Source organism: Suricata suricatta, chromosome 10, assembly GCF_006229205.1.
Source record: "Suricata suricatta isolate VVHF042 chromosome 10, meerkat_22Aug2017_6uvM2_HiC, whole genome shotgun sequence".
Lineage (NCBI taxonomy): Eukaryota > Metazoa > Chordata > Mammalia > Carnivora > Herpestidae > Suricata > Suricata suricatta.
Window position 1 is genome coordinate 20,354,550 of NC_043709.1, and position 121,889 is coordinate 20,476,438.

A 121,889-nucleotide genomic window follows, 5' to 3' on the forward strand; every position below is an offset into this window, starting at 1 on the left:
TGAGGTGGTATCTAATTGTGGTTTTGATTTGTATTTCTTTGATTATGAGTGACCTTGAGCATCTTTTCATGTGTGTTAGCCATCTGGATGTCTTCTTTGAAAAAATGTCTATTCATGTCTTTTGCTCGTTTCACTGGATTATTTGTTCTTTGGCCATTGAATTTGATAAGTTCTTTATGATTTTGGATACTAACCCTTTATCTGATATGTCATTTGCAAATATTTTCTTCCATTTCATTGGCTGCCTTTTAGTTTTGCTGATTGTTTATGAGCTGCCATCTTTTCTATTCATCTCTCATCTTTTAAAATGTGTTCTTTCCTTCTGGTTATCAGACCTTTCTCATTTAAAGTTCTCTTTTTGATTTCAACATTTACATACTTCTCGATCAAGATCGCTTTTGTTCTTGGTTCCAGATATCATTAAATATGATAAATACTAAAGCAGAATTTCCACCCTCAACTGTAACCTGAATGTTTCTACACAGATATCCTAAAATAACTTTAAAGGCAACAAATCCAAAACTTAATCTTATCTCCAAAACTGCTTGTTCCACCTAAATACTTACCTATATTAGTATTGTGTCCCAAAACCCACCCGATACCCCAAGTTAGATACCTCAATTACCTTCAACTCTAATCCTTGACTTACTCTCTGGAATCTGTCCTTGATCTTTCCTCTCTACTGATACTGCCTTATCTTTCACCTGAAATAATGCCACCACCTTCCCAATGCCCTTTCTGCCTCCATTCTCTTTTCATTCTGATCTGTTTTCTGTACTGTTGGCATAATTATCACCAAATATTTTTCTAAATCAGAAATCTAACCATCCTCCCCAAATGTATTACTCACCACAGAAGTCTCCTCTTCCATGGCTTGACATTGCCTAAGAAATAATGTCCATACATTTGCAATCTCATCCCCTTCACCCCATCTTACAGTGTGTGCTGGTAAATGTTTAACAATCAGATATCCAGCAAAAAAAAAATCTGATTTGTAGTGCTTACCACAGTTATAAATATAGTCACAAAGGGCGATTTCATGCTATCCTGAAGTCACCAAATACTGAACACAGAATTGGGAAGCGTTGCACACAATTGGTTCTCATGAACTAGTAAAAACCAACTTCAGAATAAAACTGTTGAGTAAAAACTCTGATTTCGGGGTGCCTGGGTGGCTCAGTTGGTTAAGCCTCTGGCTTCAGCTCAGGTCATGATCTCACAGTTCGTGGGTTTGAGTCCGGCATCGGGCTCTGTGCAGACAGCTAGCTCAGAGCCTGGAGCCTGTTTCATATTCTGTATCTCCCTCTCTCTCTGACCCTCCCCTGCTTGTGCTGTCTCTCTCTGTCTCTCAAAAATAAATAAAAAACAGGAAAAAAAAAAAGCAACCTCTGATTCTATTTACCTTCACACCAAGCACTCTCCCCTTCCAGATTTTAGCACAAACAATCTCAAGCATGTATTACTTTTGTTAAATACAATGTTTATATATTATTGAGACAGAAACAGAGCATGAGTTGGGGAGGGGCAGAGAGAGAGGGAGACAAAGAATCTGAAGCAGGCTCCAGGCTCTGAGCTGTCAGCACAGACCCCCACGTGGAGCTCAAACCCACAAACTGTGAGATCACGACCTGAGCCAGTCGGATGCTTAACCAACTGAGCCACCCAGGTGCCCCTGTTAAATACAATGTAAGTGAGTAAATTTTAAGATCTAATTGGCTTTGCTGGAAAAAAAAAATCATTGGCTTTACTGTAAGATTCATGAACTAGGCAGTATCCAATCTAGCAACTAGAAGGGAACTCCAAGGAGAGGTGTTGTATAAAATGGAAGGTTTTTATAGGAAGGAGAGTAGGGCAAGGAGATATTGACAAAGGACAAGAAAGGTTTGTTTCAGGCAAGGTCATATTCCCTGAAGGGGAAGGGCATGGGATCTTATTAGATGGATTACTTCATCTTCCTTTGCAGTGGGGGTGGGAGTCCTTGTGACAGATTACCTCATTGGTGCTGATTAGAAAAGTCCTGACTGACCACTTAAGACTATATTTCCCAAGGGAGGTTTAAACTTTAATTAGGTTAGTTATTAAGCATTTGTTTTGTGACATGGCCTAGCATAAATGACTTCATTTTGGGTGTATGTTTTTTTCTTTTCTTTTTTTAAATGTTTATTTATTTATTTTGAGAGAGAGCGAGCGAGCAGACATACAGGGGAGGGGCAGAGAGAGAGAGGGAGAGAAAGAATCCCAAGTAGGTTCCACGCCCATCACAGAGCCCAAAATGGGGCTCAATCTCATGACGGTGAGATCATGACTGAGCTGAAATCAAGATCCAGACAGTTGCTCAACCAACTGAGCCACCCAGGTGCCCCTTTATGGTTTTCTTTTTAACATTTTTCATATGCCTGTATATTTTGGCAATATATAATTGTTACCTGAAACTGTGACCACCTCTTGGTGGGTGTTGAGCCAAAAGACACAACCAACCCACAAAACAGGAAAAGGAAAGGTTTTACTTTCAACAGGTGAAGGAGAACACTAAAGATCTTTCCAAAAGCTGTGTCTCCTGAACAACAAAATTGGGGGAAGTTGTAACCTAAAGGTGCACAGATATCTGTGAAGGGGTTTGTGCAATGGGGAATATAACACACCTCATTTTAAGGTGACCAGGTCAAAGTTAGAAGGGTGGCAAGGGTTAGCATCATCAATTCTCTGGCTTTAGTTGGTTTGATATCTGGGTGCTCAAAGGAGCTTAGATCTGTTAAAGATAACTCAAGTGTGTGAGTCAGGTCAATCTTCACTTTTGAATATGATTAGACTATCTCCTGGCCTTATGGTGGCTGTTTGTTCTTACATTTTTTCAGAAGGTGGTTGTGGAGCTAACATGACTTATGTGAAGGAAGCTATTCTGTCTTCTTCGAGTGACTCCTAACTCTTTCTGCTTACATAATTTTAAAAGAGTTAAAAATATGACTCTGCTATAAGTATATAATAAACAAGTGCAAAAGATTTATTTGTCATATTATTAAGTGAAGTAGCTTTATATCCTATTTTGTTGGCTTTTGTATTAATATGCGTCAATCTTGGGTGAACCTTCATTATATATTTGTCTGACAGTCATGTTTTTAACTTTTTAGAAATTATACTTTAATAATTAAATAGCAATTAAGAAAATATAAACTAACTTAAAATGCCGAATTTATAGTGGTTTCAATGTGTTCTCTCAATCAAGGGAGAGAATAATTGAAGATGTCTTTTCTCAGTAAAAAAGATATTGTTGAAAACCACAGGCTCAAGGTAGAGTCAGTTGCCCATAGCAAACCAAGACCTAAATGCAGTTTCAACCTCTGTAGGTGTGGAATTTTAAACCAATTAGGCTGGAATTTTCTGGTCTGCACCAATGAGATAATACGTCACTCAGGAGGTCCTTCTGCATGCCATTGCCATCCCCCAAGATAAAGTAATCCACCTAAGAGGACTCTGAAGGGAAGGTGACCTTGCCTGAAACAGTCTTTTCTTTCTTTCTTTTCTGGCTAATAACTTCCTGCCTCACCTATTTTCCCATTTCGTATAACTCCTCTCCTGGGATTTCCCCTCTACTTGCTACGTAAGATGATCCTCCATTCGTAAATTGCCTAATAAAGCCAATTAAATCCTCAGATTTGCTCAGTAGCACTTTTTAAAAATAATACTATAACTACAGTTATTAAGCTGTGAGGTTCTTTGATACTTATTACTCTGAGTTATTTGTTTATTAATTTACTTATTTATAAGTAGGCTTCATGCTCACACAGAGCCCATCATGGGGCCTGAACTCACAACCCTGAGATAAAGACCCTGAGATCAAGAACTGAGCTGAGATGAAGAGTTGGACGCTTAGCCAACTGAGCTACCCAGGCGCACCCCCAGGTATTACTTTGAAAAGGAATACACATTTTGTTCTAGCCACAGCAGTAGGCCACTTGGCATTGAACTTTGACACTTCCACCTGCTTGAAACATCCTCTTCTGTCTAGTATTGTTTCTGACACTCTTATAAGTACTCAACCTTCATTAGCTTGGTTAATTCTCACAGCAACCATCTTGGAGCCTGAGAGGTTCCATACCTCCATGATCACATACCTAAAAATCTGCAGGGCTAGGTTTTATATCCAAATCTTGGACTTCAAAGTCAGTCTGGCAACACATTAAACTGATTTAGTCTCATCTTTGAAATAACATCCCCACTGTAAATCCATCAAAGACTTAAGGTAGAAGGAATCAATTCTTCCTTTGTGTACTCACACACTTCACTTGTTTTCAACCATGCTAATGATAATAGTATTTATTAAGAGCTTGCTGTGTGCTGAGCACTTTGCTGATAACTTTATATGCATAATCTCATTTAGACCTCACAAAATTCTGAGTTAGAAAGTTTTAATATTATTTCCCATAGATGAGATAACTGAGGCTGACAAATTAAATAACTTCCTCAAGTTTACCTAGCTACAAAATGGCTAAGACAGCATTTGACCCAGAGACTAGTGATACACCTCAAGGTCTTAGCACTAAGACCTTGCTAGTCTGCTCTTTGATGACAGAACGGTTGTTGTTGTTTTTTTTTTTTAAGTAGGCTTCATGTCCAAGGTGGGGCTTGAACTCACAATTCTGAGATAAGAGTTGCGTGGTCTATGGAATGAGCCAGCTGTACCCTCCCCTACCCCCGAATACATTTTTTGGGTTCTGTTTGGGTAATCCTAGATACTTGGATAGTGCTTAGGTTATAGTGCATGAAGTTAAGTGAGTAGTCAACCCACTGTCTCCTTTCCTTTCTTTAAAAAAGGCCAGGTTGTCAGACTAGGTGAGAACTACCTCCACTCCTCCATACATAACCACATTCTTCCTGATAATTCCCGAGACGTAGTCTAATTTCTTTCCCTCCTTTAGCCATCACTGCGTGGTCATTTTCACCTCAGAAAATGTTGGTTTGAGGCTGGAGGAGGAGGGGTGGAGTTCAGAGCTGTAATAGTTCTCCCTATTTCAAGAATTTCCTTCCTTTTCATAGAAATTTCAAGCGAAATTTTACACTCTTATTTCCTTAGATACAACAACCTAAAGAAGATGAGAAAGGAATGCATTATTAACCTATTTCATAGATGACTAAACCCAAGCTAAAAGTAAGGAAATTCTTTTCACCAGGCTAACACCGCTAGAATATAACTAGGATTTGAGTTTAGGACTTCTTATTCCCAGGTCCTGGGAATCTTTTAAGATAAGTTGTCAACTTTTACTTCCCTTAGGATTGGAATCACCAGAGGATACATTAAATTATAGCATTGGTGGGGGTTGGGGGACAGTATATCTTAGCAAAGGGTAAGAAACTGAGGCAAGAATAGGAAGAAAGCTGAGTAGAGCAGGTAAAAAGCAAAGCAAGCAACGCAGTTGGTGGAGCAAATGCTGAAAAACGAAAAACAAGTAGGATGTGGAAGGAACACTTAGTGATGGAGGCCGGAACAAGACTAGAGAGTGGAGAGGGAGGACGATGAAGCACAAGAAGGTTCCGGGATTGGGAGTCAAAACACCCAGTAGCGTCAAGGCAGCGAGGCACGCGCGCCCAGTCCGGGACGAGGCTGGCGGGGCCGCACACCTCCTGCGCCTGCCAGAGCCCGCCTTGCTCCGCCCCGCGCGGAGGCCGCGCCGCCCCGCCCTCCCCCAGGTCGCTTAGGTGATGCTGCAGCCAAGATGGCGCCGGCGGCGGCCGCGGAGGCTTGAGCGCGATGCTCCCGGTCTTCGGCGGCAGAGGTGGCGGCTGTGGCCTCGGCCGGGGCGTCCGGTCTCTCCCGGGCGTGAGCGCTCAGGCGACTCTCCCCCGGCCGGGTTAGCCCGGATAACGAAGAGGCAGCCACGGCGAGAGGAGGCAGTGAGAACCGCAGAGGAGAGCGGCGCCTCCTGCCCCGGCACCATGGCTGGGCTCATCAAGAAACAGATTCTGAAGCACCTCTCCAGGTCAGCGAGAGCCTCGGGGGCGGGGGGCTGGGCGGGGAGGCAGTCCGCCTCCGCCTAGCCGGCAGCGGAGGCTCCTTGCAGCCTCGGTCGGGGGCGGAGGGACTGGCAGCCGTGGGGGAGGCGACTTTTGAGCTCCCCGATCCAGCCGAGGCTGGGGTCGCGGCCCCGATCTCCCGTCGCCTGCGGCGACCGGCGCCGGCCTCCTGAGTCGGCCCCCTGGACGGGTGCTCCCCAGCCGGGCTCGCGGAGGAGCGTGTTGGGCTGGCGCGGGAGGCGGCGGGCTGAGCTCGCTCCCCGACGCGGCGTCTGGGGGGCGCCCCGGGAACCCCGCTTGGGTGGTCCTGTGCGGAGGCTGGGGGTTTTTGTGTGAACCCGAGCTCGGTGCTCGTCTCCATTCGGAGACGGAGCAGAACGGTTCCGTTAACCGAGGGCGTCTGGAGCAGTGCAGGCTCTTTGCGCTGAAGCTGGTCTTCCCCATGAAATGTAAACCTTGTTATTTTCTGAATTCACCCCCACCTCGCCGGCCCGCCCTGATGCATTAGAGGGTGTGTGCCTGTTTGCACAGTTAGGATTTGTTTTAGGTAAATAGCCAGAGTTTCCAGCTTTGGCAAGTTCTTTCTGGAATCGTTTTAGTTCCACATCATTCTTGCAAAACAGTGTTTTCGCATTTAAAAATTTGAGGGCTGTAAATTCAGGGAGTCAACATCTGTGGTGATAAACACAATACTTGTCATTCTTTCCATTTCATAACGCGGTTTTAGTCAGAAACATGACTCAGTAAAGCTGGCAGTTTGTTACTTCTGGCTTCTCCATATTTGTCTCAAGACACAGGCTAAATGTGGGATCTTGTTTCCAACTTGTTAACAGCTATTTCAAAGCACTTGCTTGTGGTCCTTTTCTCTGTTATTTGTAGGTTAATGATATTAGGAGAAAACTTGGGTATACTGGTATGCTTATATGGTAAAGACAACTCTTGATTCTCCAGATCACTGAGTAGGTTGTATTTTGGGGAACAAAATCAATATTTCTGTGAATCAGCAAATGTTTTCTTTTACTTAAAACATTGAATAATATGTAACATCATTTAAAAAATGTAGCAAATTATAGCCGTGTTTATGAATATACATTTCTGAAAAATAGCAGTAATTGGAAAGCTTTTATATTGTATCTTATGGTCCAATACCGAATTATCTTATTTTGGAAAAAAATTTTCTCTTTACCTTTTAATTATTATTTAGGTAATGTTCTGATGCCCTCCAGCCTTTGTCATACTCTGTTCCATGAGAAAATTCAGACCTACAGAAAATGATTTGACTCTCTTTCTCCGTCTTCCAGGGATGATGGTACATAGCTAGTTCCATTTCAGATACATGGGAGAAAAGTTAATTCAGTCAGCTAGTGCCTTGGGGCCTTAGTTTAATTCTCTTGCAGAACTCTAGCTGAGAAAGACTCTTAAAAATAGGAAAGGTGATGGCTTACTTCACAGAAGAGACCACAAATACATATTCAGGATTATGTTCTTAGTTCTTTTTAATCTATATGATTTCTGATAACTGTGTGGTAAATAGTAATGAGGATGTTTTCAGAGGAGAGGGTTTTTGGTTTTGCGCCTTTGGCTTTTCTTTCTCTTTTTCTTTCTTTCTCTTTCTTTCGACTTAGAGATGACACACCATGTGAACATTAGTTTCAGGTGTACAGCGTAGTAATTTGACAACTCTGTTATGCTATGCTTACCACAGGTGTAACTACCGTCTGTCACCGTACAACACTGTTACAGTACCTTTCACTTCTGTGATTTCTGAAAGTTTGCCTTTCTTTTCTGTGATTTGTTCATTACATACTGGAAGCTTGTATCTCCCACGTCCTTTCACCTGTTTTGCCCATCCTTCACCCTTTACTTTGGCAAGCATAAGTTCTTTGTATTTATGGATCTGCTTCTGCCTTTTGTTTGCTTTCTTCTTTAGATTACACGTTCATATGTTATTTGTTTTCTCTATGTGACCTACTCCACTTATTGTAAAACCCTCTAGATCCATGTTGTTACAAATGGCGAGATCTCATTCTTTTTTATGGCTGAGGACAGAGATGAGTTTTTGAAACACTTGAGCTTTACTTATTTCATATTTCAAAACTTACTCAGATGCTTGAAGAGTGTCAAATTCTTGGTTAATATATTAGTCTTACTGCTATTACTGTTATCTTTTAACAAAAATATAGTTCTTTATAAATTTAAAGGACAATAGATGAAACAAGGTGGATGTTATAATAAATTATATTTATTCAAGTAGGGATGAACTTTTGAAATTACTTGGGTCAAGCTTAATTTTACAGATTATTCAGTAATAAAGCTGTCTCTATATTGATATAATTATCAGAGGACAATTTAATAATGTTTTTTTTAAATGTTTTATTTATTTTTGATACAGAGAGAGACAGAGCATGAGAGGGGGAGGGGCAGAGAGAGAAGGAGACACAGAACCGGAAGCAGGCTCCAGGCTCTGAGCTAGCTGTCAGCAGAGAGCCTGATGTGGGGCTTGAACCCACGAACGTGAGATCTGACCTGAGCCGAAGTCGGAGGCTCAAGCAACTGAGCCACCCAGGTGCCCCTAATAATGTTTAATAGGAAATAGAACATATTACCTTCCAATAATAGACCTTTCTTATGGCCAGTGGATGCCACTCATGACAGCTTCTTGAAGGAGGCCTTTCGTGATCACCCTTTTCATTCTTCTCTGCCCATATATACACTTGCTCTTTGTCTTCACTTGAATGTAAACTACATGATGGCAGAGATTTTGTTTTGAGTCTAGCATACTGTAGGCACTCAACACCTTTTTCAAAAAATAAATGGCAATAAAGCATTGATTTTCCCTCACATTTTCTTAACTAAGACTATATGCCACCAGTTTAATCATAGGTATTGGGTCTGACCAGTTTCCCTGTGATTTTAGGAAGCAGTGGGTAATTGAATCATTGAATAAATATGCCTTGTTGTCTTGGAAAGAACGGACTAGGAAAATGACCCTTTCTATATGGGGTCTTCTACTAAGGAAGAAGACTATATAGAAGCCAACAGGAAAAAGAAAATACTCTGAGCCTTGAGATTGAAGTATTGAGAAGAAGACTATATAGAAGCCAACAGGAAAAAGAAAATACTCTGAGCCTTGAGATTGAAGTATGGTGAAATTTTAACATTAAAACCAGTGTTGGGGTGCCTTGGTGGCTCAGTGGGTTAAGGTCTGCGCTCAGCTGAGGTCATGATCTCACAGTTGGTGAGTGCAAGCCTGTGAGTACATCAGGTTCTTTGCGGCCTTTGGGGAAGCATGCCCTGTATCCTCTGTCCTCTCTTTCTGCCCCTTCCCAGCTTGTGCGTGCACACATTCTCTCTCAAAAAATAAACTTTAAAAAAATGTGAAGTAGTGTTTAAAAAGTGTTACTCAGATATAGGGGCCTGAGAAACTGCTATATGAGAAAAGTATAGAAGAGAAGTTCTTAAATTTTTTTAATGTTTATTTATTTTTGAGAGAGAGAGAGAGACAAAGCGTGAATAGGGGAGGGGCAGAGAGAGAGAGAATCCGGAAGCAGGTTCCAGGCTCTGAACTGTCAGCACAGAACCCAACGCATGGCTCTAACTCACTACAAGATCATGACCTGAGCCAAAGTTGGATACTCTATCAACTGAGCCACCCAGGCACTGCTAGAGGAGAAATCCTTAAGTGATTAATAAATGCTTTAAGTAAATGCTAAACTACTTGAGAAGTGTAAGTCTATATACTTGTCCCTGCCTGATTGTTTAGTTTGTATACCAAGAATATGTTGCATTGTTAATAAAATTGTGTACTTGGAACTGATCTGAAAATGAGGGAGGGGAGAGAGAGCTGGAGCGTGCAAGGGCAGGGCTGAGAGCGCAAGAGGTCAGAGGGGTTGAACTAGTTACATTTTAAGAGAAGTGAAAACAGGAAAAGTCTTTGAAGAGAAATTACTCTGATCTTTCATACTATAACTATACTATAACCAGCACAGAATGTATTTTGGAGTGGATTTTTTCCCAAGGGAATGGAGAGTTCTAAAGAAAAGTTATAACAAATATAAGAAAGGAAATAAGAACAGGAGCTACCTTTCAATGCCTTATTATCTGTTACTCTGGCATGTGTACTTGTATGCCAGAGCGAAGGATAAGAGGAGGAACATAGAAGCTGGAAGCTGGAGTATATTTAAGCCAGGACCTGAAAAGGAGTAGGGAAGATTCAGATACAAATGCTCCTTCTCTTGGAGTGCCTGAGTGGCTTAGTCAGTTAAGCTTTTTTTTTTTTTTAGACTCTGGTCATGATCTTGCGGTTTGCAGGTTTGAGCCCAGCATTGGGCTCTGAACTGATAGAGCTTGGGATTCTCTCTCTTCCTCTTTCTCTGCCCCTCCCCTGCTTGTGCTCTCTCTTTCTCTCAAAATTAGTGAACTTAAAAAAAGAATGCTCCCTTTCCCCTTCCCCCTCATGCTTGCTCTTTGGCTTTTACAGACTGTGCTGGACACAAGATTTACTGGAAGTGAGAGTTGGGAAGACATTCACCACACATGGGTGTAGTCTTTGTATAAAGCTTAAAGCTGTGGTTTTCAATCAGGGGTGATTTTGCCCCTGAAGGGACATTTTGCAATGTATGGGGACATTTTCTGTTGTCACAACCTGGGGGAGGAGGGTGAGGGCAGGCTGGCTTAGAGGCCAGGGATTCTGCTAAACATCCTGTAGTGCATAGCACACAGTCCCTGACAACAAATAATTACTTGGCCCAAATGTCAATAGTTTTCGAGGTTGAGAAACTGGTTTGAAGTATACAGATGTGTCAGATGATTAAACTAGGGTACTGTGCTACTTAAGGTTATTTTGTCTGCAAAGAGCAAAAACCTCTAACTTAGGTAATAAGGCAAATGTAACAGAAAGCTGCTGGGTCACAAAAGTGTGGGGAAAGGCAGGACCTTAACCAGCTATTAAAACCTCATTGGACAAGATAATTCTGTGTTGTGAATTGCTGCCCTGTTTTTATGGGATATTTAGCAGCATCTCAGGTCTCTACCCCCTAGATGCCAGTAGCACTCACAGCCTTGACCATGAAAAATTCTTCAGGCATTCCTAAGTGTCTCCTGGGAGTGAAATCTCTCTCAGTTGAAAACCACTGCTTCCACCTCTCACAACTCCCAATTAGTGGTCTTTCCTGTCAAGTTTTAGATTCTTGGGAGAGAGGATTTGTTTGGCCCACTTCTACCTACCCGTGGATCAGTTAACAAAGGTAAAGAGTCAGAAAGCAAAGATACAGTCATAGGGAGAACTATTTTGAGTCAGGTCTGCTGTTCCATTTGGTGTTTTTAATAGGTACTGAACTTAATTAGATTTCAGAGGGTCTTATTTTGCTGTATATTAAAGAAATTAAACTTCATTCCAGGAGGTGACTGCTATTAAAGAATTCCAGACAGAAGAGGGACATGATGATTAAAAATGCAGTTTGATTTTTGCAATCAAGCGTTCAGGAGCAGTTGACTAGGGTAGAAATAGTCTACAGAGGGTCTCCATTTAACGTAGGTAGAAAGTAACAGAAAGATATCAGTATCCTACAGAACTTATGGGCCATATTTGGAAGAGATTAGATCCAGGCCAGTTTGAAGAAGAATCTAGGTAGGAGAACCCACTGGACAGTCTCAACATGATATGTTCCCTAAACTAAGAGGAAGGAGCAAATAGAGTGGCTTGAGGATTATTGAATATTTGGAATATTTGTTAGGAGGATTAGGAGGGGTTGAACACTTGCCAGATCTTGTGACCGAATGGCAAGGTGATAGAGTTTAGGGTGCCTCACAATGTACTCATGGAATAGTTTAGGCTGTGCAAGGGAGAAGAGGGGGGAGCAGCAGGTGATAGTGTGGGAAGAACCATGGAAGGATTGGAAATTTTATTTGGTGGGAGAGCAATTGAGGAAAGCAAATGAGAGAACTGGAAGGATTGGAGGTTTTATCTAAAAGTGTCATATTAAAGTTCAAAATTTAGAGGAAGATTAGGCCTAGTTTAGGGCAAGAGATCCATTTAGGCCATGGAACTGAATTGCTGAAGAGAGGATAAGGTGCATATAATTGGAGATGATTACTGCTAGGTCTGGAATCATTCCTCAATTAAACATTCTTAAGAGGAAACACAACATTATTTAGACTATTAGAAATTATTTTTCAAATGATAATTTTGTTTAATAAGATTACATCTTTCACTTTGATGGTAAAACTCAGTAAATAATTTTGAGAATTTATGTTTACCAAGTCCTTGAACACTAGGCATTGGAGATACAAAGATGGGTATGGCATGGTCTCAGCTCTTGGGAAACTTTAGCAATTCCTATTCAGGTATAGGCTCACTAAATGTAAATGATTTCTAGAACTATACTGCCATATGAAATTTGTGAGGTTTAATTTACTTGGATTGGGCACCTGGGGAAAAAATCAAGTTAATTATTACCCTTTAGGATTGGAAATAAATTTACTTTTGCAAGTTTAGTGATTTTTTTTAAAAAAGTAACTTTCAGTTACTTAAATTGACAGTATTTAGAAAAAAATAACCTCCAAAATACTCTTGATTTTGACACTAGATATATAACAGTTGTTTATTTACCAAATATTTAGTAAGTGCTACTTTGTCTCAGGTACTAGTCCATATAAGAATCTTTGCCCTCAGTGGAGTTTACATTTTTTTTTAATGCTTTATTTGTTTTTTTGAGAGAGAGAGAGAGAGAGACAGCATGAGCAGGGGAGGGTCAGAGAGAGAGGGAGACACAGAATCCGAAGACAGGCTCCAGGCTCTGAGCTAGCTGTCAGCCCAGAACCCGACGTGGGGCTTGAACCCATGAACTGTGAGATCCTGACCTGAGCCGAAGTCGGATGCTTAACCGACTGAGCCACCCAGGCGCCCCTGGAGTTTACATTTTAATCAGAGGAGGCTAATAATAAAAAAGTCAAGGACATTGTATCAGTTTGTGGCAAGTGCTATTAAAAAAATAACACAGCCAGGGACACCTGGGTGATTCAGTCTAAAAAAATAACACAAGGGGGTGTCTTGGTTTAGTTGGTTAAGCTCCCAACTTCAGATCAGGTCATAATCTTTTGATTCATGGATTCGAGCCCTGCATTGACTGCTCTGCTGATAGTGCGGAGCCCACCTCAGATCTTCTGTCCCCCGACCTCCCATCCCTCCCCAGCTCATATTCTCTCTCTGTCTAAATAAATAAGTAAATAAATAAATAAATAAATAAATAACTTTAAAAATTAAAAAAAAAACACAGGAAAAGGGGATAGGAAGTGCAGGGAGGTAGGAATGGAGTTTGCAATTTTAAATCTGGTCATCAAGAAGGCCTAATTGAAAAGGTGGTATTTGAGAAGAGAAATGAAAGAGGTGGTGGAAGCAAATGCAGAGATCCAAATGTTGCTTGCTTGCTTGTTACTTTTGAAATATATTAAGGCCACCAACATGAGTGAAGTGGAGTGAGGAGTGAAGGAAGTTGAGATCAAAGAGAAAATAGGGCCAGACCCGCGGGGCATTGTAATGACTTTGGCTTTTGCCCTGAGTGAGTGTGGAAGCCACTGGAAGGCTTTGAGCCAAGGATCACTCAGCAGCCATGTGGGAAATAAATAATAGGAGGACGGGGCAGAAGCAGGAGTCCAGTTAAAAGTGTTAACAAGGGGCGCCTGGTGGCTCAGTCGGTTAACCATGTGACTTCAGCTCAGGACATGATCTTGACGTTCATGGATTTGAGCCCCTCATTGGGCTTTGTGCTGACAGATCCGAGGCTAGAACCTGCTTCAGATTCTGCTTTCCCTTTCTCTCTGCTTCTTCCCCACTCATGCTCTGCTTTTCTCTCTCAGTTAAACATTAAAAAAAATTAAAAGTTAAATATGCAGGTGAGAAAGGTATTGGCTTGTACCTAGGTCAGTGCAGTGGACTTGTTGAGATATAGTGAGGTGCTAGATGTATTTCAAAGGTAGAACCACAGGATTTGCTGGCAGATAAGATTGATAGAGAAAGTCATGACATAAGCAACCAACAAGATGGAATTACTGTTAACTAACTAGAAGACTGCAGGAGGGGCAAGTTTATGGTAGAGAAATGAAGAGTTTGGTTTTGGACATACTAGTTTGAATGTCAGATATCTGAATGGAGATCCCTTTTATTTATTTTTTTATTAAAAAAATTTTTTTTAAATAGTTTATTGTCAAATTGGTTTCCATAAAACACCAGTGCTCTTCCCCATAAGTGCCCTCCACCATCACCACCACCTCTTTTCCCTCCTCCCCCTTCCCCTTCCACTCTCAGTTCATTTTCAGCATTCAATAGTCTCTCAAGCTTTGCATCCCTCTCTCTCCCCAACTCTCTTTCCCCCTTCCCCTCCCCCTCATCCTCCATTAGGTTTCTCCGTTCTCCTGTTAGACCTATGAGTGCAAACATATGGTTTCTGTCCAGAGATCCCTTTTATTTGTGAACTTACGACTACACATTTTATTTTAGTCTTCTCTTCTGTAAAATTGAAATTTATGCAAAATGACCTTCAAAGGCCCAAGGAACCCTAAGACCAGGAAAAACACAAGGAAGTTCAGCTTGATGAGAAATAGTTTTGTCGGGGGGGGACTTATGGACAGACACATGTCTTGGGTGGCTGCAAGACAGGTAGATCTCCACAACCCCACTTCTGTAAAACCTGCCTTTATGGCTCTAGAGGCTGGGACGTACATACCAGGAGACCACTAGGGAGGAAAATGTTTGAGAGAAGAGGTCCGTGATACAGTCACACCTCTAGAGCAGATAAAAAAATGTTTTGTCCCAAGGATGTCCTTAAGGGTGCTGTCAAACAAAAGGAGAGAATGGCGGTGGGGGCTATTATCAAGAAGGCTTCAGATCACAGAGCGACCATCGTGGTGTGAGTCTGGTTTACATGTCCAGCAGCACCAGTGCCAAGTGTTTTGTGTGTGGTTGTCCTTTGATTTATACAGTAAATAATTACAGTGAAGTGAATTGTGAGATGAATTTTAAGGGTGGGCTTTATTGTGTTGTATTTTTTGTTAAGTACACTATGTAGAGGTATTGAGCAGGTACCCATTTCTTTCACGCTAATTTCCAGCTAAAACCAGATACTGATTCTTCAAAAGTTAGTTTTAGGAGATTGATTTGCGAACATTGGTTGAAAGGGGGCTTGCATGCCTCGTCCATTGGATGTTGTAATACTACCATTCTGGAATCAGAATAGATTTGTTCTATTCTCTGAGATGGAAATTATTAAAGTGTTAAGATTTGTGATTTGCCCAAGGTTTGACAGGTAGTGTTGATTGGTTGAGTCATTGATCCAGTAGGCTTTTAATTTGACTATTCTATTCTGCCTGCTCAGGCTGTTGTTCACACCTAAATAGTTTGCTTTTCTTTTACTCAGTTTTCAGCATTTATTTATTTATTTTAAAATTATTTTTTTAGGTTCATTCCTTTTTGAGACAGAGACAGACAGATCGTGAGCAGGGGAGGAGGAGAGACACAAAATTCGAAGCATTCTTCCGGCTCAGAGCTGTCAGTACAGAGGCCAAAGTGGGGCTCAAACTCATGAACCCTGAGGCATGATCTGAGCTGAAGTCCAGCACTTAACTGACTGAGCCATCCAGCTGCTCTTCAGCATTTGTTTATTATAAAATTCCAGTCTCACTATTCTGTGGTATTTCACCATCCTGTTGCAGTATCCTTTAGGAGATTCTTTTATTATTTGGGAATCTTTTGACTTTGTAGTTCTTTGAAGCTTCAGAAACATAGTCGTTAGACTTAGCAATTCTGTGATGTTGGGAAAGCACAATTTCTCCAGTCTTTATACTTGCATAACTTTTTTGCAATATTTCTTTTTGCAATGGTACACTTTGCCCTAATACTGCAGTTTCCAATCTAAACATTTCCTTAGTAAGTTGCTCTCTTATCAGTTCTATATGTATTATATTCTGCATATTATATTGCATATGTTAGGATGAATAACTTAATATTTCTATTAAATGTTGATATTTAACTAGTTGGTATTAGTGACTGAGCTCAGATTGAATGTAAGTTACAAGTGGAAGACTATGAGTATTTCTATGAGTGAAATATGAACAGTTATCACATCAAGACCAAGTTATTAAAACAAAATTGAGAGCTGCAGCAAATATGGTTCAGGATATAGTAATTATTGTTTATATTTTTCAGACATTAGATTTACTGTTAGTCTGTTTGATTTTCATTGATTTATTTTGAGATTTCTCTAAGCCAAAATGAATGTTATATATAAATTTTGAATCTCTAGATTAGTCTATTCATTAAGACTTAATTTTAGCTGTATGTTTATGTACTCTTTTCTACCCAAAAATACCATTAAGAGAGAGCTCTGTGGCTTCTTTCTGCCAGTGCTAGTGTAGCATCAAGTGTTGTTTTTCTTCTACTGTTATGTCTTGTAAACTTTTTGTTTGTAATTTTATTGTTAGGAATTAATATTTAGAGATAAATTTAGAAATACCAGAAAATTCAGTCATTTTAAAATTTAAACTGTATTATTAGATGTTAAATTCAGTTTCTATTTCTAACTTTTCTTCTGCTATGATGCAACTTTATATATAAACTATACTATAAAAAGGGCATCATAAAATACAGGATTTATATTGTTTTTAAGAAGTATAATTATTCCCACTGATAAGTCATTCATTTGTTCTTTTTTTTTAAATTTTTTTTAATGTTTTATTTATTTTTGATACAGAGAGAGACAGAGCATGAGAGGGGGAGGGCCAGAGAGAGAAGGAGGCACAGAACTGGAAGCAGGCTCCAGGCTCTGAGCTGGCTGTCAGCACAGAGCCTGATGCGGGGCTCGAACCCACGAGCGTGAGATCTGACCTGAGCCACCCAGGCGCTCCCATTCATTTGTTCTTTATATCAGTACTTAAAGAGGATCTATTAGATAAATAAATAAAATTAAGAAGCTAGAAATGCCTTCTGAAAACAGTATGGTAGATGAGTAAATAGAAATCAGGATAAAATGTAAGCCTTAAGAGACACAAAGTACTATATGCAACTTAAATGGAAGTATGGACAGTGAGACGGAGGTGGTCTAAGTCCAGAGAAACTTGTACAGAAATAATGAAATAAAAGCACACAGACAACAGCATATCATATGTGATATAGAATGGATAATTATTAAATCTGTTTGCTTAGACAGTGGCATGCATACCCAGGGAATACTTAAAGCAGTCATTAGAGAAGTTAAGGATACTTTAGACCTTAGAAACTTGACTGCATTTTTTCCCCACTATTTTCCAATACTGTGCTTTTTCTTTTTTGTTTTTCACTCATCTTTTGTTGTTTTATTTACTGCAGCCAGATTGTGTACATTCCTTTCTGACAGGTCATCCTCTTGTGGTTCATTTTACATGTACTTCTTACGTAGGCAGCTTTAACTAGGCTGGTTATCTTCATTTCTTAACTCCTTTAGGTCTTGAAGTATATTGTTTTATTACAACAAAAGTTTTATGTTTTTAGTTCTGTAGATTGTCATCTCTATTTTTAATTTTTTGTTTTTGTTTTTTAAGTAGACTCCATGCATAACAAAGGGTTGACCTCAGGAGTTGCATGCAGGTGCCCCCTACATTGTCCTCTCTGTCAGTCTTATCAGAATCACCCTGATAGACTGAATTCTGAAAACAGTGATTGTACTTCTCTTATTTGCTGTTAAACCTTTAGCATCTGCCACAGAACAGTTGTACATAGTAGTTCTTCAGAAACATTTTCAGCCAACTGGAGAAGAGATTTATGTTACTTTGGTCTTCATAGAATATGTAGGATATGTTGGTTGTCCTGAATACATTTTTGGTAGATGATTCATTCCCAAAAAATTTAAATTAACTTTTTTTCTGATAAATACTATAGTTCTCTGATTTGCTTTGTAGTACATATAGATATAATTTATTGCTAGATCTCTTTTTGCTTTGTGGGTTACGTTTCATAGCTAACTTTACTCTCTCGTGTTCTCCATTAAATGAATTGAGAATTACAGTTTTAAATGGTTTTTTTGTCAGTTAAACTAATTTGATAATTTGTATTTGTAAATCACTTGTCTTATAGAGTGTTTGTCCCAATTGATTTCATTTGATGTTGAATTATACAGCTCAGTCTTTGTATAACTTTTGAACATCAGAGCTCTCTCATTTTTGTTAATTAATTTTGATATAAAAAATTTAAAAATATTTATTAGAGTAGTGATACCAATGGTAGAGTGAATGAAGGAAATCATAAATGGTTAATTTATCTTAGAATTTAAGCAGTGGTATTATTCCAGTGTATACAACTGTATTTTTAAAAAGTGCATCACAGCTAAATATTTTTATCATATCATTCCTTTCCTCTTCCTTCCCTTAAACTTGCTCCCTCCTATGTCCCCTGTGTACCCATTCCCTACAGCGATCCCTGCTGGCTGTGGTGGAGATTGGTGTGCTGTGAATTTCCTAATCAAGGAATCTAAGAAACCCTGGCAACTGACTACTTGCTTTCACCAGGAATAGGGACCTTTTGTCTGAATTTCCTGTCCTCAGGTAATACCTCTATTCCCCATCATTTTGGGTTTCTTTTTCTTTCTTTTTATAAATGCAAGCACTTATTATGCCCCACATAAAAATAACAGAATATTTTCTAATTCTTACTGTATTAGTCTTACTGATTTTTCTCCCCTCCCCCTCCACCTTTGTAGCAACAAGCTCATGCAGTTTCTCTCTTAGAATGTCTTTTCTAATTTATAAGGTTAGGCTATGCACTTAGAGTTATGACCAAATCTTTCTGTTGTTAAAAGAGAGTTTTATAACTATAGTCAGCTATTTGGAAATAGTAATTAGCATTTGATCTAGTCTTTCATGGGTAAGATTTCACAGGCTAATGTAATTAATGAAGTATGAAGGCTCTTCTGACAAAGAGAATGTTTTCATCACGTCTTATTGAAGAACTTAAAAGAGGTTATTTTGTGTACTTTATGTACTAAGTATTATAATCTTTATCAAGGTTGAAGTGAGTCTTAGGAACAGAGTGAAAATGGAATTCATTTCTGAAGAATGTAAGGGCTTGCCACCCCATTCATTCCTTCCCTTCTCCCCTATCCCTTTTAAAGATTCATTATCAGGGAAAGTATGTTTTAAAACCAGATACATGGCAATGGCACTGAATTTCTTTCAAGTTGGACTCAATGAAAAACCTAGAAACTTATATCATTGCATGCTTCTAGTGCCTGGGAAATTTATCCACAGAAATATTTTGAACCTATTCGAAAAGTCTAGTAAGAAATTGATAATTAAAGATTAACCATGACTGGGGCTCCTGGCTGGCTTAGTCAGTACAGCTTGTGATTCTTGATCTCAGGGTTGTGAGTTTGAGCCCCACGGTAGGTGTAGAGATTACTTAAAAATAAACAAAAAAATCCTTGGGTTGCCTGGTGGCTCAGTTGGTTAAGTGTCTAACTTCAACCCAGGTCATGATCTCCTGGTTATGAGTTTGAGCCCTACATCGGGCTCTATACAGACAGTTCAGAGCCTGGAGCCTGCTTCAGATTCTGTCTCCTTCTCTGCCCTTCCTCTGCTCACTCTCTCTTTCTTTCTCTCTCTTTAAAAGTAAATAAACATTAAAAAAAATCTTTTTAAAAAAAGGATTAACCATAAGCAGAATTGTGCAGCTCATTACATAGTTACCCTAGGAATAATGTGACATTTGATAAACTTATTGGCCATATATTGGCCATTGTATAGATATGATCAATTAAATATTGTTTTCTAATATTCTTGTCTTCCTCGATTCTATGCTGTCATATGGATATCTGGATCTAAACCAGAATTGCCAAGGGAAAGATGTGAGGCTTTAACCTTAGGTAGACGATTAGGGAAACCTTTGTGATTATCTCTAGGATAGTGATAGTTAAGGATGTTATTTATAAAGACATTCAAAGATGGTTCTGATTTTGTATATATTTTGAGTAAATCCCCTAGGATGTTTGTTCCTAAAGTATAGTCACAGCTGTAGTTTTTTGTTTTTCTTAATGTTTTTTTAAAAGTTTATTTATTTATTTTGAGAGAGAGAGCCCACAAGAGCAGGGGAAGGACAGAGAGATGGGGGAGAGAATCTCAAGGAGGCTTCGCGCTGTCAGTGCAGAGCCCAACATGGGACTTGAATTCATGAATCTTTTAATTTTTTAATGTTTGTTTATTTTTGAGAGAGATAGAGAGACAGAGCACAACCCAGGGAGCATAAGAGAGGGAAACACAGATTCTGAAGCCGTCTCCAGGCTCTGAGTTGTCAGTACAGAGCCCAGTGCAGGGCCCAAGCTCACGAACTATGAGATCATGACCGGAGCCAAAGTTGGATGCTTAACCTACTGAGCTACTGAGGCATCCTTCCAACTGGTGAATCTTGAGATCATGACACGAGCTGAAGTCAAGAGTCAGACAACTGAGCCACTCATGTGCCCCCTTTGCTTTTCTTAGATTATACTTCTTAAACATATCTCTTTTTTGGGCCTGATTTGTGCTTAGCTTATTGAAGATACAGTGTTATGCTTTACACCACATTGTTTATCCAAGTCACCTACCAAACTCAATTCCTTTTTTCTCTTTATCTTCTCATTTTAATCATATATGATGCCTTTTTATTTAAATAACTCATAAATTTATCTTCCTTATCCTGGACCTAGAACATAGTAGACTAATTGACACAAAGTACTTGGAGATCTCTGTTGTTATGACCAAGATTTAACTCATACTTTCTTGCATTACTCTTGTAAATAAGTATTCTCATTTCCTGTAGGTCTCATACTTCTTTATTCCATACTTGGCACTGTAATTAGAGCTATCTTTCCCAAACACTAATTTTATTAATTTCTTGTTAAAATTAAAAAAAAATATTTATTTGAATTCTAGTTAGTTAACATGTAGAGCAATATTGGTTTCAGGAGCAGAGTTCACTGATTCATCACTTATATATAACACACAGTACTCATCACAACATGTGCCCTCCTGGATACTCATCACCCATCTCGCCCATCCCTACCTGCTTCTCCCCATCAACAACCCTCAGTTTATTCTCAATCCTTAAGAGTCTCTTATAGTTTGTTACCCTCTCTTTTTGTCACCTTCCCATATGTTCATCTGCTTTGTTTCTTAAATTCCACATGAGTGAAATCATACAGTATTTGTCTTTCTCTAATAGACTTATTTTGCTTAGCATAATATACTCTAGCTCCATTCCTATCCTTGGAAATGGCAAGATTTTTTTTTTTTTTATGTTTGTTTATTTTGAGGGGGTAGGAGGGAGGGAGGGTGGGAGTGGGGGGAGAGAGAGAGAGAGAATGAGAGAGAATCCAAAGCAGGCTCTGTACTATCATTGCAGAGCCTGCTTGGGGTATGATCTCACAAACTGGGAAATCATGATATAAGCCAAAATCAAGAGTTGGACTCTCCACCTCCCTATTTGATTCTTTACGATAATTAATGTTCTATCACATATGCACACACATACACACATACACACACCATGTCTTGTTTATCCTTTCATCAGTTGATGGACATTTGGGCTCTTGCCATAGTCAGGCTATTGTTATTAATGCTGCTATAAACATTAGGGTCCATGTACCCCCTCAAATCTGTATTTTTGTATCTTTTGAGTAAATACCTAATAATGAAATTGCTGAGTCATAGGGTAGTTCTAGTTTAGCTTTTTGAGGAGCCTCCATACTATTTTTAAGAGTGGCTATACCAGTTTGCATTCCCACCAGCAGTGCAAGAGGGTTCCCCTTTCTCTGCATCCTTACCAACATCCTTTGTAATAAATTTTGAATTTATTTTATTTTGTTAAAATTTTTTTTAATGTTTATTTTTGAGAGAAAGAGAGAGCATTAGTAGGGAGGGGCGAGAGAGGGAGACACAGAATCTGAAGCAGGCTCCAGGCTTTGAGCTGTCTGTGAAGAGCCTGACATGGGACTCAAACTTGTGAACTGTGAGCTCATGACCTGAGCCAAAGTCGGATGCTTAACTGGCTGAGCCACCCAAGTACCCCTTGAATTTATTCTTACACCCTTGTATGGTGTAAGAAGGTGGTCCAGTTTATTCTTCTCCATGTTGCTGTCCAGTTTTCACAACATTTGTTGAAGAGACAGTCTTTTTTCCATTGAATATTCTTTCCTGCTTTGTTGAAGAATTGTTGGCCATATAATTGTGGGTCTATTTCTGGGTTTTCTGTTTCATTTATCTATGTGTCTGTTTCTGTGCCAGTACCATACTGTCTTGATAACTAAGGCTTTTTAATGTAGCTTGAAATCTGGAATCATGATGGCCTCCAGTTTTGTTTTTCTTTTTCAGGATTGTTTTGGCTAGTCAGGGTTTTTTTGGTTCTATGCAAATTTTAGGATTGTTTGTTCTGGCTCTGTGAAAAATGCCGGTGGATTTTGATAGGGATTGCATTAAATGTATAGATTGTTTTGAGAAGTATAGACATTTTATTAATGTTTGTTCTTCCAATCCATGAACATGGAATGTTTTTCCATTTCTTGGTGTTCTTTTTAATTTCTTTCCTGAGTCTTCAGGGTACAGATCTTTTACCTTTTTGGTTAGGTTTTTTGCAGGGTATCTTATTATTTTTGGTGTGATAGCAAATGTGATCGATTCCTTGATTTCTTTTTCTGTTGCTTTGCTATTGGTGTACAGAAATGCAACAGATTTCTGTACATTGATTTTATATCCTGTGACTTTGCTGAATTCATGTATTAGTTCTAGCAATTTTTTGGTGGAGTTTTTTGGGTTTTTCATATAGAGTATCATTTTCTCTGCAGATGGTGAAAGTTTGATTTCTTCCTTGCCAGTGTGGATGCCTTTTATTTCTTTTAGTTGTCTGATTGCTGAGGCTGAGACTTCCAGTAGTATGACAAATAGTAATGGTGAGAGTGGATATTTTTGCCTTTTTTGTGACTGTAGAGGAAATGCTCTCTGTTTTTCCTTTGGAGGATGCTATTAGCTGTGGGCCTTTCATATGTGGCCTATATAATGTTGAGGTATATTCTATCTATCCCTACTTTGTTGAGGATTTTTATCAAGAATAGATGCTGTATTTTGTCAAATGCTTTTTTTGCATCTATTGATAGGATCATATGGTTCTCATTCTTTATTTTGTTAATGTGTATCACATTGATTGCTTTGCAGATATTGAACCAACTCTGTAGCCCAGGAATAAATCTCACTTGATTTTAGTGAATAATTCTTCTAATGTACTTTTGTATTTGATTTGCTAGTATCTTGTTGAGAATTTTTGCATCCATGCTCATTAGAGATTTTGGCCTATAATTCTCCTTTTTAGTTGGTTCTTGGTTTTGTAATCAAGGTAATGCTGATCTCATAGAAAGAGTTTGGAAGTTTTCCTTCCATTTCTATTTTTTGGAATAGTTTTAGAAGAAAAGGTGTTGACACTTCTTTAAATGGCTGGTAAAATTCCCCTGGGAAGCCATCTCGCCGAGAACTTGTTTGTTGGGAGATTTTTGAATACTGATTCAATTTCTTTGCTGGTTATGGATCTGTTGAGATTTTTTATTTCTTCCTGTTTCAGTTTGGTAGTGTTTAAATGTTTAGAAATTTGTCTGTTTCTTCCAGATCGTCCAGTTTGTTGGCATGTAATTTTTCATAATGTTTCTTATAATAACTTTAAGATTCTGTGGTATTGGCTGTTCTCGCTTCTCTTTCATTCATGATTTTATTTATTTGGATCCTTTCTCTTTCCTTTTTTGATAAGTCTGGCTAGGGTTTACCATTTTTATTACTTTTGAAGAACCAGCTCTTAAATTTCATTGATCAATTACAGCGTTTTTGTTTGTATTTATATCATTTGTTTCTGCTCTAACCTTTATTATTTCCCTTCTTCTGCTGGCTTTATGCTTTATTTGCTGTTCCTTTTCTAGCTCCTTTAGTTGAGACTTTGCTTGCCTGTACTGCAATATACTTCCATCTTAGGACTGCCTTTGCTGCATCCCAAAGCTTTTGGACCATCTTGTTTTCATATTCTTTGGCTTCCATCTATTTTTTATTTCTTCATTAATTTCCTGGTTAATCCATTCCTTCTTTAGTAGTATGTTCTTTAACCCCCATGTATTTATGGTCTTTCCAAATTTTTTCTTGGGTTGAGTTCGAGTTTGATAGTGTTGTGGTCTGAAAATATGCATGGTATGAGCTCAGTCTTTTTGTACTTGTTGAGACCTGATTTGTGACACAGTATGTGATCTATTCTGGAGAATGTTCCACATGCATTTGAGAAGAATGTGTATTCTGCTGCTTTAGGATGAAATGTTCTGAATGTATCTATTAAGTCCATCTGGTCCACTGTGTTGTTCAAAGCCATTATTTCCTTGTTGATTTTCTGCTTAGATGATCTGTCTGTTGCTGTAAGTGGGGCATTAACGTCCCCTACTATCATTATATTGTTAATAATGAGTTTCTTTATGTTTATTATTAATTGACTTACATATTTGGGTACTTTTAAGTTGGGGGCATAAATATTTACAACCGTTAGATCTTCTTGATGGGTAGACCCCTTAATTATGATGTAATGTGCTTCTTCATCTCTTGTTATAGTCATTGGCTTAAAATCTCATTTTTCTGATATAAGTATGGCTATTCCAGCTTTCCTTTGATATCCATTATCATGATAGATGGTTCTTCGGCCCCTCACTTTCCATGTGTAGGTGTCTTTGGATCTGTGTTCTGTTTTGTGAGAGTACAATTCATCTTTTTCTTGAGATTCTTTATTGCTGATGCTAAATAAACAAGTACTCAATAAATGTTTCATTTCTATTAAAAAAAGTTATAAGTATTTGCCAAAAAAAAAAAAAAAAAAGAGGTTTGTAGGGGCGCCTGGGTAGCTCAGTCAGTTAAGTGTCTGAATTCGGCTCAGGTCATGATCTCTCGGTCCATGAGTTTGAGCCCTGTGTCAAGCTCTGTGCTGCTTGGGGCCTGGAGCCTGCTTCAGATTCTGTGTCTCATTCTCTCTTTGCCCCTCCCCCACTTGCACTCTTTCTCTCTCAAAAATAAATAAATGTTAAAAAATAAATAAAATGAGTTTTGTAGGCCGCTTATAGATGTATCTTTTGTTTATTCTTTCTAATACCTTATATCTTTGGATTGGAGCATTTAGTCTATTTACATTCAGAGTGATTATTTAAAGATATGAATTTAGTGCCATTGTGTTACCTGTAAAGTTGGTTCTGGTGATGGTCTCCGTTCCTTTCTAGTTTTTGTTCCTTTTAGTCTTTTTTTTCCTTCCAACTCAAAGTGTCTCCCTTAAAGTCCCCCTTAATATTTCTTGCAGGGCTGGTTTAGTGGTCATCAACTCTTTTAGTTTTTTTGTTTGTCTGGGAAACTCTTTATCTCTCTGTTCTGAATGACAGCCTGTTGGATAAGATATTCTTGGCTGCATATTATTCCCATTCAGCAGTTGACTATATCCTGCCTTTCCCTTCTGGCCCACCAAGTTTCTGTGGAGAGATCTGTTGCTAACCTGATCTGTCTTCCCTTGTAGATGAAGGACTTATTTTTCCCTTGCTGCTGCAGGGATTTCTTCCTTCTCTGTATTTTATGAATTTGACTGTGATATGCCTTAGCCTTTGCCGGCTTTTGTTGAATTTAATGGGACTTCTCTGTGTTTCTTGAATTTTGATGTCTCTGTCTTTCCCCAGATTATGGACGTTTTCAGCTATAATTTGTTCAGAAAAACCTTTTATCCGTTTTTCTCTCTCTTCATCTTCTGAGACTCTTATGATACAAATATTATGTTTTCATAAGTTGCTGAGTTCCCTAAGTCCATCTTTGTAATCTATTACCTTTGTTTCTCTTTTATTTCCAGCCTCATTATTTTCCATAATTTTATCTTTATCACTGATTCATTCCTCTGCTTCTTCTATCTTTGTTTTTGTGGCATTCGTTTGGGTTTGCATCTTGGTTATAGCATTTTTAATTGACTAGATTTTAGTTCTTTTATATCTTCAGTAAGGGATTCTCCATCTTCTTTGCTTTTTTCAAACCCAGCCAGAATCTTTATAATTGTTGTTTTATTCTAGTTCAAACATTTTACTTATATTTCTACTGATTAAATCCCTGGCTGTCATTTCTTCCTGTTCTTTCTTTGTGGTGAACTCCCCTGACTTGTCATTTTGGAGGTCAAAAAAAAGAAATAAAATAAAAAGTAAATAAATTTAGACATTAAAAAAGAGTAAAGAAAGCTAGATCCTGGATGTGTCTTTGTCTTCATGTTAAGAGAAGATTAATAGGAAAAAACCCTTAAAGATTAAAAAAAGTTAAAGTAATTAAAAAATAAACTTAAAATGACTCTTTCTGTATACAAAAGAAACCCAAAGAAAGCCAGATCCAGTTTCCCCAAGAGCTGATGCTTTGCAGCACTCTATGATCAGTAGACTTGGTGCTTCTGAGAAGCTTGTGCTGGTCGTCTGAGGGAGGGGCCTGCTGCTCTGATTCTCTGGTGCACTTGCCCTAAAGGAGATGGCATCTGCAGGGTGCAGGCGGGCAGGGTTTGGTGTAAGTGGCTCTGGTCTTCATTTGGTGGTGCTGTTTTTGTCTCACTGAGGTCCATCACTGCTAGTGGGCGAGGGGTAAATATTGCTTTGCCCCTCTCTTCCATCTTTAGATAAGGAAGCCCATGCCCGGCACCCCTTAGGAAGCCTTCACAGATGAACAAACAGTTGTCCCCCTTGTCCCCGGCCTCCATCAAATCTCTACCCTCTCCCTGTCTTTGTCTTTGAGCCGTCCACCTGCCAGCACCCCTGTGTTTTATCTACTGAGCAGCTGGCTTTCAAAACTACATGTCAGTTAATCCAGTGTAGCAGACCCACCATGGTCCTCTGGGGGATGATTTTGCTGTGCTGTAGCCTATGCTGGTTTGTCCCAGAAAACAATTGTGCCACTGCACAGTGCTTGGATTTTATGGTAAATTGTAAAACACGGCCAGCACCAGGGTTTGCTGCTTTCAACCAGTGTCTTTGTTCCTATTCCAGTGAATGGGGTAGCTCGATGACGCCAGCAGGGTCCTTTGCCTGCGGAGAGGCTGTATCACCTCTACCAGCTGTACTCTACGCAGGGGAACTGCTGCTCCCCCTGCACTCAAGAGATCCTGAGACTGCCTGGCCAGCTTCTAGGGCTCCACCCTCTTTTTCCCCAAGCAGCGCAAGGCATGATCTAGGCAATGGCACTAACTTCCCACACTTCAGACTCTGCACTTGGTTGTTTATAAAAAATTGATAGTACTTAAATCTTCCCCCTTTTCCCAGTCAGTGGTTTTGGGGAACAGTTTTCTTGTGCAGGTCCCTGTGCGTGTTTTCGCTTTGTTTTTCCCCCTGCCTTTTCTCTCTCATTCTCTCTCACTCCTTTCTCTGCGATCTGAGTGCTCTCTTCTCTGCTGCAACTGTGGCACTTTTCTCCCCCAAATCAACTTTCTGCTCTGCCTGCCTTCCATAGGTCAGTTTTTCTGCTTGCAGCTTTGTTCTCTAAGACCTCTGATTGATTTCTTGGGTGTTCAGAATGATTTGATATTTATCTAGCTGTGTTCAAGGTAGGAGGCAAACTTAGGGTCACCCTATTCCCCCACAATCTTAACTCTTTCCTCAAAATTTTCATTTTTTAAATTGAAATATAATTGATACACAATATCCCATTAGTTTCAGGTGTACATCACAGTGAAATTTTTATACTGTACATTATAAAACAGTCCCCACAATAAGTCAGCTTACCATCTGTCACAGCACAAAATTGTTATAATGTTGTTGGCTATAGTACTTACGGCATACATTACATCCCCTTGGCTTACTTATGTTGTAACTGGAAAAAATGTACCTCTTAAACCCTTCACCTATTTTGCCCATCCCTCAACCCCTCCTCATCTGGTAGTTTGCTTCCTACATCTGGGAGTCTCTTCTTTGTTTGTTCATTTGCTTTGCTTTTTAGATTACACATATAAGTGAGATCCTATGGTATTTGTCTTTGTCTGACTTACTTCTTGTAACATAAAACCCTCTAGATCCATCCATGTTTTAAATGTTAAGATCCCATTTTTTATGGCTGAGTAATATTCCACTGTGTACATATACCACATCTTATTTTTCCATACATCTATTGATGGACAGTTAGATTGCTTCCTTACCTTGGCTATTGTAAATAATGCTCTGCAGTGAACATAGATGTGCATATATCTCTTTGAATTGGTGGTTGTTGGTTTTTTGGATAAATACCTAGGAATGTAATTGATGGATTGTGTGGTAATTCCAATTTTAATTTTTTGAGGTGCCTCCATATTGTTGTACATTCTACTTTACATTCCTATCAACAGTTTGTGAAGGGTCCCTTTTCTTTACATCCTTGCCAGCAGCTGTTATTTTTTGTTCTTTTGATAATAACCAGTCTGACTGGTGTGAGGTGATTATCTCCTTATGCTTTTGATTTGCATTTCCCTGATGATTAGTGATGTTGAGCATCTTTTCATGTGTCTCTTGGCCACTTGTATGTCTTTCTTAGGAGTATATTTATTCAGATCCTCTCCTCATTTTTAAGTAGGGTTTTTTTTTTAAATATATGTATTAAGTAGTGTACATTCAGTATATATATTTTGGGTATTAATCCCTTATCAGATATATAATTTGTAAATGTCTTCTATTCAGTTAGGTTGTTTTTTATTTTGTTTATGGTTTCTTCTGCTGTACAAAAGCTAGTAGCTTGATATGATTTTAGTTTTTGTTGCCCTTTTTTGAGAAGACTGGTTCAAAACAATGTGGGTAAGACCAATGTTAAAGGGCTTATCATCTATTTTTTCCCCTCCTAGGGATTTCATGGCTTCTGGCCTCACATTTAAGACCTTAATTCATTTTGAGTTTATTTTTGTGGTCCAGTTTGATATTTTTGCATGTGGCCCAATTTTCCCAATACCATTTATTGAAGAGACTATTTTTTCCCCATTTTATATTCTTTCTTTGTCATAGATAAATTGAACATGTATGTGTGGGTTTATTCTGAGCTCTGTTTGCTGTTCCACTGATGTATGTGTCTGTGTTTTTTATGCCAGTTCCATACTGTTTTGATTACTACAGCTTTTAGTATTTGATATGAGAAAGTATGATAATCTGCAGCTTTGTTTTCTCTCAAGATTGTTTTAGCTGTTCAGGGTCTTTTCATGGATCCATGCAAGTTTTGGGATTCTTTGTTTTGGTTGTGTGAAAAATATGATTGGTGTTTTGATGGGGATTGCATTGAATCCGTAGACTCCTTTGGGTAATATGGACATTTTAACACTATTAATTCTTACATTCCCTGAGCACAAAATATCTTTCCATTTATTTTTGCTGTCTTCAATTTCTTTTATCAAGGTCTTAATAGAGTATACTATATGTCTTTCACTGCCTGATAAAGTTTATTCCTAGATATTCTTTTTGGTGCACTTGTAAGTGGGATTGTTTTCCTAATTTCTTTCTGATAGGTCAGTCCAACTTATTTCTATATGTTAATTTTCATTTATTAGTTTGTGTAGTTGTTTTTTTGTGGAATCTTGAGGGTTTTCTATGTATCGTATTATGTCATCTGCAAATTAACAATTTTATATCTTCCTTTCCAATTCTTCTTCTTGACTAACTGCTGTGCCTACGACTTCCAATACTATTTTGAATAAAAGTGGGCATCATTGTCTTGCCATTGATCTTAGAGAAAAATCCTTCAGCTTTTCACTGTAGAATATGATGTTAGCTGTAGATTTGTCACAGGGCCTATATTACGTTGAGGGGTAGATTTCTTTTATACCCACTTTGGTGAGGGTTTTTATCATAAGTAGATGTTGAATTTTGTCAACTGCTTTTTCTGTATCTATTGAGAGATCTCATATGATTTTTATCCTTTGTTTTGTTATGTAGTGTATCAGGTAAAGATTGGCAGAAAATTTTTAATGCTTATGTCCAAGATTTTTAAAAAATAAATTTGTTTATAACAGAAGTTTTTTGTTCAAAGAAATTTTTTAAATGAACTACATAAGATAGGCAAAAGTAGTTCTTTATTAACAGAACAAAGATCAGGCTGTGCTCATAAATTATCTTTTAGTAAGTTAGTTGAATCAGTAACTAGGGCAATCAGCTATTATATCTTTTCCCTTTTCCCTTTTTGTTTGTTCTCCCATCTATGTTGAATCATGAGCAGTCTCCTTAGCACTGTGGGCACAATACTGATGTATAGGATGAAACTCACATTCCTCGGCATTGGATGCAAGAGTCCTTCATGATCTGGCTTCAGTTCATCTTTCAAAGGCGTACTGTTTCTTCACAAACTGCCTGATGCCTTATACTTCAACCATGTCTACTCTCTATGTGATCCTATAGCCATGAACATGCAGTTGGCTGTGCCTAATTCTCCCCTATTCACCTGGAAAGAACTTTACTCTTACAAAACATAGCTCAAGTTCTTTCTTCTCTATGAAGCCTTCCCAAAACAGTATTTTAACAAATGATTAACACTTCTCTTGTACCTCCATCTTATTCTATTTTCATTTTTATTTAATATCTATCACATACAGTGTTTGGCGTGTAGTAAAACTATAATGGACTACCATGACTTGCTTAGTGCTAGTCTCTAATAATAAACTGTGAGGTTTTTGAAAGTTGTAATTATGTCTTATTTGTCTAAGGTACGTAAGAGCCTAATCAGTGCTCAGTTTTTTCCGTGAAGGATACATGTCTAGTTGTGTCAGATCTTCCAGTGTTTCAACAAAATTAGGAAACCAGATTTTAATATAAGATCTGCTAATTGTAAATGTTAGCCACACGTTTAGGTTTTTAGAAACACTATACAGACAGACAAAACATATTTGTGGGTAAAACAGCTCATAGAAGTTCCCAGCTTGCAGCTTCTTCCGTTCTTTAAAAGTGTTCAGTTCTTTAAATGTGAAAAAATCGGCTAGACAAGATTGGTTGATTTCCTTTCTGTGTGTATTATTAAAATAACCAAGCCAAACAAACTGTAAATGGAGAATATTTAAGAAATGAGAGAGAGAGAATTTATTACGAGCACAATTAGATCCTTCTTCTATTAACGCTATAGATTTCTTTAAAGAAAATGGCATTTATGACTGAAATATTTAATAGGCCTCAAATTGACATTGAAAGCTTGAGGGTAAGAATTGCCATATACTCCTACAATGCCTAAGAAATGTTCAATATTGTTGAATTGAAAATTGATCAGTATGATAATGAAATGATGATTGATCTTGAAATACCTTTTAAGTTAAAATTATACAAATTTGATTATAGTCTTGGCTCTGCCTGGAAATGACCTTAGTAGTTGACTTAAATGGTTCTGGGCTTCACATTTTATACTGTAAAATGAAGTTGGATTAGAGGAACTTTTCAGGTGCTAAACTTCTAAAATTATTTGATATTCTTTGATAGTATAAAGGCTACTTATGGATCTACTCTTTTTTTTAAGCTTGGCTTAAAACTGCTCATATCTTCAGATGACGAGTAGGATGGCTTTAAAAAACTGTGGCTCAAATATCTTAAAAATTCTTTTTTTAAAAAACTGTTTGTTTAGTTTGAGAGAGATAGAGCATGCATGTGTGTAAGCCAGGAAGGGGCAGAGAGAGAGAGAGAGCGAGCGAGCGAGACAGAGAGAGAATCCCAAGCAGGCTCCACTATCAGTGTGCAGCCTGACGTGGGGCTCGGTCTCACCACTGAGGTCATGGCCCAAGATGAAACCAAGTTGGATGCTTAGCCAGCTGAGCCGACCAGTTGCCCCTTAAAAATTCTTCTTTCCTTGTATTTCATTAAGTTAACTAGTCCATTTTCTTTTTTATTAGGAAGTACGTATACTCCTGTACACATGGGGTATGTGTGTGTGTATGTCAAGGTATACTCATTATAAATTACCTTCATTTAAAAAAAAAGATTTTAATGTTTTATTTATTTTTGAGAGCGACAGCATGAGCAGGGGAGGGGTCAGAGAGAAAGGGAGACACAGAATCTTCAAAGACAGGCTCCAGGCTCTGAGCTAGCTGTCAGCACAGAACCCGATGTGGGGCTCGGACCCACGTACCATGAGATCATGACCTGAGCCAAAGCTGGACGCTTAACCGACTGAGCCACCCAGGCGCCCCTAAATTACCTTCATTTTTGAGCATTCTCTATTTATAGTTTGTTTATCTTGATTATTTTTTATAATATGCAATAAAGAAATCCAATCTTGTAAAACCAATTATATATATGTATGACTTTGGGGTGGCTGGGTGGCTCAGTTCGTTGTGCATCTGACTCTTGATTTTGGCTACGGTCATGATCTCACGGTTTGTGGGAGGTTTGTGGGATGAAGCCCTGAATTGGGCTCTGCTCACAGTGGGGAGCCTGCTTGGGATTCTCTTTCCCTGCCCCTACCCCACTTGCACGCTAGAACACTCCCTTTCTCTCTCTTGGAATAAACAAACATTAAAAAAAATAGGGGAGCTTGGTGGCTCAACTGGTTGAGCATCCAACTCTTGGTTTCAGCTCAAGTCATGATCTCACAGTTTATGGGTTTGAGCCCTGTATGGGCTCTGTACTTGCAGGGTGGAACCTGCTTGGGAATCTTTGTCTTCCTATCTCTCTGCCTATCCCCTGCGTGTGTGCCATCTCTGTCTCTCTCAAAAATAAGTGAATAAACATCTTAAAAAGCTATATATGACATAAACAGATTTATTGAAATATAATTGATTTACATGCAGCAAACTGCACATATTTAAGGTATACAGCTTGATAAAATTTTGACTTATGCCCTTAAGTTTCCTCATACCCCTTGGTAATTCTCTCCTTCCTCTCCTTCTGCCTCATCATTTATTATTATATAATCTATTTCACTTAGATTAGTTTGCATTTTCTAGAATTGTGTATCATATAGCATACCTTTTTATGACCTCTTGCCCTCAGCATAATTATTTTGCAATTAATCTGTTTTTGTTTTATGCATTCTCTCTTATTGCTGAATATATTCCATTTTGAATATGTCGCAAGGTGTTTATCCATTCACCTATTGATGACCATTTAGTTTGTTTCCAGTTTTTGAGTATTACAAATAAAGCTACTGTAAACATTTGTGTGTAAGTCTTTGTGAAGATACATTCTTTTTTTCCCCCTTGGGTAAGTGCCTAGGAGTAGAATGTTGGGTTATAGATGGGTACATACGTTAAGTTTTTAAGGAGCTGGTTAACAGCTTTCCAAAGGGTGCATTTTATGTTCTTACCAGTGAGAATGTAAGATGAGAGTTTCAGTTGCTCCACATCTTCAACAATACTCACTATTCTCAGTCTTCTTAATTTTCTTTTTTTTTAATTTTCTCATTTTAAAAAATTTTCTCGTTTAATATGTAATGATGTATTACTGTGGTTTTTAATTTGCAATTCCCAGTTGACTGGCTATATTGTAGATCTTTTCGTCTGCTTATCTGCCATCTATATATCTTCTTCGGTTTGAAGGTCTATTTAAATCTTTTGTCTATTAATGAGCTGTCTTATTTTGAGTTGTAAGATTTCTTTGTAGTGTAGATACAAGTCCTTTTTCAAACACATTTCATAAATATTTTCTCCCTCTCTGTGGCTTCTTCTTTAGTAACAGTGTTTTTGATGGGTGGATGTTTTTAATTTTGATAAAACATAATGTATTGTTTTGCTTTTATGATTTGTGCATGTTTTTGTTATGTTAAAAAAATCTTTGGCAGGCTCAAGATCACCAAGTTTTTCTACTTTATTTTCTTACAGCAGTTTCATAGATTCAGTTCTTAGATTTTGGTCTGTGACGTGGTTATATTTAAATGTTTGTTTATGGTGTGAGGAAAGTATCAAGGTTCTTTTTCTTTTGGCAGTGGCTGTACAGTTGTTCCAACACAGTGTATTGAAAATACTTTTTCTCATTGATTTGCTTTTGCATGTGTGTTGAAAATCCCCTTACTATAAATTTGGTTCTGTTTCAGGACTCTCTTTTATTCTGTTGTTCATTTGTCTATCCTTACACCGATCTCAGACTACCTTGAATGCTGTAGTTTTTTGTTATTTTTTTAAAGTTAGCTCTTTGCCCAATGTAGGGTATTAACTCATGACCCCCGAGATCAAGAATTGCATGCTTTACTGACTGAGCCAGCCGTATGCTCCAGTATAGCTTTTAAAGAAGTCTTGAAATTGGTAGTATAAAGTCTCCAACTCTGTTCATCCTTTTTAAAGTTAGTTTGACATTCTACATCTTACATATTTATATAAATTTCAGAATCAGCCTGTTTCTACCAAAAAGCCTTCTGGGCATTTTGCTTGGGTCTGTAAATCTGAGGAAATTTGACATCTTGAAATATTGAGTCTTTTGATCTACCTATGTGCTTATTTCTCCATTTATTTATGTCTTTTAAAATTTCAGAACATTTTGTAGTTTTCAGTATATAGGTCTGATATACCTTTTGTCAGAATTATTGCTAAAAATTTCATACTTGCCATATTAATGTAAGTGGTACTTTAATATTTTCAGTTTCTGATTGCTGTTAGCATATGAAAATATGTCTTTTTAGTGGAACACACATATAACAAAAATAGATAAGCCTTCTATATGCACCTTAATGACCTTTTTAAATAAGATTTTTATTTTGGAATACTCTCAGGTTTATAGGAAAGTGGTAAAGCTCTAATGACTCATGAAAATCTTTAGAGAGCATAAACCCAAAGCATAACAGAAAAATTCTTATTAAAGCTATGAGAAGCCTAATAAAAATCTTTGCTGCAGGTCTCTCAACAACTATTACTTCTTTTTTTTTTTTAATATTTTTTATGTTTTATTTATTTTTGAGAGAGAGAGAGAGAGAGAGAGAGAGAGAGAGAGAGAGAGACAGCATGAGCAGGGGACGGACAGAAAGAGAGAGGGACACACAGGATCCAAAGACAGGCTCCAGGCTCTGAGCTAGCTGTTAGCATAGAACCCGACGTGGTGCTCAAACCCACAAACCATGATATCATGACCTGAGCCGAAGTCGGATGCACAATTGACTGAGTCACCCAGGCGCCCCATATTACTTCTTGATTCATAAAAATTTTCAGAATTTCTTATATGCAGATTTTTGGCATTAGGAACTTAGCAGAGAACATTGCAGGGGAATAAATGGCTGCCTCGGGACTGCTGCCCAGAATAAATATTTACAAACCTGCCAACCTGGCCTGACAGATTTTCTGTGGTTGTGTAAAACAAGTTTTTAAGACGTAGCTATTCATGGCCTATTTAAAAAAAAAATGAAAAGGACAGGATTCAGTAGCATTGGAGTCCATCTCTATTATTAATATGTTACATTAGTATGGTACATTTGTCTCAATTAATGAACCAATATTTATAAATTATTATTAAGTGTAGCTTATACTGTATTTGAATTTTCTTAATTTTTATCTAACATCCATTTTTTATTCCAAGATAGCATTGTGAACATCACATCATGTTTAGTGATTATGTTGTTTTAGACTCCTCCTGGGTGTGATGGTGTTTCACACTGTATGTTTCTCACACTTTCCTTCATTTTGGTGGTCTTGAGAGTTTTTAGTAATTAATGGTTAGTAATTTTGTTCAGTGTCAATATTTGTGTAATGTTTTTTCTCATTAATAGAATGGGTTATCGGTTTTTTGGCAAAAATATTGCAGGAAAAATGCCACCCTAAAAATTTTTTTTACTTTATTTTTTTATAATTTTTTTGTTTTATTTATTTTTGAGAATGAGAGAGACAGAGCACGAGTGGGGGAGGGGCAGAGAGATAGGGAGACAAAGCATCGGAGGCAGGCTCCAGACTCTGAGCTGTCAGCACAGAACCCGATGCAGGGCTCAAACCCATGAACCATGAGATCATGACCTGAGCTGAAGTCGGACACCTGTGCTACCCAGGCGCCCCTGGAAAAATGCCATTTTTATTATGTCATATTAAAAATACATACTATCAACATGTCATATTGTTGATGCTGGCCTTTGTCAGATTCTCCACTATAAAGTTACTCTTTTGCTCACTTTCATACTGTATACTTTGGAAAGAAAAACAGCCATATACTGTCGTGTCCCGCTCCGGCCTGCGGGGCTAGGTTCTTTTCTGAGGGAGGGAGAGAAAAAGGGGCGACGGCAGAGGGAGACGCAGAGAGTAAAGACACGACTCAGGGTTTTCGGGTCAGGCGAAAGAGAGAGTTTATTGAGAAAACTGTTCCTTATAAAGCCTTCAAGGCGGGGTGGGGGGGGGGGGACAAGGCAGCTGACCCAGGTCAGTTGCTAGGAAACAGGGTCAAGGGATTAAGACTGGAGTAAAAAAGGAACCGGACTAAAGTGTTTTAGCACAGCGCCTGAGGGGCTGATACCTCCCTGCCTGCAGGCGGTTGACCTTTGGTCTTTTGGCTTCTCTGACAGGGAGTGGCGCCCCCCTGCCTATGTTGCAACTCCCTTCAGGGAGTGACGAATCCTGCTAGCAAATGGCCAAGGGCTGAGATCTTTGCCGCTCCCCACAATACACAAAAGGAGTGAAGGTTTATGTTAGACTTCTCTGATACTGGAATAGAGAAAACATATTTGGAAGTTTTCCTTGTGGGAGATTTACTCTTTTCTCCCAGTTATTTATTCAGTCATGTATTTATGTCTATGTGGACTCATGTATATTTATTTTATATTTTGAGTTTTAATCTAATAATTTATTTTACTGACCAAATTGTCCAAGCTGTAGCCATTGGGAGTTCATTCTTTCACTTGGTTCCTATGATCCTTCAATTAATTTATCGTTTTCTTAGTTTTGAGTAGAGTCATCTTTATGTCTGCGTGATGAAGTCCATGGACCATGGAAGGATGTAATTAATTGCAGATTAATAACTTAATGTTCCTAGCTAAAGGACTTGATAGTCTGTCAGATTTTGGGATGTCTCTCCAGGCACATCCTCTCTTGTATGACCTTAACATGTAGTCTTAAGGTACTTTGTTTTCTAGAAATACTGTTTTGAATAAAATCAAGCAAAAGCTAGTAAATTTGCTTAAACATAGATACTGGTTTTTAATAGTTCTTCAATACAGCGATAATGTAATCCTTGTAGGGAAGCACAGTGTTGGATACCAGCTAGTGATTTCTCTTACTAGTTTATTTCATAGATCTTAGTAAGGTGCAGTTTAGGAGATTGGAACAATGATGGGAGAAGAATCTTTATGGTACCTTTAAAGACTTTTTTTTAAATATATTTTTTTAACTACTTATTTTTGAGAGGGAGAGAGGGTGTGCACGCGAGCGGGAAGGGCAGAGTGAGAGGGAGATAGGATCCAAAGTGGGCTGTGTGCTGACAGCAGAGAGCCCAGTGACGCAAGTTTGAAGTCACAAACCGTGAGATCACGACCTGAGCTAAAGTTGCACGCATGACAGACTGAGCCACCCAGGCGCCTTTATGGTGCCTTTAAGTTCTAAATTACGGAATCTATGTTTTTCTGTCAGTTGTATTCCTTTATTATAATCATCTTGATACTAAGATAGTGTTTTAGTTTCAAATTTCTGAAGGAAAGAATCTCAGTAAACAGCCTAGATGCCTTTTCAACTTCTAGATCAATTAGCTGTACCCACAGAAGTATGTTAAAAAATGTCTTAGGTGTGCACCTTTCTCCTGTGTTTATAACCTTTCTCTGGGAAGATAGAATCACTGGTAGCTGGGCAGCCACCCCAAGAGGTGTTTGTTTATTAAAAACAATTTAATTACGTTAAATGACAGTATTGAAAATCAAATTATAATATTGAAGTTTATTTTCTGGATGGTTTAAAAATTAATCCTTTTTCCTTATGTAAGGGCCCAATTTGAGTGTTAAACTCTGAGTGTTAGACTTAGAACCTTAACCGCTATTTCTTGCTTCTGTAAACAACCGCTTGCTGACTATAGATAAGAAAATAGGCCACCCATTGACCACTGACCCTAGTTCAATCAGGCCGAACCAGAAAAATTTCCCCTAAGCAGGGGCGGGCGGCATCCCCCTCTACCCCCTCCCTATCACCAACGCCGACGCCCCACCATCCATGATGCCCGCTGCCCCGCTGCCCCCTGATTAAGACTTTGGGGTGCCAGTCACACGCCCAAAAGCCTCTGGTTTGCCCTAGATTACTCCTGTACCCCTCCCCAAATTGGCCATAAAAACCTTGCTTGTTGTTTGCTGGGGGTTCTTCTCCTCTGCCCCTGCATGGGTTACGAGTTGAACCCCAGCGCGCTGGTTTGGCAATAAACCCTCGTGTGATTGCATCAAGAGCTGTTTCTCTCGATTGCTTGGGGTGATCGTCATCTTCCTCGGAAGGGTAAGAGAGGCCTTCTCCTCTTCGGGGCCTAGGTAGTTTGGACTTTCTTTCTCTTTCCCTTTCACTTAAGGCTGTAGTTCTCATTACCTTTTTTTGGATCTAAAAGCCTCCTTTGAACATATGATAAAATATCTTGGACCCCTTGAAGTCAATCCAAGAACTTCAGATTACAAGTTTCATAATCAGATAATTTAACATGCATTGTTAATTTCCCTGTAAAATCTATCTGTTCATGCTGTAGCATGAAATATCGCAGAACAGAAATAATTATTTCTGCTCTCTTTGCCGCATCTACTGCGAGAATGAAGACCATTCTCAGCAGTCAGACTTCCGACATTCCAGGAAATGTCAACATCACTCAGAAGGGATACACTGTTACTGTAAAGAGCCCCAGAGGAACTCTGTGAAGGGACTTTTTAGTAACATCAGTGTAGAACTCAGTCTTGGAAAGAAAAAGAAGAGGCTCCTAGTTGACAGATGGTGGGGAAATAGAAGGGAACTGACTATTGTTTGCACTATCTATAGTCATGTACATAACATGATCAAGGGCGTTACACCGGGTTTCCATTACATCTACAGATGAGGCCAGGTGTTGCTTGTGCTGTATCCCAAGCCCAGAAAGATGAGTTAATTCTTGCAGGAAATAACACTGAACTTGTATCAAACTCAGCAGCTGTGATTCAGCAAGCCACAACAGTTACACACTAAGGATATCAGAAAATTTTTGGATAGTATCTATGTTTCTGAAAAGGAACAGTTCAGCAGGCTGATGAATAAGGTTTAGTTTTCCAGCTACAGAAACAGCAAAATGCTGGGTGGTTTTTCAGACTTTTTGTGATATTTTATTTTAAATTTTTTTAACGTTTATTCATTTTTGAGAGATGGAGAGCATGTGGGGAAGGGGCAGCGAGAGAGGGAGACAGAATCCAAAGCAGACACCAGGCTCTGAGCTGTCAGTGCAGAGCCCAATGCAGGGCTCAAACTCCCGGGACTATGAGATCATGACCTGAGCAGAAGTCGGATGCTTAACTGACAGTCACCCAAGTGCCACTTATTTGTGATATTTTAAAGATGCAGTAAAAGCTGTATTGATTTGGGGCTTTTTCTTAAACCAATAATCATTTTCAACTATTTGGCAGGTAAACCATTCAGAAGTAAAAAAAGAAAGAAAGCAAAAAAGTGGGGAACATCTGCGTGGCTCAGTTGGTTATGTGTCTGACTTCAGCTCAGGTCACGATCTCATGGTTAATGGGTTTGTGACCCATGTTGGGCTCTGTGCTGACAACTTGGAGCCTGGAGCCTGCTTTAGAGTCTGTGTTTCCCTCTTTCTCTGCTCTTTTCCTGCTTGTTCTCTCTCTCTCTCTCTCTCTCTCTCTCTCTCTCTCTCTCTCTCAAAAATAAACATTAAATTTTTTTTTAAAAATGATTATTTCTTGTTACAACTGTTACTTGAGAATAACAGATATTGATGTGAATCTTAAATAACATGTACAATAACAGGAACCATAAACAATGTCAGGTCAAAGTGAATAGTAGATTTACTGATGAGGTTTGAAAGGAATGTCCCAGAGTTTTAGTATATGATTGCAAAGAGGTAGGTGTAGAAGAAGATCGATAACTGGGTCAGAAAATGGTTTATAAACTATGATGAGATTCTTTTGAGCTCTAAGATTTTATGATTCTTCATCCCAAATATTGTATTTAACCTGGAGGTGGTGCATTTCAGAAATCTGTTTCAGGTTGCATTAGCAAATGAAACAACTTCATGATGTAGCTGTAGAATGGATCTGATGAAACATCAAATAAACCAGGACTAAAATTTATATTAACATTTATGCTTTTATAGTAAATTTGTGCTTTTTGATTTATGATATATTGCATGCTAGTGTTTTATCAAGCCAAAAAAAGTTTTTGAAAAATTGTCACTATTCGTCATATAAAGGTTTCTATGTTCATAATCCTATTTAACCTGTGTCTTTGTATTAATAATAACTAACACTCCCTGAATTTTCCTATGTATTAGGGACATTTCCTATAGCATTTTACATATTTTAACTCAGTTAATCCACAAAACAGCCCCATGAAAGCAACTATTATTGTTATTTCCATTTCACAGATAAGGAAACTAAAACATAGAGAGGTTGTATAGTAAGTGGCATTTTTATTTTTACAGAGCTGGAATTATTGACTTTTTGTGCATTTATCTTAAGCAAATTATAAATCTTTGATTATGGACTTACTTTGTTTTGCCATAAATGTGCATTTAGCACAGTGCTTTGCATGTAATAAAATTCATAATCTAAATTAAACGCATTCTTTCCATTTGCCTGGGAATTTTATTTCTCTAGTTAGCTATTTTTATTGTTACTACTGAAAAAACTAGTAAATGTATTTTCATGCATTAAGTGTAATTAAAGGAAAATTTGGATAAAGTGGAAGCCTGTTTTCATATTTTAATTATGTTCTTAAATTGGTACATCATCAAAAATAAGCATTAAAATTAACCAATAAAATATACACATTTGCATTAAAATTTATTTCATGGTAGGCTTGAGGAAGGTCCGACTCTTGACTTTGGTTCAGGTCATGATCTCACAGTTCATGGGATCTAGCCTGGCATCAGGCTCTGCACTGATAGTCTGGACCCTGCTTGGAATTCTCTCTCTCTGCCCCTGCCCCGCTCACGCACACACTCTATCTCTCACATATTAAAAACACTTATTTCGGGGGATACGAATGTTACAGTGAAGGACACACGTTTATTTTAAAATCAACCTTTTTGCCTGCCATAATAATGTACATAGTGGTGAAACTGTGTTTCTGAATTTGAAAAATAAAAACAACCAGTAAGAGTTGTGCCCTTTTCATGACTTTCTTATGTGCTGTTATGGCTTTGATATATTCAGATCAATCAGCTTTCTCCTTTATTCTCGTTTTGAGACTTTGTTAACATCTATATTGGACTCTCTTCATCTTCAATCAATAAGTTAGTCAGTAGTTTAATTCATTGGCTTAAATTTCTGCCATATGTTTTAAAGTTCGGTTTTAAAATGTTTATATAACTGTTTAGAGCTTTAAATGGTTCTTTAGTGAGCAGTAGTGGTTTATTTCAGATAAGAGTTTATTCTCTTTAGGACCAGGCCCTTCTCAATCATGCTATTCGGTAGAGTAATACAATTATCTGGGGATTTCAGATGGCAATTTAGTTCGAAGGGTTATAGCAACATTTGGAAAAAGCATTGGTAGAAAAATACCTCTTCCATGCCTTAATACTCTGGTGAATTTTCATCTTTTTGTTCACCTAGTATATACACTTAATGAAAGTCTCCTTTTCCTTCATTAATTAAATTATGACAAATGTTGCTGAAGAATCATTCTTCTGTTTATGTTTTTGGAAGAAACATATTAATACATGGGAAACATTTGTGCAAAATTAAAATATATGTAAATTAAAGCCTAATATATGAGTAATGGAAGATAAATAATTTAATATATACACTGCTTACCCAATATAGGGAATTAGCTTTTTAATAGCTGTGAATGTAAGTTACCAATATATCTTCTGATTTCCATTTAAAACAGTTCAGTAGATGAGCAATATCAATATGTTTTCAAGATTAACTCTATTGCTGGGCTATTTTGAAGTATTATTTGGATAAACATGAACTTTTGATATTGGTTCAGTTAAAACTATAATCAGTGTGTTCATAATTTAAATAGAAAGAGGGAAGGAAAAAGAGAACTCTTATTATTTGGATATCTGTTTTGTACCAGATGCTTTCCATATTATCTTAAATCCTCACCAAAATTGTGTGAGGTTGGTGTTATTTTCCCCATTTTATAGATGAGCAAACTGAGGCAGAGAGGTATTACAGTAAGTAGCTAAACAAGAATTCAGACTTACTTGTCTGACTTTAAAGCCCATACTCTTTGCAGATGTTGTCCCTTTAGTATGTGTTAATGACATGTATTTTAATCTTGTCATCTTTCACTTTTACTCTTGTCAGGTCTGCCTTTTGCAATTCTGATGAACTTTTGTCTTTGTAAAAATGAGATATACTCCTTATTAGAACATTTAAGCATTTAGAAAAGTATAAAGATGAAGAAATCTCAAATCTTACCAACCAAAGGTACTTTTGATATTTGACATTTTATAATGTCATAATGTGTAATTGAAATCATAATGTGTAATTTTGAACCTTGAATTTTCCCCATAATGATACAGGCATTTTCTTTATATGGTTGCTAACACATATTACTTGATATTTATGTAGCATGATATATTATATGTAAAGGGATTATTCCCCATTGGGCATTTAAGTGCTTTCACATTTTTCCTTTTGTAAATACCACTGAGATCAAGAACATTCTTGTACATAATCAGTCAGGATGTTCATTGATTTCTCCACTAACCCTCCCACATGCACACACACACACACACACCCATGTATCCCATCATGCCCACCACTAAGGATGTAGAATCAAATCTGTGTTCATGAATTACTCACATAGTCTTTGTCCATCTGTCCCTCTGTCCTTCCTTTCTTCCTATCTCCCCCCTGAATATGCTTATAGTATTTTTGAAGTACAATTACATTCATTTGTTTTAGTTTCCTTTCAATTTTAGATGCTTTCCTTCTTCTCATTGTTTCTCATTTTGTTTTTTACATATGTAGAGTATTAACATGCTTTCCAAAGTCAAAACTTTGGAAAAAACCAACCCCTCATCTGCTTACATCTACTCAGGATTTTGCTCTAGCAATTGTCTGTCTTTACTTTACTATCTGTAGTTTTCTTTTTTCTGCATCATTATCACCAGCATAAAAACTTACTGAAACTTACTCTTACCTTAATAAAAAATAAAACCTGGTTATAACCTGGTTCCTTTCCTTCCTCACTGATTCTTCTTTTTTTAATCTCCTTTATTGGTTTCTTTCACATTTCCTTGGCCTCTTTAGTGGTCTCTGACCACAGTCTTTGAGCCATTTGATTTTCTGTGTTCATCTTGTGACCACAAATATCACCTATAACGTTGGTGATTACCAAATTTATGTCTGCAGCTACAGAAAGAGATTTGAATATCTAACTACATAATTGGTATCTCTTATTGGATATCTGTTATCTTTTAATTAATCTGTGCAAAGCCTAAATTCTGATCCTTAATCCCAAACTTATTTTTCCCTCTTTTTCTTTGCCCTGAAAAATGACAACTCTATTCTTCCATTTACTCAGACTAAAAATGTTGGAGTCATCCTTGACTTCATTCTGTATGATCAATAACTGTTGGATTTCCCTTTAGGATATATCTAGATTATTCCCTTTCTTCCACTTTCTACTCTTCTTTCTTGATTCAAGGCAATATCTTCTCTTACCTGGATTATCACAGTAACCTCCTATCTGGGCTGCCTGCTTCTGACCATGTCCACCCTTTCATATATTCTCAATGGAGTGAACCTTAAAAAGTAAAGTTTTCTTTTCTAGGGGCACCTGGGTGGCTCAGTTAATTGAGCATCTGACTTTGGCTCAGGTCATGATCTAATGGTTTGTGAACTCGAGTCCCGTGTCAGGCTTTGTGCTGACAGGTCAAAGCCTGGAGCCTGCTTTGGATTCTGTGTCTGCCTCTCTTTCTGTCCTTCCCCTGCTTGTACTCTGTCTCTCTGTCTCTCTCTCAAATAAATAAACATAAAAAAAAATTTTTTTTTAAGTTTCCTATTTTAGTGAAAACCATCTCCAATCACTTTCATTTTTATTCAGGGTAAAAACCAGAGTTCTTAGAGTGGCATTAAAGGGCCCCACGTGATTTGGCCCCTGTTATTTCTCTAACTTACTCCGTCTCCTTTTAGTCTTGCCTCTTTGTTCATTTCCTCCAGCCACATTGTCCTTCTTGCTATTCTGCAGACATGCAAAGCATGTTCCCACCTCGGGTTTTTACCTTTGCTTTTCCTTGGCCTAGAGCATCCTTTCCTTTAGATATTTGTATGGCTAGCTCCCTCCTTCACTTCCTTCAGATCTTTGCCCAAGTGTCATCTTTTCACTGAGGTTTTTCCTGTCCACCCCCTGAAAAATTAAAAGGTCCTGTGCTTGCCTCTGCTATCTTAATTTTGCTTTGTTTTTTCCCTCTATAGTCAGAATCTGGCTTACTATATATTTAACTTGTTTTTTAATTCTTTTCAGGGCCCAACCCCCTTAAGTTCCATGAAGGCAGACTTTTATCTGTTTCTGTTTTTTTTCCATTGTCATATCTCATTTCATTTATAGGTATCAATTAAAATATATTGAGTGAATGAATGAGTGAAATGGTTAAAGCCTTATAGAATCAAGTCCCTTCATTGTCCTTTCAGATTTATCTTTTGCTCTTCTGGCCCTCTTGTTACACTGCACATGCTGATCTTTTTTCAGTTCTATTTTATACCATGCTCCCTCCTTCCTGAGAACCTTTCTTTGTATGTTTTATTCTACTTGGAATACTCTTTCTTCTCTGACTCCCTTCTTTTCCTTGCCTAGTTAACTTCCACTCATTCTGAGATACCAGCTCAAAAGTCCCTGTTTTCAGAGAAGCTCTAGATTAAGACCCTGTACTGGATTCTCTCTTAGTGATGCTTTTTGGTCTTCTGTCTACCAGCTAAACTGAGAACTGCGCAAAGGCAAGGGCTTCTTGAGTGTACTCGCTGTCAGTAATGTGTCTGAATAGTAAATTCTCAGTAAGTAGTTATGGAATACTCCCGTCAAGCTCTAATAGTCTGCTTTGAGGTTGTGGTGGGCCGTTAGGGGTGGGAGCCTAACAGGAAATGTCGTAGCATTAAACCAAACATGACTGGTGGAAAGTGTAATATAACTTAGCATCACTGGTCAAATATGCGTTAAATATGAATTCTGCGTTTCTCAGTTGACCTTCTGTGAGAAAATATAAATCCAGATAAAATACAGCTCACGAAATTCTAGTTTAGAGCCAATGGGAAGCATGTGTATGTTGATAGATATTCTTGTTGATGTGTAGGGCATAACCAGTATCTTTCGTTCCTTTAATATTTAGTTTCAAAAAACAGTAGAAGACTGGCTAGTAACTCTTGTTACCTGGTAGCTAATAGTGTCAGAAGTTTCATTTTTGAAAAAAGTACTTCCTGGGAAGTTAGCAGTTTTTCATTTTTTTAGGATTGTTTGATTTATTTACTTTTTCATTTGAACAGTTTTTATTTAAAGTTGAATATAAGATTATTTTATTCCTGCATTTTCTCAATTGCTTCTTCCTTATATTTGCCCGTTTCCTCTCCTATTTGGTGAGATTTGGATTTATGTTCAAGGATCTTTTTGCGGTCTTTTTCTAGTTTCAGTCTAGTAATAACCATCTTGCCAGGATGAATGCCCACATGGACAGTTGTGCCATTCACCTTTTGTCACAGTACTTGTTTAGTGTAGTTGACCTGGACAACTTTGCCAATATGCTGACATTTGTAGTGTCCATGCACAACCTGTAATTCATCATCCTTTCAGATGGGCATTGTACTTCTGTCTCAGCTCTCTTATTTTTAGTGATCATCATTATTAGTTGAGATATTGGGCAGATAGGTTAGTTTCTCATTATGTTTACTCATCTCAACAGTGGAAATAAAAATAGTATTGACCCTAATGGGTTATCGTGGGAATTAGATGAAGTACTAATGCTTAGAAATGAAGAACCTGGTACACAGGAAACTCTTGGAAAATGTCCAATATTATTTAATCTTTTATTGTTACTGCCAATCCTTCTTCTTAAGTTTAAAAATTTTCATTGTTCATCATCGAGATTTTGTGTTCTTTAGTTAGAATTTAGGGTCTACTCTCCCATGGAACTTTTGGCACTTTATTAAGCACTTTATACTTCATTTATCTAAACTCCTACAGAAAGGATAAATGGTATTTGTATAGCCAATTTGGGATTATAAATAATTGGTATTTTTAAGTGTCACATAGAAAACCCTGAAATTGGCTGCCACGTTGCATGATCCTCTTCCTCATAGACCTTTTAGAAAAAGATTTGTGTACTCTGATATATTCTTGAATGATCTGGGTTAGTTCCTAAGGCTGAGAATCTCTGGATGATTCTAAAAGGAGTACTGATAACCTTTGGTGCTGGTCTTGAGAGGATGAATGGTGGTAGCTGCTATTGCTACTTCTAAAGGGTTTTTTTTTAACCTCTCTGTAGGCCGGTTAATAGAATAGGAATATCCCTTTCTGCAAGGTGGTCTATAGCAAAGTGAATATAATGTGATATGGGATGGCTTTGAGCTATCCCCACTGCCTCGCATTGTACCTGGAAATAGTGGATGCTACTTAAATATTCATAAATTTGAAAGGCAGGAAGAACCAGAATTTGATTGTGTATGGGAATATGACATTCAAAGGTATGCTGAGAACACTGTAGGCTTTGTGTAAGAGAGCTATGGATAAGAGATCAAAACAATAATAACAAACTGCATCAAAAAGCATGGATTAAAGTAGAGCTTCTCACTGCAGTTTTATGTTTCTTTGTGCTGCTATTACATTTTTAATGCTCTGTATATTTGCAAGAATGACTGGGGTACAATAACTGACACTAAAATAAATGCCAATATGTATTCTCTTTCAGATTTACTAAAAATTTATCTCCTGACAAGATAAATCTGAGTACCCTCAAAGGAGAAGGTGAACTGAAGAATTTGGAGCTGGATGAAGAGGTGCTCCAGAATATGTTGGATTTGCCAACATGGCTTGCTATCAACAAAGTTTTTTGTAATAAAGCATCTATTAGGGTGAGATTTTGATATCTGTGGAAAGCATTTTCTATTTGCATTTTTTATTTCATTCCCATCTCTTAAAATAAGTATCTTGTTGTAGATCTATAAAAAAGCATTTATATTACCATAATTTAAAAAGACAAATAACTGTGTCAAAATAATTGCATGAATGTGTGTCTGGTGAACTTAATTAAAGTTATATACTAATGTATTAGTAATTTATAGTTATTATTTAAAGTTTAATCTTAATATTTAAATAAAATTACTGATAGTTTATTAATAAAATAATTGACTAAATTTGGCACATATTCAAAGATATTTTTTCATAGTATTTGTTATTAATTGGGATAATTTAAGTTTGTCATAAGTAAACACAATTTCAATGAAGATGTGAAGATACAAATCCTTATCTTATTCTGTACATTATACTTTTATTTGAAATTTTCTTTTCCTCATTTGTTCCTGGAGGACTTTTAAGTTTATTATTTCTTCTTCTTCTTATTCCTCCTTATTAAAATTTATTCCTACTTACCTTTGACTTTAATCATATATTACTTTTTGCTTTTAAAGATCAGGTGTTTTGAGAGCCTACTCAGTAGAAATACTGCATGGGTATTCTGTTTCATAAAATTAAATTGGACTCCAAAGAAAAGATTCTGGAAAGAATCCTATATCCTTTGATGGTCACCTTTAATTTTTGTTATATTCTCCTTAAACCCAAATATCTATAAAGATGTGACTTTTTAGTGTGAGGCATGCTTGGACATTAGTTATTTGGTATTGCCTATATTTTACATAAATAGCCTTGTTTTTGTGTTTTTCCTGAGTTCTACAAAAATATTGGTCAGAATTTTATTTTCTTTTATTTATAATGTTTTAAAAAGATTTTATTTAAGTAATCTCCACACCCGGCATGGGTCCCAAACTCATGATTCTGAAATCAAAAGTCAAATGCTCTTCTGACTGAGCCATCCAGGTCAGAATTTTAGAATTGAAAAAAACTGTTAAATGAACAAAACACTGATCATGCTTTCCTGGGAAATCTTTATTTAAATTATGAAATTAAGGGGTGCCTGGCTGGCTCAGTCTTATTTTAAAAGATAATCAAGAAAATATGATTAGTAGTCTTTCCCTATACAAAACAGGCACATCTGATTTTAAGAGTCTGAATGAATTGCTCAGTTTATTACTTTGCAATTTGAGAAAAAAGTCATCTGATAAAATTTGGTATGTCTGCCACTATACTAAGAGAGCATCTGGGGAGCCTGCGTGGCATAGTTGGTTAAGCATCTTGACTCTTGATTTTGGCTCAAGTCATGATCTCACTGTCCTGATACTGAGTCCCACGTTGCGCTCGGGACTGATAGCACAGAGCCTGCTTGGGATCCTCTCTCTGCCCCTATCCTGCTCCAGCGTGGGCACCTGTGTGTGCTCTCCCTCTAAGTAAACAAACTTTTTTTTAAAGAGAGAACAGGGGCTCCTGGGTGGCTCAGTCGGTTAAGCGGCCGACTTCTGCTCAGGTCATGATCTCGCAGTTTGTGAGTTCGAGCCCCGCATCAGGCTCTCTGCTGACAGCTCAGAGCTTGGAGCCTGCTTCGGATTCTGTGTCTCCTTCTCTCTCTGCCCCTCCCCTGCTCACGCTCTGTTGCTGTCTCTCAAAAATAAATAAAAAAAAGAGAGAGAGAGAGAACATCTGTGTCTATTGCTGTTTTTTAATGGTTGATTTTAAAGAAAACAAATTTTTAAAATTTTCCTTTGGTAGATCCCATGGACCAAATTGAAAACACATCCCATCTGTTTGGTGAGTTCTGATTTGCCTCAGAAATAAACATTTATATATGCATATGATCTAAGTACTTTGCTAATATTAATCCTTATTTCATAGAAACATGATCTTTTGGCTTTTCCACTAATTAGCTTTCATTTTATTTGGATGGTACGTAGTTTCTCAGCCCTTAAATGAGAAGTTTGAACTTTAAAATGGGAGGGTCTTTAAAATTTTTCAGATGTATTATATTATGTTCTAAGTTGGTATATTTTTACTGTATCATTTAGCTCTTTATTAATATACTATGGCAGTCTTAATAACATTTAATTTAAGCTTTCAGTGTTTCTGATTTTAATCATCTAGTAAATTAAATAATATGCACATAATATACTTTCTTTTTTTAAAGAAAATTGAAGAAAGGTTGGTCATTTGGTTACTTACTGATTCATTTACTCCACAAATATTTATTGAGCACCTTCCCTATTCCCCGAGGGAGCTTAGTATTTTTGTAGAGGTGACTGACAATGAATAAGTAAGTAAATAAGGCACTTTCAAATACTAAATGTTGTATTAAAATAGAAAATGAAGAATGACTAAGTTTTGTTAGTGATGACTACCAAGGACATTTGATCTTTAAGAAAAACTATTACCTTGAAAGAACTTTTTTCATTATGCAAGTGTTTATTTTTTCAACATTTCTTCCATATTCCATATTTTTCATTGTTGTATGCCTTAAATCTCAGATTAGGATAAGCTTTTAGGGCTACTTAAGTCCCATTCATTAATATTTAATTTCATTTAGCAATTATTAATGTTCTGCATTCTGGGATTAGAGACTGTGCTTCTGTAAAGTCTGATTTCACCAGCATATGGCTACTTGTAGTTTTTTCTTTCATAATCTTATATGCCCACAGCATTTTTTTTTTTTTTAATCAGATAATAAGTGCCTTGACAAAGGGCTGAGCACATTGTTTTCTGTTTTGGTATTTATCTGAAAGACATTTAAAGTGACTCTGCTCACTTACTGTTAACTTTGTTCCTAAAGATATGAAAGAGAAAATAGCATTAACATAATCTTTTTATAATACACATAAAACACTGTTTCTAATATTTTACACTTTTATGTATTTTTATTAGTCCCTGGATAAAGTAATAATGGAAATGAGTACATGTGAAGAACCACGAAATCCTAATGGCCCATCACCAATTGCAACTGCTTCAGGACAAAGGTAAACTATTTCCATTAATCTGCTTGACTGGCAAAGGAAGTCCTTCTCTGTAGTCAGCTCTGTTTTCTGTAGTGATGGGACATAAAGTAAAATTTCCTAATATCAGACAGTCTCTCTTTCTGTCACTTTTCCCATCAAACAGTTTGCAATTTGATATTATACTGCCAAAACAGAATTGATTTTTAACCTCTTTTGTTCATTTTGCTTTCCTTGATATTAAATAGTAATGATCAACCAAAGCTTCTATAAATCAGATAGTCTCTTAGTCTCTGAGTGGTTTTTTGTCTGTCATTTATCTATTCTATGCATCAGTGGAACTTTTATGACTCTTAAGAGTTAAGTTGATGCCTTAAAAATGTTATAGGCCATTTGGGGTACTCTAAGATTCATTAAATATAGAATGCTCATACTTTATAAAAATTGGATTTTGATAAATAAAAGTCAGATTCTAATAAAACAGACACATGAGGGCCATTTCACAAAGTTTTCTTAAAAAGTTAGATCTTAAAATATAGATAAAGTTTCCTATTATTACATTCATTAAATTTGGATCTCATAATGTGTATCATTTCTTTAAGGCAGGATGTCTCCACTAATTTTTGGATTGTGCACCTATTCATATAAAATATTCATATAGATTTTAATTTGATTAGTATCTCTTCAAGTTGTACAACATGGCAGCCCTAAACATTTTATAGTGATCCATGTTCTGTGTAAAACCAGCGATAAAACTCTTCCTTGCAGTGACTGCATACGGGGTACCGGCTGGCTCAGTGAGTATAACATGTGACTCTTAATCTTGGGGTTATTAAGTTTGAGCCCCACACTGGGTAGAGCGATTACTTAAAATCTTTAAAATGAAATAAAAAATAGAATGAATGTACATATCAGATACACAGACACACATGCATATACATTTCTACCTTCCTGTTTCACCAGGGTCGAACCACTGATTAGTGCATTCTGTGAGAATGCGTGCAGCCTGATCAGTGGCTTCTCACACAGTCTAATGTGATCCGTCAGTCCGCTGCTGAGCCGACCGAAGGCCAGGGGTCTCCGATGCACAGTTATAGGTAGTAGTGACTGGGAGAAGAGCTTTCACATTAGCTTCCTTGTAGTTTATACATCATCCAGCAATTGGAGATTTTAAAGTTCAGATTATGATTTCATGTGTGATGGAGTAGATTGGAGTAATTGGTCTTTAAGTTGGCTAGAGTCAAGAAAACTGGAGAAAACAGTAGAGATTTTATAAGATGATTGAAAGTGGAAAAGAAGATCAGGAAAATTGCTAGTGTTGATAATGTTCTTCCTAACTCATGTTTTTATAGTACCATCAGTAATCTTTATAATTTTGGCTTTGTAATCATATGATAATAATCCTTGTATTTTGATGTATGCCAGTATGGTTAATAAACTTCAACATTTTCCAGACTTGCCTGATTGTAGCACTCTCTTTAGGTGCTTATTAGTCTATAGTCTTTTAGGGTCCTTTTTAAAAAAAAAAACGATGATTCATGAGGTCTAGAATGGTTACCAAGACTATAATTATGTATTTTTAACAATGCTTTATACTCATACAATTTGGGGAAATACTGCTATTTGATTTTGTCTCTAAGAGATTAAAATATAGGAAATTAATATTTCACAGAAGGGCCTTACCTTCTGTGCAGGACCTGTGAATTGATAATAGTCCTATACTATAGATTTGTGACCTAGCAAATTTGTAAGTTTAGAAACTTGATTTTATCATGTCACATAGAGGAGATGTACATCTGTGTGAAGAAAAATCAAACTTAGAAGAGACTTACTTGGAAACTGGAGTTTCACCTTTTAAATTTACAGTGGATGACATAACCAGAAACTTGTCTACCTTAGTCATTGATTTAGGATTCACGCCTCTGATGGTAAATACTCCAGTAAAGTTGTAACACTTTTTAATGTGCATAGGTTAGAACAGATGAGATTGGATATTCCAAAGGGTGTTCCCAAATAATTATTATAGATCTATTCATTCCAGCTTCAACAATATTTCTATCTAAATGACCAATATTTGTCCATGTGATACTTCTCCCTAGGGTACTGTTGAGTCCTTCTTTAGTTCTCAGTTTTCTAAGCCCAAGGTAAACAACCCAAACGACCTATTTGACAAGCTAAGGACTATATAAACTATTGTACAAACACCTTTTTACTTAAAGACCACAGCAACCTTTTGAGAATAGGTATAATTATTTTTTTTAATCTTTATTTATTTATATTTGAGAGAGAAAGAGACAGAGCATGAATGGGGGAGGGACAGAGAGATGGAGACAGATTCTGAAGTAGGCTCCAGGCTCTGAGTTGCGAGCGGTCAGCACAGAGCCCCATGTGGGGCTTGAACTCACAAGCAGTGAGATCATGATCTGACCCAAAGTCAGATGCTTAATCAGCTGAGCCACCCTGGTGCCCCAAAATATGTATTATTTTTATTTTATGAATGAAGAAACTGAGATTCAATTTTTCATAGTTTTTCACCCCAGACTTTTCATAGTATTAATAAAAATATAATACCATTAGTATTATAAATAATAGTTCTGTTTCATAAAGTATCATGAATCAAGACATGGGCTATTTGATTCATATGCATTATTTCATGCAGCCCACATGTAACCTCAGAGTGTTACCTAATTTAAAAGATAAGTCATTGGAAGATTAGGAAGTTTATTTACATATTCATTAAGGTAGAAAATCTGGAAGTTTAGCAGCAGGTAGAGGGGAGGGATGTGCATGATTAACAAAGATGATCAGTTCACTTTTACACATGTTGGCTTTAAACTGTGTGAGAGGCAGGTGCCTTGGTGGCTCAGTCGGTCCAGCTCAGAGACTGCAGCCTGTTTTGGATTCTGTGTTTCCCTCTGTCTCTGCCCCTCCCTTACTCATGCTCTGTTTCTCTCTCTCTCAATAATAAATGAACATAAAAAAATTTAAAAAAACAAACACCTGAGAGGCATCCAGGTGGAAATATCTGGTGGATGTTTGAATTTTAACAGTCCAAAGTTCTGGTCTGAGATCTGAATAGAGATGGATTTAGGAATAATGATCATAGTGATGATAATTGAAGTAATGTGCCATTTGGGCAAATTTTCATCACACCTCCTGCCAAAACATATTGATAATCTACATTCCAGGTATACTGTCCTACTCATTATTCCCTCCTTTTAAAAAAATATTTATTTATTTTGAGAGAGAGCATGAGCAGGGGAGGGGCAGAGAGAGAGGGAGAGATAATTCCAAGCAGGCCCTGCATTGTCAGCACAGAAGTGGACGTGGGGCTTGATCCAGTGAACTGTGAGATCACTACCTGAGCCGAGATCAAGAGTTAGAGGCTTACCCAGCAGAACCACCCAGGCACCCCATCTACTCATTATTCTCAATGTGACCTCTGCTCCCCTATTTTTTTTGCGCCTTTGCTCATTCTTTTCCCTAATGTAAGATTTCCTTTTTTCCAATCTCTCCCTGAGGGAAATACATTTTTCTTTCCTGGATAGATTTCTCCCTAGTTATGAGCTATTTCTTCTACCAAGTGTAGTGATGATTCTATTTTTAAAGCACTTAATTATATAGACTGTCTTAATGTTTCAGTTTTTAGGGTATATGTATTTTTCCTCTCCAAGGAACTTGCAAGCCCTAGAATACCACAACTAAATTTTGGTTTCCTTATTTCCCAACGTTGTGTGCATGGTAGATATTCAACAAGTATTTACTGAATTGAATTAGAAAATGTGAACTTTTTCTGACTTTATTCCTGAATTATGAGATTATATTGTAGTTACAGTCTGTAACCTTCTTTGTGTCAAGAATTTAGCTCTCTTATTTATAGATTCTATAGAGTCATAGATTTATAGTTATTTGGATATCTGGCAACTTGAGAGTAGGCAGCTTTGGATAATGATTACAATAACCTTATTTAAAGAGTAATCTTCACTCATACCTGTCAAAATGGCTAAAATCAGAAACACAAGAAACAAGTGTTGGCGAGGATGTGGAGAAAAAGGAACACTCATGCACTGTTGGTGGGAATGCAAACTGGTGCAGCCACTCTGGAAAATAGCATGGAGGTTCCTCAAAAAATTAGAACTAGAACCATTATGATCCAGTAATTCCACTATTGGGTATTTACCCAAAGAATACAAAAACACTAATTTGAAAAGACATATGCACCCCTGTTTTATTGCAACATTATTTACAATAGCCAAGATATGGGAGTAGCCCAAGGGTCCATCAGTGATGAATAAAGAAAAAGTGGTATATGTATATGTACAATGGAGTATTATTCAGTCATAAGAAAGGATCTTACCATTTGCAGGAATTTGGATGGATCTAGAGAGTATAATGCTAAGCAAGATAAGTCAGTCAGAGAAAGACAAATATCATATGTGGCATTTAAGAGACCGCAAATGTAGTATTCATTCCTATGTGGAATTTAAGAAACAAAACAAATGAGCAAAGGTTAAAAAAGACAAATCAAGAAATATTCTTTTTTAAAATACTTATTAAAAAAGTTTATTTTGAGAGAAAGAACATGGGGGAGGTGGGGAGAGAGAGAGAGAGAGAGAGGGAGGGAGAGAGAGAGAATCCTAATGAGGCTCCACAGTGTCAGTGTGGAGCCTGATGCAGGGCTCAAACCCATGTACCATGAGTTCATAACCTGTGCCGAAACCAAGAATCGGACACTTAACCAAATGAGCCATGCAGGTGCCCTCAGACTCTTAAGTGTAGAGAACAAACTGATAGTTACCAGATGGAAGGTGAGGGGATGGGCGAAATAGTTGATGGAGATTAAATAGTACATTTATTATGAGGTGTGAGTAGTGTATAGAATTGTTGAGTCACTCTATTATACACCTGAAATGAATATATTACTGTATATTAACTATACTAGGTTTAAATAAAAAACTTATACTCTTAACCTGAAATCTTAAAGTTTTTTTAATGGTTTTGATAACATCTTTTAACTTACATGCAGTCAGTCTAGATTATTGCTTTTACTAAAAATTTTTTTAAATGAAGAATATTATGGTCAGTTTGTACACTTGTGTGAGAATATTAACAGATAATTTATCAATGATTTATAATGGCTTTAGTGTATTATATTTTGCTTTGTTTTTCCAGTGAATATGGCTTTGCTGAAAAAGTAGTAGAGGGAATTACTGTTTCTGTAAACTCCATTGTTATCCGCATTGGAGCAAAAGCTTTCAATGCATCCTTTGAACTTTCCCAGCTACGGATCTATAGCGTAAATGCAAACTGGGAACATGGAGATTTAAGATTTACTCGCATTCAAGATCCACAGAGAGGAGAGGTAAACATTCTTTTTCATTCTTTGTTTAAAAAATCTTCTAGTCACTGATAAAAGAGGGCATTTTAGAATAATTACTTCTTGTAGTTACCTAGATTCACATACTGCATTTACTCTTGCCTTTTAACTATACTTTTCTCTGTATTTCTCTTAGTTATTTAAAATGTGCATATTTTAGTGTTTTTACTGTAATAAATCTTTCAACTTACGGAGTTAATGAAACTCAGTTTAACTTTTTGGCTACTCAGAATTGAATTTTAAATATACAAAACTAAAATGTTATTTAAGTTTTTCTTGGTCACATGATTCACCTGCTCTTTGTGCTGTATATCAAAATCAGAGTAAAGTATTAACAGCTTTACAAATAATGAATATATGTTACTGAATAATGAAGACATGTTACTAAATCTGTTGTAATATACAATTTTTTAAAAAACATAATGAATATAAGAAACAGTAAGGAGATAAATTTTATTTAGCTTTTTTGTTTTTAGAGATCTACATGTTTCTCATTATGTTTTGCCTGAGTAAGTGAAGCTAATCTCTGTGTTCTTCTTAGGTTTTGACATTTAAAGAAATGAATTGGCAGATGATTCGAATAGAGGCAGATGCTACTCAAAGTTCACATCTTGAAATTATGTGTGCTCCTGTTCGATTAATAACCAACCAGTCAAAAATCAGAGTCACACTTAAAAGAAGAGTAAGTCAACAGGGTTACCTTTTTAGTTCATGTGATAACTAGTGGAATTGAGAGGAAATTTTACATAATTTTTAGGTGAAATAGAGGGATATTAAAACAAAGCAAAATAAAAGGAAATAAAGTGCCTTAAGCAGTATTTGAAAAATATCTAGTTTAATGGTAACATTTTTCCATCTTCTCCCATCCAAGTACTAACCAGGCCCGACCCTGCTTAGCTTCCGAGATCAGACGAGAATGGGCGCGTTCAGGGTGGTATGGCCGAAGACCATTTTTCCATCTTCTAAATTAGATACTTAGATGTTTACTCTTGATAAATTAAATAGATTCTCAGTTGCTAAATATTGTTGAACATTAACTTATAATTTCATTTCTTCTGTTGAACCTTGCTGTGGATAAACCACAATGCCTCCAAAGTCACCAAAACTACTAGCTTTAGAAGGTTATTTACATATGAATGGTAATTTAGATAAGTAGGGAAGAAGGTTACTGAAAGATAACCGTAGTTGAGAGTTCTCTATAGATTGTGATGAAATTTAATGGAGTCATAATTTTTTTAAACATGGCTTGGTTAATGTTTCAACAAAATGTTTTGTGTCATTAGACACAAATAAATATACTAAATTAAAATGAAAAAAATTCCAAGGTAAAGGGGCACCTGGGTTGAGTGTGCTGACAGCTCACAGCCTGGAACCTGCTTCGGATTTTGTGTTTCCCTCTCTCTTTGCCCCTTTCCCACGTGCACTGTGTGTGTGTGTCTCTCTCTCAAAAATAAATAAACACTAAAAAAATTAAAAATAAAATTTTCAGAGTACAGTGTTTAATTTTAATGCTTTCTGTACTAGAATTAGCACAATTATTAGAGGTAATTATATTATTTATTAGCTCTATGCAAAATTAAATTATATAAGCACTTATCATTGCATAGTGTGCACCTGTTAAGGTATAAGAATTTGTCAGTCTTTTTTTTACTACTGTATCTCCAACACAAGGAGATATTTCTTCTGTATTATAGGAACCCAATAAATATTTGATCAATGAAGGAAGGATCCATATTTCACTCAGACATTTTCAACATTTTTAAAACATTGTACATTGTAAGTTTTATGTCTTGGCTTAATTTTATGAATCATTTTTTTCTTACAGTTAAAGGACTGCAATGTTATTGCAACAAAGTTAGTTCTAATCTTGGATGACTTATTGTGGGTTTTAACTGATTCCCAGTTGAAGGCTATGGTACAGTATGCAAAATCTCTAAGTGAAGCAATAGAAAAATCAACAGAACAAAGAAAGAGCATGGCTCCTGAACCTGCCCAGGTAAGCCCTTAAGAGGAAGAACACGTTACTTGTAAATGGTTTAAAAATCAAAATGGTTAGTTGTTTTCTTTACATGAAGTAGATTGTAAGACTTTGAGTCCAAGGATGATTTATTTATCTATTTATTTAGAAAGAGATGGAGGGAGAGCCAGCGAGAGAGTGAGATAATGTCAAGCAGGTTCCATACAGTGCAGAGCCTGACATGGGGCTTGAACTCACGAACCTTGAGATCACTGTCTCAGCTGAAATCAAGAGTTGGACACTTAACTGACTGAGTCACCCATGTGCCCCACAGTCCAAGAATCTTTTATCTAGAGATCTTACTGTAATAATTTTCTACACATGGTATTTATATGGAAGCATGTGTGTGTTTCTATGTATAGGACGCTTATTTTGTTTGGAGTTCTGTATTAGGCACTAGAGTTAATGATGACATAAAAGTATTTGATATTACAAACTCTTCTTTTCAGGAAGTTAAATACAACTTAATTACTAAAGTAAGGGCAAACAGAAAAACCTGGGTATAGTCAAGGGAGAAATGTGAGAATAGGGCAGAAAGTGTAAAACCCTGGGGAATTGCTGAAATGGAACACAAAACTGTAGTGTTGTAACTATTCTTAATAAAAACAAGGGATATTGTGAAATCCTATTTCTGTGAAGCTATTTCTTTAGAAACAGAGCTATATCTCAGGTATATAGCTTGTTTGGTGATCTGGTGTGGTGCATGGAAATAGCATACAGTTTAGGCTATCCTGTGACTATCAAATTGGCTTTATTTCCTGTCTACCTTCTGTGTCATAAGGAACCGGACCAGACACTGTGAATGTGAACATGAATATTGTCTGACCCTGTCCTCAAGGGACTCAGGGTATAGGGTATAACAGGAAGTCACATATCGAACAAGTCATTGCAGTGCAGCTTAAATGCTGGAGTGCAGAATTAAAAAGGGGAGTGAAGGTACCATAGAAGTATAGAGAGGTTTTAGTCAACTGTTCGTATAGCTTGGGAAAGCTTCACAAAGAGGATAATGAAATTAAGTCTTAAAAATTAGAAGTTTACAGCTGAGGGATAGGACATTTCAGATGAGGGAATAGAATCTGCAAAAGTGTATTGCATGGTGTTTTCTGATAAAAATAAGGAGTTTGGTGTTATAAGAGCAGTATTTTGAGAGTTATGTATACATACCTCTCTGATATACAACGCCTGTCCATGTTTTGAGAAAATTGCCTTCTACATATTCCACTTCGGTGTATTGTGTTCTCTTTCTTAAACTTTATCTGCTGGAGAATGTACGTATATTAAAATGCTGGATTCATTCTCCCTTTCCCACCCTTACCCTGCTTGACAAATGAAAGGCTGCCTTCTTATTTCTTACTCATTCTTACTATGATGCATTTGTCCAGTAAGAGGGGGGAGGAAAAACTTAAAACGTTTGGCATAACAAGACAGAGGTAATTTGAATTACTGTTACTCATGTTGGAAATGAATGACTAATAAATGACAAAGTAACAAGTCAGGTGATTTCTACTCCCAGTTCTTTGCTTTCGACACATTTGAAGGAGGATCTATAAATGTCAGCTATTAGGTTATTAAAAATAATTTTTAAAAGACCATTTCATGAATTCTGGCATGTAACGAGTTCAAAGAATCATGTCATATTGCTAAAATAAAACTCATTTTCATTCTAATCTACCTATTTATATGCATAGTTTTCTAGAAATTTTAGTCCTAAAAAGAGGTAAATAAAGAATTGATGCTGACCCTTTTATCATTCTACCAATAAGTAATATTTATCCAATGAAATATCTTCATAATTCTCTAGGAAAACCTGATTTTAAGTTTGATGAACAGAACACTGAACTGTATCACAATAATTTTCTCGGGCAGGTAGCCTGAGTTCAGCCAGATGTATTTGGTGACTAGATTTAAAGGGCATTCATTATATGTTGAAGAATTTGGACTTTTTCCTGTAGGCATATGGAAGCCACTGGAAGTTTTTAAGTATGAAAGGACAATCAAATAACGCTTGGTGGTATTATAGTGAATGGATTAAAGAAGAGAAAGATTACCAGTCTAAAGAAGGGGTGAACTTGAACCTCTGGTAATGGTTTGAAAGAAGAAATCTACAAACCAAGTTGGGGAGAGATATCTGAGTCTTTCATCAGATGAGGATGAAGAGCAAAACTGAGGACTTTCAAATGAGAATTTGTAGTTTCATTCAGTAAAGAAAATGCAGAAGAAGGAAGCAGGTTTGATTAAGGGAGATAAGGCAAAAAAAAAAAAGAATAATGAGTTCCATTTTGAAAAGTGGAAGAACATAAAGGAATACAGGAAGTAATATTTTAAGTGTTACCGTCATAAGCATGAACTCTAGTCTATCAAGGTTTGCAATGAAGATTTATGTAGTTTAGGATGTCAGTAACAGAGATGGTAATTGAAATTGAAGGCTAATAGACAAAGTTTTGATTTACTGTCAGTCTTATTTATACAATATGTAGATATATTTGTATAGATTATGACAGATTAGAAAACTAGAAAAAGGACAAAGTTCTGTAATCCAGTCACCATAATAAAACCAGTGTTAGCATTTTGAGGTCTTCCTTAAGGGTTTTTTTGCCTAAACACCTGGATTTTTCCTAGTTTTAGTGTGTATTAAGTGGATGTATATAATTTTCCCCCATGTTGTTAGTCTTTGTAATTATTATTTTTGGTTATTCCCTAATATTTCATGGTAAATTTACTTAACCATTTGCATTACCATTAAGTTTCTTTCTTGGGTGGTAGTTGTCACATTACTACTTTAGGTATCATACAGAATGTCCTGATAATTTGAGGACCAAGAGAGTGGATTAGAGAGTAAAGTCATTGACACTGTTCCTTTGCTCAGTCTGACAACTTGATAGCCATCTTCTATCATAAATGTTTGATTAGCTTCATTCTTTCCTTCTCTAAAAGGGAATACACAGAAAACCAAGAAATGTTAAGATTATTCATCAGGCTAAAGAGGTTATAATGGCCCACTCCTCCCCTCCCCATGTAAAAATTCAATCTGTCACAACAATAAGAGAAAGGTTTGTATGGAGAGTAATGTTTATATTTTGTTTCTATCAGTATTTATGTTGATGAAGAACATAATAAAATATGGTTAAAGAAGTACAGGGTAATGTTTTCCTTCAAAATAGTACCATCATAGACATAAATAATAGTCTGTTAGGCTTTGAAAGTAGAAGAACATAGTAAGAGATTTTTCTTATGGAAATTAGTTTGACAGTTAATTAGTAAAAGAATTTTTCTTGAGCCCCCTAGAATTTAAGCCTTCACAATTATATTTCATCTCTCCTTTTCTTTAATTACTGTGGGTCCCAATCATTTTCTTTGAGAGATCCTCATTTACTGAGTATACTTTGAAATTCATTTACAGATAGTTCTTAATAGATAATGTGTAAATATGTATATATACAAAGTATATATACTTTAATTTTTTATACATAACTAACTGTACTTTGATTAGTGAATTGTTCTTAATTAGAAACTAAATTTTTTAATGAAAAATTTGGTCTTCATTTTGTTAATTATTACCAAAGTTTCATGTACAGTTCTGTAGCTTATCAGATCAGGTGATCTTACAATATGATTACATATATAGAATCATTTTAGGCTATTAGGTTTTCATAAGTCTACTCTTTAGCAGTATTCTATACTTCTTCACTTTGAGTAGAAAAGAATTTGAACTCACAGTCTATTATAAATCTCTTCTGCTTTCTGGCTTCTTCCAAGTTCAAAGGACATGCCACGTCTCTTTGGAGAGGTATCAGAGCACTTATAGTACTACACGATATCACAAGCACTTTTACAAAGAAGTCACTTATTTCTACACAATATATAATAGTCTATACAACTGATGTATACAGTGCTCACATTTATTTCTTTTTTAATATATGGAGCTAATATTACTTGAATAAGCTGCCTATAGTTAATAAATATATTTTCTAAAATAAGGACTATTGCAGTGCCTGGGTGGCTCAGTTGGTAGAGCGTCCAACTTTGGCCCAGGTCATGATCTCACAGTTTGTGGGTTCGTGCCCCACGTTGGGCTCTGTGCTGACAACTTGCTCAGCCTGGAGCCTGCTTCGGATCTGTGTCTCCTTCTCTCTCTGCTCCTCCTCTGTTCATGCTCTGTCTCTCTTTGTCTCTGAGTAATAAATAAATGTAAAAAAAATAAATAAAATAAGGACTATAATATAGATAAAACTTCAAGTATTTTAAACATATATTGGTTTCATATTCAAATTGTGTATAGTTTTCCAATTTTTAGATTTAATTTTATTCCCACATAATTCAGAAAATATTTTTGGGGAATCGAGTCATTGATAGAATAGAAGATATGTTAGCTTATTTTTCATGATCTTATTACTGAAGATATTTAAGTTTTCTTGTTAGTAGAATTTCAAATATTTAACTCATAGTGATAAGCAGTTTTGAATCTTTTAGAGCTCTGCAGTAGCCCCATCTACTCAACAAGTGAAGACACCACAGACTTCAAATGCTCCTGACCTAAATGATGCAATTGTGAAACTATTCAATGACTTTGATGTTAAAGAAACCTCACATCATTTAGTGATTTCTCATCTAGATCTACACATATGTGATGATATTCATGCTAAAGAAAAAGGTAATAAAAGCTGCTTATTTCAAACTACTTTGACTCTTTTAAGGATTTCCTACAATATTGGATTGTTTATCATTTGTAATATATAGTATGTCTTACACAATAACTGGTCATCATTTTAGATGCAAGTTGTAATTTTAAGCAGTATATATTGGCATGAATTTTTTTTCTTTAGTAGTATTTCAGCTCAGTTATTAGCTATAGACCTAACAGTAAAATTAAGTTTAAAGAACTTAAAATGAATAGATGGAAGGACTGAATAGATGACATCCTTAAGGGATGATGAGATCTTAGACTTGCCTTTGAAATAACTTTTTAATAATTTTGAAATTATGTATAAATTAAATTTTATTCCATTCTCAGTTCATAATTATTTGCACATATATTTCCATGTGGTAGTCTATCTGTATTTTTCTTACCCCATTTGCATGTAAACAACTATGTGGCTGTTTAACATTTCTTGTGTTTCTTTTCCAGTAATGCTCCCAAAATTTGGTTAGGAAGCCAAGTTTCAGTTAGTTAAGTTTTTTTTCTTTACTTTTAGCTTTTGTTTCTCTTATTCTTTTTATTTAGTAGACACAGGTAATGGAGTAATGGGAAGCTCTTCTTGGTCACTTTGAAAATCTGTATTTCCATAATCTAGGTACTTGCATTTCTTTTTCCTTGTTGGAGCGCGTCCCTGGCCCATAGCTGTTGGAAGAGTTTATGAGTGGGTACTTGTAGGACAGTGTTTCTCAAACTTTGGTGAGCTTGAGGATCAAGCTGAGAATCTCTTTAAAACAGAGATATCTGTTTCTAACCACTATACCTCCAACCTGAATCACAATCTACATCTGTGAAAATTGTTAGCTCTGTATTTCTAAAGCTGAGAGAGTACATATTGAGACTGACCTTGGATATATAGTAGAAGTCACTCTGCCTTCATCAGATAAGTCAGCCAGGTACCAGTGACCAGCTAAAAGGATGGAATGGAAAAGATGAGGGTTTGGAGTTTAGAGAGGTAAACTCTTTTTGTTGTCTTTTCTTTTGTCCTCCTTTGTGTCATTTGTCTTAAAGTTGGTATCTTCTGCTTTAGTTATTTGACAGGAAAATTAAAAAGTTAAACCAAAATAACAAAATGAGGGTTTAAGTTTAAGTAATAAGCAAAAGAATAGAGATGAGTGTCTTCCAAGCTTTTTGTATGTTTCTCACTCTTTATATTCCTTCATAGAATAAAATAAATTATGTTTTTTAAGGGGAAAACTCCTCCACCAATATTTTAGATTGTTCTAAAATCCAGAAAGGTCTGAAATGAATTATATTCATTCATACCTAGTATCTTAATTTGTATTTTCTGTACTTGAAGTCGATTTATCCATGCTGTGTTAAAATTTGATTTTTATGTTGGAGTCACACTGAGTTGTGATCTACTTCTAATCTTAATATAACTACGTGACTTCGGACAACTGCCCAATCCAGTAGGCTCAAGTTCCCCTTCAATAAGAGACAGGATGATATAGTATAGTGGTAACATTTCCCGGGTTCAAAATTAGCTCTATGCTTTATTGGCTGGTAAGACTGTGGTCTATTTAATTAGCCTGTTTGTGTCTCAGTTTACTTATCTGGAAAGTGGAAATAATAATAGTATTTATCTCAGGGTTGTGAGGAAGAGCAAATCAATAAGTATACCTAAAGTATTTAAAACAATATTTGGCATAAGGTTAGAGCTATAAATATAAAAATTCTGTTCTTTTCATACCCTCTTCTTTTAGCTTGGTACAATGCCAACAAAAGGGGCTTAATAATACTAATTAGATTGTGTTGCATTTCCTGAATTCCTTAATGTATTATTCATGAGGATAGAGAGACAGCTAATCACTGCTTGGACCGCAAGTATGATAAATGAAGTGTTTCTGATATTTGCTGATGTTTCTTTCTCTTTCTTTTGATGCCAAGTTTTTTGTTTTCGCAGAGACAAACAGACGTATTACTGGAGGGGCTATGCAGCTATCTTTTACACAGCTAACTATAGATTATTATCCTTATCACAAAGCAGGTATGTATAACAGTTTCTTTAACAGATGTAAATCTTGCCTTGAAGTTATATAGCCAATTTATTTTATCTTTTTGTATTATTTTAATTTAATTCATTTTATTTTGTATTTATTTTATTATTTTTTAATTTAACTTGTTTATTTTTTATTGATAGTAACATACAGTGTTCAGGTATACAATATAGGGATTCAACAGTTACATATACTACTTGGTACTTATCATGACAAGTGCACTCCTTAATCCCCATCACTTATTTCATGCATCTATCCTCTACCCCCTCTCCCATCAGTTTGTTCTCTACAATTAAGAGTCTATTTCTTAATTTATCTCTTTTTTTCCCTTTTGCTCCTTTGTTTTCTTTCTTAAATTTCATGAGGGAAATCATATGGTATTTGTCTTTGACTTATTTTGCTTATCATTATACCTTCTAGCTCCATCCATATCCTTGCAAATGACAATATTTCTTTCTTTGTTATGGCTGATAATATTCCATTATAGATCCACATCTACCTTTATTCATTCATCAGTCAGTGGATACTTGGGCTATCACCACATCTTGGCTTTATCCTTGTATTTTGCAAGCTTCACTGTGATATGTCATGATGTTGACCTGTTTTTGTTGATTTTGAAGGGAGTTCCGTGTGCCTCTTGGACTTGGATGCCTGTTTCTTTCCCCAGATTAGGGAAGTTCTCAGCTATAATTTGTTCATATAAACCATATGTCCCTTTTTCTTCTTCTGGCACTCCTATGATACAGATTTTGTTTTGTTTCATGGAGACACTTAGATTTTTAAATCTCCCCTTGTGATCTAATAATTTCCCTCTTTGTTTCAGCTTCATTGTTTTCCTAATTTTATCCTCTATTTCACCTATTCTTTCCTCTACTTTTTCAGTCATTGCTGTCACTGTATCTGGTTTATTTTTCATCTCAGTTACAGCATTTCTTAATTTATAATGACTAGTTCTTAGGTCTTTGATCTCTGGTGTCTTTTGTGCTATTTTTAAGCCTAGCTAGTTGTCTTGTGACTATTGTTCTAAATTCTTGTTCAGATATATTGTTTATATCTGTTTTAAGAAAATCCCTGGCTATGATTTCTTCTTGACCTTTCTTTTGGGGAGACTTGCTCCATCTTGTCACTTTGACTAAGTTTCTGTCTTTGCATGTTTTAAAAGCTTGTTATGATTCTTGCAACTCAGAGTACTACTGTATTAAAAAGGGGCCATACACTGTCCAGGACCTGGTATTCCAGATTGTGTTTTGAGTATATGCTGTGTGTAATTTGCTTTTGTGTTTTGGTAGCTCTTTCTCACTGATCATTTCTCTACAGAGCTCCTTGTTTGCAGTGATGGAGTGATTAGACCTTTAAGTAGATGTGTTTTGATTTGTTTGTTCAAGTAACCTGGGAAAAAATGAGGTTGGGTGAAGCCGATTCCATAAAATGAGAAAAAGAAAGGGAACGGAAAGAAACCAAACAGAATAAAAAAACTATAAAGCTGATTCCAATGAAAAGGGTAGAAAAAAAGAAAGTAGAAGAAAAAGAAAAGAAAGAAAAAGAAAAGAATTTAAAAAGGCTGTTTAAAAAAAATGATAAAATGACAAAAAAAACCAAACCAGAAACTATGATCCTGATTCCAAACGAAAAAAAGAGTTGTCTGTTGGTGCCTGGAGGATGGTGGCTGTCCTGGTCTGGAGGAGAGGCCAGCTCTGTACCTGCCTTGGCTCAGAGTCAGTCCTGCCCCAGGAGATAAACAGTTGCCAGGCACAGGGTGGGAGGGTGTTCCTGTAAGCGGGTCCCCACCTCCCCGGGGACAGCTGTGTTGCTCTCTGATTTCCCACCATGTTTGTGTTGGGGGGTCTGCCCAATCTCTTGTCCCTGGACTGGGTATCTCAACCCCTGCTATTCAGGCAGCCCTCACAAAGTAGAGACGGAAGTCACTTAGCTCTGTGTCAAAACTCTCTTGTGTCTTTTCTTTGGTGGGCAGCTGGGATTCAAAACTGGAGGTTTTCTATTCTGTTGCTTATATCTGTGTATCCATTTTTGTGCTGGCACCATACTGTTTTGATTACTGCAGCTCTGTAATGTAACTTGGAAGTCCAGAGTTGTGATCCCTCCAGCTTTGCTTTTCTTATGCAAGATTGCTTTGGCTATTTGAGGTCTTTTGTGGTCCCACACAAATTTTAGGATTGTTTGTTCTAGTGCTGGGAAAAATACTGTTGGTATTTTTGATAGGGATTTTATTAAATGTGTAGATTGCTTTGGATAGTATAGACATTTTAACAATATTTGTTCTTCTAATCCATGAGCATGAAATGTACTTCGATTTCTTTGTGTCATCTTCCATTTCTTTTATCATTGTTTTATAGTTTTCAGAGTACAGATCCTTCACTTCTTTGGTTAAGTTTATTCCTAGGTATCTTTTGGTTTTTAGTGCAATTGTAAATGGGATTGATCCTTTGACTTCTTTTCCTGCTATTCATAATTGGTGTATAGAAATACAAGAGATTTCTGTACATTGATTTTTTTTTTATCCTGCAGCTTTATTGAATTCGTTGATCAGTTATCAGATTTTGCTGAGTCTTTTGGGTTTTCTGTATATATTATCATGTCATCTGCAAATAGTGCACTTTTTATCTTTCTTATTGATTTAGATGCTCTTTATTTCTTTCTGTTGTCTGATGCGTGGCTAAGACTTTCAGTACTGTATTGAATAAACATGGTGAGAGTTGATATCCTTGTTTTTGTTCCTGACCTTAGGGGAAAATCTCCCAGTTTTTCCCCGTTAAAAATGTTGTTTGCTGAGGTATGTTCTCTCCAAACCTACTTTGATGAGGGCTTTTTTTATTATGAATGGATGTTGTACTGTGTCAAATGCTTTTTCTGCATCTGTTGAAGTAATCATACGGTTTTGATCTTTTCTCTTATTGACATGATGTTTCACATTGATTGATTTGCAAATACTGAACCACCCTTGCAACCCTGGAGTAAATCTCTTTTTTATTGTGGTGAATGATTTTTCTAATGTATTGTTGAATTCAGTTTGCTAGACCATAAGAGACTTAAATTCAGAGAGCAAACTGAGAGTTGATGGAGGTTGGGGGAGAGGGGAATGTGTGTCATGGGCATTGAGGAGGGCACTTTTTGGGATGAGCACTGGGTGTTTTATGGAAGCCAATATAACAATAAATTATATTAAATATACTAGTTTGCTAGTATATTGTTGAGAATTTTTACATCTGTGTTCAGCAGAGATATTGGCTTGTAGTTCTCTTTTTCAGTGGTATCTTTTTCTGGTTTTGGTATCAAGATAATGATGGCTTCATAGAATGAATTTGGAACTTCCTTTCTTTCCTAATTTTTGGAATAATTTGAGAAGAATAGGTATTAAGTCTTCTTTAAATGTTTGTTAGAATTTACCTGTGAAGCCATCTTGTCATGGACTTTGGTTTGTTAGGAGTTTTTTGATTATTGATTCAATTTCTTCGCTGCTTATTGGTCTTCCAAATTTTCTGTTTCTTCTTGTTTGAGTTTTAGTAGTTTATATGTTTCTAGGAATTTATCCATTTCTTTTAGGTTGTCCACAATTTGTTGGCATATAGTGTTTCATAATAATTCTCTAATAATTGTATTTCTGTGGTCGTGGTTATTTCTACTCATTTGTGATTTTATTTATTTGAGGTTTTTTTTTTTTTTTTCTTGGTAAGTCTGGCTAGAGATTTGTCAATCCTGTTGATTTTTTTTTCAAAGAAGTAGCTTCTGGTTTCATTGATCTGTTATTTTGTGGTTTTGTTTTGTTTGTTTTACTGTATCACTTATTTCTGCTCTAATCTTTATTATGTCCTTCCTTCTACTGGTTGGGGTTTTGTTTTTTCTTCTTTTTCCTAGCTCTTTAGGTGTAATGTTAGATTACCTATTTGAAATTTTTCTTGCTACTTGAGATAGATCTATTTTGTGATAAACTTTCCTTTGGAACCACTTTTGCTGCATCCCAAAGGTTTTGGGCTGTTGTATTTTCATTTTCATTTGCTTCCATGTACTTCTTTATTTCTTCTTTTATTTCTGGTTGACTCGTTCATTGTTCAGTAGGCTGTTACTTAACCTCCATGTATTTGTGCTCTTTTCAAATTTTTTCTTGTGGTTGACTGCTAGTTTCATAGCATTGTGGTCAGAAGAGATTCATGGTATGACTTCAGTCTTCTTGAATTCATTGAGATCACTTTTGGACATTATTCCATGTGCACTTGAAAAGAATGTGTATTTTGCTGTTTTAGGATGGAATTTTCTGAGTATATCCATTAAATTAATCTGTTCCAGTTTGTCATTCAAAGGTATTATTTTCTCGTTGATTTTCTATTTACTTGATCTGTCCATTGATGTTTAAGTGGGGTGTTAAAGTCCCCTAATATTATTGTATTATTACTGATTAGTTCATTTATTTTTGTTAACTGTTTTACGTATTTGGGTGCTTCTGTGTGGGAGCATAAGTATTTATAATTGTTATATCTTCTTGGTGGATTATTCCCCTTTTGATTATATAGTGTCCTTCTTTGTCTGTTGTTAAAGTCTTTGTTTTAAAGTCTGTTCTGTGTGATATAAGTATTGCTTCTCTGGCTTTTTTTGATATCCATTTGCATGATAGGTGTTTTTCCATCCCTTCACTTAGAATCTACTGGTGTCATTAGGTGTAAGATGAGTCTCTTGATGGCAGCATATAGATGTAGTTTGTTCTTTTTATGCACTCTGTCACCCTGTGTCTTTTGATGGAGGTGTTTAGTGTATTTACATTCAAAGTAATTATTTACAGGTATGTATTTATTGTCATTTTATTATTTGTTTTGTGGTCATTTGTGATGATTTTCTCCCATCTTTTTTATCTCTCTTTCATGATTTCCTGATTTTCTTTAGTGATATGTTTGGATTTCTTTCTTTTTTCTTTGCATATTCATTATTTGTTTCTGATATGGTTACCTTTAGCTTTGTATATAACCTTGTTTGCAGATAGCAGTCTATATTAACTTGGTCATTTAGACTTGATCTCATTCCTACTCCTTTACTCCCCACACTTTATATATATATGTTTTTGCATTTTCTAGTCTTTTATTTTGTGAGTTCCTTAACTGATTTTTTACAGAAACAGTCATTTTTGCTGCTTTTGTGTTTTCTGCCTTCATACTGTCACTATTGGTTTCTCCTTTCCATTTAATGTGTCTCCTTTAATATTTCTTGCAGGGCTGGTTTAGTGGTCATGAACTCCTTTAGTTTAGAGTATTCTCAGATGCAGATTTTTCCAATTCAGCACTTTGAATAATGTCACTAACATCTTGCTTGGAAAGTTTCTGCTGAAAAATCTCCTGGTAGCCTTATGGGTATTCCCTTGTAAGTTACTGTCTTCTTTTGTCTTGCTGCTTTAAAATTTTTTTATCTCTATATTTTTGTCAGTTTAATTAAAATATGTCTTGGTGTGGATCTGCTTTTGTTGATTTTGATGAGAGTTCTCTTTGCCTCCTGGATCAGGATATGTTTCCTTTCCCAGATTAGGGAAATGTTTAGCTTTTATTTCTTTAAATAAATTTTCTGCCCCATTTGATCTTTCCTATAATATTATGTTTGATTGTGTCACTGAGTTTCCTAAGTCTGTTCTCATTTGCATAATTTTTTCTCTCTTTTCTTATGTTTGATTACTTTCCATTAATCTGTCTTCTAGGTCACTGATTTTTCCCCGCCCGTCTCTTCCTTCCTGCTGCTTATTCTATCGAATGTATTTCTCATTTTGTTTATTGAGCCCTTTATCTCTGCTATGTCATTCCCTATCTCTTTGTTAAGGGTCTCACTAATGTCCCCTTCTTTTCTCAAGTCCAGTGAATATCCTTATAATTATTACTTTAAATTCTCAATCTAGCTTGTTACTTCTATCTGTTTTTCTTAGATCTCTGCCCATGTCCTGCCCTATTCTTTCATTTGGGATAGTTATCTCATATCTAAGTCTCTGTGCCTGTTTCTCTGTGTTAGGAAAGTCAGCTACATCTCCTGTTATTGAGGGTAATGGCCTTCTAAAGAAGAGGTCATGGAGTGCCCTGCTTTGTCGCGCCCCCTGCTCCCCAGGTCCTGATGCTTCCGGGAGTATCTCCAATATGTGCTGCATATGGCTTGCAGTTGTTTCCTAGCTACTTTAACCATCAGGCTGGTTGTCTGCGGAGGCTCTCTTTGCCTCTCGTTGGCAGTGTTTTGTCCCTGGACTGAATATGGCACTTTTTAACTAAGTGTGTTCTGGTCTGCTTGTGAAACGAGACCTGTTGCCATTGCAGCTGGCACCGGAGCTCTGCAAAACTCCCACGTAGGCCTAGAGACACAGTGTGAGCAGGCGTTTGGGTTGGTCCTTTGGGGGAGGGGATCTCCTGTGTTGGGGCTGAGACAAGTCCCACTGGGAGAAGCAGTTACACTGGAGTGCATGGGACGAGGTTTGGAGTAAGTGAGTTAGGTAGCCAATGTCTGCACTAAGCTGATTCCCACAGGTTATCCTGTGCTTATGCTGAGGGAAATAAATGGTGCTGGCCTATTTCTTTCTTCCCAGAAGCGTTTCTCTGTGAATGCTGTCTTGCTCAGATGTGATACAAGATGAGAGAATAACTTCCCCAGTGTGTGCTCCAGGCGCTCTTCAGATCACTGTTTGCACGCCAAATGTTTGCGGGTTGTTTGCCTGACTTTATAAGAGCTGCTCCAGTATCTTTTGAGCTCTTCAAGAGCCAAGCATGCTGACCTTTAAAATTCTAGGCTTTAAGCCCTGCTGGTTACCAGAGCATGGATTTGGCTTCTTTCACTTTCCAGGTCAATTGCTGTGTGGATTCACTTTCCCCATGCACTCCCTGTGTGTGAGCTTGTCTCTAGCCTTCTTAGCAACCGGGCTCCCTCCCCAACATAGCAGCCACGATCTGATCCATTTCTTTCCCAAATCCTGTCCCCATACTTCCTACCTTCCTTCATGTGGCCTCTTCTCTACCTTTAGTTGTGGCATTTATTCTGCCAGTCTTCAGGTCAATTTCTGGGATATTTAGGATGATCCGATAGTAATCTAGTTAGATTTATGGGATGAGGTAAGCTTAGAGTCATACTCCCCTGGCATTTTTCTTCTCTCTTTAACTTTTTAAGGGAAAAAGTTTAAGACATTTGTTATTTTTTCCCAGTAATATTTTATGAAGAAGATATAAGTGCCTTAGAAAATATTTATGTAGATTATCAGAAATTACAATTATTAACATAATTGGCAGTAGGCTAAATTAAATCTTAAAATCAGAAGTTAGAGGACATATTTTATGCTCTTTTACTTTGTTAATTGTCACAAAAGTAAGTTAGTATTATATTTTGAATTTTAAAAATTTAGTATATTATTAGTATATTTTAATATTAAAAACTCAAAAAAGAAGAGAAAGTAAAAGGATAAGGATTTCAGCCATGTTGTAGGATTCAAGGCACTTTTTGAAAAACTTTTCCGTGTTTTCTGAATTTCATTAGTAGACTTTTTATATGTGATCTTAGCCAAAAGGCTGAGAAGTGATATGTTAATAGACTTTTTAATAATTAAATATTGATAGGTTTTTTCCCCTCCCAAATAATAAGAAAACAAAAAGCATGTAAGTATATGGCCAAATTAGGTAATTTGACCTTATGCTCATCTCTGCATTTTGGTAATGTGTGGTTTTTTTTTTTTAATTCACAAAAATAAGAAAAACAAGGTTTAATGAATTTTCTAGGACTTTAAGGAAATGATAAAAATTTTCCCTTTACAAATTTACACCTCCTTCTGTTATTTTTGTATGTGTGCCTGACAGAATTTAAAGGTTATACTTTGTTTGATTTTTGTTTGAAGGCTTTGTTATATATTCTATTTTCCTGATTTGTAAGTTACTTACACACATATAAAGTATTTTTAACTACAAAAGTAATTCATATTTTGGGAGGTGAAACATAGTCCTAAAGTAGTTTTTTTTTTAAGTTTATGTGTTTTGAGAGTGTCTGAGCATGCGCACAAGCAGGGGAGCGACAGAGGGGCAGAGAAAGAGGGAGGAATGAAGAGAGAGACTCTCAAGATGCAGATCATGACCTGAGTCAAAATCAAGAGACACTTAACTGACTAAGCTACTCAGGTGCCACTCAAAGATAGCATCTCTGGGTGGGCACAATATTTTCTGAACCCTTTTACATACATATTACTTTTCTCAGTTTTTGCTACAAAGAAACCTAATTATCTTGTTTTTATTTTTTTTCCAAAAATTTTTATATAGGTATAGATATATCTGTATCTTTATGACTGATGACCATCTTGAGAAATTTTTTATTGGTTTCTTAATAATCCTCATCATTTTAAGGATAAGTTTTGTCACTTTACAACAAATCTTTGATGAAAGGGCTTTTTGTCCTGGTAGTGTTTTCTGTGTTCCTAATGAAAGTATATTAGGTACTTAAGCATTCAGTGAAGGTTGACCAGCAGTACTGTTTGTAATTGAAACTTTGAGTGATATTCTACCAATGGTCAATTTTTGATAGAAACCTCTTAGATAATTTCCTTTTGACATTCTTTGTGTGTATTTTAAATGTTTTGCTGATATTTTCTAGGAAGATTAAGATCTCTTTTAGGTGAAGCCTGCTCCCTCAAGACAAAAGTCCCTTGGAAAATAAATAAATCTCATTAGAAGCATTGCTATAATAAAATAAATGAAAACCGAGCATTTTTCAGTGAAATACCTGTCATTCATTCTACAGGAGATAGCTGTAATCATTGGATGTATTTTAGTGATGCAACCAAAACAAAAAATGGATGGGCCAACGAGTTGTTACATGAATTTGAGTGCAACGTTGAAATGCTTAAGCAGGCTGTAAAGGACCATAATGTAGGTTCACCTCCTAAATCCCCAACACATGCCTCTCCCCAGCACACACAAACAGGTATTTTACCTATAACAACATTATGGCATTCCCCTGATTGTGTGTGTGTGTGTGTGTGTGTGTGTGTGTGTGTGTGTGGTCGGTCATGATTGGATATTTTCGGTAAATAGATATTAACTTTAAATAATGTCTAAAAATTCTACATATTATCCAGACCACAGGCTTATGGACCAAAGCACTTTTAAAATTAATATGACCAATAAAGTAATACCCATGTAGTATGTTTGAGATTGTTAAATGACTGATAGGTCTCTCTTTTTAACAAGAATTTCTGGTAAAAGTTATTGTATAAGAATATCTTAAATATGATGTGAGTATGACTCATGTTTAAAGAATAATCTCATAAAAGAAGAAAAATCATAATAAATTCCTACATCAGTTTATATATAAAGTATTTTCACATATATTGTTTTGTTTGACAAATTAGAGTTCGTGTATATTTCTAGTAGCTGTTTTAATAACAAAAAAGTGATTGTTAAAAATTATTTGCCACAAATTGAAATTTTTTTTATTTTCCACAGAGAAAGAATCAGCTAAAGGGACTTCCAGAGCACCTTCGGTATTGTCTCAGCAGTCCAAAGCTAAGTTAATGTCTAGTTCTGTTGTGGTTAGACTTGCAGATTTCAATATATACCAGGTATGCTCCGTTTTTAATTAAATCATCCGATAAAACATTTTCTGCAAGCAACTTGTATTTTATTTTAAGTATTTATTCATTTATTTTGAGACAGAGAGAGAGGGGCAGGAGCAGAGAGAGAGAGAGAGAGAGGGAGAGAGAGAATCCAAGTAGGCTCTGTGCTAACAGCAGAGGTGTATGTGGCTTGATCCTACAACCATGAGATCATGATCTGAGCCAGACTTTCTTTTTTTTTTTTTTTTTTTTTCATGGTTTTAACTGAGCCAGACTCTTAAATGACTGAGCCACCCAGATGCTCCACAAGCAACTCTTGAAACCTAATGCCACTATTTTACTTAAAAACATCTTGGGCAGTTTTGTGAAATGACTAAATTAGACAGGATAGAAAATACCTGTTCATTAATTTTTGTTTACATGGTTATGCAGAATTAACCAAACTGTGAGGTTAAGAGCATAGTTCTCCAGATTGCCAAATCTGCTCAAGACTACTGACAGCAACTGCAAGTTTGAGAGTCTCCCCTAAGCCACCTGCAGATTCAAGAATTCATTGGAATAAATCCTAGAACTCACTGAAAGAAGTTATGCTAAGAAGCACACTTATACTAAGAATTACATTTTTTACAGGGGAAGAATATAATTGGATTCAGCCATAGGAAGAGAACTAGGTTGGGCTGGGAGGGTTCCAAATGTGGGACTCCCTGGTCCTCAGGACACAGGGAACAGTATACATGAAGTATTACCCTCATAGATGAACTCAGTCATTGATAGATACCAGGTGATCCAAAGCCTCCACTTTCTGAACACTACTTCATACGGCCAGCCCCGCTCTTAGTCATTCTCTTAGTGGAAGAAACTAAAAATTTTTTTGCCTTATTGAACTACTGAGTATTGGCTATCTTTTGAATATAATTTCATGGCTAGGAATTCTGTCCATTTATATTGTTCAGGCTGTAATCATACAATATGGTCTAATATTACAGTCCTTGAGACCAACATGATAGAATATAACATTCTTTAAAAGTAAACAATTTCAGATATATCTTATCATTTATGAATTGTTCTGGTTTATTTTGATAAGTCTGTGGCTTTGAGGCTTAGTTTTATATGAAAACTTTTTATTTTACTCCATTGTTTTCAACTAGGATTGATTTTATACCCTACGGGACATTTGGCAATGTCTGAAGGCATCTTTGGTTGTCACAGCTGGAGGAGGTTGTTGCTTACAAATAGTGGGTAGAGACCAGTGATGCTGCTGAACATCTAACAGTGCACTGGACATGGTTAGCAGTGCCACAACCAAGAATTATCTGGCCTCAGATGTCAGCAGTGCCAACTTTAAGAAACCTCAATTACACATTATTTTCTTATTGTACAATGGCTTCTTGTTTTACATTCCATATATAATGCATCTTATATGAAGCTAGAAGATATAAATAAATTCATATAGAAATAGGAGAGGGGAATCACCTATAATCCCAAGTAGTTGAGGATGAAATACAGTAAAGAAATCCCACATACACAAATACACCAGACCAAAGGAAAAATAACCGAAAGAAAATAGTATGTTTATGTCAATTTGGGTAACTTTTTAACTATTGAAGGAAAATAACCGAAAGAAAATAGTATGTTTATGTCAATTTGGGTAACTTTTTAACTATTGAAGGAAGTAAGCTACTGTCTATTAAAGTAAGTTGATACTTTGAATTGAAAAGGATTTGTTTCCGTATATGCAGAGAAAAGCTTCTTAATTGGATAATGCAAAGAACTGACTTAAATTTATAAAGACATACAAGGATTCAAAGGCTTTATTAGCAATTTATATGAGGAAACCTAAACTGAAAAAATAGTCTACTTCATATGAAAAATATACATGTTTGTTGAATGAATGAAAAAATTAACCTTGAGGTACATCCCTGGATATGTACTAAACAAGTACAAATAAGTGAAATTTATAAAACTAGTGGTTGAACTTCGGGGAGAAATTAGTGTATACATTTTTTGTGTAAATTCACCATTTGGGGGGAGAGTGAAAAACTCTAGCAAGAACCTTAAAACTCCTAGTCTTTTTAGAAAATAATAAAGTGATCAAACTACTTGACAGAAGAATTTGTAGTTAACATTATTTTTAAGTTAATTTTTAATGTAAAATATGCAATACATGAAATTTACCATTTCAACCATTTTTTTAAAATTGGGGTATAATTGACATGTAACATTACTGTTAGTTTCAAGTATATAGAATAATGACTTGATAACATTTTAGCTATTTTTAATTGTGCATTCATTCACATTATTTACTCACATAGTTGTACAACCATCACCATTGTCTATTTCTATAGTTTTTTTTATTAGCCCAGACCGAAACTCTGCATATAGCTAAATTATTTTCCATGGTAATAAATTGTGGTAACGAACTACTATAAAGCACCTACCAGGGAAGCAGTCTGTTCTCGACGTGGATTTGTGTCCTGACTCTCCCATATGTTTCTGTTACAGAAATACTCTGATATTTTAATGCTTAACATAAGTTTGCAAGAACCTTAATAAAGAGTTGATTTTGTAACTGAGGAGACTTCAAAGAGGTTATAGGTTTTCTGAATAGTTGATTGGTATTATTAAGAATAATTGTACCTCCCTCTGCATTCTTTCCTCCTCTTGCAATTTTTCTTCCCCCTGCTGTATATATAGGCAACCTCCATGATTAAACGTTAGAGCTTGATGAGAAAAAAAAAAAAAGAATAATTTAATGTGAAGTTAAATATATAATTAAGTTTCATTGAAAATTAACCATTAATAAATTATCTGAATTAGTTTTAGGAGTTTGAGGTGATGCCTATGTGTCATAAATTATTTGGAAAGAGCTTTATTCAGAGTTACTTTAATATACTTCTATTTTTTCAGGTCTCTACAGCAGAACAGTGTCGTTCTTCCCCCAAAAGTATGATTTCTTGCAATAAAAAATCGCTGTATCTTCCTCAAGAAATGTCAGCTGTCTATGTAGAATTTACAGAATATTACTATCCAGATGGGAAGGATTTTCCAAGTAAGAGAGTTTCCTGTTTTATTATTATTTGTCCATTACTTGGAAGTTTTTTTTTTCTTGCTAAGTTTTTGACTTTTATAAATGTGAAAAAAGAAACAAAAGCCCATTGTTCTTTACACTTGTTCTCATTGTATTTAGTATATAACTCTATATAGCATTTTTTACATATTCTTATTATTCATTTTTTTTTCTCTCACTTGCTTGTAGCATCCTTAATGTTGAGAATCATGTAGTAGTCATGCTTCATTTTATCCCTGAGGCTTAACTCGTTATTTTACTTAGTAGCTGTTTGTTAAATGAAAGAATTTGTGAAAGTTTGGTTATTTGTAGAATAAGATAATTTGTTTCCCATTAGTAAAACCCTATTAATATTTCAGCCATATAAAATTCTATATTTGAAAATTTAATAACAGAATTATTCTTCTAGCTATAGAGAATATTTTTTGGCTCTTTGTTATGCATAACTGTATTTTGGACAACTTTTGGCACTTGTCTTTAATTAGAAACATTGAATTACATGAATTTTGATTTGCTAGCTATTTCAGGGTCCTAAAATAAAAATGATTATATATCTGTGTTCTTTGAATGCTAAATTTCTATGCTATTGTCTGATTTATCTCACGCTTCTTCAAACTAAAATTTGCTTTTGTTTATGTGGTACCTTTTTCTTTAACTGTTTATTCATTTAATCCCTGTTTCTGCCAGTTTTGGGATCTAATTCTCACCATCTTCATGCTTTTCAGCAGTCTTTTGTGTATTTCACATTTGTTTCTCCTTTCTACTTTCCTGACTAAAACAGAAAATTAGAAAAGGTGAAGACATTTGCTTAGCGCCTTAGTAAGAGTGTCTTGCCCCGAGGCTGCAGCTCTATTAATCACACTGCCTTCCCACCATATTCACAATCATTTGTCTGTAGTTGGAGAATCCCATTGTTTCCAGCTCTCCTTGCCCCTTACAAAGAATTGTTTTCCTTAAGTAATGCATCACTGAACTAGTAATTCTTTTTCAGAGTGAAGACTAGTTTCCAAGATTTTGATTTCTAATCTAGGTTTATTTATTTCTATCAGTTTTATTAACATGTGCCAAAGGAATTATAATCTTATTCTATAATATGTATTTTTTCTGATAAAAATAGTAAATTGCTCCCAGCAATTTCAAGCCTAGCCCCCGAAATACTTAGGAATGGAATTGCTAGGTTATGTTTAACTGTGTTTAACTTCTCATTATGAAAATTTTCAAACATACACAAAGGTACAGGGGTCCATATTCAGTCCTTATATTTTATCTCTTTGCTAAGCAACCCAATTTATAAAAATAAACTTTAAAAATAATTTGTAAATGTAATATATGTTATGTTCTTTAAAAAAAGAATATGCCAAAAATAAAAAACAACCCACGAGTCTACAATTTAGAGACAACTGCTGCTAAAACATAAATGTATGAATTTGCTAGGGCTGCTATAACAAAGTACTACTGACTGGGTGATTTAAACAAAAGAAATTTATTTCCTCATAATTCTGGAGGCCAGAAGTTCTAGATCAAGTATCAGCAGAGTTGTTTCTTTGGAGAATTCTTACTGGCTTATAGATGGCTATCTTTTCACATGGTCTTTGCTCTGTGTGTGTTTCCTAATGATGCAGATTGTATTGGACTAGGGCCCACCCATATGAACTATTTTTTTTTTTTTTTTACCATAATTGCCTCTTTAAAAGCTCTGTCTTCAAATACAGTCATGTTCTGAGGTACCCTGGATTAGCATATCAATTTTGAGGGGACGAAGTTCAGACCATAGCAATAAGTATAGTTTGCTAGTTTTGTTTTTAATGTATGTGTTTCTTTTGCATATTTGATTTACATCCTGTACCCTTTTTTTAAGTTCTTTTTTTTTTTTTTTAAGTTTATTTTGAGAGAGAGCAAGTGTGAGTGAGTACGTAAGTGAGGGACAGGCAGAGAGAGAGAGGCAGAGAGAGACTCTAATGCAGCCTCCGTGCTGTCAGTGGGAGCTGAGCACAGGGCTCAATCCCATGAACTGGTAGATCATGACCTGAGCCGAGATCAAGAGTTTGGAAGCTTAGCCAACTGAGCTACCTAGGTGCATCCTTTCCCTTTGACGATACGTGCACGTTCCAGGTTTCTACAGGTTTATTTAAATATCTTTAATAACTATATAATAATCTATTTCATAAGTAGACCCCTGTGTGTAGATTTTTCTACTGCTTAGTGTACCAGTTTCTTCCTCTGTCCCAGATCTCCACAGCCCAGATTCTTCTTTCCTTCTGTGTTACAGCCTTGGGGACTACATTTATACTCTCTAGTCCTCTCTGTAGCTGTCATCGTCACTCAATCTGTACTTGAGAGGCCTTCTCTTTCCTTCCTTCCAGAGTATGTGATCGCTTCAGCACCCCACTTCCTTTCCATTTCCAAATCCAAGCACGCCACATCCCGGTTGGATTTCTCTGTTAGACTTGAATTATATTTTTCTACCTTTGTTTCTGTCTTGAGTAAAACTCTACAGACACTTCATTATTTTTGTGCCATACACAAAATATTGTTGGCATGCAGCGAATCTTTGCTGAAAGAAAATGAATGAATGAATGAATGAATGAGTGCAAAAAACATCCTATTCAGGACATTGTTATAATGCTTCTCTTTACTGATATCCTATACGTAGGATTTATTTTCCTTAAATTATTGTTCTAGATATACATACTATTAGCTTTACTAGAAGTAAATAGGTCTTGAATATTTGGAATAGAAGATTTTTATCAAGATGCTCTGAAAGCAGTAATGGCTTTTATAGTATAAATAAAAGGATTTCAGAAAGTGACGTATACTCTAATCATGAATATTCGTTTAATATAAATAAAATTTTTTTTTCATGTTTTTTATTTATTTTTGAGAGACAGAGATAGCGCCATCAGGGGAGGGTCAGAGAGATAGGGAGACACAGAATCTGAAGCAGGCTCCAGGCTCTGAGCTGTCAGCACAGAGCCCGACGTGGGGCTCGAACCCACGAACTGTGAGATCATGACTTGAGCCGAAGCCGGACGCTCAAACGACTGAGCCACCCAGGCGCCCTTTGTTTAATATAAATTAGCCCTAAAACACTTTTTCCAACCCCTAAGCATTCTAATATTTGTGGGGAGCTATGAAAAAGAGTATATTCCTTTTATTATTTAGTAGATACTTGAGTTTTTACTTTGCACCAAACACTATTCTAGGGTTAAGATTAGGCAGAGACTAAAACTGCATGGCCCCTCCTCTCGAGGAGGCCTGCCTTATTCACTACTTTCATAAGAAATTAGTCATTAGACTCGATTCTCTCATTTTAGAGGATTCAGGTTAACATTTAGGAAGTAAAAGACCCATAGATACTAGGAAATGAGGTCTAAACAGTATTTCCTATTTATAGTTTTAGAATAAACAATATATTGTTCAGTTAGTGAAGCACAGAAGAATATTTCTTTGTCTTTTTAAATGTATTTGTTACATCCACATGTGTCACTTTAATTTTGTAACTAAAATTTCAAAAACTTAATTATCTTAATTTAAAAAGAATAAAAGTTGTTAAAAATGCCCCTACCCCCCGCCCCCCGGGAAGGATTTAGCCTATGTGTTCATTAAAAATCTTTAACAATTTTTTTTTTCTCTGCAGTTCCATCTCCCAATCTTTATGGCCAACTGAATGCACTACAGTTTACTGTGGATGAAAGAAGTATTCTATGGTTAAATCAATTTCTCTTGGATCTAAAACAGAGTCTTAATCAATTTATGGCTGTATACAAATTGAATGACAATTCAAAATCTGATGAGCATGTTGATATTCGAGTTGATGGCTTAATGCTAAAGGTACCATATAAATAAGTGGCTGTGATAATAAAATCATTTTTAGAGAAGAAAAGTTAACAGTATTGTAATTTTCAGGATTTAAGATGGGTGCTCAAATATAAATCAACTTTATTGTAATCTTAATTTTGATTTTTAAATTTTAATTTTGATTTTCAGTTTAAGAAGCTTTAAGAGACTGTTTTTCCCACTTTTTCTTTCATTTAACTTGTTTTATTTGGTCACTGCTCATCCATTTGGAGGTAAGCAGATATAACATTTAAATAAGTCATTTTCCCCCCCTACTTCCTACCAGAGCTGATAAAATTTTTCTTTTAATGTGGAAACTAATACAGTGAAACTTACATATTAGATCTGGTTTTATTCGTCCACAGTTATTCTGTTCTTGATATCCAAAGATAATAGAAAGTTGCTTTGTATTACAACCAAGTAGTTGATAATCTGAAACCCACGGATATTTAAACATCAAAGGAGGGAAGTTTAAAAAAAGACAGCTATTGTAGTGTAATAAATAGAGTAAGACTTGGACATGGATGAAATATTTCAGTTTCTGAATCTGTTACTTGTACGCTAAATTTCTATACCCTTAATTTCTTCTCTATAAAATGAGGTTATTAGTAAAAATTAAAATTACATTGCAGAAATGTTTTAAAGGTTTTCTCAAAAATCTTATTGTGGGGGCGCCTGGGTGGCTCAGTCGGTTAAGCATCCGACTTAGGCTCAGGTCATGATCCCACAGTTTGTGGGTTCGAGCCCCGCATCGGGCTCTTTGCTGACAGCTAGTTCAGAGCCTGGAGCCTGCTTCAGATTCTGTATCTCTCGCTCTCTCTGACCCTTCCCCTGCTTGCACTGTCTCTGTCTCTCAAAAATAAATAAAAACCATAAAAAAAATAAATGAAAAAATCTTATTGTGTTCAATATAAAAAGACATTTTATAACATCTCAATTATACTTTAATATAATTATATAATTTCTACATTTTCTCAATATGCACAGTTTTAAAACCAGTCCCTTTGATCTCTTTGCTGTGAATATTTTAAGGACTGAGGTTAATTATTTCTGAAAAAAATAGTAAATTGTTTGAGCTATACACTTAAGTTTATTTTCTTAATAGTTTTATCTGAGAAAAGTGATTCTAATGGTGTCTATCCAGTAATTCCATCTGTCATCCTCCACATCTCTTGGATTTAAAATATCTTAATAAAAATTTCTTTTTTCCAAACTTGACTTTTAATTTCTCGGGCATAGTGAGCTTTTAGTAATACTGATTTAATTTTAATTTTTGTTTAAAGTTCTTTTCTTAGTGGTTAATCAGTTGAGTCCCTTTTACTTGGTTTAATAAAAAGATTTGGGCGGGGGAGAGTTAGTATATTATGTCTGGATGAGAAAGTAGTGTTTTGGTGGGATATACCAGAAAGAATTCCTGAGCTAAGTTATATTCTTGATTATTTTATCTTCAGGGTGTATGGATTTGTAAGTTAGACTAGGTTAATGTTTTTTCTCTTGTAGTTTGTCATTCCTTCGGAAATGAAATCTGAATGTCATCAAGATCAACCACATGCAGTTTCTATTCAGAGTTCTGAAATGATTGCCACAAATACAAGGCACTGTCCAAACTGTCGGCATTCTGATCTAGAAGCTTTGTTTCAAGACTTTAAAGATTGTGATTTTTTCAGTAAAGCGTATACTACCTTCCCCAAATCTGGTGACAATTTTAATCTATTGCATCCAATCTTCCAGAGACATGCTCATGAACAAGATACTAAAATGCATGAGGTTTATAAGGGAAATATTACTCCCAAGTTGAATAAAAACACTCTTAAAACTTCTGCTGCCACAGATGTTTGGGCTGTGTACTTTTCTCAATTTTGGATAGATTATGAAGGGACGAAAAGTGGAAAAGGGCGACCAATAAATTTTGTAGACTCTTTTCCTCTTTCCATCTGGATTTGCCAACCAACAAGATATGCACTGTCACAAAAAGAGCTGCAGACTTGTAATCAAGTATCTCTAAATACGTCACAAAGTGAATCTAGTGATCTGACTGGACGATTGAAGCGGAAGAAGCTCTTGAAAGAGTATTATAGTACGGACTCTGAGCCCTTGACAAATGGTAGTCCAAAATCTTCAGATACATTTTTGAAATTTTCTTCTTCATCATCAGATGCAGATGTGCATGTCCTGGTTCACATTCGTAAACATGTCAGTATGCAAATCAACCACTACCAGTATCTGCTCTTGCTTTTCCTCCATGAGTCACTCGTTCTACTTTTGGAGAACTTAAGGAAAGATGTCGAAGCTGTGACTGGCGCTCCTCCTAGTCAGACGTCCATTTGCATTGGAATTTTACTTAAAAGTGCAGAAGTGGCTCTTTTGCTACATCCAGTGGATCCAGGAAATACTCTTAAGTCTCCTGTTGCTGAAAGTATGAGCCCAACGGTTCCTGAATATTTGCCTACAGAAAATGGAGAATTTTTGTCTTCAAAAAGGAGACAAGTTAATAGTGGTATAAATCAAATCAGAAGTGTAACTGTTAATCCCATGTCAGACAACAGATCTATGAGTGTTGACCTTAGCCATGTCCCTTCAAAGGATCCTGTGCTTTTTAAATCAGCTAGTGATACAAATCTGCAAAAAGGTATTTCTTTTCTTGATTATTTATCAGATAAAAATTTAGGGAAAATAAGTGAAGATGAAAGTAGTGGAATTGTGTGCAAAAGTGGGTCAGGAGAAATTGGATCAGAAACAAGTGACAAAAAGGCTTCATTGTATACAGATTCAAATAGTGTCTTAAACTACAGAGAAGATTCAAGTTTGCTGTCCTTTGATAATGAAGGTAATCAAAACATACTTTCAAATAATTTAACTACTAGAGGACATGAAACCATAGAGTCAGCCTTTAAAGCTGAAGATTTGCTTCCAGAAACAGTTTCACTCTCTGAGAACCTAGAAATCAATCAAGAAGAAGCACCCACGGTTAGAACACTTAAGTCACAGTCCTCTTTAAGGTAACAACATACTATTGGAATTTGGGGGTTTTTGATTTTTTATGCATATGTATGTGGTGGGGGGCATATTTTGTTTTTCGACAGAAAACCTCCTGACAAAATATGGCATTAGAGTTAACACATGAAGAATAGGTTTTATGTGATGTTTTCCTAATAATTTGTCAACAGTGGAAAGCCTAAGGAACGAATCCTGCCCAACCTGGCTCCACTCTGTGTTTCTTATAAGAACATGAAAAGAAGCCCCTCACAGACCTCATTGGATACCATTTCACTTGACAGTATGATATTGGAAGAACAGTTGTTAGAAAGTGATGGAAGCGATACTCATATATTTTTGGAAAAAGGTAAAGCAATACTAGTTTAATAATTCATATTAAATATACAAATCTTAGAAACATTCAAGGGTTAACTGTGTGATAATTTAAAAACAAGCTGTGTTTTGTATGAATTGGGCTTTTCTAATCCACTTTTTCTAGCAGTTCATTTTTATGCTATTTTTTAAAAGATATTGATCTGTGATGGGCACACAATATTTTTAAGATTGTCTTTTTCCACCGAGTTTGAGATATAATGAAATATGGCACACTGAAAAATTAAGTCAGGTAGGTAGGAACCCAGGGTGATCACATTGATTGTAGTGACATTAACTTCAGAAGTCACCGCGTGGGACTGAAAGGGGAAATTAAATGGTTGGACTGGGGTGATTTAAAGAAGGACGGCACAGAGAGGTGAAGCCGGCCGACCAGGAGCCCGCTACGCCGGCACCACCCCAGCAGTGCAGGCGCTGTGCTCGGTGGTTTTGAGTTCTTTTCATACTACATGTAGGGCTGTAATATCTCCAATGTGTTATTGTGAACATTAGTTCTTCTTATTTGCTACCTAACCACAATTTAATTTTTCTTGGCTTTTAAACAGTACTTTGCTTGATAAAGAGTTGAAGCATAGCCCATTTTGGTTAGATAAATTTAACATTGTTAGATCATTTGGATAAACTGATTTTAATTTGTTAGTTTTTTTTTTTTTGTTATTTCAGGTATTAAAAAGAACTCAACTACAAATTACCAGAGCCTAACAGAGAGTGCAAATGCCAGTGCAAATCTCCAGAACTTTGGTGAATCCTCTCCAGATGCCATCAGTACAAATTCAGAGGGTGCTCAAGAAAATCAAGACCTGGTAATCATTTTATAGAGATTCTATGAAGAGAAGTGCCACTACTTTTATTTCAGATAAATATGTACAGATTTTAGGAAGTTAAGATGTAAAGTGAATTGCCATAGTAGTAAGTGATTCACTTTGCTCTTTCTACTCTTGAAACTTCTTCCTTCCTCTCTTACGGAATTGATTTTCTCTGAATTTCATTTTTCAAAATCTGGTTTTTTCCCACACTGAGGAAGGGAGGTTCTTTCTTTTTCCATCTTTTATCTTTTGGCCTTTATGTAGATCCATTTAAGTACATTTTGAAAACAAGTTTTATGGTTGATGGTAGTCAGTGCTTCTGAGGAACTTTTTACAAAAGAAATATGTTACTGGTTTAAGTCCTTCCCACCCAGTAAAATATTCTTAAAGATGACTTAGAAAATATGTTCAGCTTTCAGTGAAAATAATTTCACAAAGAATTTCACATCTAGTTGATCTTTGTGACCTAAAAAATTCATCTCTTGACTGAATAGGAAGAAAGGAAGCTGAAGTTTGTCACTGAACTGTAGTAACCATGTTTTGTTGGTCACAAGTGTAGTTTTGGTTATATTAGATCACTGTTGTATTTGTAGAGATTGTAGTAGTTCCCTGTATCAATTCTTCAATTTTGTTTTGAATTACTTGGTATGCTAATATTATTTATGCAATCATTATTAGATGTCAGTTGTGGTGTTTAAAATTACTGGTGTTAATGGGGAAATTGACATCCGAGGGGAAGATATGGAAATCTGTCTTCAAGTGGACCAAGTGACACCAGATCAGTTAGGCAACATCAGTCTTCGGCATTACCTTTGTAATCGTCCAACAGGTAAGACTTTAATAGGATTTAAATTTGTTTTGTTTTTTACATATAACTCCTCAGTGTTCTGTCTTTGGTATACATGAATTCAAGGGAAATTACATTTATTATTATTATTACATTATATGTAATGTAATTATTATTATTACATTATAATAATGTAAGACAGTTGTTCTTTTAGATTACCTTATTTTCATAAAGTATTTTGATTGTTATTAGAGATATAATGTATTGATGTATTCTCTAATTTCTTTTTGTTTCTTTTGTTAAAGTGCCATCTTTTTTAGTCTTCTATTCTTTGAGATAATAGGTTTAAGAAAACAGAGCTCTTTTCTGTATAAAAAGAATGATAAAGTAATCCTGGGATGTAAAACTTAGTTCTATGGTAGAATAAATGTCAGATTTTACATTTCATTATCTTGCTTGTAAGCAAACATTTCCTGAGTCTGGCATGATACTTGGTGTTTGGAAAAATCATGAGTCATGTTCTTACGGTCCTTCATTCTAACATCAGCACATTCATCTGGATGTAGAGGGATAGGAACAACAAAACATGTGGTGTATAAAGAGGAGACCACATAAAACCATCCCCTTTTCAAAGTCTATATGGAGTTAGCACTCATGGTTTTCAGTCATTTGAAGAAATTAACTTATTAGAATAGGTTTAGCAAGCATTTAAAATGACATTGTTCAGATTTTTAAATCTTTTGAAAAGTCACTGTGCTGTAATATTTTTCTTTGCTATATATACAGAATGCTATATCTGATACATAACATGTTGAAATACATAGTCCTGCATGGTATCAAATAAGTATGCTATCACCTCACATCCTGGGAATTGCAGGTAAATGTGCTATTTGTCTTTAAATCACCATCATAGAAAAAAATCGTCTCCTGGCTTTTTTCTATGTATAGGCCTTGCAGTTTACTGTTAAGTATCAAGAATTTTCTGTTAGCAGGTATCCCAAAAGCATGCAAAGTTGTGGAAGCTAAATATACATTTGGAAAGGTTTCATAGTGGGCAAAAAAACAAAATTTCAAAACCTAGACCTCGTTTATTCCCAATCCCAAACACTTTTCAAATTGTACACTCTTAAAATTATTTCCAGTTGCTCAGGTGTTTTTACTTATTTTTATGGTCACTTAGTACCATGTCCTATTATTTTGTTTCATGTTATTCCTTACTGAAGAAATCATTTTGAAATGCCTTGTATGTATGGGTTGTATAGTCACTGCTAATGCCTTAATTTTTTCAACTCCTTTGGTTGTTAAAAATAAAAAACAAAAAGGAAGAAAACAAAGGAAAAGAAAGGAGCAAGGGGAAATAGAATAAAAGGAAAAGGAGAAAAAACTAGCTTAGCTTGAACATTTAAAACATGAATAAACCATACAAACAAAGATTGATCTCCAGTTTGTATCTCCTGTCACTCTGACATGACCAATTAAAATTGTTAAGTTGTTTTTGGTTTGTTTGTTTTTGTTTTTCTGTAATGTGTAGATTTTGGAGTCCTTTAGTAGGAAGACCTCAATATAATTCATGGCATAAGAGGTAGAAGAGAGGAGTGAGTTTTGACTAGTGACGGTTTTGTTTTGTTTTATCTCTGCTTCAAATAAATATTCTTTTTGTTTGAAATTATTTCTGGCTCTTAGCTCCTTAGACTGAGTAGGTATCTCTCTTACATTCTTTGTGTGTGTGTGTGTGTGTGTGTGTGTGTGTGTGTGTGTGTGTGTAGATATATCGATATATAGATAAATAGATGAAAGGCAAAACAAAATCACATTTACAAAGTTGTTTCTAATTGTTCTTATTATTAAATAGACAAATTAATTAACTTATTTTTCTTGATATAGGAAAGAACACTAACCATTATCACTTTGTGGCTTTTACCATTTATTTAAAAAATATCTGACTTCTTAATTGTTTAAAGAATTCTTTAGAATTTTATTTGAACTCTTCCTGTATCTATATTATTTATTTATTTTGAATGTTAATTTGTATTACTAACATTGATTAAACATCATTCTATACCTAAAATAAAATTATAAATACAACTTTCCACTTTAAATGGTGTATGGAGATCTATCCTTGATGCATAAATATGGGTGTTTATTCTCTTACATCCTCTCCCCCTCACAAATATGTATATATTTGACTTCTGTAAGACTAAAGGATTTACATTCATGCTGAGGGACAATAAACATCATAAATTTAATTAGTAGGTCTTCTTACAAGGACCCGTCAGAGTGGTGACTTTGATATTTCAATAACTGAAATAGTCTCACTTTTTCAGAACAATTAGTTGTTTCTATAAAGTGTGAAACTGATCATATTTTTTTCTTTGCTGCTAGGAAGTTCATTTTTGGTTCACCTATGGCACAGAAAACTAAATAATGTATTTGGAGTCATTGATCTTAACTGCCTTTACCTTTTTTCTTCTGTCCTTTTCTGTTGCTTACTTATTTTTCATATGATTGTACCATGAACATGTTGCTTCTTATTCTTTTTGGAGCTAGGTAATGTAATGTAAACAAAATCGTTACTGTGAGGGGAGGTTCACTTAAGTGGTCATCCTGAAAACTTTTGTTTTTTAAAATCATATATTCTGTGAGTCTTTATTGAAATGATAAAATTTGTTTTTGAATTGAGTGTTCTGTAAGCCACCTCAAAGTCTTTTTTGGAACAAGGCCAAAGCATAAATACATATATTCTATATTTAAATATATGTATAAGCTGGTGTGTACATATATATATCTCCCTTGCTATAATTTCATTCTTAAAATTGTCTTCTAATAGAGACATTTTAATGAGGTCTTATCCATTTACTTTTCTAGTTTTGTAAGGACCCAGTTTTAATGAGTAAAGTACAGAACTTCAGGTTCTTGTTACTTCTTGAGAAATGGCTCAAGAATCACCTTAAATATATACACTCGGACATTTTAAGTATCTTGGGTATGTGTCATATCAGATTTATTTCATATCATATGTTTTCATGGTATCAAAATATTAGAAAATATAGATAAGTCAACAACTGCCATGGAAGGTCTATAAAAATTAGGGCTGTGTATGGTATATTGTATGTGTACTGTAAATACCATGTAAATGAAAGATAAATATTAAAACTTTAAGATATTAATTGCTTTAACATCATACAAAATGACAAAAATGTCTTAATGACAAATCGAGAGTTTTTGAATAGTGCTACAAGTTATAATTTTTATGTGTTCTTTTCCCATAGGTTCAGATCATAAATCTGTAATTCATTCCAAATCCTCTCCTGAGATTACTCTGAGATTTGAGAGGGGTCCTGGTGCTATAATACACTCTTTGCTTGCAGAAAGAAATGGGTTTTTACAATGCCATATAGAAAACTTTAGCACGGAGTTTTTTACATCTTCTCTTACTAATATTCAACATTTTTTGGAAGATGAAACTGTTGCAACCGTGATGCCAATGAAGATACAAGTCTCTAACACAAAAATAAATTTAAAAGTACGTTAATAGGTATTTTTATATTTTCGTGTTGTGATCAGTGTTCATCTTGCAACTGGGATTTTAATTCATGCTGAAGAATGTGTCTTCTCTGTAATATGAACCGATTAGCATTTATTGAAATGAATTTTTGGTCTTTGTGGGGGAATAATAAAGAGATCCTTCATAGAAATTAGAAGTCGAAATCATTAATTTTAACAATGTGCTGATATGGTTTCTCTTTTCTGCAGGACGACAGTCCCCGTAATAGTACAGTAGCCCCTGAACCAGCTCCGGTAACCGTTCATATTGACCATCTTGTGGTAGAGAGAAATGATGATGGCTCTTTTCATATCAGAGGTATGTATGAAAGACATTGTAATTGAACACCTGCTGAAATTTAAAACTATTGTATGCTGGTTTGCTTACTTGTACTTACTGCTTATAGATATATAATATGTGGTAGTAGATGATTGAGGGACACTTTCACTACCTAGAATAAAATATCATCTATGTGTGGACCTCTTACCTCAGAAATAACTCATCTACAGTTGATTTAGTACCTGTTCTACTGTACTGTATTTTGAATGGAAGTGACAGAGGCTTTTATGGTCTTATTTGGGTCTCTTACTTGATCTCTTCCTTAGCTTTATCTCCCACTATTCTTTTATAACTCAATCAACTTGGTATACTTTCTATGACAGAATTTTTGTGACGAAAACATCTCTGTTTGTCTTCTTATTTCTCATTAGAATTGTACATTTCCTTTCAGGGTTATCTCAAGCTCCTTTTCAATCAACTGTTCATTATAACCTGGTGTAACTTCTTATAATTCTTGGGTACTTACTTATTCTCTATACATTGATTACTTATAGTATATTGCTATCTTTAGTTCTGCTTAGTATCTTGATGTAGGAATTGGTGTCTCCATTGTAACAAGATTGTTAAGTTCTCTAGAGTAAGGGCTATATCTTACAAGGTGGTGTGGAGTAAATGAAAGAGCTTGGCTTGGGTGACTTAGGTATTCTGGTCTCGATTTCTTAGTGGTTTCTTGAGAGTGAAATATGAGGAACTGTTATATGCATCTATTTCATCTACCAGACCTCTAGAAATGACATAAGTTAAAAGAAGAATAAGGTCATAACAGTAAGAAAAGTTAAGTACCATCAGTGGGTCAGAAATTTTTATAAGAGCACAAAACTAGAGCAAACCAAAGAGGCAAAACCAGAAAAATCTGGAGCCATAATCCCATCTATTGCTAAGGTAGGATCAGTTCATGGGGACCTCTTAACTGATGAGATTATCCTTCTGGAATTTGGAATCAACTAGAGCAAAGAAGTCAGGTCAATAAAGATAAAAATGTCAGTTTCTTTTCTGATAATAGCTCACATGGAGCAGATAGTTTAGGTGTAAGGAGATAAGTTTGCTGTACATCTCTTTTCCCTAAATACTTTAAATCCCAAAACTATAGTTCTGTGTTGTAGAGAAAGCAGAATAGAATGCATCCTTTTCTCAGGCAATGCTTATACCAAAGAAAGGAGAGACTGAATCATACACACAGACTTCCTTTTTCTAAACTCATCACTCAAATGGTGCCAAGAGAGTACAGGAGGGTTTTTCTCCTCAAAAATCCTTCTAACAGAATACTGAAATTAGAATAGATCTCTGGGGGGTGCCTGGGTGGCTCAGTCGGTTAAGCCTCCGACTTCGGCTCAGGTCAGATCTCACGTTTGTGGGTTCGAGCCCCGCATCAGGCTCTGTGCTGACAGCTAGCTCAGAGGCTGGAGCCTGCTTCTGGTTCTGTGTCTCCTCCTCTCTCTGCCCCTCCCCCTCTCATGCTCTGTCTCTTTCTGTATCAAAAATAAATAAAACATTAAAAAAAAAAGAATAGATCTCTGATGCAATAGGGTGAACAGTCGTGGTACTCCTTTTTGAAACCGTTTCCTGTGCTCCTACTAAATAGCATACTTCAGTGGGGTTTGTATATAGACTAAAACATGGAGGTAAATTCTACAGCTTCCAGGCCCCAGGAAGAGAATAATTTTATACCCAGTTGATGAACTTGGTATCTCTCCCTTCCCCCAACCCCATCACTGGATGTCAGCTACGGCATATAGAAATAATATCCGTGGTCAAGAAAATGGAATAAGCAAATGTCCAAGAATTCTCAAACATATGACTGATTGTAAATAGGGAGTAGTCATGATTATTGTAAGCATGAAATATTCTCTAGTTAATTGAGAAGGAGTTTTACAAAGATTATCGGAATGGAATAGAATTAAGAGACCAGAACTAAACTCTTAACATTTACAATATACTAATTTTTGACAATGGTGCTAAGGCAATTCAATGTGGGAAAGACTAGCCTTTTTTTTTTTTTTTTACAAATGGTGTTGAAACATATCCACATGAAGGAGCCTAGCTAGACCTCTTCCCTGTATCATCCACAAAAATGTACTCTTCATGGATCAGAGATTTAAAGAAAGAAGTAAAACTATGTTAAGACTCTTTAAAAGGAAATACAGGATTGGGGAGCCTGAGTAGCTTAGTTGAGTGTCCGACTTCGGCTCAGGTCTTGATATCTGTAGGTTCAAGCCCTATGTCAGGCTCTGTGCTGACAGCTCGGAGCCTGGAGCCTGCTTCGAATTCTTTGTCTCCCTCTCTGTGCCCCTCCCCAGTTCTCTCTCTGTCTCTCTCTCTCAAAAATAAAATAAAGACATAAAAAATGCTTAAAAAAATATAGGATTAAATCTTAATGACCTGGGGTTAATGTCTCAGATACCACACCAAAAGCATAAATGACAAAAGAAAAATGTAGATGAATTGGACTTCATGAATTATGCCTCAAATGATACTGTCACAAAAGTGAAAAGACAACCCACAGGATGGAAGAAATAATTATAAGTCATTTATTTAGTAAGGGGCTGGTATCTAGGCTATTATTTAAGAACTCAAAACTGAAAAAGTTAACCCAATTTAAAAATAGGCAAAGATTTGAACAGATATTTCTCTGATGAAGATATAAAAATGGCCAATGAGCACATGAAAAGATGCTTGACATCATTAGCCGTTATGGAAATGTAAATCAAACCGCAATCAGCTAACACTCCAAACCTACCAAGGTGACTAATCAAAAAGCCAGATGATAACAAGTGGTGGGAGGATGTGCGGAAACTGGAACCCTCCCACGTTGCTGGGCTTGTGAAATGGTGTGGGTGCTTGAGAAACAGTTTGGCAGTGACTCTGAAAGTTAAACAGTATTACTTATACCCAGAAGTTCCACTCAAGAGAAGCAAAACAGAGGTCCACTCAAAAAGTTGTACACAAATGTTGATGTTGACAAGAACAATATTCATAATAGCTCAGAAGTGGAAACAACCCAAATATCATCGTGCTATGAGCGGACAAGGAAACTGTGATATATCCATACAATGGATTATTATTCAGCAATAAAAAGAATGAAGCACTAATACATGTTCTAGCACGGAAGCTTTGAAAACATTATGCTAAATGAAAGAGGACAGTTATCAAAGACCACATAGTATATGATTCCATTTACATGAAATTTGCAGGAAAGGCAAATCTGTAAAGACAAAGTAAATTAGTGGTTGCCTAGGGCTCTAGGCAGGATTGGAAGGGAATGGGGAGAGCCTGCTAATAGGTACAATGGAATTTGAAGGTGATGACAGTGTTCTAACAGTGATTGTGGTGATGGTTGTACCATTGGAGAGCATACTAAAAACCTATGGACTGCACCCATTTTTTTAAAATTCATTTTTATTTTTTAATGTTTATTTATCTTAAGAGAGAAAGTGTAGGAGGAGAGGGGCAGAGAGAGGGAGACACAGAATTTGAAGCAGGCTCTAAGCTCTGAGCTGTCGGCACAGAGCTGATGTGAGGCTCAAACCTATGAACCACGAGATCTTGACCTGAGCTGAAGTCGATGCTTAACTGACTGAGCCACCCAGGCGCCCCTGGATCACACACTTCAAATGAATGCATGGGACATGTGAATTATTTAACAAAGCTCTTAAATACGTGTGTTTAGAATCATGGGAGATCTGAGGAATCAGGCTCAAGGCTTACCTGTCAGATCCATGCCCCCAAACCATACTACAGTGTAATCTGGTGTGATGGGTCACACTGCCACCTGACACTGGACACTTGTTTTTCATTTCACAGAACTGTCATTATTGGTTCATGTATTCAGCCAGTACTATTGAACTTTTATCCTTAGGAACTTGACCTTTCCCCTACTGTCGCTGCTGCTGCCCCCAGAAAGATAAAGTTCTCTCCCTTCCCATTTTTAGTATCTGAGAGAAATCTAGGCTGAGTACAATTTGGGGCAACATGGAAAGGAATCTTATAATTTTAGTAGTATTTTCCAACACTTACTGAAGGAAGCAAATTTTACTCCCCCACTGAAACTCTTCACATAAAGAAAGGAATTCTGATGTTAGCTGGGTGAAATAAATGACAAAATGCCTACTTCAAAAACCAGTAAGAGGCAAGAAATAAATGAGTAATATAGTTGATGCTAAAGAAAAGTAGAGAATTTTATAGACACATGATAGGATTTTGAACTCCTAAAATAAGAACAAGCTCTTATGCAAAATAACCAGTTAATCTTTGAAAATTAAGTCTTATCTTTTTTTTTTTTTTTTTTTTTTTTGAGAGAGAGACTGCGAGCAGGGGAGGCTCAGAGAGAGAGGGAGATACAGAATCTGAAGCAGGCTCCGGGCTCTGGGCTAGCTGTCAGCACAGAGCCCCAAGTGGGGCTTGAACCCACAAACCGTAAGATCATGACCTGAGCTGAAGTCGGACACTCAATCGGCTGAGCCACTCAGGGGCCCCTAGTCTTATCTTTGAAATAAGAACAATAGTCCACCTAAAACCCACCAACTTTAGGAGATAACGAGAATTGCATCTTTTCTTACCATTTATGACACTAGCACTTTCAAATCTGCTTGAATTATTAGAGTTAATTCCTAAGTTGTGTGTCTTCTGCCTTTGTTTTCCTACACTATTATCAACCCAGCAACCAAATTTAATTTGTATCATATATCTTCTCAACTAAAGACCCTCCACTGGCTTCCTTTTGCAATCCAATTAAAGTTACCAAAGTCCTTCCAGTGGCTTTGGAAGCCCAACATGATCTTGTTCTTTGCTTTTCTCCATTGTTATCCCCTGCTGTTCTCCCCCTTTGCACCCTCACTCCTGTCAGTCTGACTCCTGTCTCAGGACATTTTTACTTGGTAGTACTTTTGCCTGGAATTCTCTTACCTCAGATAGCCCTATGCCTTAGTTCATTACTTTTTGCAAGTCTCTGGTCACATCCCTCCTTTTAGATATTTCTGTCCATCCGTTCTTCTCCCATTCCCATTACTCCTTTTCTACCTAACCCTATTTATTGTTCTCAGTGAACATTTAGAACCTCTTGATATACTCTATTCTTTCTTATTTCTTGAGTACAGTATAAGTTACATGCATGCAGGAGTTCAATTCCTGTCTCCTAAAATACTTTACCTAGTAGATATTCAAAAAACATACTTGTGTAATGACTGGGTGAATAAAGACAGCTTAAAAACACTGGGCACAGCTAACGGTTGAGTAGGTTGTCTACACAACAATGTCCTGTATAACTTTCAGCTTATGGAAATGTTCTGTAATCTTCAATGCAGTGGTTGTTGAGCACTTGAAATGTGGCTAGTGCAACTGAGGAACTGAATTTTAACTTTAAAATTTAATCAATTTAAATGTGAATAGCCATGTGTTGCTAAATGGTTGCTATTTTGGATAGCACAGATAGTAAGACTGAACAAAGGGTATTCTATAAGAGGGAGAGGGGAGGAAAAACAAGTTTAAAAAGTATGGTAAAATCATTAAGACAACCATTAAGAAAGACATAATAGGGAAAGAGTGAAAGAAAAATAGAGTGGCGAAGGAGCTGCAAGGTCCATGTCTCTAGTAAAGTACAGTTCATTGTGCAGGGGATAGCAGGGCCGTGGGAGTAGGGAGAAAAGTCCAGGGAAAAGGAATCTGTAAAGATTCTGAGGTGTATTCATAGGGTGGGAGGGCATCTGGTAGGAGAAACACATCTCTCTTGATCTATTTAGGTGACCACACATACACGAAGGATAGAGCCAGAAATTCCAGCATGTATCTAAGAGAGTTCCAGAAAGACATAACAGAAAAAAGGAATAATTAGGAAACATAATCAAAGAAAGAATGAAATGTCCCAAATTTGAAGGAAGAAAGAAGCCTTCAAGTTGATAGGAACCAACTAAATGCCTAGCAAAATGAAAGAAAGACAATTCTTACCTAGACGTATTGGTGATGTTTCATAATACTGAAGACAAAGAGAAAAATCTTAAACTCTTTTACAGAGAAAAGCAAAAGAATGAAAATCCAATTGATTTGTATCATACTCTCCATTGGCAACATTGGATATTAAAAGATAGTTAAGTAGTATCTTCAAAGTTCTGTGGGATGATAATTTGAACCTTAACTTTTAGTTTAATTTTTTTACAATTTTTTTTTTTTGAGAGAGAGAGAGAGAGAGAACGGGTGTGGGAGGGGCAGAGAGAGAGGGAGACCCAGAATCAGAAGCAGGCTCTAGGCCGTCAGGTGTTAGCACAGCTGACATGGGGCTTGAACTAAAAAACTGAGATCATGACCTGAGCTGAAGTTGGACACTCAACCAGCTGATCCACCTAGGCGCCCCAAACCTTAACTTTTGTTTTAAAGGCAAAAATAAGGGAGCATCTCCCTGGCTTATTTGGAGGAGGGTTGTAAGTTCAAACCCCATGTTGGGTATAGAGATTATTTAAGTAAATAAATATTTAAGTATAAAAATTTTTTAAAGTAAAGGCAAATATGACAGTTTTTTGAAATGGAAAAAATTAATTAAAATGAAAAATTAGTAAGGAACAGCTTAAATCTAAATATTCATTCATTTCTATAAGGAAATTTGTTTTTTAATTTTATATTGATGTTTGTGTGAGAGGTTGCGATGGGGGGAAAAGGAAGAAAAATAGGGAAATAAAATTGTCCTCAAGTTTTTGTTTTTTTTAAGGCAGAAATTATACTGGACTTTAATAGAACAATGTGTGTTTAAATAATATGGCTAATATTGTATATATAACCTTAGGTTACCAAAGATAATGTATAATCTTTAAACCATTAGGATTGAGGAAAAACTTGGAAGAAAGTATCCAATTAATCTAACAAAAGGCAGGAAATTTTAAATGGAATTAAAGGAAGCATGAACTTTCAACAATAACCAAATCATGTAAGAGTCTAAATGTCCATCAACTGATGAATGGATCAAGAAGATGTGGTTTATCTATACAATGGAATACTACATGGCAATGAGAAAGAATGAAATCTGGCCATTTGTAGCAACGTGGATGGACCCTGAGGGTGTTATGCTAAGTGAAATAAGTCTGGCAGAGGAGGGCAGATACTGTATGTTTTCACAGAAAAGTGAAAAAGTAGAAATCTAACAGAAGACCATGGGGGAGGGAGAGGGGAAAAATAGTTGGGGACAGGGAGGGAGGCAAACCATGAGAGACTCTGGAATACTGAGAACAACTGAGGGTTGATGGGGGTGGGAGGATGATGGGCATGGAGGAGGGGTACTTGTTGGGATGAGCACTGGGTGTTATATGGAAACCAACTTGACAATAAACTATAAAAGAAAAAATAAAAGGAAGCATGATAAATGGAAAAAACATGAAATTATAATACAACAATTAAGTCATTGTAGTAAATATGAATGGATTAAATTCCCTTATTAAAAGGCAGAGGCACTAAGATAGTGTTGGGGGAAAAAATCCAGGTATATGCAGAAGGAAAATATTCCTTAAAAAACGACACAGAGACACTGAAGATATGTGATGGAACAAATATATGCCAGACAAAGCTAACAAAAAGGAGATGGGTATTCGATAACACTTAATTTAAAACTAAGAATAGGAATAGGGCAGAGTTTGTTTTTTTTTTTTTTTAAGAGTTTTAGAGCATTTTTAGATTATAGCAAAATGGAGCAGAGGTAAAGAGATTTCCCATAGACCTGCTGCCGCCACAGATGCATGTCCTCATAGCCTCTCCTGTCCTAAACATCTTCCACCTGAGTGACACTTTTGTTACAATTGATGAACCTCCATTGAATCATTATCACTCAACGTCCACAGTTTACATTAGAGTTACTCTTGGTCTTAGACATTCTGTAAGTTTGGACAAACATATAATGACATATAGCCACCATTTTAGTAGTAACATGCAGAGCAGTTTCGCTGCCCTAAAAATTCTCTGCACTCTACCTGTTTAGCCTCCCTCCCCACCCCAACCTCACTCTTATTACTGTCTCCAGTTTTACCTTTTCCAAAATGTCACATAGTTGGAATCATACAGTATGTAGTCTTACTAGGTTGGCCTTTTTCATTTAGCAATATATATTAAAGGTTCCTCTATGTTTGTTTGTTTTTTCCCCCAAGGCTAATAGCTGATTTCTTTTAGAGCTGAATAATATACCATTGTATGTAACACAGTTGATGTATCCACCTACTGAGGGACATTGTGGATTCTTCCAGTTTTTGGTAGTTACACATAAAACTCTTAGAAACATCCATGTGCAGGCTTTTGTGTGGACCTAAGATTTTAGCTCCTTTGAGTAAATACCAAGGAGCCTGATTTCGGGGCCTTAAGGTAAGAGCATGTTTAGTTTTGTAAGAAAGTGGCTGTAACATTTCTCACCAGCAGTGATTGAGAGTTCCTGTTGCTCCACATCTTTGTGAGCATTTATTGTCTGTCCCGGATTTTGACCATTCTTAATTACTGTTTAGTCGTAAGTTGTTCTAATTTGCATTTCCTTGATGACATATGATGTGGAGCATCTTTTCATATGTCTATTTGCCATCTGTTTATCTTCTTTGGTGGAGTGCCTGTTAAAGTTGTTGGCCCCAAAGAAAGATTTCATTGATAAAAACCTCCCAAAACACAGGCCAGTCATAAACCTTTATCCGTCTAACAACATAGCTGCAAAATATAAAGTAAACCTGCTTATAATCATATCATGTTAACATACTGTAACCCTAGTGGGGCACCTCTGTGCCTCAGTCAGTTACGCATCCATCGGCTCTTGATTGGTTATGGTCATGATCTCACAGTTTGTGAGGCAGAGCCCTGCTTCGGGCTCCTTGCTGGTGGTGTGGAGCCTATTTGGGATTCCTCTTCTCTGTTTTTGCTGTCTCTCTCTCTCTTGTCTCTCAAAATAAGTAAACGTTTAAAAAAAAAAAAAAAGATAGTATAACCATACTGAGAAAATCTGTTACAGAGTACATTTTAAAATTAAAGAAAAAAAAAGTACTAATCAACTAATGGAGAATTTGAGTAACATGTTTAACAGCCTTAATTTTATATTTATGTGTATGTGTGGGTGTATGTAGTAAGTGTGTGTGTGTGTATATATATATATATATATATATATATATATATATATAGATTCATACGACAGGAAATTTTAAATACCCATGAAACTTCTGTTTATTGAATCTCAAAAAAGTAGCACCTGATTCTAATCCTTACAGTTCATGCAGAATGTTTCTCTCATTTTAGTGAAATAGTTTGTCATTAACACAAAAGTATAGCAGAAAATGAAATATTTATGTTTTATAAATTCTAAAACGTCCTTGAAGTAATTCTTGGGGGAATTATTGGTAGTGGAGCGAGATTAGATGATTTCTAATGCTTCCCCACTCTAAAATGCTATCATTAAAGATTGAGTCTTGGTATTTTTCACATTCCCTAAATCCAGAACCTAACTTAACCAAATAATTACTCTTTGCTAAAGAAAACAAAAATAATATTGGTTTTAACAAGAGGTTTGTAATATCTGAAAAATTCCATCTGTACATGCATATTGGAGAAATAGAATTAAACATCAATTTGATGAGTAAAAACTAATTTAAAAATCTAAGGGCTTGATGTGGCTCTTGATCTGGGGGTTGTTAATTCAAGCTCTGTTTTGGGTGTAAAATTCGCTTAAAAAAATAAAAAGAACTTAAACATAAAAAATTCAAGGTGCTTTAGAAATTTCTCCTTCTTGAGTATTCTCCCCAACATTTCTTATCTATATTTTACAGTTTGTTGAGTACATATTTTACCAAGTGTGAACTGTATTTTATTATTTTTTTAATGTTTATTTATTTTGAGAGAGAGGGAGAGCAAGCATTAGCAGGGGAGGGGCAGAGAGTGAGAGAATCCCAAGCATGGAGGCCTTCACATGATTTGAATTTGTGAGATCCTGACCTGAGCCAAAATCAAGAGTCAGATGCTATTAGGACTGAGTCACCCAGACACCCTGTGAGGTATATTTTAATGCAATAGCTAAAGGCCAAAGTAAATCACTTGTCAGTCAAGGATATGTGAATAAAGATGGGTTCAATATGGAAATTCTGTTTGCGTTTGTCTTTAAAGTTGTGTGAATTTCATGGGGCGTCTGGGTGGCTCTATCAGTTGGTCGCTTGTCTGGTCATCTGACTTCAGCTCAGGTCATGATCTCACAGCTCATGAGTTCGAGCCCTGCATGAGTCTGAGCCTGGAGCCTGCTTTGGATTCTGTGTGTGTGTCTCTCTCTCTGCCCCTCTCTGGCTCGCACTCTGTCTCTCTCTCCTTCAAAAATAAACATTAAAAAAATTTTTTTAATAACAAAAATAAAGTTATGTGAATTTCAAAAAAAAAGTGACCTCTAAGTTACTAATCTACCCTAATGAAGGCAAGATAATTTCTATTTTTTCATTAAGGCATGTCTCACATATTTGTGCTCTTCATTTCGTACATTTTGGAAAACTAGAAGCTGATCCTTATTAAATGTACTACATTTTAAGAATACATTCTTATTATGTCTTTGAAATGATATTTAATTGGGTCTTCAACAGAGCACTTGAGGTAATGATGGCATATTAGAGGAAAAGGCATGTGCTAGATTTTTAAGAAAAAATCTGAACTCAAAAGTACCAAAACTCAGGCATCAGAATATCAAAACTCAGTATTTGAATTTAAGCAGCCGCTCTCAGAGATGTAAATTGTAGATATACCTTTCAGGAGCATATCGGGATGATGGGAAGGTATGTTATGCTGTTTAGGGTATTAAGCATTGTACAAAATTCAAGGTAATTTATTTGAAAGTTGTTTTCCATTGGCACTGGAAAGAGACTATTTTAAGCCTAAACAAGTATGCTTTGTTTTATATAGTCTCATATTTTATTTTAATTTGTTCCTAAAAGCAGTGTCATGAAGCAGATTGTTAGTATTTGATGATTGATGTTATGTTATTTTTCTTGTGATGTGTCAATTAATTAGAGTCCTCAGTGTATGAAGTATATAATGCAACCCATAGCTTAGCGTACCACAAGTATAGCTAGTTTGATAATGTGTTATAAATATAACTCAAACTAGTAACATCAGACATGATACACCACTATTAACAATTTTATGTGCTGCTTAGAATTTACAAAGGCTTCAGGGAAATGATTTAAATGTCCTGCCTCTCTCAAATAGCTCTTTAAGAAATTTCAAAGCATGTTGGTCTTTTTTCCTCCCTTGAAGCAGATTATTTAACAAGGAGGGACATTCAAATTGGTCTTATTCATAGCTATTTCAAAATTAGTTGTAGGTGTTCGTTGCTGTGATAATGGCAGCTTACCTCCTATTTTTCTTTATTCTTTCTTGTTCTCTTAGCGTATTCTAGGTATACTTGCAGCTGCTTTGGATGTGATTTTAAAAAGTCCGTCGTAAAGAAATAAATATTTATATATATATTTTTGTTGCTTATCATTGTACTTCCACTTTCTTGGGGCAAAATTACCAGTTTTTAAGTAAAGACTTTAAATTAGAAAAACTTCAAATAATTTTTCAGCAAATTACCATGATAAAGTACAGTTTATTTCATGCTCCAGTGAAATATGGATAATTAGATAAATATAAGACTACTAATAAGAGAAAAAAGAAATGTCTGTTAAGTGTATATAGTATATGGCATATGTTTATATACCATGCCTTGGATTAATAGTATACTGGCTCAAAACATTTTTTCAAACCTAACACAGGTAGGACCTGACATTCTCCCGTCTGTAGCAATGACCATTATGGCATTGATTCTCAACCAAATGGACTGTGAGGGAGGGACTATCTCCCAAAAGATTATGTCAGAATGTGATAGGGGAGGGGCACTGTATTTTTAAAGGTCTGTGATAAGTGGCTCTTTGCCATACACACACCTAGAATCATTGCTGTAATGGTTTCTAACTGGGAATGTGGGAAGATTTTTTATTATGAAACCTAGTGATTGGTGTAGAACCTAAACTCTGAAGAGTGTATGACCAGAGAAGAAAAATGAGTAGAAATTTTTATTGGAATAAGCAAATAACTAGTAAAGTCTATATTTAAAGAAATTAATCAATACCTCCTGTGGTAGTGATAATAACAATGTTTGGATAATGATTGCCAATTTATAAAGTTCTTTTACATTAAATATCAACTCATTCTTACCAGAACGCTTTGAGATAACTAAGGCAAGTATTCTTAGCACTTCCATTTTGCAAATGAAGAAATTTAAGTTTAAGACATGTCGAGTGACTTTTTCAAGTTGAAAGAGCCTGTGCTAAGGGAAGAAGTATGTTACTGTAAGAAGCTGCACATTTCATCCATGAGAGGCCTCGATTTGTTCATTATAATTTGTCTGAAAAACTTGAAAGAAGCTCTTTAAAATAAAGAAAAGGAAATCGATCTTTCTACGCCTAACAGATTCCAATCATGTCTATCATTCACAGGTGCTCTCTCTTCCCATCTCTTACCAGTCTCTCTCATCGTTTTACCTTCTTCCTCTCTCCTCTCCCTCCCATTCTCTTCCTTTAAGTCAGGATTGTTTACTCAGTGGTTTTTCCCTATTCTTAGGATCCCATGAGTAGTGAGATACAAGCTAAATAGAGGAAGTCCTGAGTCCTCGATTATCCTAACTATAGTCCGTATAACTCATATTTTTAGTTCATATTAGCATTCTGTGATAGGTCTCATTTAAAAAGTTTTACACCTTTAAAAGTACGAAAATGAAAGTATAAGTTGCTAATCAAGTAGAGGCGTTATTAGAGAGTAGAGGACTTGGCTTTCCTGTGGCATAGTATTTTAGGTCCCTGTTACAGTCAGTACCAAGTTGAGTGGTATGCAAGTCTGAACCAACACGACAGTTTTTGTAGTTTTTTTTTCCCCTAGTTATATTACTAAAAACATAATTGTTGCAAGACAGTATTGTAAACAGTATTTTCTGATTTGAGACTGCTATAATAAAATGAAGCAAAGAACAGACCAAAACTCAACTTGATGACACTTAACCATGTAAATAGAACTATTCCATCTTTATATATAGAGTGGGGGTAAAATTGATAGGCTCATCATGGAGAGTAATTTGGCAATATGTATGAACAGAAGCTTTAAAATATGTGTCTGTTACTTCAGCTCAGGTCATGATCTACCAGTTTGTGGGTTTGAGCCCCACATCGGGCTCTATGCTGACTGCTAGCTTGGAACCTGGAGCCTGCTTCAGATTCTGTGTCTCCCCCTCTCTATGTTACTCCCCTGCTCGCTCACTCGCACTCTTTCCCCTCTCAAAAATAAATTTAAACATTAAAAATTTTTTTTAAATGTTTCTGTTCTTTGACTTCAGCTATCTTTTTCTTGGAATCCTTGTAAGGGGAAAACTTATATTGAGCAGATATTACTCTTTAGTCCACTCAGTATAATTTGATTTAGCAAACTGCCGTTACCTTTTTTTATGTTATTTTGGTGCACCTGACAATTATGTGGCCCTATCATGAAAGTGGGAATAGGACCCAGCTTGACCAATCAAAAGACTTCAGCCTTTGGTGGCGAGTCTGGGTGGCTCAATCGGTTAAGAATCTGACTCAGGTCCTGGTCCCATGATCTTGAAATCCAGCTCTGCATTAGGCATGGAGCCTGCTCATGCCTATTTATGCTCATACACATGTGGACAGTCTCTCTCTCTCTCTCTCTCTCTCTCAAACAAAACAAAACAAAACAAAACAAAAAAACCCTAACCTTTGGGAAATGGTGAGTGGTATATGAATGAGTAGACCATGACCCAAGTATTGAGGTCTTTGTGAAAAGGGCACTAAGAGAAAGGATCACAGGTTGTAAAACTTATTTGTTTGAAGTCATTAGAGGCCACCTTTGCCATCGTCTGACTGGTCCAACACAAAGGAAAAGAAAAATGGACTTGAGAAATATAGAATCAGGTTCCTAAAATGACACTCCTGAAGATATCATATGAACCAAATATTCAGCTATGACTGAAGCACCATCACTTGGACTCCCTGTTAGAGTCAAATACATTTCCTTTTTTATTACAAAATCTTTTTATTATTTTTTAATGAAGTATGGTTGACTCACAATGTTACATTAATTTTAGGTACATTTTCTTTTTTAAAAGCAAGTTTTGGTTTGGGCTTTTGTTCACGTGCAAACTAAAGTTCTCTCACTATATATGATCCAAAAGTAAGAAAAATGTTGATATTCCCTAATTTTTTAATAAAAATGTTTTAATAAAAACATTTTTGAGATATAATTTATGTACCATACCACTCACCCAATTAAAGTATACAATTCAGTCATATTTACTATGCTCACAAATGATGCAGTCTCTTTCCATCCCACCTCCGCCCCTAGGCAGCCACTGTTGTACTTTGGGTCTCTGTGGATTTACTGATTCTGGACATTTCATAGACGTGAAATCATACAGTGTTATGGCCTTTTATTACTAACTTCTGTCACTAGATATTTTCAAAGCTGATTAATGTTGTTCCATATATTAGTACTTCACTCCTTTGTATGGCCAAATATAGTATTATATGGACATACTAAATATTGTTTATCCATCCATTGCATGATGGACATTTGGGTTGTTTCTGCTTTTTGGCTATTATGCATTATACAGCTATAAATATGTATGTATAAGTTTTTTGTTTGAGTATTTAAGTATAGAATTATTGGGACATATGGCAACTTTTTAACCATTTGAGGGACTGCCAGACTGTTCTCCAAAGTGGTTGCACCACTCTACATACTTATCACTAGTGGTGTATAAGATTTCCAACTTCACTTGTTTGCTGACACCTATTAATACCTGATTTTTTTTATTATAGGCACTTGAATGAGTATGAAGTGGTTTATCATTGTAGTTTTGGGTTTGTTTTTTCATCATAAGTGTACTCTTTAATCTCCATCACCCATTTACTTATCACATCTCCTTCCCTCCCCTGCCATCCCAACCTATCCTCTGGTAACCATCGGTTTGTTCCCTATAGTTGAGTCTTTTCCTTGGTTTGTCTCTCTCTCTCTTTCTCTCTCTCTCTCTCTCTCTCTCTTTCTCTGCTCACATGTTTTCTTAAATTCCACATATGGGTGAGATCATATGGTATTTGTCTTTCTCTGACTTATTTTGCTTAGCAGTTACATTCTTTAGCTCTGTCCATGTTGTTGCAAATGGCAAGATTTCATTCTTTTTTATGGCTGATAATATTCCATTATATATATGCCACATCTTCCTTTATTTATTCATCTATCCATGGACATACGGGCCACCCCCATAATTTGGCTATTGTAAATGATGATGCAATAAACATGGGGTGCATGTATTCCTTTGGATTAGTGTTTTTGTATTTTGGCGGGTAAATACCCATAAGTGCAATTACTAGGTCATAAGGTAGTTCTATGTTTAACTTTTTGAGGAACTTCCATGCTGTTTTTTACAGTGACTGCACTGGTTTGCATCTCCACCAATAGTGCATAAGGATTACTTTTTCTCCACATCCTTGCCAACACTGGCTATTTCTTCTTCGTTTGATTTTAGCCATTCTGACAGATTGAGGTGATGTCTCCTTGTAGTTCTGATTTGCATTTCCCAGATATAGATGAATGAATGATGTTGGGCATCTTTTCATATGTCTTTTGAATAGGCCATCTGGTTGTTCACTTTGGAGAAATGTCTGTTTATGTCTTATGCCCATTTTTAATTGGATTATTTGGGCTTTTTGGGAGTAATGAGTTGTGTCAGTACTTTATATATTTTGGATACTAACCCTTTATCAAATGTGTCATTTGTAAATATCCTCTCCCATTCCAAAGGTTGCCTTTTAGTTTTATTGATTATTTCCTTTGCTGGGCAGAAACTTCTATTTTGATATAGTCTCAATAGTTTATTTTTGCTTTTATTTACCATGCCTGAAGAGACCTATCTAGGAAATTGTTGCTACGACTGATGTCAAAGAAATTACTGAAAACTTGTAAATTTCTGAGCATAAGTTTTGCACATTTTTTGATAAACTTATTTCTAAGTATTTTGTTATTTTTGATGACATTTTAAATAGAGTTGTTTTCTTAATTTTAGTTTTGATTATTCATTACAAGTGTTTGGAATAACAACTGATTTCTGTACTCTGACCTTATATTCTGCAACCTTGCTGAGATCATTCATTAGTTCTAAGAGGGTTTTAATGGATTCTTTAGGGGTTTTTTCTATATAGAAGATCATGTTATCTGTGAATAGAGATAGTTTCTTCCTTTTTTTTTTTTTTTAAGAGAGAGTGCACATGTGCACATGAGCAGGGGAGGGGAAAGGGAAATTGGGAATCTGAGACTGGCTCCATGCCCAGCTCAGTCTCACAACTGTGAGATCATGACTTGAGCTGAAATCAAGAGTCAGACACTTACCTGACTGAGCCACACAGGTACCCTATTTTTTCCTTTCTAATCTGGATTCCTTTTACTTTTTTTGTTTGTTTGTTTGCCTAATAACATTGGCTAGAACCTGTAGGATAATGTTGAGTGAAAGTGGTGAGAACAAATATGCTGTCTTATTCCTGATCATAGAGGTAAACTGTCTGGTCTCTAACCATAAAGTGTGATACTAACTGGGTTTTTTTGTAGAAGCTCTTTATCAAATTGAGGAAGTTTCCGTCTATTCCTAGTCTGCAGAGTGTTTTTTATCATGAGAAGTGTTGATTTTTTTTCAGATGTTTTTCTGCATCTATTTAGATGATCATGTGGCTTTTGTTGTATTGATGTGATGTATTCCATTAATTGATTTTTAGATATTAAATCAGCCTTGCATTCCTGGGATAAATCACACTTGGCCATGGTGCATGATTATTTCTATATACTGTGGGGTTCAGTTTACTAATGTTTTGTTGAGGATTTTTATGTTCATATTTATATAAGCATATTGATTTTAGTTTTCATGTGGTTTCTTTCTCTGGCTTCATATAATAAATTGAGAAATACTCCTCAATTTTTAGAAGAGTTTGTAAAAATTTGTAGTTAATTGTTCTCTCACTATTTGATATAATTCACCATTGAAGCCATATGGCCCTGGGCTTTTCGCTGTGGGTAGGTTTTTTTTTTTTGATTCTTGATCAACCCCTGTACTGCTATATGTGTATTTGCGTTGTCTGTTTCTTCTGTAAGTCTGTTTTGATAGTTTGGATTTTGGGGAATTAATTCTGTTTCAAATACGTTAATCTAATTTGTTGGCATATAGTTGTTCATCGTATTCCTTTTAATTTTATTTATGTAAGGTCGATAGTAATGTTACCTTCTTAATTTCTGATTCTAGTAGTTTCTTTTCCTTTTTTTTTTTTTTTTTTTGGTCAGTTTAACTACACTTTTGTTGATTTTGTTCACCTTTTCAGTGAATAAGCTTTTGGCCTTATTGACTTAATTGTGTTTCTATTTAATAATAATGTTTTCATACTAATGGAAATAGTTCTTAAAATTAGTTTTTCACAATAGAATTTAATATGTATCACATATTTTGCGATGTTATCTGAGCATTTTATTTGTCCAATCAGATTCTCAGATGCTTAACACTGGAAATGATTTGAAAAAAAAAGTCAAAAGTGACTCAGTGCTGCTCACCAGTGAAGAGTGTGATGTGAAGAAACAACACAGCGTCACTCAAGCCACTCAGACAAGTCCGGAGGTCCCTTGGCCTTCTCAGTCAGTTAACTTTCCTGGGTGCTCCTTTACTAGGGAACAGGTAATGGGAAAACTAATTTACTATCATTCAGTTTGGACAATTAAGACAAATACTAGTTACTAAAAAGTTAAAACATTATTCATTTATTTACTTAAATAATGTTTATTGAGTGCTCGTTATGAGCCCAGGCACTGTATTAGATGCCATGGATATAGTGTGGAGCAGGATTGGAACATTCCCAATCTTCACAAAAGTTGTAGTCTAATGAGAAGATAGAAGAGTAAATGTGGCAGAGTACCAGTTCCTGGAATCTAGAAAAGATTCCTGAAGGACATATTATTTTTGATGCCTTATTTTTAAGTTTGTAAAAGTATTATAATATTTCAGAACATTGGAAAAGTATTTTAAAACAACTTTAATGCATTCTAACTTTATGCATTGCTATCAATATACTTTTAAAAATTTTTGTCTCAGGTTCTTTCCCATAATTTTTCAAAATAATTATTATTCTAGTGTCTACTATATATATATTTTACTTAACATGGTTTAACAAATATTTTTCCATATTGGTGTATATATGCTTCATATTTATTTTAATGACAGAGCAATATGGGTGTGGATGTACTATCATTTTAAGTTTATTTATTTTGAGAGAGACAGCAAGAGCACAAGTGGGGGAGGGGCAGAGAGGGGGGGAAAATCTCAAGTAGGATTTTCCTACTTGAGAAAAACTGTGAGTTCACGGCCTGAGCCAAAATCAGGAGTCGGATGCTCAATCAACTGAGTCACCCAGGCACACCTGTGCTATCATTTCTAATCCTTCCTCTTAATATTTGTTAGCATTTGAGTTGCTTCTTGTTTTTTGTTATTATAAATAAAATATCCAGCAGAATTTTAATTCTCTATGATAGAACCGAAGAATGAATTCATTTATCTGTTAACCAGAATTTTTTGGATGTTACCTTTGAGCTAGGAATCGAAAATTAACAATACTTCATCCCTATCAAGACACTTGAAGTCTAGTGGGAAAGATGGAAGTACGTAATTGATGGTCATAACATATTGTGTCAAGTGCAATGCTGGAGATTGAAAAAATGTAGGGAAATACCCAACTTGGTTTATAAGGCAGAAATTCTTAAGCTAGAATCAAAGAAGTCTTGAGAACTTTTTGAAATTAAACGCATATATTTGGAGGTGAGACAGGGCTTACTTAATTTTATCTTAAATCTTCATAGTTAGGGGTTAGGGAATAGTTCGAAGAGGATAAAGTACTTGAGCTGAGTCTTAATATGGAAGGGAAGACCTGTTGGCCATCTAGATAATATTTAATGAGATATTCAGAATATAGGCCTGCAGCTCAAGACAAAGTTTGATGCTAGATCAAGTTATGAGCCATAGGAGTAGAGGAGATCATCTAAGAGAGTGACCCAAGTTACAGGGTGACCAATTACAATCTAACAGAGTAGTAACATTTAAGGGTTCTTAAACAGCAGAGGAAAATAAGTCTGTGGGTGGAAAGAGATAACATGAAAGAACTGAGGCATAAAAGGTAAGAGAGAGAGGCTTAGGAAGAAGGAGCAAGGTCAGCAGTGTGTAAAACCACAGAGAGATCAAGGGGAATTGAAATTAAACAAAATCACTATTAAATTTGTACAGTTCTTCATCTTAAGTCCACTCTCATCAGCATTGGGTATCTTTATTACCCCAACTGTCACACCTTTAGATACTATGTAAATAGTCTGTATATTCTGAAAATGATTAAATTCTCTTACTTTCCAAATTTATCATTTCAGCTCATGGAAGAAAATGAATTTCTTAAACAGGAATTGGCCAAAGCTAAAATGGCTCTTGCAGAGGCTCATTTGGAAAAAGATGCTCTTCTTCATCATATAAAGAAGATGACAGTTGAATAGCAGGAATGGCTGTCAAAAATTAAAATTATAGCTCTGGGATAGGGAGGTTATATTTATAATGTTATGTTACCTATAATGGAAGACTTTCCTTTTCATGAAAAGACAATAAAATAAAATAGAATATGATGAAGTGGTGACTGTTCCAAAACCAGTTTAGAAAGTATTAGGTACAGGCATTACAATCTTTTGGGTTGTTTTGTGTTTTGGGGTTTAACCCTCTTTTAAGCTGGTATGATACAGGGAAGTCAGCATATACTGTAAAATAATTACATGCCTAAAGGGAAGAAGGTGTCATTTCATAATATTGATATCACGTTATAGGCACTTTTTAAAAAGAAAAATAGAAAGCTATTGTGTTCCTACAGATTGCTGATTTTATTTATCACTATTTGCTAATAATTTACTATTATTTACAAATATTTAGGGCTAGTATAATTAAAGGGAGGCTTACATTTTAAATGTTATTAAAATTATGTACTTAAATCTATAATTATTTAATACTGTGAAAAAGTCCAATCAAGTTAATAGATTATATGTACTGGATTTGAAAATTCTGGAAAATCATCACCCTACTGAATTTACAAAGTAACTTGAAAATGTGAAAAAGAAATTTTAAATGATTAATAAACTGTAAGTTAAAGCTATAATTTTCAACTGAAAGATCGTACAAATGTAAAACTTAAAAGCACAAACTGTAAAAAAGCAAAGCATTACACTATATGGCCAACTGATAGAAAGCATTACTTGTACATTCCTTTAAACAGTTATTGTTAGAAGTAAAAGAGTAAGTTAACTATCCTAAATTTGGTAGCATTTGTAATTATAAGAATTTTAATTAATACTATTTATATTATTTCTTTATCTTTTCTCTATTTAAGGAGGGAAATGTTTTCAGATAATTTTCTTTTCATATACATAAAACAATTTCATACCATACTTATAGTAACATATTAGGTAGATGTTTACATATATTGTATTTATAAAGCTAGTTTTGATTAAAGGTCTCTGTGATATAAAATCTTCTATAGTAAGAATAGTGGTAAATTTTGAATTCTATTTTCTAAGGATTGTTAAGGTTGAAACCAACGTGACAGAGAAAATCCTGTGTTATGAAATAGAAGTTTATGAGTTTAAGAAACAGACATTTTTAAAGATTTAAAATATATTTCTGATAGAATTAAACTAAGTAGGGTCTATTTTAAAATTCACATTCTTAAACATAAATATATCCAAGCTACAACATGAAATAGCTCAGACTGCTCTTTCTTTAAGATACTTGAAGATTTTAAACTACATCACGACACTTACGGTGCTTTGCTTGTTTGGCATGATGTCTATAGCCATCCCTATACTGGAATACTTGGAGGAAAAAAATACATGTTTCATTTACATTAAGTGTTGGAGTGATTTAGATTTCATTGAAAACAATACTGCCCTTTCTTTCCTTCTGTAACATCCATTTTCATTGACATAATATAAAATTCAGGCCCTGTTGTGAGAGCTGAGGATATAGCAAAGAACAAAATAAATTGTTAATTTTTTACCTCAGAGTATTTTAAAAATCATCTTTAGAACATGTTAACCTAAAACTATGTAGTAGTCTTAGATTAAAAAAGCAAAGGTCTAACTAAAGATGTAAAACGTATAGCTTATATCCATAGTGTAGAGTACTTCTGATTTGTAGGTATTCAACAAAAGCAGTCTCTTATAGAAAAGCAGGATTAATGGGACATTAACATTTTCAGAGCTGACAGTTTCTCAGGACTGCCCTTTTTGCTCCGTAGAAGTTTTAAATTTATGGTGAAATTATTTAGTGTTACAGAAACTGAATGCTTTCTTTATTCCTTTTCAGTTTACTTGGCCTTTTCAAAAAGCGTATAAACAGTAGAGATGATAATTAATATGGATTTGAGTGTTCTTATATGCTTTGTTGGAATTTTTTAAATTTATAGTGAGTACTATTTTTATAGAGATTTAAAATTCATAAAGCACTATGAAAAACATTATCTCATGTGATTATCACAACAAATCTGGGAAGTAGGTACTACTCACATTTTATAAGTTAAAAAAAAAAAAACCAACCAAACAAACCCTATGTCTTAAAAAAAACAAATGGCTTGACTGAAATCACAATTAATAATCTGCCCTTTTTATTTAAATCCCAATTATATGTTTTTATTTTACTTTCATCCTTAATTCATAGATTTTGCCAGAGGTAGGGAAAGGAGTCAATTACTTTCATCTGTTTTTTTTTTAAGATAAATATAATACTTTAAATTGTACACATGTGATGTGTGTATATTTTTCAAACTACTTAAAAGATAGTGGGAGAATTTTTAAGTTAACCCCAACCTTTTTCAGTGTGAGAAATACAGGAATAAACCTATGATAAAATTACCAGAGTTTTTAATGACCATAAAGTAGAAAAAAAAGTTGCCATATTTTTATTTATTTTTATTTTTACTTTTTTGCATTGAATCTCTAGCAGAGATATTAGTGATCAGGGGCTAAAACGATAATTGTGTTTTGCCTTTTAATTTTACGTACATCAAAAACATTTTCTTGGTATCTTACATTTCTTTTCTCATTTTGTCCTAGAATTTCAAAAGACCACCACGTGACATTAACTGTGATGAAGTGTTATTTTTGTTTAAGCCATGTAAGAATGGCTAGGTGTGATTGCATGAAAATATATGTGAAAAATTAACCAGAAGCTCCTTTCTGGATTTTTATTGTAGTTGTTTGGTGTTTGTCCCAGCAGGGTTGGTAACTTCCACTTTGACAAGTTCTTGTTAATCTCCTCTCTAATCAAGACATTTCCTATTTCAGTCAATGATACCACCATCACCCTGGTTCCCAAACTAGAAACCCTGAATTACTCTTAGAGACTCTCCTCTCCCTACCTCCCCACCCCTCCCCCGCAACGCCCACCGCCAGTTCTTTACCAGGTCCTGTCATCTCTCATATTTGCTTCTCTCCACTTCTCACCACCTCCCTAGCTACCATTAGCACCTTTTGCCGACTTTACTGCAGTTGCCTCCAGACTGGTCTTCCTGCAGCTCCTCTGGCCCTCCTCTGATGCACTCTACTGCAGGCAGAATTCTCTTTTCAAATGCAGTTTTAATCCAGGCACCCCCCGCCCCCCATCCCTGTTCTCATCCTACTTTAACGGCTTTTTCTTGCTCTTAAGATGAAAACAAAAATATTTATGTGACCTCTAAATTAGAGCCACTATTTACTTTATAGTATAATTCTGAGTGTTAAAAGAATTAACGTCCAAACAGTAAAAACAGTGGCTGGCATGTAATTGTACACCGTGTTTTGGTTACTTTGTTACTTCTTTGCACTTCAAGTATCTGGAATAAGTGGGAATTAAAGTGCTTCTTCCACCACAGGAGCCTCTGTTCATGTTCTTTTGGCTTGAAATACGTTTCCCTGTTGCATTGCCTAGTTGAATTCATATTTGTCTTTCAGATCTCGGCTTATTCATCACTTCTTCAGGGAAGCATTCCTTAATTTTGGTCACACAGTAAGACTCAACTGTTGTCCGTTATCACGTAAACACATACCTCTACTTAGCATTGAACATATTTGTAATTTTAAATGTATTTATTTGATGTAGACCCTCTAAACTGTAAGCCCCCATGAATACAGGAATTGTGTTTCTGTTGTCAATGTTCAGCTTTGTATTCCTTATGCCTCATACAGAGGCTGGTACATGGTAGGTGTTCAATAAATCTGTTGAAAGAATAAAATGAGTGGATGAGGTATCAAGGACGTTTTTTAGATATTAAGTGTTTCCTCTACATTGGATTGAGGGGAGATGGAAAACAGCTAGAAAGTAAATGGTGGTAGTTACTTAAAGGGACAAACTCTTTGAGTCCTTAGGGAAAGAGATAGGCAATGGAGAAATTTGTGATAGTGTTTCTTCAGAATTTTTAGTATCTGACTTTGTAGTTGATTTATCACAAACCATCACAAAACAAAAAATTAGCACATCACTTCATGAAACTGCTACAGTGCCAGAATGTCATCTGGCTTTGATTGTAACATATGGTGTTGCGGCTGTGAAGATCCGACAGTACAATCAGCCAAACAAAATGGAAACAAGGCCAAAAGAGTAGTGGCTGAAATAGTTTTCAATTTTGACAAATTGACTGATACATGGGATCAGTAGTGCATAATTCCTTAAAGTACAAAAATCTCATTTTTGTACTCACTTGTTCCTAGAGATGGTGAGGAAAGTAAATTTTGAGCTAAGCTTCAGTTTATTTTACAAAATGTAAAATACTAAAAGCTAGACTTACAGAGGATATAGAAACACAAAATCAACAATCAATGTTTTTAAAACACTCATTTCTTCATTAAGTTATAATACTTAAGGTTTTTTTGCCACCTTTTTTGGGGGGGGAAATATAAAAATTAGGTAACTGGAAGCAAAAACATAAGCATGATTGTTTTTATGAACTATTAGATATCTAATGAATACTGTTACAGTATTGAAATGTAGCATATATGTTACTAATACTATTGTGTAGTCTTGGCAGGTTTGATAATTTGAAACTTAGAAAAATTTTTAAAAATATGAAATCAATTTAATGTCTTTTTTTCTACTTGTGTAATAAAACACGTGGTAATGTTTTGTTCTTAGAAGAAAACATATCACTAAATCACAAGAAGAGTAAACTGGGTTTTAAAAGATTTGAAACCATTTATACAAAAAGGCAGTACTATATTATAAATTAGATTTTATTTTCAGTTTGCTTGTGTCATCTATTAAAAGTCAAATCCTTTTTTTTACAAGTTACACTAAACTGAATGTTAAGTAAAATCACTCATTAACTCTTCACTGTTTATATGAAAAAATATGCTCATTTAGTCAAATACTTGAGCATGATAGAGATTAGGAGAGCACAGTGAGGTGATTTAGTCTTTTTCTTGCAGCCATTTAGCAGAATTGTTTTGGCTGATATGACAAACTCAAATACTGAATCAAAATGTCATTAAGAATAAATGAGAATAAGAACAGATGTATGAATGAAAGCTTAAGTAGAGATCAGAGATACCTCTAAAAGATATGGGTGAAATAAATAAAGGGGTATGATCAAAGCCTATCATTCACAATATTTAAAATCACTCCAGTTAGGGGCACCTGGGTGGCTCAGTTGAGCGTCTGACTTCGGCTCAGGTCATCATCTCATGGTTTGTGGGTTTGAGCCCCACATCAGGCTCTGTGCTGACAGCTAGCTCAGAGCCTGGAGCCTGCTTCAGGTTCTGTGTCTCTTTCTCTCTCTGCCCCTCCCCTGTTCACTCTCTGTCTCTCAAAAATAATTAAAATGTAAAAAATTTTTTATATAAAATAAATCATGCCAATTAAAATATATATAATCAGAGCAAGAAATTTTCAAAGTAACCATAGTAAACAAATACAGCATAAGGAATATATTGGGCAATATTCCAATAATAAAGCACTTGAAATAAGATTTATGGTAAGGAATTCACTTCAATTAAAACCTAAGGCAAAAAAATTGATATGGAAAAATTGTTAATGTTTGTTTATATATTTTGATTTGAGGGAGAGAGTGAAAGTTGGGGAGAGGGCAGAGGGGGGAGAGAATTCCAAGCAGGCTTCACACTGAGCGATATAGGCTTGATCCTACAACCCTGGGATCATGGCCTGAGTCGAAACCACGAGTCAGATGCTCAACCAACCAAGCCACCTAGGCGCCCCTAATATGGAAATTCTTACATGTAATGTGAAAAAATTGGCACATGCAGAAATTCAGTTCTTCAGTAAATGATAGGCCCACAACTGTTAAGATTCTAATTTCGATATGAAAAGTGAGGGAATTCACTGCTACTGGAGAAATTTTATTGCTATAGCAACAATGTGGCATCTTAGCATTTTGTCCAAATTCAAAACATTTGCTTCATAATACCAATTAGCATAATTAGCATAGACAGGTATGATTATCATCTACTGTTTTCTTTTCGTTTTTAATTTACATCCAAGTTAGCATATAGTGCAATAATGATTTCAGGACTAGAATCCAGTGATTCGTCCTCTACATATAATACACAGTGCTCATCCAGCAAGTGTCCTTCATGTCCCTCAACCAATTAGCCCATCCCCCCACCCAAAACCCTTCCAGCAACCCTCAGTTTGTTCTCTATATTTAAGAGTCTCTTACATTTTGTTTTTATATTATTTTTCCTTCCCTTCCCTTATATTCATCTGTTTTGTATCTTAAATTCCACATATGGGTGAAGTAATATATTTGTCTTTCTCTAATTTCGCTTAGCACAATACACTCTAATTCCATCCACGTCGTTGCAAATGGCAAAATTTCATTCTTTTTGATGGCTGAGTAATTTGTGTGTGTGTGTGTGTGTGTGTGTGTGTGTGTGTGTGTGTGTGTGTACACTGCATCTTTATCCATTAATCCATCAGTGGACATTTGGGCTGCTTCCATACTTTGGCTATTGTCAGTAGTGCTGCTGTAAACAGTGGGGTACATGTGCTCATTTGCTGCTTTCTTTACTCCGATTTATTTTTACTTTCTTCATCCGTTGCAGTTGAACAAGAGCTTTTTTTGTACAAAATAGTTATGAAGGTAAAAAAGTCAGAAGAGGGACATGGAATGAGCAAGTTAAACAACTTTTTCATATCCCATTTTTATAAATTTCCATAATTTTAGGAATTCCCATATTATATCAATAAAAACATGCCCAGGCCAAGCATATCTTTATTAAAATTGGTGGGTTTTTGCTACATTAGTACAGATATTTGAGAAATACTGTAAATGTATATAAACCTGTAATTGTAATGGGAGTACAGTTAATACTTTGCAATTTTTACATGTATCTTTAAGTGAGTCTCCTCTCCCACTTTTTGCCTTCAGAATTCAGTCTCTTATAAATATGTTTTGTTAGGGAGGCTTTAGCTTGAATTCATTTTGATCCACTTTTGGTGTAGCTTCATTAATACGCCCGGAGACCATTATAGTATGTGACCAATTTTAGAAGTTGAAGCACAAATAATAAAAATAATATCACTGGTGATTTTATATTCATCTTTTCTTCCTGTTTGTACAGTCAGTATTGCAATATATCAGTAAGTCAACGAATAAAATTGCAGAAGAGTTAGGAGGAAACTTAGAAGTCCTCTAGTTTAGCCTCCCACTCAACCAGTCCAGATGGGTGCCTGGATGGCTCAGTCGGTTGAGTGTCTGACTTTGGCTTGGGTCATGATCTCCCAGTTCGTGAGTTTGAGCCTCGTCTGGGGCTCTCTGCTGTCAGTGCCGAGCCTGCGTCAGATCATCTGTTCCCCTCTCTCCTCACCTCCCCAGCTTATGTGCGCTCTCCCCTTCTCTTTCTCTCTCTCTCAAAGATAAACATTAAACAAAAATCCAGTTTGCAACATGGAGTCCCCAAATTACAGCTGAAATTCCTAATGAGAAAACATTCTACTGGATAAACCCTTCTGTTTTAAGTAGTTCTAATTGGACATTTTGTTTCTATTAATGAATTAGAATAGCTCCCTTGTACTGCATGTTGGTCCTATGTTTTTTATTCACATGCAAAGTGATTATCTCCTGCCAAGTCTCTTTTCTAGGCGTAGCATCCATAATCCCTTATTTTTCCCAGCACTGTTTTCAAAGACTTTACCATTATTTGTCAATTAGACGTACCCTAGTTTGCCAAAGTCCCTCTTAAAACATCATTTAAGTAAGTTGGATGTCTCTGTCTACAATTTAAAGAAACCCCACTTTAAAGGTAGACCCTAAAAATTTTAAACAGAACTCGTGTAATGTTTCACATTACAAAACAATAAATCTAGAGACGGATGGTTACTGATGCTCATTGATGTTATCACGGAGTATGTTCTTCCCGCCTTTCGTTTCTCCTCATTGCAGAGCATTTTAGCTCCATACGTCTCTCCTGATTGCAGGTTACCCCCGCAAGCTCCAAGCAAAACCTCTTTACACAGCACATCCGCAGACAGGAGGAAAGAAAAAGTATTTTCCCTCATTTTCTTTTTAAATAAAATTTCCCCCCAAATTCCTCAGCAGATGCGCCCTTATCTCTTATTTTGAAATACATCACATTCCTGCCCAAACCACCGTTGGTTAAAATTAACCACTTCAAGCAGATGCTTCCCTGAATACGTGGTCACTCAAAGGTGAGAACCTGGGTAAAAGCGTCTGTGTACCAGCAGGGTGGGAAGCAGGTAGATGTGAGTAGGAAATCAACAGTTCTAATCACCAACACTGAATACTTAGCACCATGTGGTGTGACAAGGAATACAGTGGGATTTATTAACACAAAGCATGTTTAAAAACTGGTAAATGGCAGGCAGCGGGTCTGGTGTTAGGATACCAACTACCTATTCCTGCTCACATGTGAATTCAATCTGGTGGGGGAGATGGACAAATAAATTTCAGTTTCAATATGATATGTTAAGTGCTATGATAAGTACATGTAACTCAGCCTTGGGGAATCCAAATGCTTCCCAGAGGAGATGTCATCTAAGACAAAGTCCGAAAGAAGTGTCAATCGACTAAAGAGAAGTTTCTAAGCAGAGAACAGGTTGGAGACGAGTGTACGTGTTGGAGCATGGTTCTTTCAGATTAGCTGAACTACTGGTCCAGATGTGTCTTTTGAGGGGAGTTCAAGAGTATATTTACTTAATTTTTAAAGCATTTTTCCATTCCATATATAATTTGTGCTGATTTGTAGCCATCAGGACTTTCCCATTCAGTACATTACTGCTGATTCAGGTCTCCTATCCTGTATATTTGTAATTTATTTCTTAAACCTGACTGTAAGTCTTTCCATTTACCTCATTCATTTAAGCCTGATATTTATTAGGCCAGGAGTCAGCAAAATTGTTTTCTATAAAGAGCTAGATAGTTTTTGTGGATCATGTGGTCTCTGTTACAGCTACTCAGCTCTGCCCCTGTAGAGGGAAGGCAGCCACAGACAATATGTAAAGGTGAGGATGTGGCTATAGTCCAGCAGAGCTTTACAGAAGTAGGCCCTTGGCCATTATCTGTCGACCCTGATCTAAACCTAGACTGCCTGTATTAATCTAGTCCCAGGATAACTTACACATGGCACCAGGAAGGGGAGATTCCATATGTCTTCCGAGTAAGTCTTCCACAGAGATGCTGATCTGAGAAAGAAGTGAGACAATGTGGATCTGTAGTTAAGTGATGGTATTAACTATACTGACTTGATCACAGCCAGCAGAGCAAGCTACATGTCCAGATACTCAAGTTGACAAGTTGGTTCAACATTTTATGTTACAACCCCTTCCTTAGTTATCTTGCTTCATTCCACCCACATTCCCAAGCAGTGCCTTTTTGGATGGCCATACAGTTTTATCCTTTTGTTATTATTATATTATAGTGGTGTGGTGCCTTTGATGATCTTGTTTTGTCCCTTGCCAGTCCTTGATGGTAACTGTGATACTATTAACTTTTCTTCCAGAGTATGTATGTTGTCTCTATGATCAAAAATCTGTGAAAACGTAGGGCACTCATGACATTTGTTCTTTAACTACCTCCTACGTTTCACCCTCTGTGTTAATTTTCTATTGCTGCCATAACAAAATACCAGAGTTATTATTTCACAGTGCAGTAGGTCAGAATTCTAGGAATGGTGTGGCTCAGCTGAGCCCAATTCTTAGGGTCACACAAGGCTGAAGTCACAGTGTCGGCAAGGCTGCATTTCTTGCTGGGGGCTCGGGTGAATTTGCTTCCACGCACATTCAATTTGTGGGCCACAATTAGTTTCTTGTACTTTTAGAACTGCTGTCCCATTTCCTTGCTGGGTATCTTTCTCATCTGAGAATTGTTCTTAGCTTCTAGAGGTTACCCACATTCATGAGCTTGAGACAACCTTTCTCCATCTTCAAACTCTGAGAGCAGGTTGGGCCTGTCTCATACTTCACATCTCCTGACCTCCCCATTCTGCCTCTACCACAGAAAGTTCATTGCTTGTAAGGGCTCCTACAATTAGTTTGGGCTCACTTGGATAATCCAGGACGATCTCCCAGTTGAAAGATCTGTAATCTTAATTATATCTGCAGAGCCCCCCCCCCTTTTGCCATAATGTTCTGGGGAGGGAGGTGAATCTTTGGGGGTCATTATTTCAACTCACAACCTGTACTTTTGCTTGTTGTTTTTGTTTAAGCATAACAGCCTGGAATGTTCACTTAGTTCTAAAATATCTTCTGAGCATGCTAAGTATTTTTTAAATGTTCTCATTATTTTATTTTCCAATTATACAAATTACTTGGCATTTACATTTATGTGATCATGAAACACTTTTTCTCCTTAGTATATCATAAAATTTTCTCCCATGTCACACAGTTCTTTATAATTTTAATTATTGTATAATACTTCATTGAGTAGATATACTAAAATTTATTTAGCAATTGCTTCATTTTTCATCACTTGGATTTTTCCCAATATTTCAGTGTTATGAATAACTTGATAATGAACATTTTTTTGTGCTCAACGATGATTATCTACATGTTGGATTAATTTCTTAGGATAGATTCTCAAAAGTAGAACAACTGCATCAAAGGCCATAAATTTCTCATGATAGAAACTAGTTTCCAAACAAAGTTTGTATCCTCAGAAACACTCTTACTTGTTGTGAATGTCATCATTAAAAACAAAGCAAACAAAATTGAAATGAAAGGACATTCCAGGGGTGCCTGGGTGGCTCAGTCGGTTAAGTGTCTGACTTTGTCTCAAATCATGATCTTGCTGTTCACGACTTCAAGCCCTGTGTTGAGCTCTGTGCTGACAGCTCAGAGCCTGGAGCCTGCTTCAGATACTATGTCTCCCTCTCTCTTTGCCCCTCCCTCCCCTTTCTCTCTCAAAAATACACATTAAAAAAAGAAGAAGAGGAAAATGATTGGCCATGTTAAATGCTGCTCAAAGGTCAAAAAGATGAGGAGTGAAAATTGACAATTAGAATGAAAAATATGGACAATAGAGTGGTGGAGGCAAGACGTCCTTGCAGTGGCACACAGGAGAGGATAAATGCGGGCAGTTGGAGAGCATGAGCATGGATAACTCTTTAAAGGAGTTTTACATTAAAGCGTAAGCTGACAATATAATTTGCACTCCAAACGAACACATTTGAAAAGAGCACCATTGATAATTATGCCAAGATTTGATTAACTGATAATCAAATGATTAAATGTCATTTCATGAAGGAAAGGAGCAAGAGGGGGCTATAACTGGAGGGGAGGTGGCTGGTTAGATTTTTTAGAAAGGGATGATCTGGTAAAGAGGGAATGTTTTATGATCGAGGAGAAAAAGGACATTTTTGCAGCGATGTCTTTGAGTAGGCAAGAGGGGACAGTATTCAGTGCACCAGGGCTGGTTTTAGCCAGTAGCAGATTGAATGCAAAGAATATGGGGACAAATGCAGGTAGGTGTTGTGGGAGCTGGTGGAAATTTTCTTATGAAAGTTTGTACTTTCTCATTGAAATAGGTAGTGAGGTCATTAGCTAAGTCTGAGGATTAGGGAGGTATAGTTGGAGGCTTTAAGAGACAAGATATGAGAAAGTTTTATAGGCGAAAGGAAGACTGAATGGAGCAGAAAAATACAATATGATTGCAAGCACTTTAGGGTTCAACTGCAGTCAATAAACATGTATTTTAAGTGAGACCAATGTTTGTGTTTTTAACTCAAGCCAGGTTTTACCATGCAGGTATAGTCATGGAGAGAGGCAAAAATTAGATTTAATCAGGTTTTGTTGTTTAGCCACATACAATAAAATAAGAGAAAAGCGAGAGAATTCAGAGTGTATACAAGAGGATGATTTTATCATTTGACCATTTAATAACTTTTTGAGAAAGCGCATGTGCACGCAAACAGGGAAGGGGCAGAGAAAGGGAGAGAATCTTACACAAGCTCCATGCCCAGTGCGGAGCCCTACACAGAGCTTGATCCCATGACTGTGAGATCATAACTGAGCCAAAATCAAAGATCAGATGCTTAACCAACTGAACCACCCAGGCCCCCTGACCATTTAATAATTTTTATCATGTGACCATACATAATCTAACCTGAGGTATTAGTTTCTTAGGGTTGCTATAACAGACTACCACAAACTGACTGGTTTAAAACGACAAAAACTTATTGTCTCACAGTTTTGGAATCTAGAAGTCTTTAATCAATGCCTTTGGCAGGGCTGTGCTTCCTCCAAAGTTTCTAGTGGTGTACATATCCTTTCTTGCCTCTTCCACCCCAATAGACTCAGGTATCCTGTGGCTTGTGGTCACATAATTTGAATCTCTATCTTAAAATGGTTGTCTCCCCTTTTTATTCCAATTTTTTCTTTTTGTAAGGACACCAGTCATATTGTATTAAGGCTCATTCTGATGACCCCATCTTGGGAGGACACAATTCAACACATGACACCTGAGTGTAGAGAAGTGAGACATGAGGGGCATAAGAGACAATGCAATACTGGTGGAATCAATGGATTGTAGATACATTGGTATTGAAGGGTGTTTGGAGTTGTGATTCTAGAAATTAGGTGGAGATTGGAGGATGCAGTGTTTGAAATTGAGATTGTGTAGGGGTTAGTGGTAACGAAAGATGTAGTATGATTTTAGGAGTGAGTAGCTAACAAAGAATGAAGGCAATGTCATTGAAGGACAGGAGACCAACGACTGAGAGGCCAGGGTGTCAGATGGATCATCAGTAAGGATCTCAAAGCCCCTAAGAATAATGACAGGAAAAGTGTATTTATTTACCTGTTTCCATGTTTTGTGTTTTCTACATTAG

General features: G+C 36.0%; 1 protein-coding gene and 1 pseudogene across 8 annotated transcripts; both read left to right on the forward strand.

Annotated features, from left to right (window-relative positions):
- Window positions 1–5,678: 5,678 nt before the first annotated feature.
- Window positions 5,679–112,470, forward strand: UHRF1BP1L (UHRF1 binding protein 1 like). Of its 8 annotated transcripts, XM_029955663.1 has the most exons (22): window positions 5,890–5,975; window positions 18,449–18,579; window positions 46,977–47,139; window positions 48,887–48,925; window positions 50,030–50,121; window positions 55,270–55,459; window positions 56,016–56,156; window positions 57,300–57,470; window positions 61,962–62,142; window positions 64,091–64,174; window positions 72,930–73,112; window positions 73,634–73,749; window positions 76,651–76,792; window positions 80,448–80,641; window positions 82,148–83,646; window positions 83,815–83,990; window positions 84,680–84,819; window positions 85,501–85,651; window positions 88,879–89,132; window positions 89,363–89,471; window positions 107,033–107,220; window positions 108,954–112,470. In XM_029955663.1, exons 3-22 carry the CDS (start codon window positions 47,077–47,079, stop codon window positions 109,071–109,073), a joined length of 4,233 nt encoding a protein of 1,410 aa, XP_029811523.1. In that variant the 5' UTR covers window positions 5,890–5,975; window positions 18,449–18,579; window positions 46,977–47,076; the 3' UTR covers window positions 109,074–112,470. The 8 variants fall into 8 exon arrangements, with proteins under 8 accessions (XP_029811517.1, XP_029811518.1, XP_029811520.1 ...); XM_029955657.1 differs by lacking the exon at window positions 18,449–18,579 and having other exon boundaries at window positions 5,679–5,975; XM_029955658.1 differs by lacking the exon at window positions 18,449–18,579 and having other exon boundaries at window positions 5,679–5,975; window positions 88,978–89,132.
- LOC115305422 lies at window positions 38,674–39,148 on the forward strand (annotated as a pseudogene).
- Window positions 112,471–121,889: the final 9,419 nt, after the last annotated feature.

Coding starts and splice junctions, on each gene's coding strand:
- UHRF1BP1L (XM_029955657.1), top strand. CDS start 5,698: ATGCTGCAGCCAAGATGGCGCCGGCGGCGGCCGCGGAGGCTTGAGCGC. Junction 80,642..82,147: donor TTGATGGCTTAATGCTAAAG/GTACCATATAAA, acceptor TTTCTCTTGTAG/TTTGTCATTCCTTCGGAAAT. Junction 84,820..85,500: donor CTCAAGAAAATCAAGACCTG/GTAATCATTTTA, acceptor AATCATTATTAG/ATGTCAGTTGTGGTGTTTAA.